Raw genomic sequence first — 119456 nt, forward strand, 5'->3', positions numbered from 1 at the left:
GATATACAGGACTAAAACATTTTTATAAATAAAACAAAAAACGTTATTTTAACACAAAGTATGTAGTAATATCACAGTAAAACAGGTTTTTTTTTTTTTTTTGCAAAACATCATTTAAAGCCCAATATTCTCCTTCATTTTAAACAACCAACTACAATTACAAACTAGCTAAAACATTAAATCCTTAAAAATGTGAAGACCTTAAATGTAGCACAAAATTACTACTTAAATAGTTAAATATATACAAAATAATAAATAACATTGATGAAGTAACAATCATTTCCAATTCTTATAAATTAGGTTTAATAATCTATAAAGAAACATGATTCTCTGACAGTGCCTCTTCTAATGTCTCAATATGCACTAGTGGAATTTTTGCAACTTCATAGAAGACTCTGCAAAATGGAAAAAGACAGCGTGAGAATCAAACGCAACTCAGGCAATAAAAACTTTCAACAAAAGGCAATAATGTATGATGATGCATCCAAAATTAAGTCATTCATCAAAAAATGCTCACCAAAACTAAACCTTCGCCTAGTTCACACTACATGATTTTTGCCCTGATTTTTGCTCGCCAACGTGGCAGCTCGGAAGCAACTTGCCATTCGCTCGGGGATCAAAACTCGGCTCTCGATCGCTGTGTGAGAACTGTTCAACAACTTGCTAGATATTCTCTTCTGCGCAGCAACTCTTCTGCGCAGCAACAGAAGAGAATTAAGGGCAGCTGAGAGAAAGTGGAGGAAATCTAAGCTCAGTGTTGATCTCCACTCTTACCAAGATCTGCTGTCCAGGTTCTTATCCGATGTGACTGCTGCAAAAACATCTTTTTACAAAGCCAAGCTTGAACAATCTGCTGGTGACCCACGTAAGCTTCATGCTATATTTTCCTCTCTTCTGAACCCTCCTCCTCCCCCCCATCTGCCTCTCTTACTGCTACTGACTTTGCAACATTCTTTCAGGACAAGATTAAAAAAATCAATCAATCCTTCTCTCCGACTGACCCACTTTCAACTGACCCTCAACCCACCAACACACTCACCAGCTTCACCCCACTCACCATGGATGAGGTTACACAGCTCCTCTCATCCAGCAATCCCACTACATGCACACTCGACCCTATACCATCCACCATCCTTAAAGACATCTCACAGGACCTAATCCCCTTCATCACACCCATCATCAACAACTCCCTGACATCAGGTGTTGTCCCTACTGCTTTTAAGAAGGCTCAGGTTATTCCCCTTCTTAAGAAACCTACACTAGGCACTACAGACATTAACAACTACAGACCGGTCTCACTCCTCTCTTTTCTATCCAAAATTCTTGAACGTGCTGTCTATAACCAACTATCTGCCTTTCTTACTCAGAATGACCTCCACGATCCGTACCAGTCTGGCTTCAGGGCAGCGCATTCTACGGAAACAGCACTTGTAGCTGTTACTGAGAAGCTTCATGCAGCCAAAGCAGCCAAACTGTCATCTGTCCTTATTCTTCTTGACCTCTCTGCAGCCTTCGACACAGTGAATCACAGCATTCTCTTGTCCACTCTGTCCAACCTTGGAGTAACAGGTTCAGCATGGCAATGGATGGCCTCCTACCTCGAAGGGCACTCCTACCAAGTGTCATGGAGGGGATCCATATCTCCCCCATGCACTCTCTCAACCGGTGTTCCTCAGGGCTCTGTACTTGGCCCACTTCTTTTCTCTATCTACACCCGCTCTCTGGATAAGGTCATAGCCTCCCATGGCTTCTCCTACTACTCTTATGCTGATGACACTCAGCTCATTCTGTCATTTCCTCCTTCAGACACACAAGTCTCAGCTCGCATCTCAGCATGTCTGCGAGATATCTCACAATGGATGTCGGCTCATCATCTACAACTTAATCCCAGCAAGACAGAGATGTTGCTCATTCCTGGAGATCAGTCTCCAACCCAGGACCTTCTCATTTCTCTTGATGACTCCCAGATCAGACCATCTGATAAGGTACGAAGCCTTGGTGTTGTCCTGGATAACCAGCTGACCTTCTCTCCTTATATAGCCAACATGACAAGATCGTGCCGGTTCCTCCTCTACAACATCAGGAAGATTCGACCATTTCTCTCCAGGGAAGTTACCCAGATTCTGGTCCAATCACTTGTAATCTCACGGTTGGACTACTGCAACTCCCTCCTGGCAGGAGCTCCCATGTCCACTATTGCCACATAACACTGCCACATCACCCCACTGCTGCGTTCTCTTCACTGGCTTCCTGTAGCTGCACGCATTCAGTTTAAAACACTAATGCTCGCCTACAAAGCCAAAAATGGACCAGCCCCAAGCTACCTTCGTGGTCTAATCAAACCCCGCTCTGTACCACGCAACCTCCAAGCCACCAGTCTCGCTCGACTTGAGCCTCCACCAAGGACTAAAGGAAGACAAGCATCAAGGCTCTTCTCTGTTCTAGCACCCAAGTGGTGGAATGAACTTCCTCTGTCTGTCCGAACAGCTGAGTCTCTTGCTGTCTTTAAAAAAACGATTAAAAACCTTCATCACCTCTTTACTAAGCACTTAAGCTGACTTGTACTTATTTACTAACATTTTTTTTTCATTTCCAAAAAAAAATAAAAAATACACTTTGGTCCTAACAGGTTTCAGCAGATGTGTTCTTCGACTGTTGTTTACTTAAACTAGAGAAATGAAATGTTCACTATGGAAGCACTTCTGTAAGTCGCTCTGGATAAGAGCGTCTGCTAAATGCAGAAAATGTAAACGTAGATATCTGGACCTGTTGGCAACTCAAAATCCTGTAGTGTGAAAGGCGTTGCGAGTGGCAGCGAGTGCTATGTGGAACTACAGCCAATGAGAACTTAAGATACGGGGTGAGGAGATGTAAATGTGTGGTTCAGGGGCATAATATAGTTTCTATCAGAATACATCGGCACACACACAAGCTTTACAGTATTTGTGAGCTCATCGTCCACTCCAAACCATAATACCAACGCTGCGTTGCAAAAACATTTATTAACCTCCAACACACTACAGAACACACAATCCCTGCTGGTCGCGTAGCCCAATCCACTTTGATTCATTTATTTTTCCTACTTGATTTTACACTGCACATCAGTGCACAAACAACTTCAATTGCTCGCTTATTGTTGACGTGCATTTTTGGACATGGTATCATTAAACCCTTCGTCACTTCTTGCGTGTGTTTTCGTGACAAAATGTAGTTTGGGAGACCAGATAGACTCGTCTATGATTCCTCCTGATGGTAGATCGTGTAGTGTGTGATCCCCTATAGTGTGAAATCCACAACAACTTAAGACTTCCCATTACAAGAGATCCAGTTGTGTAGTGTGAACTGCACAGTGATCATCAGTGGCATGAATATAACCATGCATCAACCAAAAAAAATAGCACTTCAGTCATTTATGTTGGTGGTAAATGAGCAGAAACTATTGGTGCACAGTCCAGCAATAATTATGTTTTTTTCCAATGAAGCAGTTCATTGAATGACTTACTTATGAGAGTACTTGTTCTCCACAGCTTTGAGATTCTCGTCCACAGGGCAGGCCAACATAGCATATAGTCTCCTCACCAGTGAGCTGAGCTCACTTAGCGTGTAACCACTATGGTACTGAAGAGCTGGTGTCTGCAGTAAAGAAAAGTGTGGAGAAAAGTGATTAAGAATAAGGGAAAGTGGTAAGTCAACCTTCTAATCTGGATAATTAATCATCATTTTCCAGTAATAATACTCATGTTAAAATGGAAAATGCATAATTTGATGATAAAATGATTCACCAAAAATAGTTAACCACAAAAGTGTGAGACACTGCTACATCTAGTTTATTAGTAAACAAGTTTAAACCCCATTTTTCATTAAAGAAGATAAGTACAATAAGGTGTGCTTGTTGGAATTTAACACACACTGGAATATTATGGCTGCTATAGTACGTAGATGTAGACATGCTGATTTATGGAAAATTTGGCACTTACCCATCCTCCCAGGCCTTTAGTGATGAGGGCGAGGAGCAGGCAAGCTGAGGCCAACCGAGAAGCTCTCTCAGGCACCAGCTCCAACTCTAGCAAGCTCAGTTCACACACGTAGCGTGCTAAAGTTAGCGTCTCCATGCAAGCATTGGCTACCTGTGTTTAATCATAAAGTATAATGATGTGCAAAATGACCCACTATATCAATTAAATTAACACAATTTAAATTTAAATAAGGGTACAATATAAGGCTTTCAGGCAAAGTCATGCAATGTCCACAGATGAACATCAGTGGTAACTTAACATGGCACAGTCAGAAAACGCTATCTTTCACCAAGGTTAAGAAACTAAATTATCTAGTGCTAAAGCAAGTACTGAAGCTCTTCATAGATAAAATACGTTCCGCCAAAGACCAGCCTGCTTCTGCTGAAACATCAACACAAGAACTGTTTCTGTAGAGCTTTATGGATTAAGCTTTTATGGTCAAGCAGTTATAGCTTGCCACCACTGAATTAGCTCTAAAGTTCTGTGCAAAAGGAAGAACAGGTTTAATTCCCAGGTGAAGCAGTCTGGGTCCTTTCTGTGTGGAGTTTGCATTGTCCTTCAGGTGCTCCGGTTTCATCCCACAGTCCAAAGACATTCAGTCAGGTGAATATGAGATACTAAATTGCCGTGTGTGTGTGTGTTTGCCCTGTGATGGACTGGCAACCTGTCCAGGTTGGTTTCTGCATTCTGCCCAGTAAATTATACCCACTGTGACCCTGAATCAAGCAGTGGTAAAACAGACAATGAATTAATGAATGAATTTGACATCCTGCCACTGACTGGTTGGTATGTAGAGACAACAATCATCAACAGGTGAGTTAGCAACAGAAGAGTGACCGTTGTTATATCACATAGAGGATGTCCAACAAGCTCATGGTCAGATTAGGGAAGACCCTTACCTGCTTCAGTATGACTGAGACACTCAGCACAAAGCAAAGTCCATAAACACATGGATGCTTAGTTTGGTGTGGAGGATCTCCAGTGGCTGAGACAGAGCTCTAAACTCAACCACAATGAAACCTTTGTAATAAGCTGAAAAAACAACTGCAGGCTCAACTACATTTCTATGCCTATGGTTTTGGAATGGGATGTCCAACAAGCTCACGGTCAGGTGTTCACATACTTCTGACCATTAGTCAGAATTAAATTATTTTTTAAGTAAATGAGATGTGAAAAGAAAAAGTGAGAAGAATATACCTTTGCATAACGCCTGAGGAATCGATAAGGCACTGGGATGTTAATGTCAAATTTAAGGCATTGTAAGATGTTCCTTTCCATGGCAAGAAACTCCCGTCTCTGGTAGGCATCGTCACAAATGTACATAAAGTCATCAACACAGGGTGGGCACCGCTCCTAGTTTTAAAAGAATCAAATAAATCTTAGTTTTTAATTTAAATAATACATGTAATCTTTACCTCTGAAAGCTTTAATACAAACACTAAACAATACAAGCTACATAAACCATGAAGCAAATATTCCAGTTTATTACTATTCCATTAAAATTGATGGCATTACTATTTGTATGGGTAGTGCTGGACAATAATTCGATATTGATATATATCGCGATAGAAAATGTTTCAATAACGGTGATATGATTTTTAAACAAATTCGATCGATATGCATTACGTCAGTGCGCTTTGCCCGTGTTACTTTTTTGCGGAAGCATTTCTGCACGCAGGTGTTCCCACAGATGATGCTAGGTAAACAAGTGAGTGACCAAAACACTACTAGATCAACAGCTACTAGCCACATACAAAAATAAGGTATCAGACAGTTTCTGTGCCACCCCTGTGTGAGCAATGGTCTCAGTCTGGCCACCCCTATGGAAATTGTCTGGCTCCGCCACTGTCCACAGTTGAAAAAGAAGCAGATGAAATAGCTGATAAGAGATGAAGGACTAATTCAGTGGTGTAATCAGCTTGTATTTCTTGCCAGAAACCAGAAAAGAGGTTTGCAGGTACAGCCATCCAATTTTGGTGTTCTTGGCAGTTTTTCTGACATTTGTGTTATTCATATCGATATCGGAATTATATCGTATCGACCGAAATTAGGAGATATATCGTGATATAAATTTTAGCCATATCATCCAGCCCTATGTATGGGTAATTATAATATCAGAATACATCAATAATAATAAATCTGAATATCAGGATTCTGACATTCAGGTGCTCCATGAGTAAAGTCTTACTTCAAACTTTGCAGAGATGAGCATAGCTGTGGAGCCAAGAAGCTGCAGGGATTCCCTCATAGTCTCAGTGACGGACAGGTAGTGATCAGTCAGCTTTACCGCCAAGTACAAGGTTTCATGATTTAGCTCAAAGTTTTCCTGCATAAAGAATCCAGAAACACATGCACACGTGCCTGTGTTATAAACTGTCATATATAGTGTCACATAAAGTATAACTGATTGACACAGACAATCTGGATGCACTCACTCACTCACTCGCTTATCCAATCAGGGTCACGGGGGGTGCTGGAGCCTATCACAGCTTTTTAATGGGCGCAAGGCACACAGTAACACGCTGGACGGAGCGCCAGTCCATCACAAGGCAGACACACACACACACACACACTCACCAACAGGGCAATTCAGTGTCTCCAATTAACCTGACTGCATGTTTTTGGACTGTGGGAGGAAAACGGAGCGCCCGGAGGAAACCCCACGCTGACACGGGGAGAACATGCAAACTGTAAGGCGACAGTGCTACCCACTTAGCCACCGTGCCACACAATCTAGATGCATGTCTTTTATTTTTCATATAGGGACAAAGGTAGCCTAGTGGGTATAGATGTGGGTTGCCAAGGCTACAAAAGTTGCGGATTCGAATGCCAGCTTTGCCATGCAGTCACTGTTGGGCCCTTGAGCAAGGCCCTTAAACCTCTTTGCACCATGGGCGCCATACAATGGCTGCCCCTGCGCTCTGACCCCAGCCTCCAAAGAAGCTGGGACATGCGAATAAAGAATTTCAAACCCTGGTGTCACGAGTCAAAAAATGGGTCGCAGAGAAAAATAATAGTAATTAAATTAACTAATTTTATCAGGCACGTAAACGCGAACTGAACTGAACATGAACGCCAACCTATGGAGGCTTTGCTTTACATCCTGTAAACCACAGTGGGACCAGGTTGCCACCAATTTTATTAATTAAGTATATTTAGTGTTGGGTTCAATCAGCCATCAATCAGCCTGCAGAGGTCATAATTGCTAGTTATTAGAGAGTCCCTATCCGGTTTAATATCCCACCCCATATGAACAACAGGCCAATCGTTGTTCATGTGGCCACACAGCCCAGCCAGCAGGCAGAGCTGAGACTCAATACGATGTATTCAAGATCCCAGCTCTGGTTTTCTAGCGTGTGTTTTACCGCTGCACCACCTGAGAAGCCGGGTTTTGTGTTTGGGTCAAGATAAAAATCATGGACAAATTGTGGGTTGCTTAAAAAAAAGTTTTAAAAAATGCTGCCCTAGACTATCCTATTATCCTTATCCCTAAGGACAGTAGGAAAAAGTTTGGGGCAGAGTTTGTGCTGTAACTGTCCTATAAGGCTCTGAATTTTGGCCTATTTGAAGGCTGCATCACATGCAGAGAACGTAGACATGAAACACCTAAATATTACAGCCCACACTGTTGCTATAACAACATTCAGCCCTCAGTGGAGGAGTTGCCAAAGCATTAGTTAGGTTGGGTACTTGGGTAGTCTTGGGTTTTAAGACCTGGCTTAGTCAGCACTCAGATTATTCACAAAGTACTGGATAGAGATGTATAAAACTGTTTCTTCTTGAAGCTTGTTTCGCACACAGTTTATTAATTCAGCAAACAGTGCACTGCCTCACTGGTCCCAGTCAATTTGTAATCAAAAGGCAGATGGTACAATTGATCACTGATGAATAATAAATCACACATAAGGTAATTTATTATTTACAGGTGCAACATCTACTCACAAAAAACAATGCCTATTAAAAATAAATGTAAAAACTGCCTGGTTAATACAATGCTGGGAACAGGGGAGACCAGTTATTTAAGAAGTTCAGAAACAAAGACATTGGTAAGTGGATAGTGTTCAAAAATCCACAGCAGTAATCAAAACTCAAAGTCGTGTATAACATGGTGCATGTAATATTCCAGCATGATATAACATTAAAGTATCAAAAATACAGCAGAACACACCTAGGCAGATACAAAGCAGATATTGCATACACAGGCAGCTTGGAACTTAGTAATAGAACAAACATAGAATATAATATAAGAATGTTTACCTGGACCTCCACCATCCAGTCCACAAGAATGCCTCTCATATTTGCATTCAAGTCTGGCTGAGAGTGAATATAATCTGTCAGGATAAAATTCTCCTGGAAATATTGAACACAGACACAGTTATAAATCTGCACACTTTTGCTTATAGGCAATACAGAGCAACTCTAAATCCAACTTGGCACTATAATTCCTCATTTTATTATCTGTTAGATTTCACAACTGTACAGTTGTACAAATTGTGACACCAGCTAAAAGCAGGATCAGCACTGTCAATTTTATTCATGTAATTCAATTATTGTATTATCATAGTGGCTCACCAATTTGTGCCAAACTTTGTGAGAGAACTGACAGTCAAGAAAAGAACATTTCTCAATGCAAGACTGCAAATAATTTGGGTCTTTTACCATCTACTGTACATAATATTGTGAAAAGATTAAAGGAATCTGGAAAAATTGTCAGTCCATGTAGGGTAAAACAGAAAAATCCCTCAAATGGCATGCATGAGAAACAATTTCAAGAGTACTTCAGAAAACTTGTCACTTAACACAGTCCACCGCTGCATGAAGAAATGCTCATTTACATTTTCGGCATGTAGCAGATGCTTTTTATCCAAAGCGACTTACAGTACTGGGATAGTACTGTCTAAGCAATTTAGGGTTAAGGGCCTTGCTCGAGGGCCCAACAGTGGCAGCCTGGCAGTGGTGGGGCTTGAACCAGTGACCTTCAACTGCCCGTGTACATCAATCTACACAAAAACACTGCCAAATCCTTTGGGCCAGAGCCCATTTCAAATTGCATGGAAGACAGTGGAATCGTGAGTAGTTGTCAGATGAGTCCACGTTTCAACATGCTTTCATTAAAAAAAAAATGAATGTCTGGTTCTCTGTACCAGAGACGAAAAAGACCATTCAGACTTTGCACCTTTCAGAAAAAGCTGCAACAGCCAACATCTGTCTTGTTATGGGGGTGCATCACCACCCAGAGGATGGGTGACTTACATATGTGCGAAAGTACCATTAAAATGGAGGGATCCTACTGCATTATATTACAGTGGGGCCAAAAAGTATTTAGTCAGCCACTAATTGTGCAGGTTCTCCTACTTAGAAAGATGAGAGAGGTCTGTAATTTTCATCATAGGTACACTTCAACTATGAGAGACAAAATGAGAAAAAATCCAGGAAATCACATTGTAGGATTTTTTAAAGAATTTATTTGTAAATTATGGTGGAAAATAAGTATTTGGTCAATAACAAAAGTTCAACTCAATACTTTGTAACATAACCTTGGTTGGCAATGACAGAGGTCAAACGTTTCCTGTAAGTCTTCACCAGGTTTGCACACACTGTAGCTGGTATTTTGGCCCATTCCTCCATGCAGATCTCCTCTAGAGCAGTGATGTTTTGGGGCTGTCGCTGGGCAACACGGACTCCACAAATTTTCTATGGGGTTGAGGTCTGGAGACTGGCTAGGCCACTCCAGGACCTTAAAATGCTTTTTACGGAGCCACTCCTTCGTTGCCCGAGCGGTGTGTTTGGGATCATTGTCATGCTGGAAGACCCAGCCACGTTCCATCTTCAATGCTCTCACTGATGGAAGGAGGTTTTGGCTTAAAATCTCACGATACATGGCCCCGTTCATTCTTCCCTTAACACGGATCAGTCGTCCTGTCCCCTTTGCAGAAAAACAGCCCCAAAGCATGATGTTTCCACCCCCATGCTTCACAGTAGGTATGGTGTTCTTGGGTTCTTCTCCTTCCTCCAAATATGACGAGTTGAGTTTTTACCAAAAAGTTCCATTTTGGTTTCATCTGACCACATGATATTCTCCCAATCCTCTTCTGGATCATCCATAAGCTCTCTGGCAAACTTCAGACGGGCCTGGACATGTACTGGCTTAAGCAGGGGGACACGCCTGGCACTGCAGGATTTGAGTCCCTCTCGGCGTAGTGTGTTACTGATGGTAGCCTTTGTACTTTGGTCCCAGCTCTCTGCAGGTCATTCATCAGGTCCCTCCGTGTAGTTCTGGGATTTTTGCTCACCGTTCTCATGATCATTTTGACCCCACGGGATGAGATCTTGACCGCAAGGGAGATTATCAATCGTCTTGTATGTCTTCCATTTTCTTACAATTGCTCCCACAATTGATTTATTCACACCAACCTGCTTGCCTATTGTAGATTCACTCTTCCCAGCCTGGTGCAGGTCTACAATTTTCTTCCTGGTGTCCTTCGACAGCTCTTTGGTCTTGGCCATGGTTGAGTTTGGAGTCTGACTGTTTGAGGCTGTGGACAGGTGTCTTTTATACAGATAACGAGGTCAAACAGGTGCCATTAATACAGGTAACGAGTGGAGGACAGAAGAGCTTCTTAAAGAAGAAGTTACAGGTCTGTGAGAGCCAGAAATCTTGCTTGTTTGTTATTGACCAAATACTTATTTTCCACCATAATTTACAAATAAATTCTTTAAAAATCCTACAATGTGATTTCCTGGATTTTTTTTTTCTCATTTTGTCTCTCATAGTTGAAGTGTACCTATGATGAAAATTACAGACCTCTCTCATCTTTCTAAGTAGGAGAACCTGCACAATCAGTGGCTGACTAAATACTTTTTGACCCCACTGTATATATTATTATATTTTGGGCCCTACTAAATTCACAGGAAAATGTGCTTAATTTCACGAACCTTGTTTTTGAAAAATCACAGATTTTCAAGGAAAAGTGCTACATTTCATGGCAGTCATTAAATGACACTCATAAATCAAATGATAGAATAAATGGAAACTACAATACACAGCACAGCCTACTTTAACGGTTGAATGTAAACCTAGAACATTCAGCAACAGTGCGAGGGGAAAGATGAAAATTCTTGTCCGTGTTTTGACCCCCCCCCCCTGGCCTCCACAGAATTGGTTGGGAGTTTTTCAAACTCAGTTACTTGAATACGTGAAATGTTTTCAGCTGCTTTAGACTTCAACACCTTGGACAGTTTGACTAAGCGATTGCTCACTGAATTGCCGTAGGATTGCTAGGACTGCCTCAAACTAAACACAAACCTTAAATTTTGAATTTCACAGCAAATTGCATATCACACAGGAAAAGGCTCGTTTCACAGTTCATGACGCAATTTTCAGCCATGAATTAGGTACTGCCTTAGATATATATAGAGTAGGATCTCACCTCTCGATTTCTGAGGTAGTCAAAAATATCTTCGGCATACTCTGGACTCATCAGGTGGTCTTCGATCTGCACATTATCAACGTTGAATGCTACTGGTATCTGAGGGTTCTAATAAACACATAGACATTGTTAGATTCTCATTGCTTGATCAATATATTTTCAACTAGTTTTCATGTAGTCGGCATATTTAGTAATCAAAGTAGGGATGTGATGATAAATCCCGAACTGAACCGAATTCAAGTGAGCTGAGTATGTATGCATTTAAGTATTAATGCAGAAAATTGAATGAGGCACAGTTAGATCTTCATATTCAATGTGCTGATTGAAAAGGGCTAAGGGGAACATGAGGATTAAATTGATTATAGAATTAAAAATATACCATTAAATCATGCAATTAATGGCACTCAGGTGGCGCAGCAGTAAGAAAACACGCTAGCACACCAGAGCTGACATTTCAAACTCGTCGTTTCGAATCTCAGTTCTGCCATCCGGCAGGCTGGATGCCTACACAAACAACGATTGGCTGTTGTTCATACAGGGTGGGAGCCAGACGGGGATTTCTCATAACTGATGAAATTACAACCTCTGCTGGCTGATTGATGGTGCCTGCACAAAAATGGGGGATAATGTTTTGATCAGGGTGTGGCTCTCCGTACACAAAGCAGATCCGCATATGAACTCGCCTCGTGCAGGTGAAGAGATGCAGTCGGCTACTGCACAAGTGCCAGAGGGGGCGTGTGTTAGTCACAGCTCTCCTCATTCAGAGAGGAAAGTCAACATCAGTAGAGAGGAAACATAATGCAATTGGGTAATTGGATACGCTAAAAGTCGGGAGAAAAAAGGGGAAAAAATGCATAAACAAAATAATTTTAAAAATCTGGCTATTAATTATTATATCCCAATGTAAAACAAATCCTCTTTTTCAGAATGTAAAGCAACGACTAAACCTAAAACACCAGAAGCTTTGAAAACATAGCCAATCAATATTTTTACAGATTTTTTATGTAAATCTTCAATAACCTTTTGTTGTAGGACTGCAGGCTGCAGAGTTTGTTGACGTGCAGGCTGCTCTTTCTGAGGAAACGTGCCAGTGTCTGCTGACAGTGACTCCGCTTGATGTTCAGCAAGTTTGGGTTGCTTCTCAGATGACAGATGTTTACACCTGGAGTAACAACAAAAGGGCCATGAAGTTAGAAACAACATTTTAATGGCTAATTTCTTTAACAAATAAGGGTAAAATATTTGAGGGCTTCTATAATGACCTGGGGAGCACACAGAGCACTCTGTAACCTGCAGCATCCCCCAATCTTTAGGAACAGCCAATTGTGTCTGTATCAGTCAGGCCGGTAGCAATGCTAAAATGCAAACCTGGCTGGTGGGCAATACATTGACAAAAGAATAGCCTAGATTTTCCACAATACAGTGGATCCTTGACTTACAAATTTAATTGGTTCCAAAGGGCTGTTCTTAAGTCAAAATGTTCATTAGTTAAACCTATTTTTCCCATAAGAAATCATGTAAATAGAATTAATCTGTGCCAGACCTCACAAAATCCCTCTTACCTAACCTTTCTAATGTCTTAAATTGTCTTTTTTGTTATAAATACAAGTATATTTGCCCTTAAATCATAGAATAGACATTACTGTAATAAACAACAATACACAGTAGTACTGTACTGAAAAAACACATCACATATCAGTACAGTACGTGTGCTGTACTATACACCATAATAAATTTCCTTCTTTTTTCATAAAATGTATCTACCAGAAACAACAATAACGCTCATATTTCTCTATTATTTCCTTCTTTATTTCAAGTGTTGTATTTTGTAATTGCACAAAAGAAAGAATACTTTACTCAGCGAATTCCTTCTTCTCTCTCACTAACTGTCCCCTCTGTCTGATACACAGTGACAGCTACTGGCAGGAGTAATTATACAACAACAAATAGTGATTTTTTCATTTTCTTACCACTGCACTTTCTCTGCACATTCTTTGGGGACATTTTAATATTGAATTTTACAAAATATAAAGAAAACACCGGAAAAACACCGTCCACATGTTCGCTCACTGTGTATATGTGTGTGTATATATATATATATATATATATACAGTGTATCACAAAAGTGAGTACACCCCTCACATTTCTGCAAATATTTCATTATATCTTTTCATGGGACAACACTATAGACATGAAACTTGGATATAACTTAGAGTAGTCAGTGTACAGCTTGTATAGCAGTGTAGATTTACTGTCTTCTGAAAATAACTCAACACACAGCCATTAATGTCTAAATAGCTGGCAACATAAGTGAGTACACCCCACAGTGAACATGTCCAAATTGTGCCCAAATGTGTCGTTGTCCCTCCCTGGTGTCATGTGTCAAGGTCCCAGGTGTAAATGGGGAGCAGGGCTGTTAAATTTGGTGTTTTGGTTACAATTCTCTCATATTGGCCACTGGATATTCAACATGGCACCTCATGGCAAAGAACTCTCTGAGGATGTGAGAAATAGAATTGTTGCTCTCCACAAAGATGGCCTGGGCTATAAGAAGATTGCTAACACCCTGAAACTGAGCTACAGCATGGTGGCCAAGGTCATACAGCGGTTTTCCAGGACAGGTTCCACTCGGAACAGGCTTCCTCAGGGTCAACCAAAGAAGTTGAGTCCACGTGTTCGGCGTCATATCCAGAGGTTGGCTTTAAAAAATAGACACACGAGTGCTGCCAGCATTGCTGCAGAGGTTGAAGACGTGGGAGGTCAGCCTGTCAGTGCTCAGACCATACGCCGCACACTGCATCAACTCGGTCTGCATGGTCGTCATCCCAGAAGGAAGCTGACGCACAAGAAAGCCCGCAAACAGTTTTCTGAAGACAAGCAGTCCAAGAACATGGATTACTGGAATGCCCTGTGGTCTGACGAGACCAAGATAAACTTGTTTGGCTCAGATGGTGTCCAGCATGTGTGGCGGCGCCCTGGTGAGAAGTACCAAGACAACTGTATCTTGCCTACAGTCAAGCATGGTGGTGGTAGCATCATGGTCTTGGGCTGCATGAGTGTTGCTGGCACTGGGGAGCTGCAGTTCATTGAGGGAAACATGAATTCCAACATGTACTGTGACATTCTGAAACAGAGCATGATCCCCTCCCTTCGAAAACTGGGCCTCATGGCAGTTTTCCAACAGGATAACGACCCCAAACACAACCTCCAAGATGACAACTGCCTTGCTGAGGAAGCTGAAGGTAAAGGTGATGGACTAAACCCAATTGAGCACCTGTGGCGCATCCTCAAGTGGAAGGTGGAGGAGTTCAAGGTGTCTAACATCCACCAGCTCCGTGATGTCATCATGGAGGAGTGGAAGAGGATGCCAGTAGCAACCTGTGCAGCTCTGGTGAATTCCATGCCCAGGAGGGTTAAGGCAGTGCTGGATAATAATGGTGGTCACACAAAATATTGACACTTTGGGCACAATTTGGACATGTTCACTGTGGGGTGTACTCACTTATGTTGCCAGCTATTTAGACATTAATGGCTGTGTGTTGAGTTATTTTCAGAAGACAGTAAATCTACACTGCTATACAAGTTGTACACTGACTACTCTAAGTTATATCCAAGTTTCATGTCTATAGTGTCGTCCCATGAAAAGATATAATGAAATATTTGCAGAAATGTGAGGGGTGTACTCACTTTTGTGATACACTGTATATATATATATATATATATATATATATATATATATATATATATATATATATATATATATATATATATATATATATATATATATATATATATATATATAGAGAGAGAGAGAGAGAGAGAGAGAGAGAGAGAGAGAGAGAGAGAGAGAGAGAGAGAGAGAGAGAGAGACGGTTGGAGTGAACTTGTTCGTGACGTCACGTGTTTCGCAAATCTGTTCGTAATCCGAAATTTGTTCGTACTTCAAGTCAAAAAAAGATCGTTCGTAACCCGAAATGTTCGTATGGTAAACCGTTCACAACTCAAGGGTCCACTGCATATTAAACTAAGTCTGTGGAAATTCATTCCTATTCAGCAAAAAGAGTCAGGGGTCAGGCATTGATATTGAACAGAAGGTCTGACACAATCAACATTCTAAACCATACCAAATGTGTTTATTGTGGTTGAGGTGTGTGGAATGTGGTGGAAACTCAGTACAGGGCTGTCCACATACTTTTGGACCTATAGTATATATGTATAAGGAACCAATGGCCTGTGAAAGTCCTAATCCTTGATCCTTACTCTTTCAGTCTGGAGTTAGTCTTAACAGCCACGTTGCTTGTCTGTGCCTTCTTGACTGGCTTGCCACCTTTGATTCGGGCTTCATTATGAACTTTGTTGGTCTATTAAAGAAAGAGGAAACATTTATAAATCACAGTAATGAAGAAAATGTGCATCTGTGCCAGTTCAATTGGGCAGCATTTTAACCATATAAAATGAACAAACTTAACCCTTTGATGCAAACCCCTTCTAATGCACAACATGGGTCAAAAATGACCCATATTCATCCATTCAAGAATATTTTCATATGCACATGTCAGTTATTCATGTATTTGCTGTCTTAGCTAATAAAAGCTATCTATACTAGAATATGTAAACAGCTAACAAGCAAATAGTATTGGACATATTCAAGAGCCTAATCTTTGGTTGTCTTTCAAAAGATCAGTAAATATGTTTTTGACTACAAACACTTACAAATGTCAGTAGTTTCTGTCAAATTCCATAGTAAATACATAAGGGTAATTTTTGACACATGTTGTGCATTAGGAGGGTAGTGATACAAAAATGATTTTTATTAAAAAAGCAAAAAATATAAAACTGAAATAAGGATTTGTGATGATCAAAAACAAGTTAATTGGAAAATTCATGGAAGCTTGAATGACGAAATTAATTTATTGCAAAGATATAGAAAATAAAACCCAGGTTGTGCATCAAAGGGTTAAGATCATCTTACAGAGGGGTGATGAGTTATACTCCATACATGAGCTGACAGTACAGTTTCAATATACCTTAGAGAATAGGTTCTAAAACCTTTTACAACTTTACTGCATTAATCCATCCATCCAATACGGTACTGATTGAATAGCAGATTATAAAAAAAGTTATATGCAGATTAAATATTTTAAATTATTTTTAAATCTCAAACTACATGTTAGTTTAAACTTACGTTTGTAAGATCAACAAAGGCAGCTCTTTTCTTGGGTCCCTCCTGGGGGGTGGAGGGGGTTCTTTTGACATGATAAGCATCTTCCTGTGACAGAAAACGTGAGAATTAGTGTGTGTGTGTCTATGTGTGTGTGTGTCTGTGTGTGTGTGTGTGTGTGTGTGTGTGTGTGTGTGTGTGTGAGCAAAAAGACAATGCATCATTAAATAGCCACACAAACATATACTCGCATGTTTAGTTACCTACTGACACCTAGGGACACTTTAGAGTAACCAATTTACCCTCAAAATGTTCTGTAGTGGTAGGTGGAAACCAGAGAGCAGAGGACACACAGAAACTCGGGAAATGAAATCACAGACAGTGACTGGGGTGTAAAGATCAAACCTAGGACTTTAGGGAGCACATGCAGTTGGTAGAGAGTTTGGCATCCACTTTACCAACTGCATTACCATACTGTTCTACCACCTGCTAGAAATTCTGTACAGAAAATAGAATTCATTTATTTAAGTCACCTTATCTTGATTACTATGGGTATTTAACCTCTGTCATTGGATCTGTGTAGCACCAAAACTACCTGCTTGGTCATAAAGTGCCAACATTTTAATTGGTCTTTTGAAATAGAATTGCATTATATAACATAGTAAAGACAAGGGATGTCCCGATCCGATCTCAAAGATCGGGATCGGGGCCGATCAGGGCATTTTTTAATTGATTGGAATCGGCTTTACTAAACCCGATCTTAATCCCGATCTTTTGTGTTACGTCAGCATGTCCGCTGTGTGGAAATACTTTAAATTGAAAAGTAAAACAAGTCCAACAGTGAAGTGTAACGTCTGCAGTGTGAGCGTTTCACGAGGCGGTGGGAGCAGAGCTGCGTTCATGTGTGAGAGTGTGTGTGAGTTAAGGATCACTCCGGTTTACAAAACAACGTAGTGATGCACTCGTTTAATAAAGAAATAAATACACGGTATATTCACATATTGTCGGGAGCAGAACACTTTATTAACTTCTTCTGTTACGGTACCGAATAGCCGACAGTTGAGTCAAGCACGCTATTTCATGTTCTATGGAAGGCCTAAAGGGTAAAAACACACTCACTTCGTGTACAAACGTCCATCAAACCATTGTCACAATACAAGCACTTTAAGAACTGGCTTTCCTTCATAACAAAAGAGCCTTTCCATTTTATTTTGGTTTTCAGGTTTTACTGTAATGCTTTTAAGTAACTTTTTTTCTTATATTCAAGTTAAGCTGCTACACAGATTTCTGTTCATTTTTAGTGTATCACTACATTCAAAGAAAAAAATTTTTTAATGCAAAGTTTAAAGTAAAACTAATTATCTCTCATTTTGATTGATTTTGTAAAAATACAAAAACATTAAGCAATAGCTTGGATGCAGCATTTTTCCCTTCAGCACTGCAGAGCTATTTAGTTGTTAAACATATACACTGGATTAATTTGAATAATTGTAATGTACTTGAAGTGTGCACTGTGTGAACAGTATTATCTAGTTCTTATCTAGACAATATCTAGAAAATACAAGTATCGGTTTGAGAATCGATATCGGATCGGGATCAAAATTAATAATCGGGATCGGTATCGGGAACAAAAAAACGTGATCGGGACATCCCTAGTAAAGACTATATAATTAAATACAGAAGGAAAAACAATTTAGAGATGTGGAAAGCTAATATCTGACTGCATACATGGAACAGTAGTCTCCTGCCAAGGTTGAGAAGAAAATGTAAAGTCACCACACATGTCCCCAATAATCAGATATGCTCAAAATGTCCATGCCAAATTACTGATGTAAAAAATATAAACAAACAAATTCCACTCACTAGTTTAATGTTATAATCCATCAGTGTTTCAGTTGTTGATGGAACACTTATTATTAACACCGTATCTCCAGCACTTCAGCTAGGACTATAACAGCTCTGACTTGCATAAAAAGTAACGTTGACGTAAATGTAATTTTGTGCTAAAACTGTAGGTGTGGAAATAATTATCCTTTTGCCAAGGTGTCAGTTAAAGTAGAAAATAGAAAATTCTATCAGATGATTGAAGTATACCACAGTACAAAAGAATAGTCATTGTTTCTTTATATAATAATAATATCCAGTCAGATGAGATATGGTCATTACTTCATTCCTGAACATTATGGTAGGAAATACCATTTGTTTACTGATAATGATTGTTCACTCTGGTGTGTTTAGGGTGAAAAGAAAGAGAAAGAAAATGAGGATGCTGACGTGCCAGTGAGAGCAGGTCACATTGTAATGAGTTTGAAAAGGAGCAAATATTGACTATTGAGAGACCTAGTCAGAGACGATCGCTCCTCTATTGCTGTTGTTTGAGTTGGTCATCTTCTGGACCTTCATCAGTGGTCACAGGACGCTGCCCACAGGGCGCTGTTGGCTGAATATTTTTGGTTGGTGGACTATTCTCAGTCTAGCAGTGACAGTGAAGTGTTTAAAAACTCCATCAGCATTGCTGTGTCTGATCCACTCATACCAGCACAACACACACTAACACACCACCACCATGTCAGTGTCACTGCAGTGCTGAGAATGATCCACCACCCAAATAATACCATCTCTGTGGTGGTCCTGACCATTGAAGAACAGTGTGAAAGCAGGCTAAAAAAGTATGTAGAGAATTATATGGACTACAGTCAGTAATTGTAGAACTACAAAGTGCTCCTGTATGGTAAGTGGAGCTGATAAAATGGACAGTGAGTGTAGAAACAAGGAGGTGATCATAATGTTATGCCTAATCGGTGTAGGTCTACAGGAGAGAAGGCTGGAGAACAGAAAATAGGTCTAGAGGAGATCAGAACGGAGCAGATGTCCCCGCTGCCCACCCAAGTGTACTTGTGTGTAAACGAAATGTATTTATTTATTAGGATTTTTACGTCATGTTTGACACACTTTGGTTACATTCATGACAAAAATAGTAATCACTGGTTACACAAGATTCATCAGTTCACAAGTTTAATATCAAACACAGTCATGGACAACTTTGTATCTTCAATTCACCTCACTCGCATGTCTTTGGACTGTGGGAGGAAACCGGAGCTCCCAGAGGAAACCCACACGGACACGAGGAGAACATGCAAACTCCACACAGAAAGGACCTGGACCGTCCCACCTGGGGATCGAACACAGGGCCTTCTTGCTGTGAGGCGACAGTGCTACCCACCAAGCCACCCTGAGTAAATAAAAACAACAATTTCCTAACCATTGGTCACAATAAGTGCACTTGGGTTCATATAACAATGCATAGATTTCTGTTTATATGATTATGGGTATGGTTGAACTTTATTAATCCCTTATCTCATCTCTGCCATCACAGTACGTAATAATGGTAAAACATAAATAAATGCCGCTCAGGTGGCACAGCGGTAAAAAGACTCGCTGCAACCAGAGCTGGATTCTGAGTACATCGTATCGAATCCAGCTCTGCCTCCCCGGTTCGAGGCTGAGTGGCTGTATGAGCAACGATTGGCCGGTTGCTCAGATGGGGGCGGGACAAAGAACCGGATGTGGGTCTCTCTCTGTCAGAATGCGATTACGACCTCTGCTGGCTGATTAGAGGCGCCTGTACAGAGATGAGGAAGAGTGACCTTAGGGTGTGTCTCTCCGCATGCAACGCTAGGTGGCGCCACACTCATCAATGTGTGGGCGGCAAATTAGGAGGGGATATGGGTTAGCTTCGATCTCCTCGGTCAGGGCAGGGTTCGGCATAAACAGAGAGGAAGCACGATGCAAATTGAACAATTGGATGCGCTAAAGGGGATAAATTAAATTCATCTTATGTGTGGGTGAATTTTTAAATAGATTACATTGGCAAGAAAATCCCCCCCTCCCCCCAGCATGTCTGTCAATAATTGTTGGACCATGTGACGCTCACAGTCAGTTGGCATGGAAGCTGTTGTGCCAAAAAGAAGTCACAATTTTTGTTTTTGTGTCATCCCAATGATCAGTAGATCACTAGATTCAATGTGCTGATTTAGGAGTAGGGGCTTCTTTCTTGCACAGCAGCGTGTACGTATACAGCTTGATTGTACCGACTCCTATTCCGAATCTGACTCCTGGTGATCATATGAATAGTGTTTATTCAGAACGTCCTGCCTTCTTTTTAGATCTGATAACATAATTCTATCTAAATAGTAATAGTTAATAGAAAAGCGTCGTGTTTCTCACCTGGTTGGTACGTCTGTTCACTTTAATATAAGCTGTATTGACTGAGAAGTGTCTGTTCCCCCTCTGTGAAGCCATAATTCACTCCAACCTGCTATCAATCCACCAGCTTTTAAAGGTATTAGAAATCTATTCGATCTCACACTGCTAATCGATTATACACCAATCCTGCACAGACACTCAGCTGACACGAACACAAGTCTGATCGACTGCTGCACAACTGATCACATCACCATGTACGTTCTATCAAAGCTGTGTTGAAAAGCAAACATTTGAACGCGGAGCAGCTCTCAAAGTGCACGCTGATTGGCCCTTTGTTATAAAAGACAACCGTCAGTTTAAGCACTATAACCAATCAGCGTCGCTTTCTTTCTTTCAGCTTGGCCAATAATTGAAAAGAAGGCGGGCGCTACTTTCTCTGCCGACATGGCGACGTTTATCGCCACCTACCGCGATAAAGTGGAAACATTCATCCATTCATTCATTTATTCATTCGCTGTCTGTTTTACCACCGCTTCATCCTATTCAGGGTCGCGGTGGGTCCAATCCACTGGCCGAAAGGTAGGAAACATCCTGGACAGGTTGCCAGTCCATCACAGGGCAAACACACACTCATACACACACCTAGGGGGAGTTTTAGTATCTCCAATTAATCTGACTGCAGGTCCTTGGGCTGTGGTAGGAAACCGGAGCACCCGGAGTAAATCCACACAGAAAAGGCCCAGACTTTCTAATTATTTATAATCCTTTATAATCCTTTATTTAAGCTGACCATCTCAGATTTTCTGTTAAATAAGTATTTTAGATAGATAGATAGATAGATAGATAGATAGATAGATAGATAGATAGATAGATAGATAGATAGATAGATAGATTCAACTTTATTGTCATTGCTCAGTACAGGTACAAGGCAACGAAATGTAGTTAGCATCTACCAGAAGTGCAAATAGTAGCATTGTGCAAAAAAAAACAAACAGAGAATATTAGTAACATATACCTATGATTAATATGAATATAAAGTTATACTATAGCTATTCACATATATGAAATTATATCTATGTACATATTACTATATACATAATAGCAATAATAACAATAAGCATATTAATAAAAAAATGAATATGTATTATAATAATAACAGTAATAATAATAATAAAGATTAGTTAGGTATATATTAGTAATAACAGTACTAGTAATAAAGGATGAGTAAATAGTAACTATACAGCTGTAACTATAACTATATAAGGATGGTGAAAAAAAAACTATAACTATACATACGTATATATGTATGACAGTTGTGTAAAGTTGCAGGTGCAATGATAAATAATTACGACAGTCCGGGGTGATGGTAAAGTGCAGGTGCAACTTGTGCAATGATAAATGTGCAATGATAAATAATAACACAGTCCAGTGTGTAATCAGAACGGTGCAATGATAATAATTTTACTTATTTACTTAATATTTTAAATACACATGGCATTAAATGCACATTTGGTTGCATCACAATTACAGGGGTACCTTGAAACTCTGTATTTTTTTCCATAAGGATGTATGAGAAACTTGTTGATGCATTCCATGGTCCCGTGGGACTGCATATATTTTAGGCTAATGTAAAATAATAGGGTTGTTTTTGACACATATACACTGAAAATAACACAAATATACAGTAGTATAAAAACACTGAAATACAATTAAAAAACAATTAAATACAATAAAACCTGCACATTACCTTTACCTCTTTATTGTTTCCTTATGCTTCTTAATCATGGAGATGCTTGATCTTGGAATACCGTATTCTGTTCAGTAAAGGCGCATTCACATGAGAAGCGACTAAATAGCTCACTCAGACTGTCTGTGTGTGATAGGTTTCCTTTGTGCACAGTTTTGCAGGACTTCTTTTCTCATACTTAGCAAATGACACTGGAGTAGAAGATCTGAACAGCAAAATTTCCATAAGATCTCTTGATGTTCTAACACCACCTACCCCAATCTGCACTGCCTTGTGCTGCCTTTCTGCCCCCTTTGACCTATAGTACACTGGGTTTTTTTTAATCAAAGTATGGTCAACCTAATAAAAGTCAAAGACTGCCATGACATTCACTCTTTATAGTGTATGTAGACTTTTGACTTTCAATGTGTAATTGTGCCACCTGACATTTGCTTAGTGTTGAATTTGTTTATTCTGATTGAAATGACCGTATATATTTGTAAGCGTGTCTATTATATTATTTGTCGCATGCACAACATGCATTTTGATTTATCAAATTTTACTTCATGATTTTAATAGTAACAGTTCTCCGCACAGCACACTTTTAGGTGTAGCGGTGACAGACAGGAAGAAAGAGCAGCATGTCGCGCTCTGATTGGCTGGAAGCTGGAGTAACCCGGAGGTTGCTGGAAGCTCGGGGCCGTGTCTGTGGTGCTGAACATGGCGGGGGTGTTTGAGGTGGAGGTGGACGGTGTAGAGCACGACCATGGACACGAACACGAAGTTGAAGCTATCCAGGTAATGGTAAAACAGTTGTAACATTGGCGTATTACCAGACAGATGTTTTTAGTCAGAAGCAGCACTTGTAATGTTCACAAAGCTTGTAGTTTCTAACAGAGCAGTGCTATCGTGCTAACTGCTAGCAATTCTGACTAGAGGCTGGTTTCCAAATTGTCTTCTGGAGGACGCGAAGTGCACTAGATAGCGTGTAAAAGAGGTCGTTTCTGACGTCATGTAGTGCATTAATCTAGGGAGAATAGAGGTATTAGGAATTGGTTTGATTAGCTACCGGTGTAAGGATTCAGGTTATGTATTATTGTCAGCTGTGTAGTAATTTATTCACAATTGACGTTATATTTTACACAACACACTTAGCGTTTGATATTTAGGGGACACATTTTTGGTTGACATTGAGTGAATTTGGTTGACACGTCACTAAATACGGTTTTACGTACAGTACATCCTAATCGATTCTATGCTCTTATTTTTGCAACTACATATCATTGTAGTGACACGACAGCTGGACTGTATGAGATTATTCAGTAATAAAATTATTGTGTCTGGTTTTATATGGCACACCACGATATAATGTGTACTACTCAGTGTCAGATTATACGAGAGAAGTTCTTTAATGACAGACTTGTGAGTACACAGTTAGATCATAAAAACACGTCAGCGTAATGGTGGCAATGTTGTGCCTAAATAAAACAGGATTTAACATACAACAAGGAATGTTTGGAGCAGGACAGTTTGGACAGTGATCAAGGAGTAGCCACGTATTGTAGTTGCACAATAAGTATGGCAAAATCTGAAATGTTGGCATAAACAAGTATATGTAGGTACATGTCGTAAATGATTCATGTTCATTAATGATCACTTAAGTTTAGGCAGCAGTGATGCACTGGAGAATCAATCAAGCAATGTTTCACACAGATCTAAACTATGCCTTGGGATGGAGATATGATCAATATTACCCCAGTAAACTTGGAAATAAGCGTTTACTCATACGCTATTAATAATTACTGGTAAACAATGAGCCCTTTTGTTTTTGTGTAATATGCACCGACCCGGCATAACATTTTGACATTAGCATTGTAACTGGACCACAGAGCAATGGAAGGTGGCCTGGTCTGATGAATCACGTTTTCTTTTACATCACGTGGATGGCCGGGTGCGTGTGCGTCGCTTACCTGGGGAACACACGGCACCAGGATGAATTATGGGAAGAGGGCAAGCCGGCGGAGGCAGTGTGATGCTTTGGGCAATGTTCTGCTGGGAAACCTTGGGTCCTGCCATCCATGTGGATGTTACTTTTACACGTACCACCTACCTAAGCATTGTTGCAGACCATGTACACCCTTTCATATAAATGGTGTTCCCTGATGGCTGTGGCCTCTTTCAGCAGGATAATGCGCCCTGCCACAAAGCAAAAATGCTTCAGGAATGGTTTGAGGAGCACAACAATGAGTTTGAGGTGTTGACTTGGCCTCCAAATTCCCCAGATCTCAATCCAGTCGAGCATCTGTGGGATGTGCTGGACAAACAAGTTCGATCCATGGAGGCCCCACCTCACAACTTACAGGAGTTAAAGGATCTGCTGCTAACATCTTGGTGCCAGATACCACAGCACACCTTCAGGGGTCTATAAGAGTCCATGCCTCGACGGGTCAGCGCTGTTTTGGCAGCAAAAGGGGGACCAACACAATATTAGGAAGGTGGTCAAAATGCTATCTTTAATCAGTGTACAGTGTGCTGTAAATTTACACCCAGTGTCTTTTGACTTTGTACTAACATTCACCAAAATATTATGTAGTTCTAAGCATACACAATTATGTTTAATTAAAGGTATTGATAAATGTTTTTATCCATACACAGGGCTCTAGAGTGCGACCAATTTGGTCGCACATGCGACCTAATTTCTCAATGGTGCGACTAAAAAAAATCTGAGGTCGCACCGGTGCGACCAGCCGTTCGAGGGGAAAAAAGTCTCCGCTACTCTGAAAGTCTCCCTGTGGTACAACAGACACACATCAGGCCCGAATCATGGTCTAAACCAATCAGAGACAGCGAAGGGCGGGACAATATTGTAGCGGCGATATGTGAGCGACATTCAGCTCAGCCAATCAGAATGCAGCACCAGGTTTATACATGTGCGTTTCGACGTTCAGTTGGTTTAGTTTTGTATATGAGACTCGCCGGACAGTCCCAGCATTAAAGTTCGGTTTCTGGAGCTAGACAGTGAAGTCTACCTTGTCGTGTGCTTTTATTCCCACACCTCCATCACCACACAGCAAGAGACCTGTAACATCCCGGACAGTGGTGAGCCGACCCTCTAGTAGCAATAGGCTAATGCTAGCGGTAAAGTGCGGCGATAGCGAAAGTAAAAACACCACAATATTTTCGTTAAGTAAAATATAAAAATAACTAAAAGACAGTGAAATATTAGAATAAGTGTACCGCAGTAAGTGCACCGCAAGTGATTTTGGGAATCTGTGTAAAAGATCCAGTAAAGCCGATAATATAATGCACTGTATTTAAGATTACACTCTAACACTCTAGAGCCCCATACACACACACACACACACACAAATATATGTATATACATATCATTTTAAATATACACACACATATAAATAGATAGACACACATACATACACACATTTACTCTATTATTATTGTTATAATTTTTATAATAGTGTACTATAATTAGACTATAATACTATAATTAACTGTAAAGAGCATGGGAAGACCATGGCCGGCAATAGTGTATTTGAGACTGGTTCTAATAAATTTCGAATTGAAAGGCTGAAAAGCACAATGCATCTATAAAACACATTACATGCCCCAATAAATGCACTGCCCAAGTGTCCCCTCTCCCCACTGCCTTTCAGCGGCAGGCAGCAGCAAACAGATCATCAGAGGAGGCCATGTTGACCATATTGTTAGTTAATCAATCAAGTCAATATTGCCTATATGGACAGCGGAAAAAAAAGTGAACCTGTAAAACTGCGGTGTTAAATGCGATGCGGTCGAAAATTAGGGTGCACCTAACTTTTGTGCTGGTGCACCTAAGAAAAAAAGTTAGGCGCACCAGTGCAACAAGTTAGTCTAGAGCCCTGATACACTAAATTAATACCATCAGTTTTTTGTTGCACAGCTGCCACATTTAGTCGACGCCTTTATCCAAAGCAACTTACACTTTTAACTGATTACAGTGCAAGCAAAAAAGGGTTAAGGACCTTGCTTAGAGGTCAAACGGTAGCAACTTTGTGGTGGTGGGGCTTTGAAACTGCGACCTTCTAATCACTTAGAAGGCCTTCTAATCCTTCTTAGCCACTGAGCTACCTCTACTCTGTAGCTTGTGACTAATTCTTCTTCAGTTATTCATTCATTCATTTTTTTTAACTTTTATACATCAAGGGTACAGGTGGGGGGTCTTGCATGAAACAGCGTAGCTGTTGGGAGGTGCGCTTGTCGGTGCACTCTCATTGCCAGTCCCAAGCCCGAATAAAATAGGAGAATAGGATGGTTGCTTCAGGAAGGGATCAGCCAAAAGAAAAAAAATATTTATAGGCAGGCTGTACAACACATCCATATTGTTTTTATATACCAAGTATTTTGTAAGACATTGTGTTAAAAGGTTTTAATCAGTGTTTTGAAGAATCTCAGAGGTGTCATTCTATAGTGTGACTGACCGAGTTACCATCACACTATTAGGCAGCTTATTAAGATTATGTGCATATTGTTATGTACATGAAGTGAGAAAATGTGTTATTAAAATGACTAACCAAGGGAAAATATTGTCTGCAGGTTGACCTGTCCCAGCTGTCACCAGAGGAGAAATGGAGGTTGGTGCATTTTTGATTTTCTTAATTTATTTGGTCTTGACCTTGATAACAAACCATCTTTTACTATTTAGCCTACATACAAGACTATATTTTGCAGTGTCCTTCTTGCAGCAAGCACTGTAGAAAAACACCAGATAAGCAATAAGTACAGTGGATTTTATATGTTTAGTCTCATGGACTGTGGAATTTCTGTGACGTTTACTAAAGTGACTTCACCTTGTCTTGTTAAATAATCACGTCTTTAATGACTTATAGTTTTATAATATCTTATTCAACATTATACTGATCGTTTACAGTCTTGGGTTTGTTTGGCCAGTGATAGCTCAGTGGTTAAGGTACTGGACTGGTAAACAGAAGGTTGCCGGTTCAAGCCCCTCCACCACCAAGTTGCCACTGTTGGGTCCTTGAGCAAGGCCCTTAACCCTCAATTGCTCATCGTGTTCAGCTCATTGTGTAAGTCGCTTTGGATAAAAGCGTCTGCTAAATGCTGAAAATGTAAATGTAAATGTTTGGGTGTGTCCTATAATCTTCACAAATTCAACAGGTTTTAAGTGGAATTAAAGAGCATCAGTCATATTTGGAATATTAAAGTCTGTTACTACCAGAGCTTGTTAGTAGGGATGTCCCGATCTGATCTCAAAGATCGGAATCGGGGCCGATCAAGGCATTTTTTAACTGGTCGGTATCAGCTTTACTAAGGCCGATCCTTGTTTTACGTCAGCATGTCCGCTGTGTGGAAATACTTTAAATTGGAAAGTGAAACAAGTCCAACAGTGAAGTGTAATGTCTGCACTGTGAGCGCTTCACGAGGCGGTAGGAGCAGAGCTGCGTTCATTACTGTAGAATTTTACTGTTTATATGGTGTGTGAGTCAAGGATCACAAAGTTTGTTACAGTTACAACACGCATACAAGTACGGTGGCTCATAAGAAACAAACCAGATATCATTTAACCAAACATTATTATTATATGATGAGAAGAGGAAGCGGCTGTTCGCTAACACGGCAGATATGCTGATTTTCCTCAAAAAGAACCTTCACGTCATTTTGAGTGTTCTTGTTCTACTACTACAACGCTGCACTAAGTTTGTTTACTTTTATTTTGTAAAAATAAAAGAACATTAAGTAATAGCTTGGATGCAGACAATTTTTTTTCCTACAGCACTGCAGAGCTATTCAGTTGTTAAACATATAGATTAGATTAATTTGAATAATTGTAATGTACTTGAAGTGTGCACTGTGTGAACAGTATTATCTCGTTCTTATCTAGACAATATCTAGAAAATACAAGTATTGGTTTGAGACTCGGTATCGGATCGGGATCAAAATTAATGATCGTGATCGGGGACATCCCTACATGTTAGTGAGGGAAAAGCCAGAGCAACCTGGACTGTTAGCAATAATCGTTCTTTATTACCGTGTTTCCCAGAAAATAAGACCTAGTAGAGGTTTTGCTGAATTGCTAAATATAAGGCCTCCCCCGAAAGTAAGACCTAGCAAAGTTTTTGTTTGGACCGTACGCTGTCCCTGCTGTGCTGTACGAGTGTGCTGTGGTGAGCTTCCCCTGGTGGCCGGAAGCTGTAATACCGTCCCTGCTGTACAAGTGGCTTAGTATATACAATATATATATACAGTATATATATATATATATATATATATATATATATATATATATATACAGTATATAATAAATGTTTTTTTTTTTTTGTTCAACAATAAATGTGAATTCTTCTTCATGGAAAAATAAGACATCCCCTGAAAATAAGACCTAGCGCATCTTTGGGAGCAAAAAATTAATATTAGGGATGCACCGATCCAACTTTTTCAGTTCCGATACCGATCCGATACATTGCATTACATTGCATATCGGTCGATACCCAATACCGATCCGATACCATAGTTGAATTAATAAACCGTATACTTTATCATGTGGGAAAGACTTAAGGATTGACTTAAACATTACTAAGTTTGCAAAACAAAATATAATTAACACAGATATAAATGTACTGAACTGCTATTTATTTGTCAATAAAATAATAAACAATTGTGCAGGACCTTGTTCTTAAAATATTTTAAAATAAATTAAATGTATCAGCTGAAACTGAAGTAGTTACACAAACAGTAATCAATCTTATTTTTTAAATATGTAGTGTAAACAGTAATTCTAAATCTAGCAGCGGAAGAAGAACCTGAGAATAAACGAATACCTTGGTACAATACAATCAGTAATCAAACACTGTAAACAAGCAAACATCTAGTGCAATTCAACATAAAGGGTGTGTTCGAAAAGCTAGCTCTCTCTCTACATAGACGCATTTTACGTCATCCTGTGCGCGCTCCCGAGAAGGAGGCTGTTCGAAATCTTCTCTCTTTCTCTCACAGAAAGATAAACATGGCTGACGGTGCGGACAAACGAATGGAGTTATTATCAAACGTAAATAAAATATTACTGATTTTTAACCTGTATAAACTTGTACCGAGTGTTTTTATTTGCAAGTTCGGGCTTGTCAGTAAATGTAACCGTTATCGGTACATGAAGGGAAGTGTTATATTGACGTTAGCGTGCTGTGCTACCTCGATTCATTGGTTTTAATGGCAAGATGCTAAACGCGAAACCCGATGGTAGCGCTGTCTAAGTAGTGCGTTCGAATAATATTGACTTATTAGAATCCTCTCTACTGAGGCAGCGTATCGGCCCCATGGATCGGCCTAATTATCCGATACCCGATCTATCTCATTTTGGTAATATCGGCACCGATATCCGATCTTAATATTGGATCGGTGCATCCCTAATTAATATAAGACACTGTCTTATTTTCGGGGAAACAGGGTATTGCTGCATATTTTATCACCGCTTTATCCTTACTGGGCACAATGCAGTAACACACCCTGAAATGGACGCCAGACACTCGAGACGCCTTGGCCTGTTTTTATTGCATTTTACAAATTGTCCCAACTTCTGGAAATGAGTTTTGTAGCAAAGGCAGTATAGGAATTATAGCTTATTTCTTACCCTGATTAATGATGACAGAAATCCAGACATTGTGTATATAGAATGTAAACAGTGTTTTAATATTTTAATACACTACATAGTGATTTAAACTGCTGCCTCAGTCAGGCTGTTGATGTTTGGGGATAAAAATCACTGGATCAACTATTTAATTAGTATTAATCTGAGAGTAACCCATTCCAACCCATTAAGCTGGGCGGCACGATAGTTAAGTGGGTAGCACTGACGCCTTACAGCAAGAAGGTCCTGGTTCGATCCCCAGGTGGGGTGGTCAGGGTCCTTTCTCTGTGGAGTTTGCATGTTTTCCCCATGTCTGTGTGGGGTTCCCCCAGGTGCTCCGGTTTCCTCCCACAGTCCAAAGACATGCAAGTGAGGTGAACTGGAGATACAAAATTGTCCATGACTGTGTTTGATATAACCTTGTGAAGTGATGAATCTTGTGTAATAAGTAACTACCGTTCCTGTCATGAATGTAACCAAAGTGTAAAACATGACGTTTAAAACAAACAACCCAGTAAGCCATATATATACAGTGTATCACAAAAGTGAGTACACCCCTCACATTTCTGCAGATATTTAAGTATATCTTTTCATGGGACAACACTGACAAAATGACACTTTGACACAATGAAAAGTAGTCTGTGTGCAGCTTATTTAACAGTGTAAATTTATTCCTCCCTCAAAATAACTCAATATACAGCTATTAATGTCTAAACCACCAGCAACAAAAGTGAGTACACCCCTTAGTGAAAGTTCCTGAAGTGTCAATATTTTGTGTGGCCACCATTATTTCCCAGAACTGCCTTAACTCTCCTGGGCATGGAGTTTACCAGAGCTTCACAGGTTGCCACTGGAATGCTTTTCCACTCCTCCATGACGTCATCACGGAGCTGGCGGATATTCGAGACTTTGCGCTCCTCCACCTTCCGCTTGAGGATGCCCCAAAGATGTTCTATTGGGTTTAGGTCTGGAGACATGCTTGGCCAGTCCATCACCTTTACCCTCAGCCTCTTCAATAAAGCAGTGGTCGTCTTAGAGGTGTGTTTGGGGTCATTATCATGCTGGAACACTGCCCTGCGACCCAGTTTCCGGAGGGAGGGGATCCTGCTCTGCTTCAGTATTTCACAGTACATATTGGAGTTCATGTGTCCCTCAATGAAATGTAACTCCCCAACACCTGCTGCACTCATGCAGCCCAAGACCATGGCATTCCCACCACCATGCTTGACTGTAGGCATGACACACTTATCTTTGTACTCCTCACCTGATTGCCGCCACACATGCTTGAGACCATCTGAACCAAACAAATTAATCTTGGTCTCATCAGACCATAGGACATGGTTCCAGTAATCCATGTCCTTTGTTGACATGTCTTCAGCAAACTGTTTGCGGGCTTTCTTGTGTAGAGACTTCAGAAGAGGCTTCCTTCTGGGGTGACAGCCATGCAGACCAATTTGATGTAGTGTGCGGCGTATGGTCTGAGCACTGACAGGCTGACCCCCCACCTTTTCAATCTCTGCAGCAATGCTGACAGCACTCCTGCGCCTATCTTTCAAAGACAGCAGTTGGATGTGACGCTGAGCACGTGCACTCAGCTTCTTTGGACGACCAACGCGAGGTCTGTTCTGAGTGGACCCTGCTCTTTTAAAACGCTGGATGATCTTGGCCACTGTGCTGCAGCTCAGTTTCAGGGTGTTGGCAATCTTCTTGTAGCCTTGGCCATCTTCATGTAGCGCAACAATTCGTCTTTTAAGATCCTCAGAGAGTACTTTGCCATGAGGTGCCATGTTGGAACTTTCAGTGACCAGTATGAGAGAGTTTGAGAGCTGTACTACTAAATTGAACACACCTGCTCCCTATGCACACCTGAGACCTAGTAACACTAACGAGTCACATGACATTTTAAAGGGAAAATGACAAGCAGTGCTCAATTTGGACATTTAGGGGTGTAGTCTCTTAGGGGTGTACTCACTTTTGTTGCCGGTGGTTTAGACATTAATGGCTGTATATTGAGTTATTTTGAGGGAAGAATAAATTTACACTGTTATATAAGCTGCACACAGACTACTTTTCATTGTGTCAAAGTGTCATTTTGTCAGTGTTGTCCCATGAAAAGATATACTTAAATATCTGCAGAAATGTGAGGGGTGTACTCACTTTTGTGATACACTGTATATATATATATATAAAATTAAGTATGCAAGTAATTGAGACATTTCAATACTTAAACTATAAATATATTTATTAAGGTCAGTGTTGTGGCGTGTCCGATTTCATTGGTAAACACTGGGTGCAAGGCAGAAATACCCTGGACAGGGCGCCAATCCATCACAGGCCATCCCCCCTCAGTCATAGCTCATCATTTCTGTTTAAATGTCCAGCTTGCTGATGGCACAACTAAGAACTAAAACTGGCATTCTGTCCAGGATGTGTTATTGCATTGTTTCCAGTGAGTTTGGACTAACTGGACCCACCATGACATTGACCAGGTTTCACACATAAATAATTTTACATAGCAGTGAAACCACATCAATGGAAAAATGTTTTCTCTTTGCCTGTTGAAATGCACATGCAAGATAAAATCTCTAGTGCCTCATCATCAGCTACTGAGCCCATGTTTACATTACCTGCTGTTTGTTCATTAAACAGTCATTCTAATGTTGTGTATCCGGGTGCAGCCCACGTTGTTCTGTGTAGGTAGTGTGTACTGCAGAGTTACTCGTCATACTGTGCTTTGTTTATTGTATTGTGCTGCACCTGGTTTGTTTGAAAGCTTTTGCCCTGTCTGCCATTATTGTGGTTGTGTGCACAAAAATACCATGGTGGCAGTATGCTGATAAGGATAGTGACATTTTACTAAAATAAAGGATTTGCAGACTGTAGATGTTTAAATCATCTAGAGCTCTCTGTTGGTCTAGTCTTTATCCAAGATGATAGTGTGGTGGGAAGAACCCTACCAACTCGAGTAAATATTTTATTATGCGCTTATGAGGCCGGGTAGTCATTCATACCTCAGAGTGCTACAAAATCATGCAAGCAGATATATGAATTTATGAGAGCAAATATGTGAAATATTTATATAATAAAAGACAAAGTATACATCTAATGATTGATTATGAATTAACATAGGAACACCTACTATCCTTTAATATTTTTTTTATAATATATATATATATACACAGTGGGGCCAAAAAGTATTTAGTCAGCCACTGATTGTGCAGGTTCTCCTACTTAGAAAGATGAGAGAGGTCTGTAATTTTCATCATAGGTACACTTCAACTATGAGAGACAAAATGAGAAAAAAAAATCCAGGAAATCACATTGTAGGATTTTTAAAGAATTTCTTTGTAAATTATGGTGGAAAATAAATATTTGGTCAATAACAAAAGTTCAACTCAATATTTTGTAACATAACCTTTGTTGGCAATGACAGAGGTCAAACGTTTCCTGTAAGTCTTCACCAGGTTTGCACACACTGTAGCTGGTATTTTGGCCCATTCCTCCATGCAGATCTCCTCTAGAGCAGTGATGTTTTGGGGCTGTCGCTGGGCAACACGGACTCCACAAATTTTCTATGGAGTTGAGGTCTGGAGACTGGCTAGGCCACTCCAGGACCTTGAAATGCTTTTTACGGAGCCACTCCTTCGTTGCCCGAGCGGTGTGTTTGGGATCATTGTCATGCTGGAAGACCCAGCCACGTTCCATCTTCAATGCTCTCACTGATGGAAGGAGGTTTTGGCTTAAAATCTCACGATACATGGCCCCGTTCATTCTTCCCTTAACACGGATCAGTCGTCCTGTCCCCTTTGCAGAAAAACAGCCCCAAAGCATGATGTTTCCACCCCCATGCTTGACAGTAGGTATGGTGTTCTTGGGTTCTTCTCCTTCCTCCAAATATGACGAGTTGAGTTTTTACCAAAAAGTTCCATTTTGGTTTCATCTGACCACATGATATTCTCCCAATCCTCTTCTGGATCATCCATATGCTCTCTGGCAAACTTCAGATGGGCCTGGACATGTACTGGCTTAAGCAGGGGGACACGCCTGGCACTGCAGGATTTGAGTCCCTCTCGGCGTAGTGCGTTACTGATGGTAGCCTTTGTACTTTGGTCCCAGCTCTCTGCAGGTCATTCATCAGGTCCCTCCGTGTAGTTCTGGGATTTTTGCTCACCGTTCTCATGATCATTTTGACTCCACGGGATGAGATCTTGACCCCAAGGGAGATTATCAATGGTCTTGTATGTCTTCCATTTTCTTACAATTGCTCCCACAATTGATTTATTCACACCAACCTGCTTGCCTATTGTAGATTCACTCTTCCCAGCCTGGTGCAGGTCTACAATTTTCTTCCTGGTGTCCTTCGACAGCTCTTTGGTCTTGGCCATGGTTGAGTTTGGAGTCTGACTGTTTGAGGCTGTGGACAGGTGTCTTTTATACAGATAACGAGGTCAAACAGGTGCCATTAATACAGGTAACGAGTGGAGGACAGAAGAGCTTCTTAAAGAAGAAGTTACAGGTCTGTGAGAGCCAGAAATCTTGCTTGTTTGTTATTGACCAAATACTTATTTTCCACCATAATTTACAAATAAATTCTTTAAAAATCCTACAATGTGATTTCCTGGATTTTTTTTTTCTCATTTTGTCTCTCATAGTTGAAGTGTACCTATGATGAAAATTACAGACCTCTCTCATCTTTCTAAGTAGGAGAACCTGCACAATCAGTGGCTGACTAAATACTTTTTGACCCCACTGTGTGTGTGTGTGTGTGTGTGTGTGTGTGTGTGTGTGTGTGTGTGTGTGTGTGTGTGTGTGTATATATATATATATATATATATATTAGGGCTGTCGAAGTTAACGCGATAATAACGCATTAACGCAATCTCGATTTAACGCGATTTTAAAAAATAGTGCCGTTAACGCAAATTCTATTTGGCCCTGCGAGTCATCCGTAGTTCATGTTGAGACTTGACCGTGCACCAACGTTTTAACGTCGGACTTGCCACCGTTTGTTTCATTTGCGGTTTGTTAACATAATGTAACCGAGCATTGTAGTGATGCACTTGCTTAATAAAGAAATAAATACACGGTATATTCACAAGTTGTCGGGATCATAACATTTATTACTTCTTCTGTTACAGTACCGAATAGCAAACAGCTAGTCATACCGTTAGCCAAGCATGCTATTCCATGCACTATGGAAGCCCCAAAGGGTCAAAACACACTCACAATGTTTGCTGATGGAGAAATTTTAACCTACAATCTGACATACAGTGGGGCCAAAAAGTATTTAGTCAGCCACTGATTGTGCAAGTTATCCTACTTAGAAAGATGAGAGAGGTCTGTAATTTTCATCATAGGTACACTTCAACTATGAGAGACAAAATGAGAAAAAAAAATTTAGGAAATCACATTGTAGGATTTTTAAAGAATTTCTTTGTAAATTATGGTGGAAAATAAGTATTTGGTCAATAACAAACAAGCAAGATTTCTGGCTCTCACAGACCTGTAACTTCTTCTTTAAGAAGCTCTTCTGTCCTCCACTCATTACCTGTATTAATGGCACCTGTTTGACCTCGTTATCTGTATAAAAGACACCTGTCCACAGCCTCAAACAGTCAGACTCCAAACTCAACCATGGCCAAGACCAAAGAGCTGTCGAAGGACACCAGGAAGAAAATTGTAGACCTGCACCAGGCTGGGAAGAGTGAATCTACAATAGGCAAGCAGGTTGGTGTGAATAAATCAACTGTGGGAGCAATTGTAAGAAAATGGAAGACATACAAGACCATTGATAATCTCCCTTGGGGTCAAGATCTCATCCCGTGGGGTCAAAATGATCATGAGAACGGTGAGCAAAAATCCCAGAACTACACGGAGGGACCTGATGAATGACCTGCAGAGAGCTGGGACCAAAGTAACAAAGGCCACCATCAGTAACACACTATGCCGAGAGGGACTCAAATCCTGCAGTGCCAGGCGTGTCCCCCTGCTTAAGCCAGTACATGTCCAGGCCCATCTGAAGTTTGCCAGAGAGAATATGGATGATCCAGAAGAGGTTTGGGAGAATATAATGTGGTCAAATGAAACCAAAATGGAACTTTTTGGTAAAAACTCAACTCGTCGTGTTTGGAGGAAGAAGAAGAACCCAAGAACACCATACCTACTGTGAAGCATGGGGGTGGAAACATCATGCTTTGGGGCTGTTTTTCTGCAAAGGGGACAGGGCGACTGATCCGTGTTAAGGGAAGAATGAACGGGGCCGGGTATCGTGAGATTTTAAGCCAAAACCTCCTTCCATCAGTGAGAGCATTGAAGATGGAACGTGGCTGGGTCTTCCAGCATGACAATGATCCCAAACACACCGCTCGGGCAACGAAGGAGTGGCTCCGTAAAAAGCATTTCAAGGTCCTGGAGTGGCCTAGCCAGTCTCCAGACCTCAACCCCATAGAAAATTTGTGGAGTCCGTGTTGCCCAGCGACAGCCCCAAAACATCACTGCTCTAGAGGAGATCTGCATGGAGGAATGGGCCAAAATACCAGCTACAGTGTGTGCAAACCTGGTGAAGACTTACAGGAAACGTTTGACCTCTGTCATTGCCAACAAAGGTTATGTTACAAAATATTGAGTTGAACTTTTGTTATTGACCAAATACTTAGAAGAAATTCTTTAAAAATCCTACAATGTGATTTCCTGGATTTTTTTTTCTCATTTTGTCTCTCATAGTTGAAGTGTACCTATGATGAAAATTACAGACCTCTCTCATCTTTCTAAGTAGGAGAACCTGCACAATCAGTGGCTGACTAAATACTTTTTGACCCCACTGTATATATGAAGTCAAGGTTCTCTGCTGGATAGTATTACTGCCTAGTATGTGAGTGAATAAAACAACCTTACAGTTTTCTCTTGTCCCAGCAGTTTTTAACATAAGTACATTTAGCATAAAATGTGTTCACCATTTTAATTGTAACATTTCACTTAAAAATCCTTGTTTTCTATAACATTTACACAGATTTTTTTTAAATGCGATTAATCGCGATTAACTATATGAAATTCTGAGATTAATCGCGATTATAATTTTTAATCGTTTGACAGCCCTAATATATATATATTATTATTATATACACTGATCAGCCATAACATTATAACCACCTTCTTGTTTCTATACTTACTGTCCATTTTATCAGCTCCACTTTCCAGAAGCACTTTGTAGTTCTACAATTACTGACTGTAGTCCAGCTGTTTCTCTACATACTTCTTTAGCCTGCTTTCACCCTGTTCTTCAATGGTCAGGACCACCACAGGGCAGATATTATTTATGTGGTGGATCACTCTCAGCACTGCAGTGTCAATGACATGTTGTACTGGTATGAGTGGATCAGACACAGCAGCGCTGCTGGAGTTTTTAAATACCGTGTCCACTCACTGTCCAATCTATAAGACACTCCTACCTAGTTGGTCCATTCACGAATATAAAACTGAGGACTCGCATACAAAGATAAATAAAACTACAATGAAACAAGAAAGACTATGACTTGGAAAAAATAAAATAAAATAAAAAACTTTAATGTTCCTGCCATGAATGTAACCAATGTGTTAACATGGCGTTAAACAATAAAATACATTTACATTTTCAGAATTTAGCAGACGCCTTTATCCAAAGCACCTTACATTACAGTTACAGTATACAGTCTGAGCAACTGAGGGTTAAGGGCCTTGCTCAAGGGCCCAACGGCAGCAACCTAGCAGTGGTGGGGCTTGAACCAGCAACCTTTGGATTAGTAGTCCTGTGCCTTAACCACTAGGCTACGGCTTGCCCTATAAATAAACAAACAAAATAAACAAACAAACCTAGTTGGTCCACCCTGTAGATGTAAAGTCAGAGACGATCGCTCATCTATTGCTGCTGTTTGAGTTGTTCATCTTCTAGACCTTCATCAGTGGTCACAGAACGCTGCCCACGAAGCGCTGTTCGCTGGATATTTTTGGTTGGTGGACTATTCTCATTCCAGCAGTGACAGTGATGTGTTTATAAACTCCAGCAGCATTGCTGTGTCTGATCCACTCATACCAGCACAACACACACTAACACACCACCACCATGTCAGTGTCACTGCAGTGCTGAGAATGATCCACCACCTAAATAATTCCTACACTGTAGTGGTCCTGGGAGAGTCCTGACCATTGAAGAACAGGGTGAAAGCAGGTTAACAAAGCATGTAGAGAAACAGATGGACTACAGTCAGTAATTGTAGAACTACAAAGTGTTTCTATATGGTAAGTGGAGCTGATAAAATGGACAGTGAGTGTAGAAACAAGGAGGTGGTTTTAGTGTTATGGCTGATCAGTGTATATATATATATACTGTATCATAAGCTGGTCATAAAATTAGAATATCATGAAAAAGTTGATTTATTTCAGTAATTCCATTCAAAAAGTGAACCTTGTATATTATATTCATTCATTACACACAGACTGATATATTTCAAATGTTTATTTCTTTTAATGTTGATGATTATAACTGACAACTAATGAAAACCCCAAATTCAGTATCTCAGAAAATTAGAATATTACTTAAGACCAATACAAAAAAAGGATTTTTAGAAATGTTGGCCAACTGAAAAGTATCAACATGAAAAGTATGAGCATGTACAGCACTCAATACTTAGTTGGGGCTCCTTTTGCCTGGATTACTGCAGCAATGCGGCGTGGCATGGAGTCCATCAGTCTGTGGCACTGCTCAGGTGTTATGAGAGCCCAGGTTGCTCTGATAGTTACTTCTGAATTGTTGGGTCTGGCGTATCGCATCTTCCTCTTCACAATACCCCATAGATTTTCTATGGGGTTAAGGTCAGGCGAGTTTGCTGGCCAATTAAGAACAGGGATACCATGGTCCTTAAACCAGGTACTGGTAGCTTTGGCACTGTGTGCAGGTGCCAAGTCCTGTTGGAAAATGAAATCTGCATTTCCATAAAGTTGGTCAGCAGCAGGAAGCATGAAGTGCTCTAAAACTTCCTGGTAGACGGCTGCGTTGACCTTTGACCTCAGAAAACACAGTGGACCAACACCAGCAGATGACATGGCACTCCAAACCATCACTGACTGTGGAAACTTTACACTGGACCTCAAGCAATGTGGATTCTGTGCCTCTCCTCTCTTCCTCCAGACTCTGGGACCTTGATTTCCAAAGGTAATGCAAAATTTACTTTCATCAGAGAACATAACTTTGGACCACTCAGCAGCAGTCCAGTCTTTAACCCAGGCGAGATGCTTCTGATGCTGTCTCTTGTTCAAGAGTGGCTTGACACAAGGAATGCGACAGCTGAAACCCATGTCTTGCATACGCACGTCTGTGCGTGGTGGTTCTTGAAGCACTGACTCCAGCTGCAGTCCACTCTTTGTGAATCTCCCCCACATTTTTGAATGGCTTTTGTTTCACAATCCTCTCCAGGGTGCGGTTATCACTATTGCTTGTACACTTTTTTCTACCACATCTTTTCCTTACCTTCGCCTCTCTATTAATGTGCTTGGACACAGAGCTCTGTGAACAGCCAGCCTCTTTAGCAATGACCTGTTGTGTCTTGCCCTCCTTGTGCAAGGTGTCAATGGTCGTGTTTTGGACAACTGTCAAGTCATCAGTCTTCCCCATGATTGTGTAGCCTACAGAACTAGACTGAGAGACCATTTAAAGGCCTTTGCAGGTGTTTTGAGTTAATTAGCTGATCAGAGTGTGGCACCAGGTGTCTTCAATATTGTACCTTGTCACAATATTCTAATTTTCTGAGATACTGAATTTGGGGTTTTCATTAGTGGTCAGTTATAATCATCAACATTAAAAGAAATAAACATTTTAAATATATCAGTCTGTGTGTAATGAATGAATATAATATACAAGTTTCACTTTTTGAATGGAATTACTGAAATAAATCAACTTTTTCATGATATTCTAATTTTATGACCAGCACCAGTATATGTGTATATATATGTACTGTATGTACTGTATATACGTATATACAGTATATATATACATATACTGGTGTATACATATACTGGTGTATATATACTATATATATATAGTATATATATTTATATGCTATATGGCCTATTATGGCCTTAATTGCCAGGTGCAGCTTTATTTACTGTATTCCCATCACAGCCTTGGCTATACTGTACTAAGTAGGAGTGAGAAGTGAAACTTGTGCAAACCTTAACTCCTCAAGCCTTGTTAATTGCATATCAGAGTACAAACAGAGTTATTTAAAACATGTAAATAAAAGATTACTAATATGCAAAGTGAGTACATATTTAGTAAAACACTCAAATTAATAATTGATAGAATATGTAAGTGATATAATTGAATCAGCTACCACAACAGACAAAAGCAATCTGCTGATCAATAACATATGAATGCACTTTCCCGACCGCACATTAAACATAACTCAAGCTTGAAAAGGTTTATGACCAAAAGTATGTGGACTTGTGACCATGAGCTTGTGGAACATCCTATATTAAAACCATGAAGCTTAATGTCTTTGTTCTTTGGGGTAAAGTCATGCTGCATCAGGAAAGGGCGAAACCACTGAACCTAATCATTTGAGAGGTATCCACATATTTTGGTCATATAGTGTATGAACCCTGGTGTAGGGGTACAGGAGCTTTTATGACATCCTATTCTAAATCCATAAATATTAATATGGAGTTGGTTTCACCTTTACAGCTATAACAGCTTCCACTGTACTAGAAAGGCTTTCTACAAGATTCTTGATTGGGTCTGTGGGAATTTTTGTCCCTTCATCCAGAGGTGCATTTGTGAGGTCAGACAATGATGTTGGACGAGAGGGCCTGGCTCACAGTCTTTATTCTGGTTCATCCCAAAAGTGTTCTATTGAGTTGAGTTCAGGGGTTCTGTGTGGGCCAGTCAAGCTCTTTCACACCAAACTCACTTAACCATGCCGTTATGGACCTTACTTTGTGCAGTAGGGCACAGTCATGCTGGAACAGAAAAGGGCCTTGCCCAAACTGTTCCTACAAATTTTTGAAGCATAACATTGTCCAAGATGTCTTGGTATGATGAAGCATTACGATTCCCCTTCACTGGAATGAAGGTTCTTAGGTCAACCCCTGAAAAACATAGCACTTCTCTTCTCTACCAAATTTTACAGTTGAAACAATGCAGTCAGGTAGATAACATTGTCATTACATGTCATTAGCCTTCGGATTGGGCTTCTTAACTCTCTTTTTGGCACTGACCCCATTTTAAGCATTCCGTTTTCATGACCACACTGCATGACATTTCCTGCCGCAAGTCTTTTCAATGTTGGCATTGTAGTCCACAGAATGTCAACTGCTTAAGCTAATAATAAGTGAATATGATTGTGAGCTCCTAGAAGTAGTTAGTAATTTATTTAAATTTAAATTTAAACTTCATTATTTTTGTATGTCACAGAGAGTCCTGATCCCGGAATGTGGTAAACTTGCTTACTATCAACCTCAGTTTCTCTAACAGTCTCTTGTTTTTGTGTGTTTGTTACAGAGTGGAACATGCAAGAATGCACGCCAAACACAAAGGGCACGAGGCCATGCATGCTGAGATGGTACTCATCCTCATCGTCACTCTTGTTGTTGCCCAGCTCCTCCTGGTTCAGTGGAAACAGAGACATGCTAAATCATACAATGTAAGTACTATTACACTTCTCTCTGTACTCTTTTCTGATGTGCTTTCTGTTCAAATTGGCACAATTACATGCTGTTATTAATAACAAACTGTAGTTAGAGTTCTGCTGTGTCTTTTTTTCTTCTGGTAGGGAATATACAGTCGAGATACTGTCTGAGACCAATCTGAAAAATGATTGTATGCTGGTGCGAATGTCAATGTTGTTATCGGCCGGGTGTCTACACAGGCGTGATTCTCTATTTATAGTTTAAATCTCAGCGACTCTATTGGCCGGACAGGCACAGACATGATTGGCTATAGACAGAACAATTTTCAGTGGTGCTATGGGCCGGCCGAGCATATATATGTACAGTATATACAGTATATACACTGATCAGCCATAACATTAAAACCACCTCCTTGTTTCTACACTCACTGTCCATTTTATCAGCTCCACTTACCATATAGAAGCATTTTGTAGTTCTACAATTACTGACTGTAGTCCATCTGTTTCTGTACATACTTTTTTAGCCTGCTTTCACCCTGTTCTTCAATGGTCAGGACCCCCACAGAGCAGGTATTGTTTAGGTGGTGGATGATTCTCAGCACTGCAGTGACACTGACATGGTGGTGTGTTAGTGTGTGTTGCGCTGGTATGAGTGGATCAGACACAGCAGCACTGCTGGAGTTTTTAAATACCGTGTCCACTCTCTGTCCACTCTATTAGACACTCCTACCTAGTTGGTCCACCTTGTAGATGTAAAGTCAGAGACGATCGCTCATCTATTGCTGCTGTTTGAGTTGGTCATCTTCTAGACCTTCATCAGTGGTCACAGGAAGCTGCCCACAGGGTGCTCTTGGCTGGATATATTTTTGGTTGGTGGACTTTTTTCAGTCCAGCAGTGACAGTGATGTGTTTTAAAACTTCAGCAGCATTGCTGTGTCTTATCTACTCATACCAGCACAACACACACTAACACACCACCACCATGTCAGTGTCACTGCAGTGCTGAGAATGATTCACCACATAAATAATTCCTGCTCTGTGGTGGTCCTGTGGGGGTCCTGATCATTGAAAAACAGCATGAAAGGGGGCTAACAAAGCATGCAGAGAAACAGATGGACTGCAGTCAGTAATTGTAGAACTACAAAGTGCTTCTATATGGTAAGTGGAGCTGATAAAATGGACAATGTGTGTAGAAACATGAAGGTGGTTTTAATGTTATGGCTGATCTGTGTATATAGACAGTTGTAGCCTAGTGATTAGGGTACTGCACTAGTAATCAGAAGGTCACTGATTCAAGCCCTTGAGCAAGGCCCTTATCCCTCAATTGCTTAGACAAAATACTGTCACAAGTTGCTTTGGATTGAAGTGTCTGCTAAATGCCGAAAATGTAAATATATTTGGTGAATAATGGTTGATAAATATTTTAAAAGATCATATTTCTCTTTTATGTATTGTAAGACATGAGTTTAAGGTCATTTGGTATCATCAATGCTTATTTACAGGGTGCTCACAGGTTGAAAACTGCCTTTTAGGTGTTGTTTAGATGGGATGATTTTCACTCCACTCCTGAAGGCACGCTGTCCTGCAGAGTTTTAAACACTATCTACCACTGTGACATGAAATCAGCTCTCAAGCGCTAAATCAACAAGTTGGATTTAGTGTGCACAGAATTTAAAATTTACTAAGACAGTGAGTGTCCAGTCCAGGGCTCTTGACCTAGTATAAATAAAAGGTGGTAATCACTTGAACCTATACATGCCTTACCTCTAGAGGGAGCGCTTACGTTTCTGAGTTACACTAAAGATTCATGTTGCACTGATTATTGACCCCATGATGACTAAGTACTACTGTTACACCCAGGAACGTGGGCAGATGTTTTGGGAGGGGAGGGATGGTGGGGGGTGGGGTGTTGTAAACGAAATTTAGTTGACTCACTGCAATGAAAAGTAGCCTTTTAATTAATTAATTTTATCAACCTCCTCTTCCTGGTCAGGGTTGTAATGGGTCCGCTTCATTTGGAAACACTGAGCTGGCTCTTTCTCCTCAGACATAGTCAAACTCGTCTGCTGGGATTCAAGCCTGTAATAGACCGCTGTTCCTAAATGAACAAACTTCATGTGCTTCTGCATGCTCACACAAACACAGCACCTACTGTGGCTTTTAATGTAAGCAGGGCCGTGGTTGCATACTGGGTAAGCACTGGACTAGTGATTAAATGGTTACTGGTTCCAGCCAAACCAGGGGCCACTAAGCAAGGCCCTCAACTCTTAATTACTTGCATTAAATTTAGTCACAATAGTAAGTTGCTCTGGATAAAAGCATGTACTAAATGGTGTAAATGTAAATGGTATATGCATTCTGTCCTGAGTGTTATTGTGTGTTTATTTAGATTGTGGTGCTTTACAACCACTTTAGTCAACATCTCAGCTGAGCTGGAGGCTTGGGTCCCAATTCACATTCTATTTGCTATCCAGTGTGCTCCAATCAGTTACTTCACTATTAATAAACAAGTAGTTCAACAACCACTTAAAAAATTAGTTGGATATTTGAGACACAGCTGCTCCCTCTCTGCTTTGTGGTTATTGGTTATACAGTGGGGCCAAAAAGTATTTAGTCAGCCACTGATTGTGCAGGTTCTCCTACTTAGAAAGATGAGAGAGGTCTGTAATTTTCATCATAGGTACACTTCAACTATGAGAGACAAAATGAGAAAAAAAAATCCAGGAAATCACATTGTAGGATTCTTAAAGAATTCTTTTGTAAATTATGGTGGAAAATAAGTATTTGGTCAATAACAAAAGTTCAACTCAATACTTTGTAACATAACCTTTGTTGGCAATGACAGAGGTCAAACGTTTCCTGTAAGTCTTCACCAGGTTTGCACACACTGTAGCTGGTATTTTGGCCCATTCCTCCATGCAGATCTCCTCTAGAGCAGTGATGTTTTGGGGCTGTCGCTGGGCAACACGGACTCCACAAATTTTCTATGGGGTTGAGGTCTGGAGACTGGCTAGGCCACTCCAGGACCTTGAAATGCTTTTTACGGAGCCACTCCTTCGTTGCCCGAGCGGTGTGTTTGGGATCATTGTCATGCTGGAAGACCCAGCCACGTTCCATCTTCAATGCTCTCACTGATGGAAGGAGGTTTTGGCTTAAAATCTCACGATACATGGCCCCGTTCATTCTTCCCTTAACACGGATCAGTCGTCCTGTCCCCTTTGCAGAAAAACAGCCCCAAAGCATGATGTTTCCACCCCCATGCTTCACAGTAGGTATGGTGTTCTTGGGTTCTTCTTCTTCCTCCAAACACGACAAGTTAAGTTTTTACCAAAAAGTTCCATTTTGGTTTCATCTGACCACATGATATTCTCCCAATCCTCTTCTGGATCATCCATATGCTCTCTGGCAAACTTCAGACGGGCCTGGACATGTATTGGCTTAAGCAGGGGGACACGCCTGGCACTGCAGGATTTGAGTCCCTCTCGGCGTAGTGTGTTACTGATGGTAGCCTTTGTTACTTTGGTCCCAGCTCTCTGCAGGTCATTCATCAGGTCCCTCCGTGTACTTCTGGGATTTTTGCTCACCGTTCTCATGGTCATTTTGACCCCACAGGATGAGATCTTGACCCCAAGGGAGATTATCAATGGTCTTGTATGTCTTCCATTTTCTTACAATTGCTCCCACAGTTGATTTATTCACACCAACCTGCTTGCCTATTGTAGATTCACTCTTCCCAGCCTGGTGCAGGCTCTTTGGTCTTGGCCATGGTTGAGTTTGGAGTCTGACTGTTTGAGGCTGTGGACAGGTGTCTTTTATACAGATAACGAGGTCAAACAGGTGCCATTAATACAGGTAACGAGTGGAGGACAGAAGAGCTTCTTAAAGAAGAAGTTACAGGTCTGTGAGAGCCAGAAATCTTGCTTGTTTGTTATTGACCAAATACTTATTTTCCACCATAATTTACAAATAAATTCTTTAAAAATCCTACAATGTGATTTCCTAAAAAAATTTTTCTCATTCTGTCTCTCATAGTTGAAGTGTACCTATGATGAAAATTACAGACCTCTCTCATCTTTCTAAGTAGGAGAACTTGCACAATCAGTGGCTGACCAAATACTTTTTGACCCCACTGTAAATAATTCATTCATTCTATGATGTGCTCCTCTAAAAAAGTTATCATCCTTGTTTATTGAGAGCTCACTGACAATGCAGGCTGTTCGGACAACCTCCTCACCCCCCATATTGAATTGAGATCATCCAATGGCCATACACAGTTTGCTAAGAATCAGCCTTGTATTATGATGCTCCAGCCTATCTTTACCATTCTGATTTTTTTTTTATATCTTTTTGCTTTCGTCTAAACATAAATTCTGATTTGGCTGAATGCTTGTGTTCAAAATGTAGATGCTCATCTGTGTGTTTTCTTTTAGCATTTGTTAACTGTGGAATTGTTGTTCCTGCGGTTTTTAGATTATGCTGCATCTCTAAGTGAAACCTGACTATTCTCTTACATTTATAGCCTTTTTCCAGTCAAGTGCTTTATCATTTATTTCTGAAAACTGTAAAGGAAAGATCACATGTTTACCAGAATGTTTAAACCAGGAAGAAGGTTAACTAACTGCTTACATGAATAAGCAAAATGTATTTAGGTAGTTTCCTTTTAGGTCTATGACTGTAAAAGAGGTGTCAGACTGGTAGTAACTCCAGACTGTTACAGTCATGTTGAAATGGGTTTGTGGCTGTATACATTTTCAGTTTACTGTGGCTTTTATAAATATGCACAGTCAGGGTCCTTTTAGAAATTCTACAGTAGTTAGAGATCAGGTCATTCCAGTTCTCATGCTTGATATTGAAATGTGTTTATTAAAGTTAGGCTGTCATTATGTTATGGTGAACAGGTTCATTTTAATATAGACAAATCTAACCTTGATTTTTGATTATTTAATTTGGTATTGAAATCAGGCATGTGTATTTGCAGAAGTGGAAAGGGTAGCCAACAACCTTGGCTTATAATAGTATTAATTTGTAGTGTTAGGGCAAAGATATTGTGTGTCTTCATTAGCAGCATATACTTTTTATAGTATTATTAAATATGTTTCTTTGTTTCTACAAAAAACTACTTTATTCCTAAAGAAAAACACTTTCTAATATAATACTTTTATTTTCTAGTCGTTATTAAATTCTGGGTAAGTCCAGAGAATAACCTAACAACATAAAAATAATGTCAATTTTAAAGATAAAACAAAAAGGCTTTATCAAGTAACATGTCACTGGTGTATAAAATACAGCTGTTTAGATGCAAACACTTTCTATACGTCTCAAAATGTAAATATTAATAGTCACTCAGTAGCGATGTGGAAGAGGTAAAAAGCATGCCAAGATGCATGAAAGCTGTGATGTTTGAGCTGTGAATGTTTAGAAAAATCAGGATTATTTTACCATTCTAATGATTTCTCAAGTCTTCCTAAGTTAACACGTAAGTACTGTAATGTTCTTCAACAATAAATGTATTTTTTTAATTATTCAAGGTCTGAAAACACTGCATCTTTTTTTTATTTTGAATTTTGGTAAAATGTTGTTTTCATTGCCATATATACCATTTCTCAAATAAAAGCAAATGCAAATGCTAAAAGCTTGGTTTAAAATGAATAGGATTTTATTTATAAGCACATTTTAAGTGTTTTGTTTCTGTTTTATAGTTGGTGACCCTCTTTCAAATGTGGGTGGTCCCACTTTACTTCACCACGAAGCTGCACTGGTGGAGGTTCTTGGTGACGTGGACCATCTTCTCAGTGGTCACAGCCTTCATCACCTTCCGAGCCACTCGCAAACCTCTGGACTGCACCACACCGAGGTAATTATGTGCTTAATTGGAATTCTTTAAGCCAGTGGTTCTCAAACTTTTTAGACCAAGTACCACCCATTATCAAACCAAAACTTCCAAGTACCGCCTATGTTTCTCATCACAGAACCACATATGGCACACATTAATTAGGTGTGTGTGTGTATATATATTAGGTAAACTATACGACATCCCCGATATTAATATCAAATATTGCTACCTTGCCTTAAATGTAGGCCTAATTCAAACAACACTTAAACGAGAAAAAAAGATTTATTTCAAAAGGAAAAAGAACTACAGGGAAGAGACATGCTGTGGTTGCATTGCATTAAGTTTCAGAACAATCCTCTCTTGTGCAGAGATGTGCCTGTGTTTGTTTCTGCTTTAAAACATACACGCCATGAAAGAACCAGATTTAACACAATTAAACAAGATTATAGTTTATTTCTCAATTATTTGTCATTATACTACTAGCTCTCTCTGTGTGTGTGTGTGTGTGTGTGTGTGTGTGTGTGTGTCTCGCTCGCTCTCTGTGATGCTGAAAGTGTTTCGGATTTGAATATCGACAATAAACAGCTCTCATTACAATTTACGATTAATTCCCTCTACTGATGTGAAGCTGAATGGGTGGATTACAGTCTAGAACTGCGCAGAAATAAAAGACTCGGTTCCTTTCGTTCATTTCAAAGATCCGTTCAATAGAATCGGATCGTTCGCGAATGACCCATCACTAGTATATCTGCAGTTACTGACCATTTTAGTCAGAGGGGTGCGCGTGTTTAGCGGAGCAGCCTGGTGATGTCAGGAACGAGATCAGTGAGCTTCAAACGCAGATCTGGCTCTGACAAAAGCGAGAGAGCTACTGATAACGTTTGGAAATTTCGAGATGGAAACCGCGAATGTGAAGTATAGACGTAATGAAGTACGGTGGCTGCGTAGCCCCGAATATCTTTAAAAACACATTCGTTTTAATACAATTAAACTGATTTTATTAAAACAGAATTATAAGAATGTGAAATAGATTTTTATTAGTAATTTACACATTTTGTTTAATATTTTTTTATTTATAATTATTAAATTATTTATTTTTTCGGTGCATGTAATTACTTTTCCAAGATTATCTGGCGTACCACAGTTTGAGAACCACTGCTTTAAGCCATTAATGCTTGTTTTAAATCAGTGGCCTCCAGTCTTTTATGCACCATGGACCGGTTTCATATAAGATATGATTTCACAGACCGGCAGGGCATTTAAAATAGAATAACTATAGAATGGAAAATCAGTGTGAATCCTGAGCTTTTTTTATGCAACGAGACACTGCCCTCACCTAGTGGTAATTAGAAACAATAACACTCAAAGAGTGTTGGAAATGTAATTGCTTTTGTAGCGTTCTTTAATTATTTATTCTTTCTGTTCGTCCCAGGAATAAATGACCCACGGACCAGTATTGGTCTGCGGCCCCGTGGTTGGGGAGCACTGTTTTAAATGACCCTCACTAATCAGCAGATTTCACAGACTTGCACATTACAGACACAGACCAAGAGCTTCAACTGTGTTGTTTTTACACTGATCACAGGCAGTATCCTCTGTTAGACCAGAGTCAATACGCACCTTATTTACAGTCTATAATAGAACAGAATTCATTCTAATACAAAATTAATTCATTTACTGTTTTGAGCTCAAGTTTCAGTTCAATTTCCTGCTTGCTCCGTGTATATAAGCATGCTGTTTTTGACTGAAAGTGAGCAACACAGCGGTTCGGTGGGTAGCACTGTCGCCTCACAGCTAGAAGGTCCTGGTTCAGTTCCAAGGTGGAGCGGTCAGTGTCTTTTCTGTGTGAAGTTTGCATGTTCTCCCCGTGTCTGCATGGGTTTCAAAATTGCCTGTGACTGTGTTTGACATTAAACTTCAACTGATAAATCTTGTGTAACCTGTAACTACCAGTCCTGTTATGTATGTAACCAAAGTAAAAATCTTCCTGTTAAAGTGTGGCTCATTCAAACCAGATTTTGGAAAACCTTGCACTGCTGACACCCTTCCGATATCCAGTATACAGGTCCTTCTAAAAAAAATTAGCATATTGTGATAAAGTTCATTATTTTCCATAATGTAATGATAAAAATTAAACTTTCATATATTTTAGATTCATTGCACACCAACTGAAATATTTCAGGTCTTTTATTGTTTTAATACTGATGATTTTGGCATACAGCTCATGAAAACCCAAAATTCCTATCTCAAAAAATTAGCATATTTCATCCGACCAATAAAAGAAAAGTGTTTTTAATACAAAAAAAGTCAACCTTCAAATAATTATGTTCAGTTATGCACTCAATACTTGGTCGGGAATCCTTTTGCAGAAATGACTGCTTCAATGCGGCGTGGCATGGAGGCAATCAGCCTGTGGCACTGCTGAGGTGTTATGGAGGCCCAGGATGCTTCGATAGCGGCCTTAAGCTCATCCAGAGTGTTGGGTCTTGTGTCTCTCAACTTTCTCTTCACAATATCCCACAGATTCTCTATGGGGTTCAGGTCAGGAGAGTTGGCAGGCCAATTGAGCACAGTAATACCATGGTCAGTAAACCATTCACCAGTGGTTTTGGCACTGTGAGCAGGTGCCAGGTCGTGCTGAAAAATGAAATCTTCATCTCCATAAAGCTTTTCAGCAGATGGAAGCATGAAGTGCTCCAAAATCTCCTGATAGCTAGCTGCATTGACCCTGCCCTTGATAAAACACAGTGGACCAACACCAGCAGCTGACATGGCACCCCAGACCATCACTGACTGTGGGTACTTGACACTGGACTTTTGGCATTTTGGCATTTCCTTCTCCCCAGTCTTCCTCCAGACTCTGGCACCTTGATTTCCGAAAACAGTACTTTGGACCACTGAGCAACAGTCCAGTGCTGCTTCTCTGTAGCCCAGGTCAGGCGCTTCTGCCGCTGTTTCTGGTTCAAAAGTGGCTTGACCTGGGGAATGTGGCACCTGTAGCCCATTTCCTGCACACGCCTGTGCACGGTGGCTCTGGATGTTTCTACTCCAGACTCAGTCCACTGCTTCCGCAGGTCCCCCAAGGTCTGGAATCGGCCCTTCTCCACAATCTTCCTCAGGGTCCGGTCACCTCTTCTCGTTGTGCAGCGTTTTCTGCCACACTTTTTCCTTCCCACAGACTTCCCACTGAGGTGCCTTGATACAGCACTCTGGGAACAGCCTATTCGTTCAGAAATTTCTTTCTGTGTCTTACCCTCGTGCTTGAGGGTGTCAATAATGGCCTTCTGGACAGCAGTCAGGTCGGCAGTCTTACCCATGATTGCAGTTTTGAGTAATGAACCAGGCTGGGAGTTTTTAAAAGCCTCAGGAATCTTTTGCAGGTGTTTAGAGTTAATTCGTTGATTCAGATGATTAGGTTAATAGCTCGTTTAGAGAACCTTTTCATGATATGCTAATTTTTTGAGATAGGAATTTTGGGTTTTCATGAGCTGTATGCCAAAATCATCAGTATTAAAACAATAAAAGACCTGCAATATTTCAGTTGGTGTGCAATGAATCTAAAATATATGAAAGTTTAATTTTTATCATTACATTATGGAAAATAATGAACTTTATCACAATATGCTAATTTTTTGAGAAGGACCTGTAGATTTACGTAGATATCCAAACCAAGTGTGAAACGGACCTTGATCAAACATAAATAAACATCAGTTGTGAACATGTCATCTGAACAACTTGGTTGCAGACAGTTTAGCCGTTTTCACATACGCAAACAAGCCTGTCTGGCACCATGTCAGAACCTGCTGGGAATTTTGTCTAGAATTCACACAGTATGTTAAAAATAACATCCAATTAGCAGCAGCTTTACAGCAGAAACACTTTGTGGAATGACTTCAGAGGAACAATAATAATAGTCATTGATTGTCACCAACCTTCAAACTGAAACAGAAAACCACATCTGATGTACAGTGGGGCCAAAAAGTATTTGGTCAGCCACTGATTGTGCAAGTTCTCCTACTTAGAAAGATGAGAGAGGTCTGTAATTTTCATCATAGGTACACTTCAACTATGAGAGATAAAATCCAGAAAATCACATTGTAGGATTTTTAAAGAATTTATTTGTAAATGATGGTGGAAAATAAGTATTTGGTCAATAACAAAAGTTCAACTCAATACTTTGTAACATAACCTTTGTTGGCAATGACAGAGGTCAAACGTTTCCTGTAAGTCTTCACCAGGTTTGCACACACTGTAGCTGGTATTTTGGCCCATTCCTCCATGCAGATCTCCTCTAGAGCAGTGATGTTTTGGGGCTGTCGCTGGGCAACACGGACTCCACATATTTTCTATGGGGTTGAGGTCTGGAGACTGGCTAGGCCACTCCAGGACCTTGAAATGCTTTTTACGGAGCCACTCCTTCGTTTCCCGAGCGGTGTGTTTGGGATCATTGTCATGCTGGAAGACCCAGCCACGTTCCATCTTCAATGCTCTCACTGATGGAAGGAGGAGGTTTTGGCTTAAAATCTCACGATACATGGCCCCGTTCATTCTTCCCTTAACACGGATCAGTCGTCCTGTCCCCTTTGCAGAAAAACAGCCCCAAAGCATGATGTTTCCACCCCCATGCTTCACAGTAGGTATGGTGTTTACTCCATTCTTCTTCCTAACAAACACGACGAGTTGAGTTTTTACCAAAAAGTTCCATTTTGGTTTCATCTGACCACATGATATTCTCCCAATCCTCTTCTGGATCATCCATATGCTCTCTGGCAAACTTCAGACGGGCCTGGACATGTATTGGCTTAAGCAGGGGGACACGCCTGGCACTGCAGGATTTGAGTCCCTCTCGGCGTAGTGTGTTACTGATGGTAGCCTTTGTTACTTTGGTCCCAGCTCTCTGCAGGTCATTCATCAGGTCCCTCCGTGTAGTTCTGGGATTTTTGCTCACCGTTCTCATGATCATTTTGACCCCACAGGATGAGATCTTGCGTGGGGCCCCAGATCGAGGGAGATTATCAATGGTCTTGTATGTCTTCCATTTTCTTACAATTGCTCCCACAGTTGATTTATTCACACCAACCTGCTTGCCTATTGTAGATTCACTCTTCCCAGCCTGGTGCAGCCTGGTGTCCTTCGACAGCTCTTTGGTCTTGGCCATGGTTGAGTTTGGAGTCTGACTGTTTGAGGCTGTGGACAGGTGTCTTTTATACAGATAACAATGTCAAACAGGTGCCATTAATACAGGTAACGAGTGGAGGACAGAAGAGCTTCTTAAAGAAGAAGTTACAGGTCTGTGAGAGCCAGAAATCTTGCTTGTTTGTTATTGACCAAATACTTATTTTCCACCATAATTTACAAATAAATTCTTTTAAAATCCTACAATGTGATTTCCTGGATTTTTTCTCATTTTGTCTCTCATAGTTGAAGTGTACCTATGATGAAAATTACAGACCTCTCTCATCTTTCTGAGTAGGAGAACCTGCACAATCAGTGGCTGACTAAAGACTTTTTGGCCCCACTGTATATAGAAACCAAATGGTAACAGGAAAGATGATTAGATTGTTCATTATCTCACTACTCATAATCGTTACAGGCCCACACACAGAATACAATAAGGCACAGTTTAAGTATGTAAACTACTGAAAATTGTGCCTGCGTTGTTTCTCGTAGTTATTGATGTCTAATCAGTTATTATGATAGCCCACTACCACTGAGATCAGGGGTTCAAATCTCAGTAGTGTTATCAGCCGGTCTGCCGCTTGCACGGCTAGTGTCCAAGAGGGTAAAGGTGGCCGAAACAGCCTAACTGTTGGGAGGAGGGTTGTGACAGGTGGGCATCCTGCATTAAAAACTGCATCAGATAAATATGAGTAGTAGCCTAGTGGTTAAGGTACTGGACTAGTAATCAAAGGTCGCTGGTTTAATCCCCATCACTGCCAGGTTGTCACTGTTGGGCCCTTGAACAAGGCCCTTAACCCTCAATTGCTTAGACAATATATTGTCACAGTACTGTAAGTCGCTTTGGATTAAAAAAAGTGTCTGCTAAATGCCGGAAATGTAAATATGAACCAAAACAGTATTGACACCATTACTCATCAAGATGCTAATGTGACAGTGACACCTGTTATCAGGTTAATGCATGTGCAAAAGCAGAGTACACAGAGCCTGGTATGATCCACTGTGCATGTTCTGTAAGAATCACTACTGCCTGGTATAAAGAGGACCAGCTGGCTGCACACGAGTCAATGGAGGTGTGGGCTACCCCTGGTCCTCCACAGCCAACCTGAACATAGTACCACTGAGATCAGTCAATCTCAGTTTGAATCTCAGTAGCGCTACCAGCCGTTCAGCCGCCTGCACAGTTACACAGCCTAACCATTGGGAGGAGGGTTGTGACAGGAAGGGCATCCTGGAAAAAAACCCACGGAGACACGGGGAGAACTTGCAAACTTCACACAGAAAGGACCCGGACCGCCACTCCTGGGGATCGAACCCAGGACCTTCTTGCTGTGAGGTGACAGTGCCACTGCCTGGTAGAAAGAGGACCAGCTGGCTGCACTCGAGTCAACGGAGGTGTGGGCTACCCCTGACCCTCCACTGCCATCATAAGCACAGCATGTGGCTGAGGTCACAAATGCAACGGGAAAAATGCCTAAACTGGGAGAACCAAAACTCCAAATGATTAACCAGTACATCTTTAAGAAAGGTTCTATCCAATACTATAATTATTATAACTATAATTAGCCTTGCCCATGGGACTAGTATCATTTCGTATACACTTTACCCATCAGGCATTATCTTTATTTTCTGTAGTGATCAAATCAAAAGTGCAAGTTTAACGTATTTTGTTTAATTCTTTTTTATTTATTTATTTATTTTTTTCCACTTTTTCCCCCCAATTTTCTCCCCTAATCTAGTCATGTCCAATTACCCTGAGTGCGTCCTCTGAGCCACCTGAGCGGCTTGTTTGTAATTCTATTTTATTGCATATGGTCTCACATGTAAATACAGAAGTGCAGTTAGGACATCAACTCTTATCTAAAGTCACATTTTCTCTGAACTGCTTTTGTCAACAATGGAATGAGTGTCAACATGTCTGACACATTCTTCCAGTCACACGTTCAGAGTTCACCATTAGTCACTTTGTAAACATGATCTTGACACATTTGTTAAAGGTACTTTTCTGTGGGTTTCCACCCACGGTGCGGCACGGTGACTAAGTGGGTAGCACTGTCGCCTCACATCAAGAAGGCCATGGGTTCGCTCCCCAGGTGGGGCGGTCCGGGTCCTTTCTGTGTGGAGTTTGCATGTTCTCCCCATGTGGTTTTCTCCGGGTTCTCTGGTTTCCTCCTACAGTACAAAGACGTATGTGCAAGTGAGGTGAATTGGAGACACTAAATTGTCCATGACTTGTGAACTGATGAATCTTGTGTAATGAGTAACTAGCCCTCCTGTCATGAATGTGACCAAAGAGTAAAACATGACGTTAAAATCCTAATAAACAAACAATCTACCCCCCCCCCTTGTTCTTTCCTTTCATTTAATCCTGGAATGTATCCCTTATGACCATGAGACAACAGATCCTAACAGCAAAGATCATAAAGAAACTATTCAACAACACAAAAGCTAAAACACTCCTAAAATTCCAGTCAGTAACAAAAGTAAAGCACATGTAATGGACATACATAGTCAACAGACGCACCTTCACTAAATAAAACAGAATAGCGAATAAAATACACATCATAACTTTGCTGCCATCAACATGGCCCAAGGGCAACACTAAACTGAACTTGTTCTTTCCTTCTTCCTCTAGGCTGGTATACAAATGGTTTCTCCTTCTGTACAAGATCAGTTACACAACAGGAATTGTGGGATATTCTGTTGTCATGTTCACCCTCTTTGGCATCAATCTTATATTTAGGTAAGTGATACCAGGAAATGACATTGGTATCTATGAAGATATAATCTCATAAAATACCACTCATAAAATACCACATCAAATGAATCAGCCAGTCGCAAGCATTACAGTGGGGAATGACGGAGCCAGACATTTACTACTTGAGAATAAAGGTTATATTGTTTCTGGTGATTTGGTGCATGGGAACGAAAACTCACTGGCGAGGGACGACAACATTGACTGTATTGAGCTGACACACCAGCACAGGTATTCTGAACTCCCCGGATCTCAGCTCTTCTACCGGACTAAAAAGGGGGCGGGGCCTTAAACATTGTGTACGGACCCTGGTTAGTAGTGTAAGGAAAAAAAGGAAGGACGTCTCTCCGAACTTGCTGAAAATGGTAAATCTTTATTACAAGAAGCAGTAGCAAGATACACGGATGTAACTTGGGATCAGCGGAGCAGGACTGAACATTTAGTGACTGAAGAACACAGTATATATACATTTGAAAATACTGCCTACCATTTAAGCACTTCCTGGGAAGGATGTGTATTTCCAAAAGCAGTGCAGACAAGATGGAACTGTCACCTCAGTTCTACTTGATCTAATTGTCTTTAATCACTTTCATGTCTAGGCCAGTTCCCTCTGTCTGTGATGGTTGTTGATCATCCATTATAATAATCCCTTTAAGTTGGTTAGAACTTGTAAGAGCTGTCTTTGCTCTTCCTGTTTCACATGCTAAATAAGGCAGATGGTCTCCCTAACTTTGGGGAGAGACACCCTGGTTCAGAACTTGATTATGATAATAATGCCATTGAGTGCAGCTAGGTAAAACCAGTCACAATTGGGTCCATGCTGTAATTCTTACAGTAGCCTGAGGCACCTGATCTGTACAGAAGTGGAAGAACACGTAGATCAGTGTGTGACTCTCGGTGCGCGAAACTAGCCTCACATGGCGAATCCATCGATGTATGGTCGAATAAGAAGTGGTCGATGAACTGCGCATGCATCGGAAGTAACGTGTCAGGCAAATATACCCTCCTCGGACGTGATTTGGGTCTCCAGCAGTGGAAGCCAAACTGACCATGGCAAAAAAAGAGGAGCAAATGCATAGATAAAATAGCAAAAACATTTGCTCTTCATTTGTTATAATTACTCACTATGTAGCACCGATGATGCGCTTTGGGACACAAGTCCGTATATGTAAAAATCCTCCCACAGCTATAACAGCCTCCACTCTTTAGGAAGGCCAACTACAAGAGTTTGGATTCAGTCAAAAGCGCATTTGTGGCGCCCAGGTGGCACAGCGAGATATTACGCTAGCGCACCATCACCGAGTTTCTGAACTCCTCGGTTTGAAACTCGGTGTTGCCACCGGTCGGCTGGGCATTATCTGGCGGGCATAATTGGCAGTGCCTGCAGCAGATACTAATTGGCCACCGTATCTGCAGGGTGGGGGTCAGACTATGTGTGCGTGGGTGGGTAGGTTTTTATACGCTGTGTAAGGACCCTGATTGGCGGAAGAGACGCCTGTGCAGAAAGCAGGGGCGAGAAGAGGAGGGCTGTACACGTGTCGGAGGAGGCGTATACAGCAACATGCTCTCCTTGGATGCAATCTGGTATCTCTCAGCAGCAGAAGACAAAATTGAGTGCACTAAATCGGAAGGAAAATGGGGGGAAGATGCATTAAAAAAAAGTGCATTTGTAAGGCCTGCCTTAAAATCATAGCTTTCATTAATCCCAAAAGTGTTTAGTTGGGTTTACCTGACTTAAACCTGCATCGTTAAGTATATCATGTACAACTGTTTATGCAGTTATTTTTTTTTATTTATGCATTTTCTCTGAATCTACTTGTATCCAATTACCCAATTTTACCTCTACTGCTGCAGACCCCCAATTGTGACAGAAAAGGGCCGTAACTAACACGGCTACCCTCCAACACATGTACAGTATCTGACCGCTTCCTTTCACCTGCACCAGGCCGGTTTATATAGAGATCCGTATCGCACACAGAGAGTCACAGGCTGATCTCTATTATCCTCTGTCTAAGTAGTCGACCATCCAGCAGAGGTACCACTAGGGTGCCCTGTTATGCAGTTATTTTAAGACTTTTGCAATAGGTTTATTTGACCTTTATTAGTAATCATCAGGTACTGAAGTCATTCATTGTGTGATGTGCAGTTTCAGAGATTCCTGAGTTCTGAGTGTTCTATTGTTATTTCCTTAACAGACATAGGATGTCAAATCAGGAAGTTTTGACAAAAAAAAAACATGTAAGACCATGTAAGCTGAAGCTCAAAATGATACACAGTCCAAGTACTCTTAAGTAACCTGTAGACCTGCCAGCATCTACAGAGTCTATTGTTTATTATTCCTGAGTCACAGTGAGAGTACATTTGTGCACTGATGTGTGTCCATTTAGTTTAAAAAAGCACCTCTGAGGTCATGCACTGATGTTAAAACAAGAAGATCTGACTCACAGTCAGTTTTAATTCATCCCAAAGTGGTTCAGTGGGGTTCATGTGAATGCCCATGATTTTGTTCAACAAGCTTATAGTCAAGTGTCCGCATACTTTTGGCCAAATAAACAGGAAGCTAGGGTGTTGCAGTGGTCTATTACGCCAGACCGCCACTCAAACCCAGATCTCAGCTGTGCTATCGGCCAGTGAGTGAACGGAATAGTGTTTTCCTGCCTAGTGTTTGGTGGCACACCTTAAACCCACTTCAACTCGGATCATAATCCAGTTGGTTTGAGCTTAAGATCACTGACCTTTGACTGGGCATTTTTCTTTAGGATTAAAATATCCTAAATCCCTAACATTAAAACCGCCTCCTTGTTCATTCACTCACTGTTCATTTTATCAGCTCCACTTACCATATAGAAGCACTTTGTAGTTCTACAATTACTGACTGTAGTCCACCTGTTTCTCTATATTTCTTTTTAACCTGCTTTCACCCTGTTCTTCAATGGTCAGGACCCCCACAGGACCACCACAGAGCAGGTATTATTTAGGTGGTGGATAATTCTCAGCACTGCAGTGACACTGACATGGTGGTGGTGTGTTAGTGTGTGTTGTGCTGGTATGAGTGGATCAGACACAGCAGCGAAATACCGTGTCCACTCACTGTCCACTCTATTAGACACTCCTACCTAGTTGGTCCACCTTGTAGATATTAAGTCAGAGACGATCGCTCATCTATTGCTGCTGTTCGAGTTGGTCATCTAGACTTTCATCGGTGGTCACAGGATGCGGCCCATGGGGCGCTGTTGGCTGGATATTTTTGGTTGGTGGACTATTCTCAGTCCAGCAGTGACAGTGAGGTGTTTAAAAACTCCAGCAGCGCTGCTGTGTCTTATCCACTCATACCAGCACAACACACACTATCACACCATGACCATGTCTGAGAATTCTCTGCAGTCCACCACCCAAATAATACCTACTCTTTGGTGGTCCTGTGGGGGTCCTGACCATTAAAGAACAGCATGAAAGGGGGCTAACAAAGCATGCAGAGAAACAGATGGACTACAGTCAGTAATTGTAGAACTATGAAGTGCTCCTATATGGTAAGTGGAGCTGATAAAATGAACAGTGAGTGTAGAAACAAGGAGGTGGTTTTAATGTTTTGGCTGAACAGTGTATGACTTGGTAATCTTTCTGTGGAATGTTTTTTTTAGCTTTAGAACAGATGTGATGGATCTCACGTCTTCCAAATAGTTTCATTTTTGACTAATGAGTCAACAGCACCCTATCTGGGTTACTTCCTGAATTATGACTGCACCGGTTATGATCTAAGTGGTGCTATCGGCAGGTGAGTGAATGGAACGGTGTTTTCCTGCCCAGTGTTTGGTGGCACACCTTAAACCCACTGCAACTCAGATCAGAAAATACATTAATTATTAACAAGGAAATTATCTTTCATGGGTTTTGGTACTTTGGTTTTTTTTTTTTCACTTCCTTCTATTGTTTTAATTAGAATAAAGCCAGAAGACTCCATGGATTTTGGCGTTTCCATGCTCTTTTATGGCCTCTATTATGGAGTTCTGGGCAGAGACTTTGCTGAGATGTGTGCAGACTTTATGGCTTCTACAGTAGGGGTAAGTGCTAAAGTAATGACTAATACTATATGCTGCTTGCTTATGGGAGTCTTTTGTTTATCCAATGTCTTATGAACACTTCTGTTTCTGTGTTGTGGCCAGTATTACAGTGCGTCAGGGATGCCCACCAAACACCTGTCTGACAGCATCTGTGCTGTGTGTGGCCAGCCCATCCTGGTGAACGTGGATGAGGAGGGAATCATGGAAAATACCTACAGGCTCTCCTGCAACCATGTGTATCCTTAAACACTAACACAGCATGAATTAAGAATGAAGTGATGTGGGCCATACTGCATACAAAGGGCCATCCAAGGCTCAATGTCACCCCCCCCCCCCCCCTTCCTTTCTGGATGCCGGGCCAGGTCTGGGGCTCTGCTGAGACTCAAACTTTCTAGTTCAAACGCTCCATAGTGGTATTCTAGAGCAGGGTTTTTCAAGTGACCCACATTTGGTCCATGAATTTGTCCGCGACCCAGGCAACACAAACTGTGCATCAAAACAAAACACAAAACAAACTATACTTAATTAATACAAATGGTGGCAATCTGGTCCCACTTTGGTTTACAAGATGTATTGTAAAGCCTCAACAATGGGGGTTTGTGTACAAGTTTATTTTCTGTTTATGTGCCTGTTAAAATTTGTTTATTTAATTATTATTATTTTTCTCTGTGACCTGTTTGGAAAACTCTGGGTCTGTTCGAAAACCTAGTGAGCTGCCTTGCCGTCTACTGCCCACCTAGGCAGCTGCCTAAGTAAAGAGGATTCTGATAAGTCATCAAACTTCTGATAGAGGTTATTCAGACATACTACTTAGATGGTGATTACGTCACTCCAGCACAAGCAACCCTGATTGGATAAGCGGTTAAGACAGTGAGTGAGTGAGAGTTTTTGCTAACTAAGCTAATAGCCTCAGGCTATTCAAACCAATGGGCTAAGGCGGCACAATCCGCTAGCATGCCAGCTAACATCTTCCTCCGTGTACCGAAAACGGTTAAATTGTCCCTAACAAGCCCGGGTTTCCACATATGTGACACCTTCATACAAATTAAAAATCAATGAGAATTCATTTACATTTGAAAAGAACTTTGTTTGTTGCTTCGCATTTGTCCGCCATATTTGTAATTTTTTGTGGGAAAAGTTGTGCTGCACTGAATGCTGGAATTGCCCTCACTGCTAAGGAAGCATCGGACGCTCCCTCATTATTCAGGCAGTTTATTGCTTTGAAATAAGGCAGCATTTTAAGGTATCTACAATTCGAACAGACTTCTTCCCAGGAAGATGTGAAATCCTGTCTATGTAGAGAGCTCACTAGGTTTTCGAACAGACCCCCTGTTCTAGAGCATTAGACTGCTTCGCCATCTGAGTGACCTAGATGCACTTGTTGGTTGCACATCAGACTTTACATTTACATTTTCGGCATTTAGCAGACGCCTTTATCCAAAGCGACTTACATTACAGTTACAGTATACAGTCTGAGCAATTGAGGGCTAAGGGCCTTGCTCAAGGGCCCAACAGCAGCAGCAACCTGGCAGTGGTGGGGCTTAAACCAATGACCTTCTGATTACTAGTCTGGTACCTTAACCACTAAGCTACGACTTGCCTACAAACATTAGGCATACAGTGCATTTGGGAATTTGGAATATTACCTACCATTCTTTGAACAATTGCCTTTAATTAGTCACATTAGAGGGCTTTCGAGCATTAACCATCTACTGGGTTAAGGTCAGGGCCTTGACTAGACAACTTGAAAATTTCGCCTCGGACTTGCTTGTGTGCTTTGGTCTTTTTGCATAACCCAGTTGGTTTGTGCTTAAGATCACTGACCTATGACTGGGCATTTTTCATTAGAAATAATATTGTTAAAAAGGAGAAGTCATAGTTTTTTTATTTTTTTTTTACTATGGCACATCTGTCATACAACCTCCATCATATATGACATGGTCTAATCTTTCTGTGAAAGTACTCCATCTGGGTTACTTCCTGAATAAACCTTTTAAGGAACTTTGATAAGCCGACCACTTCTGTAAAGCACTGTTATAGGTTTTCTTAATTTAGAGATATTACCATTCACTGTGGTGCACTGGAGTGTCAGCGCTTTAGAAATGGCTTTGAATCTCTAAGGTGTTATATAGTTCAATACCTTTTTACCAACTTTTGATTTTTATTTTTCATTTAAGTGAGGTTTAGATTAAACAGAACTAGCAGTTAGCAAGCCTGAGTGTGTGTGGTGTAGTTTAAGCTTATTATCAGTTGACTTTTTTTACAATTATTATTGAAATGATAATTTAACTGAATTGTTTTTGGCTTGTCCTATTTTAATTGAATATTATTAATAAATGAAGTATCTATCTATATTTAGTTCTAAGCTCAAAAGCAGTTAAATGCCACAAATGTGCTAGAATAAAAGAAATCAGGCATGGGGCAAATACTTTTTATTTTAATGTATGCCATTAAAAAGTAAAAAAAACCTGGTGCAACGTGATATTCTGCTAGCACACCAGCGCAGAGATCCTGAACTACACTGTTTGAAAATCGGTGTTGCCACCGGTCAGCTGGGCGCCATCTAGTGGGCATAATTGGTAGTGCCTGCAGCAGACAAGGTTCTGCTAGGGCGGGTTGACCGGACTATGTGGGTGGGGTCTTGAAACGTTGTGTAAGGACCCTAATTGGCAGATACCGAGGTGCCTGTGCAGAGTGCATAGGTGGAAAGGGGTTCCTCTAAGGGCTGCGCATGGGTCGGAGGAGGCGTGAGCTGCAATATACCCACCTCGACTGCAGTCGGGGATCCCCCAGTAGTGAAAGACAAACTGACTACACTAAATTGGGAGAAAATGGGAGAAAATGCATTAAAAAAAAGTAAAAACCGTTACCCCGTTATTGGTTCAAATTTCAGCTGTGTTGTCAGCCAGCTGGTCGTCAAAACAGACATGTATTGCTATGTCTTGGAGGGGGTGGCTCGGTGGGTAGCACAGGGATGGCTGTCTACCCAGACATGACCCAGACGTGATTTGCTATGTCTTGGAGAGGTGGCTAAAGCCCTGGGAAGAATTGGCGCTCTGTCCAGGGCATTCCTGTCCTGCGCCTAGTGGAACCGGACATGCCGCAGTCTTGAAGAGTATAAAGCATTTGATAAAAATGAAATGAAAAAAAACAACACATTTCATTCCAAAACTGTTAACCTCTCTGATCCCCTCTTTCTAGAAAATTCCACAGGATTAAGTTTATGTCTGTTGGGGTTTGTGCCCATTTAATCAAAAGAGCATTTGTAAAATCAGTCACTGATGCTGTACGAGAAGGTCTGGCTTGAAATATGTTGTCCAAAGTTAAGGTCCGGGCTCACCACGTGTGCATTGGCAACCAGTTTCTTTTGTATTCTACTCTACTGTTATATAAACCAGTATAAAGTGTACCATGGTAATGGCAAATAAAAAAGAGGAACTATTTTTCCACTTCCCATGTGTCATGCTCACGTGTAACCAAATGTTTCAGTGCATTCATGTTAAAGTTCATTTGTCCATGTTTGGAACATGGACATGTAGTTACTGCTCTATGTCACGTCTACATCAGTGCTGTACGCATTTCTGTTTTTAGATCAGTTCCATATTTATTGTTGAGATGGAGTTTTTTGTTTGTTTGGATTTATTTGTGCCATGACATCACACATGGTGCAACTAGTAATTTGATAGATTCATTATTAAGCTACTGATAAAACACACGCTTTGAAATATGTATACTAATGTCTTAATATCTGCATGTTTGTTCTTCATGGTCAGTGTTTCTTCCTTAACCTGTTTCTTCCAGATTTCATGAATTTTGCATACGCGGGTGGTGCATTGTGGGCAAGAAGCAGACATGCCCATACTGCAAAGAAAAAGTGGACCTCAAGAGGATGTTCAGTAATCCGTATCCTTTGTTTATTCTTATGTGTGTTTATGGAGGGCTTTTTAATGTACCTGAGAGCCTCAATGCTAAAATGAAGTCAGTGGGTTGAGAGTAAGCCTCATTAACATTTATATTATGATTTTTTTTGTACCACCATTGTATCGCAGTGGCCCAGTACCCTAACCAACAATTTACTGGATAAGTGTTGTGCGAAATCACCAAAGACTTAAAATGTTAATATATTTTACATGGCAGGTTTTCTTTTTTTCAGTTAGTTTATTTAGTGACAGGGTCCTCATAGCTGTAATGGCAACAGCCTGTGTTCGGGTATATGCTTGTTTGGTCAGTGCTTTTAGTGTCTCAACCTTCCTCTTTTCATTGTCTTGGGACTGGCTATGGTGAAGTTACATGGCAGTTTACCAGTCTTATGTGTACCAGTGTAACAGACCTAGTACAATTGTTGTTCACTTAAAACAGCTGTAAATGTCATCAAATAAATGTAAATAATATTAATAAGAATTGTAAGTTGGGGGACTTGGGTGGTATGGTGGTAAAACACGCTAGCACACCAGAGCTGCCATGTTGATCTCTCGAGTTCGAATCTCAGCTTTGCTACTGACAGGTGCCCATACAGACCACGATTGGCTTGTCTTATAGTGGGAGTGTCAGAGGGAATTCCTCATGACTGCTGCAATTATGACTTGATGGCGCCTGCACAATGAGACATGGGGTAATGGAGATAAGTGCGTGACTCTCCATTCGTGATATGGATTGCGTACAGATGTGTTAGTCATCATGGCCCTTCTCGGTCAGGAGTAGAGGTCAACAGCAGCTGAGGAAGCGAAATGTGATTGGGGATTGGATATGACTGGTTAGAAGAAAAAATGAGGAAAATGCATAAAAATGAATTGTATTTTGGGTACTTGGGTGGTGCAGCAGTCTAATGCACTAGCTCACTACTACAAAGTGTTCGAACTCATGAGAGAGCCACCGGCCTGGCTGGCCATTCTCACAAACACAATTGGCCGTGTTTGAGGAAGGAAATGTTGGACAGGGTCTCTTCCTGCTGCCGCTACAAGATGTGATCTCTGGGACTGGTCCAGGCACTTTACGGGACTCTCTGTAAGCAGGCCACAAGACTGGCCGGTGATAAAAAGCAGCTACAGATTGGACACGGAGGTGTCGGAGGTGGCATGTGGTCATTCTACTCTCCTTGATTAGATCAGGGATTGTGGAGGTGGAAATAAACAGGAATTAAAAATGACTAGATTCGATGATGGGGGAGGCGGGGGGTGGAATGTACCACATGACATCCCAAACACTGTCTTATGAAGCCAGCACACAGCCTGGTCATTATGAGTAAAGGTAAGTTGGTATTTATGTAGGATTGAAAGTAAAAGGGCTCCATTCTGTCCCCTGTTTTGTGTACAGAGAACTAAATACTGGAAGGTCACACTAGTTTCCTTTTAGTAGTGGCTGCACTTACAGGAAACCTTTAGTTACTTTGGTGAACTGTGAGTAAAGTTTGTTGTGTTGCCATTCAGGGAAAAACCAAATTTCAGTCTTATTTAAGGTAGTGTGGTGTGTATAGCACTAAATAGAAATATACAACAAGTAGTTTCAGTAAACAGAGAAAGAATATTTATTTAAATATTTTCTTTGGGATTTCAGTCTGGAGATTGAAAAGGTCATTTCAGGATATTCCAGGACTGATATTTAAGGTCAATTATCACGAAGATTCAGTTTCACCACAGATGACATAACTGTTTATACATCTGTGAATCCATGATGCCAGTCACACGGTCAGTATTGCCAGTTCCTACAGAAGAAAAACGTCCCATATTATTACTGATCTACTTCAATGACTGACCACGAGTATAGTGTTCTTCAGGTCATAAGCCTTGCCTTTCTTGCACCACTGAATCCCCTGATTCATATGGCCAGACAGTTTTTTTCAGTTTTTATTTGTCACTCCAAAGAACAGGGACGTTGTAGCTTAGTGGTTAAGGTACTGGACTAGTAGTCAGAAGGTCGCTGGTTCAAGCCCAACCACTGCCAGGTTGCTGCTGTTGGGCACTTGAGCAAGGCCCTTGACCCTCAATTGCTCAGACAGTATACTACCACACTACTGTAAGTCGCTTTGGATAAAGGTGTCTGCTAAATGCCGGAAATGTGAATGTAACTGTGTCCCAGACCTCTGCAGTGATCTTTTAATGATTTCCACTGACCCATTTGTCCCAGATTGTTAAGCCCTCTGTGTGAAATGTTGGTCTTTATCCCACGGCCAAGCACGTAAGCTGCAGCACCATAAGTCTGGAACTTCCCAACAACACTCTCAAATGGTGTCTCAATGAATGTTCAAGGTCTTGGAAACTTTGTTATATCCCATGCCCTTTTGATCCTCTGTCAGCTTTCATGACGGCTTCTTAGTTTTCACCGTTGTGCAACACACCTTGAACACTTACATCTCTGAGTGGTGTTAATATAACACATCACAGCTGAAGCAAATTAAAGGTAGTTATTGAGTTACCAATGTTGTAATCATGTTTAGGTAGCACTGTCGCCTCACAGCAAGAAGGTCCTGGGTTCGATCCCAAGGTGGGGTGGTCCAGGCCCTTTCTGTGTGGAGTTTGCACACCTAATTTCTATTTCTTAAGAGTTCTTAATGTACATGGACTAAATGTATCTTTTTCTGTAGGAAATATATCAAAATCTGTTTTTTTTGTCCTTGGCTGATTCTTATTAAAAGTCACGTTAAGTTAAATACATTAATACAGTGCAAAATGCACATTGCTTTATTTATAACGGGCGGCACTGTGGCTCGGTGGGTGACACCGTATCCTCACAGTTAAAAGGTCCCGGGTTCCCAGGTGGAGCAGTCCAGGTCCTTTCTATATAAAGTTTGCATATTCTCTCTGTCTGTGTGAGTTTCCTTCCTACAGTCCAAAGACATGCAAGTGAGGTGAATTGGAGATACTAAATTGTCCATGACTCTGATGTTAAAACAACTTGTGAACTGATGAACCTTGTGTAACAAGTACCTACCGTTTCTGTCATGAATGTAACCAAAGTGTAAAACATGATGTTAAAATACTAACAAACAAAAAAACAAACATATGGTGCTACTCAAAATACAGCATAATTATTATTTTTTATTTACTGAATCATTTCACTTCATTTAAAGCAAAATTCAGCTCAGCTTATCTTTATTTGAATCTCACAATAGAAGTGATATAGCAAAGGGTCTGAATACCTTAATGAATGAAGAGATTTTAGTTTCTAATTTTTAATTATTTTTATTTCATCATCATGGGTATTTCCGTGTGGATTGCTGAGTAGAAATGGCAATTATATTAATTCATGTTCAAGTCCACAGTACACAGTAGGGATGTCCAGATCTGATCTCAAAGATCGAAATCGGGGCAGATCAAGGCATTTTGTAACTGATCGGTATCGGCTTTACTAAGGCCGATCCTAAGCCCGATCCTTTGTTTTACATCAATATGTCCGCTGTGTGGAAATACTTTAAATTGGAAAGCGAAACAAGTCCAACAGTGAAGTGTAATGTCTGCAATGTGAGTGTTTCACGAGGTGGTAGGAGCAGAGCTGCGTTCATTACTGTAGAATTTTACTGTTTATATGGTGTGTGAGTCAAGGATCACACCGGTTTACAAAACAATAACTTTTAATCCGAGAACATACAGCTTTTACGAGTTTACGTGTTACAAGACTGAACGACATCTCAGTATCAAGCACTCTGATTGGCTTAGTTATGTAACCGAGCATCGTAGTGATGCACTTGCTTAATAAAGAAATAAATACACGGTATATTCACAAATTGTCGGGAGCAGAACACTTTATTAACTTCTTCTGTTATAGTTCCGAATAGTGGACAGCTAGAGTCATCGCGTTAGCCAAGCATGCTATTCCATGCATTATGGAAGCCCCAAAGGGTCAAAACACACTCACTTCGCGTAGGAACGTCCATCAAACCATTGTCACAACATTTTGAGTGTTCCAGTTTTACTACTACAACGCTGCACTAAGTTTGTTTACTTTCATTTTGTAAAAATAAAAGAACATTAAGTAATAGCCTGGATGCAGGCAGTTTTTTTTCCCTACAGCACTGCAGAGCTATTCAGTTGTTAAACATATACATTAGATTAATTTGAATAACTGTAATGTACTTGAAGTGTGCACTGTGTGAACAGTATTATCTCGTTCTTATCTAGACAATATCTAGAAAATACAAGTATCGGTTTGAGACTCGGTATCGGATCGGGATCAAAATTAATGATCGGGATCGGGAACAAAAAAACGTGATCGGGACATCCCTAGTACACAGTGTTCAAAAACTTCTGAATAGGTTCTTATACTTCCCTAATCTACTGTACATACATAGTGGGCGACAGTCTAAGACCATTTGTCTTGTATTTAATGTTTTTTTTAGGGCTGTCGAAGTTAACGCGATAATAACGCATTAACGCGATTTCAATTTAACGAGATTAAAAAAAATAGTGCCGTTAACGCAAATTCTAGTTCATGTTGAGACTTGACTGGTAGAACAAACGTTTTAATGTCGGACTTGCCACCGTTTTTCATTTGCGGTTTGTTATCATAATGTAACCGAGCGTTGTAGGGATGCACTTGCATAATAAAGAAATAAATACACGCTATATTCACAAGTTGTCAGGAGCAGAACACTTTTTTTTTACTTATTCTGTTACGGTACCAAATACCGGAAAGCTGAGTCAAGCACGTTAGTCCATGAACTATGGAAGCCCAAAAGGGTCAAAACACACTCACTTCGTGTAGAAACGTCCATCAAACCATTGTCACAATACAACCACAGAAAAGTCTGTTACAATAACTACGCCTTATCCCACCTAAAGCACCGCTGATCTACAATGTTTGCTGATGGAGAAATTTTAACCTACAATCTGACATTTACTGCCTAGTATGTGAGTAAATAAAACTCCCTTACAGTTTTCTCTTGTCCCAGCAGTTTTTAACATAAGTACATATAGCATAAAATGTGTTCACCATTTTAATTGTAACATTTCACTTAAAAATCCTTGTTTTCTATAACATTTACACAGATTTTTTTAAATGCGATTAATCGCGATTAACTATATGAAATTCTGAGATTAATCGCGATTAAATTTTTTAATCGTTTGACAGCCCTAGTTTTTTTATGACAAGTAATAGTCAGTATTACAAATCTGGTAACACTTTGGATCTTTAAAAAATGTAAATTAATTTTAGATTTCTTAGTATTTAGTATGACAGTATATATAATAGGTGAACAGTGGTTGCAAATGTATTACATTAAAAAAGCTTCTTATAAATCACTCAAATTCACATGACCTGAGTTATCTGATCATGTGCTTTAATGGAAAGGATAATTATCCTAAAGTCCTATTTGTTTTCCTTCCTTGTGTGGTAATTTGAATTTACTGTACTTAAGTTATGTTTATGCAAATGATTTCTCATAAAGTCCTGATGGTAAACCCTTATAGATTATCTTACTGTACTTAAGTTATGTTTATGCAAATGATTTCTCATAAAGTCCTGATGGTAAACCCTTATAGATTATCTACTGTTAGAAGATGTGTAGTCATAGTGACTCATCTAAAATTACAAATTTTTTTTTTTTTTTTTTTTTTTTAGATATTTACTGTACATGATGTAAATTTTGCCTATTTTCCCCTAAAGTTGATAAGGAACCAATTTAGTTTTTTTATATTGCATTTTTTTTAATATATTGCATATTTTCAGTGTTTTTTGTATTTGTGTCAACAACCCCATTATTTTACATCAGCCTAAAATATATGTAGTTCCACGGAACCATGGAACGCATTAACAGGTTTCCCATACATCCTTATGAGAAAAAATACCTTTAAACTCAACGTCTTTTAAACTCAACACCACTTCCACTTTACGATATACACTGATCAGCCATAACATCAAAACCACCTCCATTCTATTAGACACTCTTATTAGACACTCCTACCTAGTTGGTTCTTCTTGTAGATGTAAAGTCAGAGACGATCGCTCATCTATTGCTGCTGTTTGAGTTGATCATCTTCTAGACCTTCATCAGTGGTCACAGGACGCTGCCCACGAGGCGCTGTTGGCTGGATATATTTTTGGTGGGTGCAGTATTCTCAGTCCAGCAGTGACTGTGAGGTATTTAAAAAGTCCATCAGCATTGCTGTCTGATCCACTCATAACAGCACAACACACACTAACACACCACCACCATGTCAGTGTCACTGCAGTGCTGAGAATGATTCACCACCTAAATAAAACCTACTTCTATATGGTAAGTGGTGTGTGTAGAAACAAGGAGGTGGTTTTAATGTTATGGCTGATCTGTGTATATTGTGTAACTATATCATTAGACAAACTAGTCTTGGTCCACTTTGGTTCTGTTCCACACAGTGTACTGAAGCAGTAAAAAATGCTTTGACCAGGGAGGCATAAACAGCACTATTATCATCATCATCATTATTATACGATACAATATTTAAGTTTTAACTGCTTTAGGCTTGGGTGCTCTCAAGCTCACATTGTTAAGAATCATGTGATTAACAAGTATGAAGTGTTTAAGTTTCATGTATTCAATGTTGGTGCGTTTGTCTCCTTGACTGACTGTAATAAGATGGGAGCGACCTCACGTGATGTATGGACAGTTACTGGACTGGCTTCGCTATCTTGTAGCCTGGCAGCCGGTGATTATCGGAGTAGTACAGGGCATCAACTATATCTTGGGCCTGGAGTGACCCTGCTGAACCCCTGCTGAGAGAGAGACTTTGCACTCAATCTGCCCAGGCAGGAGTCTTTAGCCTCAAGGATGCTCGGACTGGAACTTACCAAAAGTGTAATGTACTGTATATAAGCACACCCCGTGCTTACCTGTATTTAAAAAAAAAAAAAGAAAAAAAAAAAGAAAGAAATTCTGGCTCTGGACGTGTTTGTAAATGATGTTTTTGAACATTTGAAATGGAAACTTTATTTTGGGCTCATAGTTTACTTTTTTTTTTAATTAATGATTATTGTTTTTAATCATAACCTGTATCTTAACACGTAATTTAAATTGGCTGTAGGTTACAGATTCAAATGAAATAAATCGGCCCGTTCTTTGTCAGTCTTAGTAGTAGAATTTAGTTTTCTAATTATTTATCATAATTATGGTCTGTGGTGTGTGTGCGTGTGTTAATAAAATCTTGGTGAGGACGATACACTTACACACCAGCATCTCTACAGCTCATGTGTTGTTTTTTTGCAGACTCGCATACACATTTACATGTCACTGTGGGTCTGCTTAAGTGGTGATGATGGCTGCTGCTGCTATCTCATTCTGAAAAGTTGGAAAGTTCTGAAAAGGTCTGCTAATAATAACTTTTATTTTAAACTTGTTTCTGTTTTACTTGATTTTGCATGTGGAGTTTTAACTAGCTTTTAAGGTACTTTCTAATACAGTAAACTTCATGACTATAATATTTTGTTGAAGCATTGTATGTGAGCATTTCTTCATTTTATGAGTTATTTGAAAATGATGGTAGTCATATCACCCTTTTTTTTTTGTGCATTTTTCTCAATTTTCCTCCCAATCTAGTTGTATCCAATTACCCGCTTGCATTACACTTTTTCTATACTGATGCTGATCCCCACTCCTGATTGAGGAGAGCAAGACTGACACATGCTCCTCCGACACGTGTGCAGTAGTAGTAGTAGTAGTAGACTGCATCTTTTCCACTGCACAAGGCGAGTTTATATGCAAATCAGCTTTGTGTACGGAGAGCCACACCCTGATCAACGCATTATCTACTCTGTGCAGGGGTCATCAATCAGCCAGCAGAGGTCGTAATTGCATCAGTTATGAGGTCCTGGCTCCGGCTCTCACCCTGTATGAACAGCAGCCAATCGTTGTTCGTCTAGCTGCCCAGCCTACCGGATTTTTGAACTGACGAGTTCAAAATGTCAGCTCTGGTGTGCTAGCGTGTTTTACCGCTGTGCCACCTGAGTGGCCTTATCACACTTTAAAACCTAAAAAATCATATATGAGTTTTCCCACTTGCATTTTGCTTCTTTTCTACTGCTGCTGACCTTCACTCCTGACCAGTGAGGGGCCGTAACTAACAAACTCCCCCCTCCTACATGTGCATTAGGCCAGTGGTCCCCAACCACCGGGCCGCTGACCGGTACCGGTCCGGGGGCTACTTATTACTGGGCCGAACAAAAAGAATGATTAATTAGAGATTGCTAGAAAAGCAGTTTTCACTGCTTCTATTTCGGTTGATACTGTCACCCCTAGGTGGGAGCAGCGTCTCGTTGCGGCGAAAAAAGCTCATTTTACATCGTTTGTGAGCAATATTATTAAATCCTCTCTTCCCTGCCGGTCCGTGAAATTATATCTTATATGAAATACTGGAGCAGTCCCCTCCAGTATTCCCACCCTTTAGACGAGCCAATCACGTATGTTCATAAAGGCACCTGGCCTGCCGGTAGCAGAGCTAATATTTAAACTTGTGAGTTAGAGTGGTCAGCTCTGGTGTGCTGGTGTTTTACCACTGCCTTATTCGGCTAGAAGGTCATGCTTTGATCAAATTTCTTGTCCTTATTTGCTGATCGTCACACCTCAAATAACTGCAGAAGTTAGAGAAATGCTATTTTAGTATTTTTTATTTAAAGGCATGTAGAACAATATTTTCAATAAAAAACAACAAAACCTTGCATATGCGTTTGGCCAGGTTTAACCATAATTAGGTGAGAGGTTTTAAAAGTACTTGCTCCTTGTAAGATCTTTTTAACCATAGATTTAACTGATATTATTTTGAAGTTATACAGTTTTATAATCATATGACATGACTAAACAACTTTGGTTTGTTTTCTGTCAGAATTGTATCAATATTATTGTTAAACTAATCTTCAGGAACTTTTTTTAATTGAAATGAATAAACTTTCTGACACGTGTATTTTTTCTTTGTGCTGTATCAAGGTCTGCAACACATTTCAGCGAAAGACTACTATTAATTTACATTTTAACTGGTGTGTTTTTAAGTAATAAAGTTAATGTTTATTATTTATTTTAAAAAACCCTACAAATTCTTTTTATTCTAATTTAGCATAAATATGAAAGTCTGCGATTGATTGACTCCCTATCCAGGGTTTTCCTGCCTTGCGCCCAACCATCTATTCGATTGTCAATTTTATGCCACTCATTTTTTGTATGTATTTTAATTTTTTATTCTTAGAAATAAATTATGAAGCAACGTTGAGAATCTGAATATATGTAACCTATGATTGAAATACAGGTACTGTGTAAGTCACTGCCCTCTTTTTGGTTCTGTAATACTGTATTTAGATTAAACAAAACAATAAACACCCACAAAACCCAACACCCATATTGCCAGTACCTCATCTAATCACCAAACACCTTTTACCAGTAATTAATGTTTTATAGCAGACTCTCTGAAAAAGTGCTCTAAGATGTTTTTATTACCAAAGGTTTTGGGGATTATGCCAGTGCTTTTTTGTAAGTCAGGTAAGCAGTGGTTTCCTTCTTCATACTCTTTTGTCTATCATATTTTAAAGACCTTAACCTTATTATTAAAGAGCGTAAACTTAACTCAGTTAAAGAGCACTACAGTTCTTCAGATGTTTTCACTAAGATATTGTGTAGCTTCATGACAAAGCTGTTGCTGAGCTCTTTGGAAGAGTTGCAGGATGCTTATTCTTCAGTAGATTTACATGGAGAAAATGACTCAGTAAGTTGCTCAGTAAACTGGACTAAACTGTGTCTCTTATAACGTGGAATTTGGTGTTGTCTATTTACTGTTATACTAGTTACACATGTAACATGCCAGCAACAGTAACCACGGAAAGACTAGTGACGTCAAACGTTACGTCGTGCGTACAGTTTAAATAGAACGCGGCATGTCGCTTCTACTCCACTCAACAGCCCAGCTATGACTCGGACACGCATTCCGACAGGTAAACACTTCAGTTTCAATATTATTAACATTTATAGCTATTCTCTTTTATTCTGTGAGACAGTATTCGCTGATTTGTGTGTGTTTTATTTACTTACTTTAAAGTGGGACATGTTATTTGTCCAACTGCGAAATTGTTCTCGAACCTTCTTCGACAGTCCAGTATTTAAAAGTGGAAAACTAGGAATTTGTTCGATACATAAAAACAACAATGTTCGTCTGGCAGAATTTTTAAAAATGTATTTAAATTTGCCGAAGTTTTGGGCAAAGATACAGAGGTCCATTTTTAACACTGTGTATAATACACGAGTTTGGGAAATAATAAGTTTTCCACCGAATTAAATCTACTAATATCAGAAGCAGCACTTGCCACTGTGTGGTAAATTAAATGGCTGCTAAAACCTTAAAGACTTTATAGCCATGATTTACCTATAATACATACATATTATTATTATTACAGTGGTACCTTGAAACTCAACGTTAATTGGTTCTGGGACTGGTGTGGAGTTTAAAAGACGTGGAGTTTCAAGGTATTTTTCCCATAAGGATGTATGGGAAACCTGTTAATGTGTTCCATGGTCCTGTGGAACTGCATATATTTTAGGCTAATGTAAAATAATGGGGTTGTTTTTGACACTTATATACTGAAAATAACCCAAATATAATATACAAAAAAAACTTAAAAATAACAGTAAAACAGTTAAAAATAAATAACTGTTGCACAAAGCTTAACGTGGAGAGAACTTATGAGCAGTAATAATTTAAATAATTAAGTTTAGTGTTTCTTTGTCATAATTTTAATACATTAAGTCACTTTAAACTTTTTATTTTTACAATAAGTGTTTTAGACTCTCTCAAACAAAGCTGATTCTTACAATTTCTCAGCAAGTTTTAAAGTGAAACAAAAGAAAAATCCAGATAAACACAGATACAAGTGGAGCTTTTAGACTGGATTTGATGGTTATTTCACACAAATACAGATTTGTCTCATATTCGCACTTTGATGACGTTTTACCGCACCGCTCAAGCAATGCGCTGGACAAAGCGGCTATTTATCATTTTAAATTAAAGTCAATAAAAATAAAAAAAAAAGGTGAACACGTTGAGTTTAGGGAAATGTTGAGTTTAAGGGTACAAATTTCTCGACGAAGGGCGTTGAGTTTCAAAGATTTTGAGTTTAGGGGACGCTGAGTTACAGGGTACCCCTGTATTATTATTATTAATAATAATAATAATAATAATTTCGGGTATGTATGAGCGGTCGGTGAGCACCAAAATGAAGCATTACAACAAACTAGTCAAAAAGTGTTTAAATCAATGATATGCCATTAACATTAGACTAGAAACCCTGCTTTTATAGTGTAAATTGAGCACATATGTTGTACTTCTTTTTTGTTTCTCTATTTCCTACATTGACTGTCCTGAAACATATTAAACGTGATTATTATATTAAATTCATCATGTAATCACCGACTTCTAGTTTGTAACTGCTTAGTGTTTTATTTATTTGTTATATTTTCTATTAACCACTGCTTTCTGTGCATAGCTGTCACACTTAATTGTTTTAAATCTCTTAACTGTGATATAAAACAAATGTTTTTAAATGTACATTTATTTATCATATAATATAATAAGTTATCCAACACCAACTGGCCCTGTCTGGAAAAAGAATTTACCCAAATTTTTATAATGTTGAATGTAAACATTGCTTAAATATTTCCAGCAATGTAATCTAAAATGCCCTAACAAGCAGCATATAATGCCGTGATCTAAAACATTCCAGAAGACATGAGAAAGATTATTAAAATATATCAATATATGTCTTAATATGGCTTAATGGGTGTTTTTAGACTCTTAGAGTCCAATGAACCACAGTGAGAGCTGTTTCCCAATTGTGATAAGGTTTTGGTGTTAGTGTATCCACAGTCTTTTGTAAATAATGATATCAGGCGCATCATGGTTTGGGGATTTCCTCTTGGTACTCACTGCTTGCAGGTAATTGCCTACAATTTATGGCAATGTGTTGTACTGTCATGAATAATAATCACGTTGCCTTTTAAGGCTACACATTAATGTGGTGTAAAGGGGTTAATAATGTGTGTTGATCTGGGATGGATTGGTGGCCTTGCTATCTGTGTTTACTGAGCCAGATAAAGCAGTTAATCAAATTTAATGATGGATTAATTTTTTTTAAACTTAAATATTTTTAATTTTTCTTTAAAACATTCAGACAATTTTAGGGTGACGCAATAGTCATATGCTATTTCACCATAGCAGAGAGGTCAGACTCTCCAGTTTGATAAGTTCAAATTTCAGTGATGCTTCCGGTCTGGCCAGTCACCCAACACACACTTGGCCATGTCTAAGGGAGGAAAAGTTAAATAGGGTTTCTTCTCATTGGTGCTGCAATAGCGACCTCTGCTGCCTGGTCGAGGTGCCAGCATAAATAGTAAAGGATACACGCAGGGCAGAGCATGACTCTGTAAGAATCAGCTTTTTGAGAAAAAAAAGTTATAATGTCAAACTTTTGCTTGCGTAAGCAAAATGAAGATACATAAAAGTCAACTTTGTGGCAGTCAGACCTACTGTCCTCTACTTTTAAATTAAGGGATTGTGTATCTCCTCCCTCGCTGCGTGTAACTGATGTGTGTTGTATTGTCTCTTCAGGACCGCTTTCACTCTACACTGGGTCAGCTTTGCTTCTCTTATGTCTTTCCATTACTGCCCAATCCAGTAAGTTTATAATCTACAGCTCATTTCCAAACTGATTTTTAAACAGGGCTGCTTCATAAATGTGTGGTGGATTGTCATTAGTATTGTAAAAATGTTCAAATACGCTAGTACACCAGAGCTGGGTTTTTTAATACATCGTACTACATGAGAAAGGATTGGCTGTTGTTCATAGGGTTAGGGGCAAGCCGGATTATAGGTCCTCATAACTGGTGCAGTTACGACCCCTGCTGGCGGATTGATGGCGCCTGCACAGGGCTGAGGAATAATGCTGATCAGGGTGTGGCTCTCCGTGCACAGTGCTGATCAGTATATATGAACTCGACTCGCGCAGGTGAAAAATGCAGTCTGTACTGAGCATGTGTTGGCGAGGGTTTATGTCAGTTGAGAAGTGTCCTCAGTCAGCGGTCGAGGGTTGAATCAGTGGAGGATGCAATCAGGGTAATTGGACATGGCTAGATTAGGGGAGAAAATGGGGGGGTGTTTTCACTAACTGCTTTATCATGGTCGCCAGGCAACACACACTGTACTTAGTTGTTTGATCTGATTTCATGCGTTTATCAAATTATTTTACACATGCAAACACACCTTTTAATATAGACGCAAGTATATAATGATGAAACTTTCTGTTTTGTAGATTTTCAAGTTACAGCCCCTAAGATTGTAGCTATAGAGCACAAATCTGAAGGTAAGTCTGATCAAGTATAGCTAAAATGTGAGTGTGAGACCCAAGAATTAAAATCCTGTTGAGAACTATTATGTCGTTAATAGTAATATGCAAACTTTCAGGTCAATGCTATTCCATCACCTGCAAAGTAAAGACTAATGGATTTAAGGAGGAGACAATGGTGTACTGGTTGGCCAATAGCACCTTTGTAGAGAGAGCCTTCAGGAGAGGCAGAGTGATGGCCAAAGAGAAAACGTAAGATCTAATTGACAGGTCCTTTATTATTCAACATCTATTCAAAGTATTTTATTTGTACTGATTTAGTGTAGATGTGTCAAAGTGATTTACAAATAATGTTACCCACTGTCTTAACATTTGTTGAATTGAGATTTGTACATGGATTTTTGCATTAAAATTGACACCAAGTTTTTGGATAAGGTTGAAGGGTTTGTAGAGGACATGATTGGCTATATCTGGGATGGAGTTTTGGGAGATAAAGAAGTGGTTAAGGCTCAACTATAGATTAGCATCTTTTTCAGGGTGTTGGCACTAAATGATTCTGGGGCAACTGGACCCACTGTGACCTTGACCATGATACATCCGGGGTAAAAAAAATTAAATGGAATATAAAAATAAAAAATGAAATAAATAATTAACTGTAGCTCCAGCTTAAACACTGTGAGTGTGGCATTAATACTCCCTGGACAGGATGCCAATCCATCACTCACTCAGATGTTAACTCCTATCTAGGAGCAATTTAAATCAGCAAATTTGCAGTGCCACGCCAGCATTTGGGAATCACTGCTGTCAAAGCTTTACAATCCGTATGTGGTTTCAACTAAGCTTATGTGGCTGCTTTTGTATGAAGCTTTAATTCTCGAAGAGCCATTTGTTCTATTGTTGATGCAATTTACTTTAAATAAGACTGTTGCATTGCTGTTATCAAGGACAGACAATTTTATGCTATTTTTTAATGCGTTTATGCTATAAATGTTTCATCAGCTAGCTGGTTCTGCTCTGAGCTGTTTTTGCTTTTAGATGTGTCCACAATAAATGCACTTACAGTTGATCGGGAAAGATCTAGCAGGGCAAAACTTACAGATCTTATGATAATGTTACATGGAAAAGACTCTGAGCTCTTAGCAATTAGTGCAATTAAAAAAAGTCAAGCCTTAATATGGTTAAGGATATGACATAAAGAGATGTTATTTTTAGAAATGTTATTTCAACAGTAATGCTATATTGAATGTAAGATGTAACAAATGTATAATGTAAAAACTTATTATATCTGCAGGTCTCCCAGCAGCTCAGAATATCTCCAGACTGAGTTGGTCTTCACAAGGGTTTTACCGAAGGACCTTGTCACCAATTTTACCTGCATAGCACTTAACCCAGCTGGATTTGACAAGAAAATTACTCAAGTAAATAAATTTTAATTATTCAGGTAAAAATTCTTCATTTTTACCTGAAGGATTTTTCTTAATTCCTAATTATTAAGAGTTTTTAATGTAAATGGACTAAACGTATCTTTTCTGTAGGAAATATATCAAAATGTTTTTTTGTCCTTGGCTGATTCTTATTAAAAGTCACGTTAAGTTAAATACATTAATACAGTGCAAAATGCACATTGCTTTATTTATAACGGGCGGCACTGTGGCTCGGTGGGTGACACCGTATCCTCACAGTTAAAAGGTCCCGGGTTCCCAGGTGGAGCAGTCCAGGTCCTTTCTATATAAAGTTTGCGTATTCTCTCAGTGTCTGTGTGAGTTTCCTCCCATGGTCCAAAGACATGCAAGTGAGGTGAATTGGAGATACTAAATTGCCTGTGGCGGAGTTCGACACTGAAGTTGTACTGATGAATCATAGTAACCTGTAACTACTAGTCCTGTCATGAATGTCAACAAAGTGTAAAACATGACAATACAATCTTAATAAACAAACTTCATTTATAACAGTCTTACTAAGTGCTGAAAATGAGACGGTTTAACATTACTTTTGTATTCTTATTTTTAATGACCGTAAAGGTATTAGGATCGTCCCTGGCTATTTTACGCATTAAAATAAAAAATAATACAAGTTTAGTTTTATTATATGTATTAAACCACAATTAACAATTTTAAATAATGATTTATTTAGTGTGCCAACCATGAAGGTTATATAGGAAAAGAACATTTCCTCTAAATGGATTCAGTGTAGTTTCTTTGGTGGCATAGCATCTTTTTTTTTTTAATGCATTTTCTCCCTTTTTCCTCCCGATTTTTAGCGCGTCCAACTTTTTACCCAATTGCATTATGCTTTCTCTCTACTGGTGCTGACCCCTGCCCCGACTGAGGAGAGCAAACTGACACACCCTGATTAGCATTATTCCTCTACTCTATGCCAGCAGAGGTCATAATTGCACCAGTTATGAGGTCCCTATTCGGCTCCCTGGATGAACAACAGCCAAACGTTGTTTATATAGCTTCCCAACCCAGCCGGATGGCAGAGCTGAGATTTGATACGATATATTCGAAGTCCCAGCTCTGGTGTGCTAGCGTATTTTACCACTGCGCCACCTGAGCGGCTAGTGGCATAGCATCTTATAGCTAATACAGTTTTAAGCATAGTCTATGTGACTTACTAAGAAGCTTATATTAAAAGAAATATTAAAAAAAAAAAAAAAAAAAAATATCAGAAAGAGTAGGGACAGTTTGAATGCGAATAAAAAATGCAGTGTTTCTTACATTTACTTTGACTTTTATTTCATTGCAGACAGAATGAAACCACGATATTTTATGTTTTGTCTGGTCAACTTCATTTTATTTATTAATATACAAATAAAAATACAATAATATAGCGCATCCCCTACAGAAGCCAGCATCCACACAGCACCCATTTCTTTAAACATATTCATTAAACACAAATCTGAAATATTGATTGATTTACCACAATGCATGTTTCCACTGTGTGATGGTCCATCCCAGATGCCTCTCAGCCCGAAGAATTTGATGCTGCTTCTAGACATGGTTAACATACAGTTTATTTTTTGCACTGTAAAGTTTTAAGTGGTATTTGTACATTCTGTATGCAATAAAAGAAAAATCAAAGTAAATATAAGAAACACTGCTTTTTTTTGTGTGCAATTTTTGTACTATCCCAACTTTTTCTGATTTGGGGTTGTACGTAGATAAATGTTAATAATTAACATTTAATGATTTAATGTTAAATGATTTAATGTTAAATGTTTAAAGGCACTTTAACATCTATAAGAATATATATCCTAAAACAGTGTATTCTAAAGCTCTTTCAAATGTGACTTACAGATTATGTCAACGGTTCAGAGGTGCCGAAGATTCAGAGCTGCATCACGTACAAATCTCAAGCGGATCTCTGGTCGACAGCTGGAAAGACAGTATTAAAGTTCTGCAGGCTTCTGTTTTTTATATGTTTGTACCAGAATACTTTTAAAGCATATCCTTGTTACTATGTTTTAATATATAGAATTATTTGTGCTGCTATTTTGCAGTACTGTTTTATTTTTAAGAATTATGTTGTATGTTACTGAGATTATTATGCTAGTAAATTTCTGCAGAAGGATGTAAATTTTACATGCAGGCATGTTAATACATTCTTTATCACCAGTTTGTATATGATAAAGCTTTGACTTACATGCATGTCAGACTTAATTTACAATAAACAAGTAAAGTTTTAAAGTAAAGTTTTAAGTTCATATTTATTGTTTTAACACACTCCTTCCACTTTGTTTTAAATAACGCTATTAACTAAAATGTGATCAGCTGATATTATGTGGCTAATTTGTTTGATGTTTGAAAGTACATTCATTCATTTTCAATAACTACTTTGTGCTGGTTATGGTCATTGCCGGAATTACTGGACACAAGGTAAAAATAGACCCTGGACAGTAGTCCTAGTCAGTGAACATGGCTATTGGAAGAACAGTCATGTTTACTAAGTAGGACTAAGTTTTTCCACAGTTCTGATGCTTGTAATTTATTCATTCAAGTCTATTTTACCACTTCTTTTATCATACTCAGTAGGGATGTAACGATGCACCACAAGACAGTTAATAACCGATTCAAAAATCGATTTGACATGTACAGTATAATGAATCGATATTCACTTTAAACAGCAGAGGGAACTGGCGCTATACACCACAAATTAAGCAAACAACCAGTTATTGTGCGTTAAACTGTGCGGAAGTTTGCTTACCATAGAGAATGTAACTTACTTTTAATCAACAAAACAGTCCGGTTGCATTTAATTTAGAAGAGTAAAAAGTAATCTAGCGTGATGGGACAGGAAAATCAAAAGGCTGTTGACACATGGAAGCTTTCTTGAGATGTCATATAGATCTATTTTAAACTACCCATAGCCTATGTTGGGTCTTTGAGGATGGACACATATTTGATTTGCCCACCACAAAAGTGCAAAGGTCAATGGGTGGCGACTATGAAAGATTCAAATTCAGTTAATAGACCTTCATCGTGGACTCATCAAACTTTCTTTGAGCACACAATACCTTTTTGTCATCCTTGATGAACGCATAAGAGTAGTATCATAATCCATGTCAAAGCGAGTCCTAGAACATTTTTTGAACACGTGGGGCTGTCTAATGCACTTGTGTCAAACTCAAGGCCGGCAGGAGCTTAAAAGATGTATGAATGTCTTAAAATACACTGTAAAATCGTACATAAACTGCATCTCCCACAATGCATGCCGATTTTGTGACCAGCAAAGTGATCGCATCCCGCCACTAGATGGCAGTGTTTCCACATTAGCGTTTAACTAAGGCAGTTTTTCAACAAGTGATGCTGAAGTCTTCTTCTTCTTGTTCCTCAGCCTTTGTCCCATTTTTCGGTTATGGGGTCGGCATTAACGGCTTCTTCCCGTTAGGGCGGGATTTGGCACAGTTTTTACGCCGGATGCCGTTCCTGACACAACCCTCCCTATTTATCCAGGCTTGGGACCGGCACTACAATGCACTGGTCTGTGCATCCCAGTGGCTAGGTAACTATGGGACAATTCAGTGTCTCCAATTCAGTGTCTCCTAGCGGCATGTCTTTGGACTGTGTGAGGAAACCGGAGCACCCGGAGGAAACCCACGCAGACACGGGGAGAACATGCAAACTCCGCACAGAAAGGACCCGGACCGCCCCACCCGGGGATCGAACCCAGGACCTTCTCGCTGTGAGGCGACAGTGCTACCCACTTAGCCACCGTGCCGCCCCAACAAGTGATGCTGAAATATTTACAAATAATCCTGAAATGTACAAGAAGAGAAAATTGAAGCAGAAGGAAGGGAATTTGATGAACGATGGGAAAGTGAATACAAGTTTGTGCTTCAAGAAGAGAAACCGGTACGTCTCTTGTGTTATGAGGCCGTGTCTGTGGTAAAGGAGTACAATATAAATGTATATATACATTATAAATATACTGTTGATGCATGCTCAATAATCCAGGTACACAAATCCACAAAGTTGAATCAGTTAATCTGGACATAAGTTTGTTGTAGAGATACGTTTCGCCACTCAATCCAAGTGACTTCTTCAATCTGAGCTGGTGGTGGATACCCCAACCTTATAACAAAAGAACATGCTACGCCAGAAATTAGTTCACCCTAAGGACCGGGTTCCTCGACACAAACAGAGTAACGTAGTGTATGCTGTTAGGAGCCGGGAGGATTGCCGGGAACTGTACATCGGGGAAACTAAACAGCCACTGGCGAAACAGATGGCCCAACGTAGAAGATCAACCTCTTCTGGCCAGGACTCGATTTGTCGATTTACACCCACCTGCAAGCCAGCGGCCACTCATTTATTGATGAAGATGTGCAGATCCTTGACAAGGAGGAACGCTGGTTTGAACGGGGAGTCAAAGAGGCCATCTATGTGAAGAGGGAACGACCATCCCTGAACCGAGGAGGGGGCCTGAGAGTACATCTCTCACCATCTTACAACGCCATAACAGGCGCTATACCCCAATCATGTGTGAAAGGCACACATGACCACTGTAATTAATGGTCATTGTGATTTGCATATGGACCTGATCACCGGTTCCATTGTTATGCAATGGGCGGTGATCGGTTGTTATGCAAATCGGCTGCATATAAGGTTGGGGTATCCACCACCAGCTTAGACTAAAGAAGTCACTTGGATTGAGTGACGAAACGTATCTCTACAACAAACTTGTGTCCAGATGAACTGATTCAACTTTGTGGATTATAAATATACAGTAAAAATTTGGCATTTTGACACCAAATACAGACTTTAGCCTCCAAGAAAAACAACAAATTGTCCAAGACTTAAAAGGTAGACTGCAATCAGAGCATGATACGTTATATTCGGCCCCAGGGGCGGCTCGTTCATTAGGGCGATCGGGCGACGCACCACCAAAGGGCGAAAGGGAAGACATTTTTCTATCACATTCAACCAGTGTTAAACTAGCTGTGACTGTTCTGGAGTCAGTCTTGCCTCTGAATATCGTAGTCCAGTCAGCGTCGAGTTGTGTTCTGTACAGTACCGCCCCTTTTGGGGCAACTCCACTCTAACTGAAATTCGCCCCGGATCGCTCTCATAGACTCTCATGTTAAAGCACTTTTTTTCGTACTGCAGGCAATGTAATGCATTTTGAATGACTTCCGGAGGGGCACGCACTTACGTGCCTCCGTCACACGTAATCGTTCCTTATTTGGAAACTAAAGGTGATGTTCCGTATTTTTATCAATGGGAGAGAAATGCTGCAGATTAGACTGAGACAGGGTGTTATGTATGAAACAGAAGGAAACTACTGCTACCGTGGGAATTAGAAAGCGTTTGGTTATTATTTTAAGTAGTGTTTTTTCAGTTTTAGTAACGCCATGTGTAGGGCGAAAGTAAAGTAACACAAGCAGGTCCGGCACTTTTCTCACTGCCCCCTAAGCAACGCAGTCCAGAACCGGGGCTGCATGTCAGTGTGAAGATGGATTATGTAAAAATATTGTTTGCACTATTGAGAAAAAATGTTACATGATGTTCTTTATGTTGTTTTGTCTAAAATATGTTTCTGATTTATTATTATAAAGAATGAAAATAATAAATGTTAAACAGCCTAAATAAAACATTTTGATAATGTTCCCATGACGGTGTAAGACCCGTTATATTTTTTAATAGGTGCAACCCTAACCGCCTACTCCCCGCTCAGGTAAACACCCGCCATACCACCCCCCACCCTATGCCTTCCACCAACCCGTCAGCCCAGGGTGTTCCTTATTTCCAGTTCTGAAAGTTGACAACCCTAATTGGAGCAGCTAGCACCTAAAATAAAATGCTGATGAAGACTGAATTAAATTGTTAGTGTGAAGGTTTTACTTAATTTTATGATTAATGGTAAAGCTGGTCTCTCTCCATGTTCAAAGTTATTTGTGAGGGCAAACTGACAGATGACTTAAGATGTTAATTACTTAAGCTTAAATTTACAAATTGAACGGGTCACCTTGGCCATCATCGCAACAATTGCCCCCCTGAGAGATTTGGCAGGAGCCGCCACTGTTCGGCCCTTTGAGGGCCACCATAATGCAGATGTTCCCGAGTTTGACACCCCTGGTCTAATGGTTTAGAACCGCTGCAGTAGAGTATTTCACCAGCAGGGGGCAGCACAAGCGGCGGCGTCATGGCGCTGGGGGCGGAGCTTTATGGTTTGAAAGTGGCGGGTAGACTGAAAGGAAAGCGGAGCAGAGAGAAGTACACACTCAGTTTTTACCGTTTCAGTCACAGCAGAACTAGAGGAGTTTTGTTTTACTTAGATAAAGAAAACTGAATTTTCTTTGCTGTTAAATATTGTTGTATGTATTGTCGAAACTACAAACATAATAGACACGTTTGTTTTTCTATGCTAGCGTCTCTCGGGTACGTAGCATTACTTTAAAGCCTAGCGGTCTGAAGTCTTCGGTTAGCTTCGTGCTAACTGTCTGAATGTGATGTAATGTTTTGTAACTAATATATTTTCGAAATATTTTTAAACGTGTCAATCTTTATGACTATTTGAAGTCAGTTACTCCACTATATAGTGTGTCAAAGTAGTAATGGTACCAGTGGTAGCGCTAGTGTTTTGATGTGCAGTGTAGTGCCCTAGTTTTCGGTTTGAAACACAGCCTGTAGAATATTTTAAGCGTCGTTGTTTGACAATAAGCTCACCATTTTTAGAAATTCATGTAATACTGTTAATACTGCTCTATTCCGCTGTTTCTGTCCGTTCAGCATGACTAAGGAAGATGACAAGATGATTCCAGTGCGGGTGGCACTGCGCTGCAGACCACTGGTGCCTAAAGAACTCAACGAAGGATGCCAGTGCTGCCTTACCTTTGTGCCAGGAGAGCCACAGGTCCAGTTAACTCTTTACTTTTTCACCAGTCACTCCATTAGGAGCTGATCATCCATACATGTGGGAGCAACGCACTGCATTAAACTGCAGACACGACCAAGATCAAAACATCAAAATTGGTTGCTGGCCCACGCATGTCAGAAACAAATACGGAGTTTTAATAAGAAATGCATTAATTAATTAGAACTTAAAATGTGAGAAATTTCCCAACGGATTAAGCTATGAACCCAGCTGCTATAAAACAAGTGGTACAAAAATATATAAAACAGTTTTTGTATTGTTTTGTGTTGTTTTTTTCCTGATCTGCCATTAACAATCTAATCAATAATGGCATTATTCACCAGCTGTTTTTATCCAAAATTTTGTTTTGGTGATTAGTTGTTGCTAATCTCTTAGGATTTTCATGCACATTCTAGTGTTTGCACAGAAAAGTGCAAAAAAAAAAAAAAAAAAAAAAACCATCCAGTAAGTGGCAGCCCATTGAAGGGTGGGTGTGGGGGGATCTAGTTGATGACACATGTTGGAGTGATATTTTTATACATTGGTTCAGCTAAAAGCAAAGCACATTACTTCAAGTGTAATTGATCAGCCAACACCTTTTTAATGCCTGACACTTTATTATTGGCCTAAACCTAACGGGGTGTTTTAGTTAACAACTTTTGTTCCCAGTCTTCCTTTTAAACCCATGTCCTGTTTTTATTTACTTGCACTGAAAGCCATGGTTTAATAACAGTAAAAGTTGTCTCCTTTTTGCTAAATGTAGAACGTGTGGTACCGTATTTGTTCATCTTGGAATGGAATCTTTTTATCTTGTCTCATATACATGTACACACGTACAGTACAATGAAATTCTTTTTCCTGCATGTCCCAGTTTTATCTCAGTTTATTCCAGTTTTTCCTGCATATTTTTCCCAGTTTTTTTGGAAGCTGGGGTCAGGGCTCAGGGTCAACCATTGTACAGTGCCCAGTGAGCAGAGATGGTAAGGGGCCCAACACCAGTTCAGCTGGAATTCGAACCCACAAGCTTTTGATTGATAGCCCAATGCACTACCCAACAGCCTTCCACTTGAGGCAGAGGTAGATCAATACAGCCTGGTAAAGAAACCTGGCAGAGAAAAGACAGAGAGTGACGTCTAAACAAATCATGATCTGTGTTTGGAACTGACATTGACATCTTCTTTTGTATTGTTTGTTTTTGTATTTTCCATAAAGAGCGTGGTGGCTTGGTGGGTAGCACTGTCGCCTAACAGCAAGAAGCTTTTGGGTTCTATCCCCAGGTGGGACAGTCTGGGTCCTTTCTATGTGGAGTTTGCATGTTCTCCCCGTGTCTGTGTGGGTTTCCTCTCCCAGTCTAAAGACATGCAAGTGAGATGAATTGGAGATACGAAATTGTCCATGACTGTGTTTGACATTAAAACTTGTGAACTGATGAATCTTGTGTAACCAGTAACTACCATTTCTGTCATGAATGTAACCAAAATGTGTAGAACATGATCCTAATAAATAAATTCCCATAAAGAGCTGATTTGCCTTTTTATTTTAAACTATAACTATGTTCTGAAATACAGAGAGGTTATATAAGGAAATATTGTAGATAGGCTTCAACAAATAGTCCATAGTTAAAAGGAAATTGTGGTTGAAATGTCTTGGCTAGGAAACTTGAGTAAGTTGACTCTTGACCAAACAGTAATGTAATAATGTTATTCTTCTCTTTCCTGTATTTCAGTTGGTGGTGGGCAACGACAAAGCATTCACATACGACTATGTGTTTGATCCCACGACAGAGCAGGAGGAGGTGTTCAACGCTTCCGTTTCACCTTTACTTTCTGGCCTTTTCAAAGGTCTGTAGCACTCACCAGTACTTAATAAAAAGGAGACAACCCCCAACATATGAAAGATGCCAAACACAGCTCACAATAAAACATATTCTAATCGAATGCCCCAACAGCTACACATACTTGGAACTGTTAAAGAAACCCTCAACCAAGAAAACACAAGAACAATCCTAAACTTCCTGGCAGAAACAAAAATAAAAACAAAAATAAAAATTGACAAAAAGAATCAAGAAAAATGACAAACATAACACCGATCATGCAATAAATAACACAATCGACCGTATAAAGTGGTGTAAAAAAAATCAAATCAGAGGTCTGTAGAAATGAGCTTAAGCGTGGTCGCTACTAAGGTTTAAATGCAAAGTGGAAAATGAATACTCAGATTGTGATTCTTTTTCTCAGGATACAATGCTACGGTGCTAGCCTATGGCCAGACTGGCTCAGGAAAGACTTTCTCCATGGGAGGTACCTACACATCGGCACAAGAAAACGAACCTACCGTTGGCGTCATACCCAGAGTGGTGCGGAAAATATTTCAGGAGAAAGCCAAGAGGGCGGACTGTGAATTTGTCCTTTTTGTATCGTATCTTGAGGTAATAAGTTTCTATAGATCTTTTCCAGATATGTGTTTCTGTAGCTTTCATTATTTTTATGGCATTTAAATGATGCTTTTATTCAAAGTGATTTTTGTTACAGAATAGTGTGAGCATGCCTTGCTCAGGGGCCCAACAACGGCTAAAACCAGCAACCTCTTGATTACTAGGCTAGTACCTTAACTGAGCTACCACCTCTTTAATCATGAATTATTTAAATGTATGTCTTTAAAGTAGGTCCCATTTTCATGGTAGGTGCATACTATGTAACGTGGGGTTTTGGACACTCCAGGAAATTACTTGTGTCTGCTGTGTAAACAATGTCTACACATGCTATCTGGGGGCAGTGGGAGCTGGACTTATAAATAGAAGGTTGCTGTTTTATGCCTCACTGCCACTAGTTGCCACTATTGGGTCCCTGAGCAAGTCCCTTAACCCACAATTGCTCAAATTATATGCAGTCTTTTTGTAGCTTTCCGCTAAATGCCACCAGTGTAAATGTAATCAATATATGTAAAATAGTATGGCTTAAAATCAGAAATTAACATGCAAGTGTGAAGAAGTGTATCACAAGTGCAGAGAACACTATACATGCAGTAACAAAAATCTCTTGCAAAGCATTGACTGTTTGCTAAAAGCATCCTGTGCAGACGTGTTGTGGGCAGGAAATAAAAGTTACATGTCATCAGTAAATATTTCTTTCTTTTTGCTTTTCCCCCCAGATTTATAATGAAGAAATTTTGGATCTTCTGTGCCCATCAAAGGATAAACCTGTTATTAGTATCAGAGAAGACCCAAAGGAAGGCATCAAAGTAATGCTTAAGGCTTTATAAAGACAAATATACACTATATCTATATATATATATATATATATATATATACAGTATATATAAAATAAATATGGACATTTTCTGTTTTAATGCATTTAAGTGGTTCGTTCAGTGGTTCATACCCATGGTTAAAATGTATATGACCATTTGTATCAAAAATGCTTTCAATTTTGGAGTTAATGGCAAAGTCCATCAAGGTCCTTACACAGAGCCCTGACAACAGCCTTATATCTGGGATGAATTGAAACTGTCAATTGTGAGCCAGTATGTCCGCCCCACATCAATACATGGTGCACACTTTAGTAAAAAAAACGTTCTCAGAGCAGTAGCTGTGAAGGCGATACTTTATAATAATGCCTATGATTTGTAATGGGATGACTAACAAGGTCATGATCAGGTGTCACATACCTTTGGCCATATATTGTGTAATAATTTTGACATGACCTGAAGTTTATATAAATTCCTGTTTATTAAGTGCTACTCTGTTGCTGCAGATTGTAGGACTGACAGAAAAGGCGGTTTTTACAGCTCAGGAAATGGTAGGCTGTCTGGAGCTTGGGAACTCTGCTCGTACCGTGGGCTCTACAGCTATGAACGCAGCCTCATCACGTTCGCATGCTATATTTACGATCAACTTGGAGCAGCGCCGTGGAGGTGACAAGTAAGTCGTTCACAACATACTTAAATTTTTTGCTGTCTTTAATGTTCGGCACCTGATAAGCATCAGCTGATTACGTATTTAGACAGCCCTTCTAACTAGTGATATTATTAAGAGGTACCTTAAATCAGATGTATATTTATCAGTCTCAGTAGACAAACATTGGCTGTATAATAGGCTGCATTTGCAAATCTACAAGACTTTCATGGTATGCATGGTATTGATCACTTTGGTCAAATTAATGTCTTTCTAGAGCTCACTGACTTCAATGTAAGAGCTGTTATTTTGATGTGGTAATGTCTAAAATGTCTAAAAATGCATATCAGTCATAAAGTGTTTGGCCCCACAAGCTCACAAGTTGCCACACTCAAGTTCCAGAGTGCTTCTAAAAGCAAGATCAGCACAATAACTGTTTGTAGAAACCTTAATGGATTGGGTGTCCATGGCCAAGCAGCTGCACACATAAAGCACCATGCGCAATGCTAAATATTGGCTGGTCAGGCTCAGAGCCCTCATCTGAACACCTTTGAAATAAAAGAGAAATATTGACTGGTAGCCTGACATCAGTTATTTATTAATCATGTTAGCCGTTTGCATGTTCTTGAAAGTATCTTAATGTTGTTTTTCCCCCTCCTCCTAAGAAACGACATGATGGTCTCCAAACTGCACTTGGTGGATCTTGCTGGATCAGAGAGACAAAAAAAAACTAAAGCAGAAGGAGACAGACTGAAGGAGGGTGAGGAAAACCGTTGGCAAATGAACTAATTGCTAATGTTGCAATATAGAACACAGCTTAGTTGCACTTGTTTTTATTACCCAGGAATCAGCATTAACAAAGGCCTGCTGTCTCTGGGAAACGTAATCAGCGCCCTTGGTGACGACAGTAAGAAGGGCACCTTTGTGCCTTACAGAGACTCCAAGTTGACCCGTCTGCTACAAGGTGAGTGTCAAAGTTTTAGTCTTCGATTTGTTAAAATGATCTAATACTTTAATTTCTTATTGCAGTGATGTCAGAATTTGTAAAACCAGAAAAGTGGTATTATTAAAGAAATTATAGAATTAAATTATTTAAGGAGTGTTGTAGATTAAGCACTTTTTAAACTTGCCATGGTCTGTTGTCAGAACTACTTGAGGATGAAACAAAACCCTGAATCTCAAATCTCATTTAGCTGTTAAATTCCTAAGATTATGATGGAGAAATACCACTTGTGGTAACCTGTGACATAGAAGAAAGAGTTCTATTTAAAAAAAAATCCCATCCTAATTTCTTAGATTCATCATGCACAAAATACAGTTTTTGAAAGATTATTTGAACAAACTGGTTTCAAAAAATTTGGGACAGTAGGTAAAATGCAAATAAATACAGAACTGCAGTGCTTAGTAAACTGTCATTCATTGTATTTAATAAGAAAAATAAAACAGCCCAAAGAAAAAGGATTTGTTCATGGCACTCGGGTGGCACAGCACTCTGTAACATTAGTCCACCACTGCTGAGGTTCACCACTGCTGAGATCCACCGCAAACCTGACCAGAATAAAGTGGTTGCTAAAAATTGAAATTAAACTTAGTGCTAATTCCTAATTTGATGCCTGCTACACAAGTTGGGTCAGGGCAATATACGACTGGGAAATTTGTAATGAACAAGAACACCTGTTTTGGAATCATTGAATACGACAGGAGCATTTCAAAGAAGCTTGGTTTTTAAAAAGCAAGCATGGGTTGAAGTGAAAAAACATTTATGTGTATGTACATTTAATGTCCTTAAGGAAGAAGGGATGACCGTTTTGCTCTCCTGACAATTTTACAGACTCTTTAGGAGGGAACAGTCACACCTTAATGATTGCCTGCATCAGTCCAGCCGACTCCAACATTGAGGAGACGATCAACACACTTCGCTATGCAGACCGTGCTCGTAAAATCAAGAACAAGCCTGTTCTCAATGTCGATCCACGTGCTACAGAGATGAAACGGCTCAAGCAGCAGGTACCAGTGCTTAATGAACTTTTTTTTTCCAGAATGACATCAGATGCATTCAGATTGGTGGCTTTAAATATGTATGCACTATAAACATGTTGAACTGATGCCATAAACTTCGCTTACTGGGAGGTAATTATTTTTTTGCTTTCAGGTGCAAGAGCTGCAAGTGATGCTACTTCATGCTCGAGGAGGAGTAGCTCCTGTTCTCTCAGGGTAGGATTCAGATGAAAGTGGCATCATTGCACACTAAATTATGTGTGTGGTCGGTTATTAATTTTGGGGTTGTTTTAGTGATATTGCACTTTTTCATGAACATCTACTACAATGCTTAAACAACATTTACTAGACTTCATTGTGCTGATGAGGTGGATCATCCTACAGTGCATCTTGCTGCCATCTCTTAAGTGGGTAAAGGATGCACATGTACTTGCCCATATACATGATCTTTTGTTTTGGTGCCTGCATTTAGCATTGATGAACTGTGTCTTGTGCCACTTTCACCTCCCCACCAGTGCTAACATTTTTGCAATTTTGAGGGTGATTGTGATGCAAATACAATTGGCAGTCACTGGGTAGTGATCCTTTAAAATAGAATTTGTATACATATGAAGATGTGGTTGGATGTTGTTGTACAGAGTTTTAAATGGGGAATGAAACTTTTTTTTGTAGGTCTGAGCAAGGTGAGAATGTGTCTAAGATTGTGGAACGTAATCGCCGTCTGCAAGAAGAAAACAGTAAGCTGAGTCGAGAACTCAGTGAGGCTGTAGGACAGACTGCCCTTATGTGTGAAAGGATCATCATGGTGAGTACTTCAGGTTGGAGCTAGACGAAATATCATTTACTTTTTTTTGTGTGTTTTTTTTAAACACAGTCCCAATTTTTGGTGTGACGGTTCACCCCTGTGTTTTGGAAACTTTCATGCTTTTGGAGTTTTATGTGTAGCTGTCTATGTGCTCACTGACTTGTATATTATAGTCTTGAAGCCTATGTAGGATTAATATTATACTTAGGAACTTGACTATCAATATCAGTGCTGATAGTGGTAGGGATGTCCCGATCCGATCTCAAAGATCGGGATCGGGGCCGATCAAGGCATTTTTTAATTGATCGGAATCGGCTTTACTAAACCCGATCTTAATCCCGATCTTTTGTGTTACGTCAGCATGTCCGCTGTGTGGAAATACTTTAAATTTTAAAGTAAAACAAGTCCAACAGTGAAGTGTAACGTCTGCAGTGTGAGCGTTTCACGAGGCGGTGGGAGCAGAGCTGCGTTCATGTGTGAGAGTGTGTGTGAGTTAAGGATCACACCGGTTTACAAAACAACGTAGTGATGCACTCGTTTAATAAAGAAATAAATACACGGTATATTCACATATTGTCGGGAGCAGAACACTTTATTAACTACTTCTGTTACGGTACCGAATAGCCGACAGTTGAGTCAAGCACGCTGGTTCATGTTCTATGGAAGGCCTAAAGGGTAAAAACACACTCACTTCGTGTACAAACGTCCATCAAACCACTGTCACAATACAAGCACTTTAAAAACTGGCTTTCCTTCATAACAAAAGAGCCTTTCCATTTTATTTTGGTTTTCAGGTTTTACTGTAATGCTTTAAGTAACTTTTTTTCTTATATTCAAGTTAAGCTGCTACACAGATTTCTGTTCATTTTTAGTGTATCACTGCATTAAACATTTTTTTCTTCGAATGTAAAGTTTAAAGTAAAACTAATTATCTCTCATTTTGATTGATTTTGTAAAAATACAAAACATTAAGTAATAGCTTGGATGCAGCATTTTTCCCTTCAGCACTGCAGAGCTATTTAGTTGTTAAACATATACACTGGATTAATTTGAATAATTGTAATGTACTTGAAGTGTGCACTGTGTGAACAGTAGTGGCACTTGATATTGGTCTTCTTGACAATACCATTCATGATTATATCTCTCACAGGTGCAAATTTGATTCTAATTCTCAGTTCAATGGTTTAATCCTAAACACTGCTACTACACTGAAGGAAAGGCTCAGTTTACAAGGTTTTTTATATTGGTAGGAAGTATACCAACAGTAGATATTAAATGTATGCAATAAATATGTTTTCGAGTTAAATGGCAAAAAAGCATTAAACCATTCTCAGTAGTTTAATGAGCTTATGGTTTCAGTTCTTAGCTGTCTGGTTAATTGTGGTTAAAATATTTAGTACATTTTGTCTTGTTTTTTCCCCTAGCATATTTAGTGGTTTAAAGGGGACTGGGTATCAGTGTTTCAGCTCCTGATCACTCCACTTTATATTGAAGTTCAGCCGGATTTATTTTATCGCTGATTACTCGCTCTTTGGCAGCACTGAACGAGCTTATTTTTACCTTTGCGTTTTGGTTGACACTGTTTTTATGTTTTGGTAGACTGAGCAAACCAACGAGAAACTGCAAAACAAACTAGAGGAACTGAGGGAGCATGCTGCGTAAGCTTGCTGTTTTTTTGTCTCTAAAACTGGGTTCCTTGTGCTCTAGCATGTATGATTGTGCCAACTGTCTTTGTCTTTTTTTGGTGCAGGTGCAAGGTTGACCTTCAAAAGATGGTGGAGACCCTAGAAGATCAGGAGCTAAAGGAGAACGTAGAGGTCATCCGCAACCTTCAACATGTCATTCTAGAGCTACAAGTAAGAGCCAGTAGATATTTCAGAACTGTACACACACATTGGTTTATCTGAACATACAAGAAGATGCATGTTGCCAGGTGCTAGTTATGCTTTTTTTTCTGTAGAGTGAAAGTGCTGGGATTGCAGCCACCATAGATGCAATGACGTCAGGCAATTCAACCTCTCTTGAGGTTGATGCAGAAGGCAATGCTGTCGATGCGAGTGGCAGTCCTGCTAGTGGCTCACCTGTGGTATGCGTTACATGCTTTTCAGATTTTTTAATAGTCTTAGAGAAGCTACATGTTGTTGAATGTGTTTTTTCATTCTTTTTAGGCCAGCAGTTCTGATTCCCAAGCGGCCTACACTACCCAGCATGCTCTTAGACAGGCTCAACTCTCCAAGGAGCTGATTGAGCTTAATACAGTCCTTGCTTTAAAAGAGGCCTTTGTCAAGAAAATGTGCCAGAATGACAGCCACTTGAAACCTATACAGACAGAATATCAGGTACATGGTTTGATTTATTTGCAAGTTTCCTATATTGAGTCTTTTTAATTTTTTTTTATACTTCCATGGTAAGGAAATACTGCAACTGATCCTGCTAAAGATAATTTTCTTTTAAATCCGCAGGAGTTTTTAAATCAGTGTAGCATTGTTATAAAATCCATTTATCTATTGCCAGTACCTCCCAGCATTTGCAAATCTTATAATCAGATCTGTGTGGCTGGGCGATTTTGCAAAAAAAAAAATTATTTTTAAATTATACCCGATTGTCGATTACGATTTCGATTTTTTTTTTGTTCTTGTATAATGCAATTAAAATAAGATTCAAATTTCTTTTTTTGCATTGTAATTAAAGGCTGCAGAAGTGCAAAAATAGTAACAGCACCACCTATAATTATCCTTTCAAGGGACTCAAACTTTATAACAATAACGATATCACAATAATTAACAATAATTAAAACAAAATAGATCTACATTATCTATTAAAGCAATAAGCCACGAGAGGCCGTGCGTTACTGTGATTTTAGCACTTCTTTCCCCGTGCTAAAATCATAACAGTAATGCACAGTCTCGAGTGGCTTATTGCTTTTATAAAACGGCGGTCAACATAAAATATAATAAATACAACAATGTTTAATTCATAAATGTATTTATTGTGTATAACTTACAATAAAGCATTCTTCCGCGACGCAAAATAGTTCGATTAACAGTGTTGCTAGGCAACATGAGGGCGAAAATAACAAACTTTTTCTATTCAGTGGCGTATTAATATGGAATGATGTGAGGTGGTCATAGGTGTGCGTTTATTGGGGATTTTACAACGGCTTCGAACGCGGCTCAGCCAATCAGATTTTAGGACCGGAACTATCCGTTTTATAAATCCTTATCTATCTATATCTAAGAATAGCTCACAAACAACTTTTATTTTAAATAATGTTCAGCAGAACCTCCTTACATTAGGAAAAAAACTACAAAAGTTCTTTACAGGTTTCTTAAAAGGAACACGAGCCTGTACTGTGCTGTTTCCACCACTGAGTGAGTCTGTATCAGTATCTACATTGGGGGGGCATCAAGTGATCACTCAGCTCAGCTTTGATTTTGTCCTCTTGTTATTTGGGGGGTGGATACAACATTTTAAACATTTAAGGATGTGTAATGTGTCATTTTAGTCCCATAAAACTTTCAAACTGTATTAACCACTATTATGTGTCGTAGAATGATTCGATTCTATTGAACGGCCCTTTAAGCCAAAATAAAGGAACCGATTCGCGCATTTGGGAGTCGTTACATACATACGGCTCTTTAAAAGGAACCGAGACAAGATTCCCAAACGCGATTTTTTTTACTCAGTAACAAATGTGATTTAAAATGTAGCGAATTACAATTCTTAGTACAAAACTTACTTAAGTAAAAGTAAAATTACAGGCTGTAAAATCTACTTTAAAAAGTACAAGTACACAAAAAAAATGACTCAATTACAGTAACGCGAGTAAATGTAATTCGTTACTTTCCAGCCAATCCTGATCTCGGTGTTTGATTCAGTGAATCCTAATTAAACTCTTCTGTTTGTGTCTTGTTTTGCCGATCGTGTTTGCGTCCTTATTACTGAATCTAACCGTTACCGTGTATAATCCTTGTTGTCTTCCGTTTACTGTTTTGGTTTTCGCTGGTTTTGGACTCTACCTGATTTTGTACACTGTTTTCGCCCTTTTTATATTAAACTTTCCCTGATTTATATTCCGCGAGCGTCTGGTCAGTTTCTGAGTCGTGACATGTTGGTATTTTAATTAAAATATAAAGTATGTAAACAATCGCGATTGTCACATTCTAACATCGGGTGAAAACGTTCATGCGAATTAATCGTGAAAATCGCCCAACCCTAGTGAACTTATTGTTGCTCATTCAAAACTGCCATAGGAGAACATCAAAAACCTACAGTCTGAGGTTGGATCTCTGCAAAAAGAGAAGGAAGATCTCATCCTCGCCCTGCACTCTGCTAAGAAAGACGCCAATCAGGCCAAGTAGGTTTCCATAAATTTGTTGTAAAAATTGCACAGAAAGCTGTGAATAATGTGCATACAATTATATACCGTCTTTTCTTTTCATTTTTTATCTTACAGATTGAGCGAGCAGCGCAGGAAGAGGTTGCAGGAGTTGGAAGGGCATATCTCAGATCTGAAGAAAAAACTGCAGGACCAATCTAAGCTCTTGAAGCTCAAAGAAACTTCAGTGCGCAGTGTTACCAAGCTTAATCATGAAATTCAGGTACATCAGTCTTGCATACAAAATATTAACAAAGCCCCTGTGCATCTCTAAAAAGTACGTAATATGTTTTGGCTAAATTGTTTGATTACTTTACAACTTTACACTGTGTGTTATGCTTGATGCTTTTAGCTTTATAACCTTCAGACCCTCAAATCCAGAAGTATTTGTGCTGTACCTCATATCTTATTATTCCTTTTCAATTGTGCAAGATTATACAGTGTATCACAAAAGTGAGTACACCCCTCACATTTCTGCAGATATTTAAGTATATCTTTTCATGGGACAACACTGACAAAATGACACTTTGACACAATGAAAAGTAGTCTGTGTGCAGCTTATATAACAGTGTAAATTTATTCTTCCCTCAAAATAACTCAATATACAGCCATTAATGTCTAAACCACCGGCAACAAAAGTGAGTACACCCCTAAGAGACTACACCCCTAAATGTCCAAATTGAGCACTGCTTGTCATTTTCCCTCCAAAATGTCATGTGATTTGTAAGTGTTACTAGGTCTCAGGTGTGCATAGGGAGCAGGTGTGTTCAATTTAGTAGTGAGAGCTTCACACTCTCTCATACTGGTCACTGAAAGTTCCAACATGGCACCTCATGGCAAAGAACTCTCTGAGGATCTTAAAAGACGAATTGTTGCGCTACATGAAGATGGCCAAGGCTACAAGAAGATTGCCAACACCCTGAAACTGAGCTGCAGCACAGTGGCCAAGATCATCCAGCGTTTTAAAAGAGCAGGGTCCACTCAGAACAGACCTCACGTTGGTCGTCCAAAGAAGCTGAGTGCACGTGCTCAGCGTCACATCCAACTGCTGTCTTTGAAAGATAGGCGCAGGAGTGCTGTCAGCATTGCTGCAGAGATTGAAAAGGTGGGGGGTCAGCCTGTCAGTGCTCAGACCATACGCCGCACACTACATCAAATTGGTCTGCATGGCTGTCACCCCAGAAGGAAGCCTCTTCTGAAGTCTCTACACAAGAAAGCCCGCAAACAGTTTGCTGAAGACATGTCAACAAAGGACATGGATTACTGGAACCATGTCCTATGGTCTGATGAGACCAAGATTAATTTGTTTGGTTCAGATGGTCTCAAGCATGTGTGGCGGCAATCAGGTGAGGAGTACAAAGATAAGTGTGTCATGCCTACAGTCAAGCATGGTGGTGGGAATGCCATGGTCTGGGGCTGCATGAGTGCAGCAGGTGTTGGGGAGTTACATTTCATTGGGGGACACATGAACTCCAATATGTACTGTGAAATACTGAAGCAGAGCATGATCCCCTCCCTCCGGAAACTGGGTCACAGGGCAGTGTTCCAGCATGATAATGACCCCAAACACACCTCTAAGATGACCACTGCTTTATTGAAGAGGCTGAGGGTAAAGGTGATGGACTGGCCAAGCATGTCTCCAGACCTAAACCCAATAGAACATCTTTGGGGCATCCTCAAGCGGAAGGTGGAGGAGCGCAAAGTCTCGAATATCCACCAGCTCCGTGATGTCGTCATGGAGGAGTGGAAAAGCATTCCAGTGGCAACCTGTGAAGCTCTGGTAAACTCCATGCCCAGGAGAGTTAAGGCAGTTCTGGGAAATAATGGTGGCCACACAAAATATTGACACTTCAGGAACTTTCACTAAGGGGTGTACTCACTTTTGTTGCCGGTGGTTTAGACATTAATGGCTGTATATTGAGTTATTTTGAGGGAAGAATAAATTTACACTGTTATATAAGCTGCACACAGACTACTTTTCATTGTGTCAAAGTGTCATTTTGTCAGTGTTGTCCCATGAAAAGATATACTTAAATATCTGCAGAAATGTGAGGGGTGTACTCACTTTTGTGATACACTGTATATAAAAGTAGGAGGAGTTTATTTGGACTGCATTCTCAGTAAGACCCTGGGAGCAAATGCGTGACCATAACTAAACAATTGCAGGATGATCTTGGTTTACTCCCCTGTGGTTGTTATGGTCTGTAGTCCCTTATTTTTATGGCCCTGCATTAATAAAATCTGTTGCTGTTGGGATTTAAATATGCAGCTTGTATCTCATTTTAGTGGCGTTTTTTTAATGATTGCATTTGACTAACTGATAGTCTGCACGGTTTTTCTTTTTAGTCATACAGCCTGCTCAGGTACGCTTAGTAGATCAAGATTAGCACAGGTGCTTGGGTACAATACAGGTCACTAAATGTTAGATCACAAATTTGGGGCAGTGAAAAGGGCATGTATGTTTAGGTGTGTGCCTGTAAAAATATGTAACATTTATGCATTTATACAATGACTAATATTTAAAAATAACTGTCAATTCAAACTGTTGGTGACATTTAATGACCTTCAGCAGATTTTCAATTTAGAACAAATGTTTTAAAAACTACCATATAATTAGTAATCTTTCAACTGATAATGAATGGGTTTTCAAGCCTATATCCAACAAATGACTAGTAGTTAAGACCTTTTTAAAATGTGCACTATAATAGTCCTAATACTATTGCTATTAACTGTCAATGCTGCAGTTATTGAGCTGTTTCTTAAGGTTGTTGAAGTTTTATGCTGTTTTCTGTGTAGGCTATGAAAGCTCAGCGGGTGCAGTTGATGAGGCAGATGAAAGAGGACTCTGAGAAGTTTCGAATCTGGAAGCTGAAGAAAGATAAAGAAGTTTTGCAGCTTAAAGAAAAAGTAAGATTTGTATTCATGCAGTAGTATAACCATTGTTTTTTTTGGGTTTTTTTATGCGTTGCCTTCCTCACGTTGCAGTCTTCTACCCTCAAGGAGGGCTGTGCTTAACACTTGCACCCTCTTTGATATGTGTGCAGTAGTCAACTGCTTTTTTTTTTAACCTGCCTTAGATGGGTTCACACAGGGATCAATATTTCCATTATTCCCTGTCTGTGCAGGTGCCATCGACCAGCCAGAAGAGGCTGCAATACATGCATACAGTGACGTAGGTTTACTAAAATCTCAGCTAGCTCGGTCACTTCTGCTCTTTGGTGGTGATAATGTCTTAGGAAAAGAAGTAGGGATGTCCCGATCACGTTGTTTTGTTCCTGATCATTAATTTTGATCCCGATCCGATACAGAGTCTCAAACCGATACTTGTATTTTCTAGATATTGTCTAGATAAGAACGAGATAATACTGTTCACACAGTGCACACTTCAACTACATTACAGTTATTCAAATTAATCCAATCTATATGTTTAACAACTGAATAGCTCTGCAGTGCTGTAGGAAAAAGAATTGCCTGCATCCAAGCTATTACTTAATGTTCTTTTATTTTTACAAAATATAAGTAAACAAACTTAGTGCAGCATTGTAGTAGTAGAACTGGAACACTCAAAATGAAGTGAAGGTTCTTTTTGAGGAAAATCAGCATATCTGCCGTAGCGGACAGCCGGTTCCTCTTCTCATCACATAATAATAAACTTGCTGTATTCGACTGAGTGTTTATTTTTAGGTGCCGTATCAAATTGGTAGTAATTGTAGATCGTTTGGTTAAATGATATCTGGTTTGTTTCTTATGAGCCACCGTACTTGTATGCGTGTTGTAACTGTAACAAACTTTTCTGTGGTTGTATTGTGACAATGGTTTGATGGACGTTCCTACACGAAGTGAGTGTGTTTTGACCCTTTGGAGCTTCCATAGTGCATGGAATAGCGTGCTTGGCTAACGCGATGACTAGCTGTCCGCTATTTGGTACCGTAACAGAAGTAGTTAATAAAGTGTTCTGCTCCCGACAATTTGTGAATATACCGTGTATTTATTTCTTTATTAAGCAAGTGCATCACTACAACGCTTGGTTACATAACTAAGCCAATCAGAGTGCTTGATACTGAGATGTCGTTCAGTCTTGTAACACGTAAACTGGTAAAAGCTGTAGGTTATGGTCCTGAAGTTTTCATACTCGGATTAAAAGTTATTGTTTTGTAAACCGGTGTGATCCTGGACTCACACACCATATAAACAGTAAAATTCTACGGTAATGAACGCAGCTCTGCTCCTACCGCCTCGTGAAACGCTCACAGTGCAGACATTACACTTCACTGTTGGACTTGTTTCACTTTCCAATTTAAAGTATTTCCACACAGCGGACATGCTGACGTAAAACAAAGGATCGGGCTTAGGATCAGCCTTAGTAAAGCCGATACCGATCAGTTACAAAATGCCTTGATCGGCCCCGATTCCGATCTTTGAGATCAGATCGGGACATCCCTAAAAAGAAGTTTTAAGTTTCAATCAACTGATAGTGCTACAGCTGAACATTTCTGTGTGCCTTTGTGTGAAGCCTCTAGTAAGTACAACAATAACTTTTTACATTGTTTTTATACATTTCCCTCCAATGTGGAAATCGGATGAAAATAGATTGTTGGTATCCAAAGGAAAATTTGTCATGTTTGTTTAGGGGTAGCATTACATGACCAGATCTTACTTTCTTAATTGTGGATGCTTTGAATGTTGACGTCTGGCAGGATGCTTGACTAGAGCGACTAACGTCAATACTTGCCCAGGCATACAAACAGCAAAGCGACCAAGTAAAAAACGCCATAGTGACAATAAATACAAGCGCAGGAAATGAAATGGCTGACAGATTTGATGTGTGTGGAGTGAGTGTACAAATAGCCTGTTGATGCAGCAATGAGGAATGCCTTCAGCTCCCACCCTCAGACAAAGGCAATCATGACTGTGTAGGCACCTGGCCAGCCCAGAGTAGAGCCGAGATTCCAACTTGACAGCTCAGAATCTTGGCAGTGGTGGGCTAACATGTTAGCCCGCTGCATCACCCAAATGCTCATTTATTGTTTTTTGTTTGTTTAATTAGTATGTTTAATACTCTTTTATATATGTTAAACAAGTGTCCTCATTTTTCATTCTTGTGCTTGTGTTTTGGTAGGATCGTAAACGACAGTATGAAATGCTTAAGCTGGAACGTGATTTCCAGAAACAGGCAAATGTGTTACGCCGCAAAACTGAGGAGGTATGCGTGTTTGATACATCTGAAGAAAATGATTGCTACCCTTAAGATGTTGAAGGATATTACATAAACCCCCTGCGGTGGCTAACTTGTGTTTTCTCAGGCTGCCGCAGCCAACAAGCGCCTGAAGGATGCCCTACAGAAAAGAAGTGAGGTGGCTGAGAAGCGCAAAGACACCCAAAACCGTGGCATGGAGGGAGTTGCAAGCAGAGTAAAGGTACCTGAGGCTTCCAGACTTAGTTACAGTAACTGCTTGGGCAGAAATGTATTAACACAATTGGTCATCCAGCCACCTTTGGTGTCTCATTTGCACTTTTTGCACTAAACCCATGCAAGGACCTATGCAAAATCACACGTTAGGTACATTCTTAGAAGCTATAGAACTTAAATGCCATATAATAACAAAAATCAATTAAACTCTACACACTCAGTTACTCAAACACCCTAATCCATAAAGTCTTTTCATGAATTCCTATAAAGAAACATATAAACCTTTTTTTTCAAAGATGGAACATTTTATTCAGCCATAGCAGGTGACATGGTGTTAAAAATCAAACAAACAAATATTTTAACCCATATTTTGCCCCTCTGTAGACATGGCTTCTGAATGAAATAGAGGTGCTGGTGAGTACAGAGGAGGCCCGGCGTCATCTACAGGACCTCCTAGAGGACAGAAAGATCCTGGCTGAGGAGATCTCACAACTCCGCCAGCAGATGGACTCTGGAGACAGACCTGCTGCTAAAGTCAGGGTAAGCAGTTGCAAACTGTTTTGGATTCTCAACATGGCTTTCATTGTTTTGTAGCCATTTGTATGCCATTTATGACTGTTTCCTAATATCCTGCGATGCAGGACATGGAACAAAGGGTCGATGCAAAACCATTTATAATGACAGTGTGCTTTTCCTTTCTTACTTTATTCTATTTTAATTCTATTGGGCCTGATGCATGTGACTCTAAATAATGTATTCATTCCTGTAGTTATGAAATAAAGAATGAGCAATCCACCTGTTTTAAATGTTGTTACTGTGTTCCACAGCGCCGTACCCTGACCATCTCTGAACTAGAGGGCAAAGGGAATCTGGAGGCTTCAATCAGTAAACAAGTGGAAAACCTAGAGACTGAGATGGGCCTCAGGTTAGCCACATAAAGACAATAGCTGCTCTTTAGCTATACATGATCAGCGATTTTACATTTGTCTAATTATTCATAATGGTTATTATGGTAATTATTCAAACATATTCATAATGGTTTTCACTTTTTTTGGTCTTGGATTACACTTTTCCCATCACCCCCAACACAGGAGTGCTCAGATAGCTGACCTGCAACAAAAAGTTCTGGATGCAGATAACGAGGTTCGTATGAAACAGCGTTGGGACTCCATCACTACCATCGTGGAGGCCAAGAGTGCATTAAAAGTCCTCATGTCTGAGGTAAGGAATAGTACAATTGCTTGTGAGTGTGTGTGTATACACAAATAATATAATGCTTAGTGTAACAAGTGTAAAATCCTGTGTCTACTTTATACTTAACAAAGTTCTACATATTGCATCCAGGTTGTGGTATCCAAGACGTCAAATGCCAAGCTGGAGAGTGAGCTAAAGCAGGAGCGGGCCAACCACATTGACTTGCAGAAGGTTCTGTGCGATGAGAGGAAGGTTATGTCCGCAATGGACATGGAACACCAAAGTCATCTGGTGGAGCTGGAGCAGAGACACCAGGAGAAGGTAGGCTATTAATGGGGCTGTGCAAATATGATTAGTTAAGCTTTTAACAATGGTTTAGGGTGGCTTGGTGGGTAGCACTGTTGCCTCACAGCAAGAAGGACCTGGGTTTGATTTCCAGTTAGAGCAGTCCGGGTCCTTTCTGTGTAGAGTTTGCATGTTCTTTCCGTGTCTGCGTGGGTTTCCTCCCACAGTCCAAAGGCATAGAATTAAGGTGAACTGGAGATACAAAACTGTCCCTGACTGTGTTTGACATTAGAAAGACTTGTGTAACGATTAACTACCTGTCCTATGTTACCAAAGTGTGGAAAACATGATGTTAAAGTCCTAATCAATAAATATCTGTCAGCTTACCTTGCTCTCTGAAAACTTTTCAAATGTACCTTTCATAAATCATAAGCAGACTCAAGTGATCATGCCATAAAATGACACACGTGTTAAACAGGCATTAAAATTCAATCAAGCAAACCTTTCAGAAATGTTAGCTTTACTACCTGTCACCTTTTAAGTGCCAGAGGAAAGTCTCATTAAACTGATCATTATTTAAACAGATGCATGCATGTCTCAAATTGCAAAGCAGATGCAAATTTATTTTTAGGCTGTGTGTCAAATTACTGCAAGGTCTAAAATAATTTTAAGTGTACTGAGATGGGGAGGGAGAGGCTCCAAATAGTTTTTATTAAAAATAGCTTTCAGATTGTTAGTTTTCAAGATCAAGTCTTGATTAAAATAACGTTTAAATTTTTTCATGCCATTTATTTTTTAGCCTTTTTATCTGACTAGATTAGTTTCATTAAACATGTGCCCCATGTGTACTGGCAATTTGTACTTGGCTTTAGCTGACCTTACTTATTAAAAACTAGACATGTCCTCAAGGAACATTTTAAAGGTTTTACAGCATTTTGCATCTAAAATGTTTCTTGAATAAATGCCGTACCCTATTTTCAGGGGAATTAGGACATTTTGTAAAATGAGATTAAAAACAATAATCTGTGATAAATTATTTTCTTAAATAGTTATTTAACTGGCCGCTCAGGTGGTGCAGTGGTAAAAAACACACGCTGGAACCAGAGCTGGGATCTTGAATAGATCCTATCGAATCTCAGCTCTGCCTGCCAGCTAGGCTGAGCAGCCACATGAACAACGATTGGCCTGTTGTTCAGATGTGGGTGGGATTAAGCTGGATAGGGTCTCTCTTATAACTAATGCAATTACGATCTGCTGGCTGATTGATGGCACCTGCACAGAGATGAGAAAAGAGTGCTCTCAGGGTGTGTCTCTTCGTACACAGTGCTGAGCTGCACTGCACTCGTGAAAGTGTAGGTGATAAGATGCATACGGCATGCTTCCCATGTGTCGGAGGGGGCGTGGGTTAGCTTCGTTCTCCTCAATCAGAGCAGGGATCAGCATTGGTGGAGAGAAAGCATGACGCAATCGGGCAATTGGACGCGCTTAAAGGAAGAAAAAGGGGAGAAAATGCATAAATAAAAAAATATAAAAGTTATTTAACTGTACAATCAAATGACTTATTGGTTTGGCTGACTTTATAATATTTTTATTATTTATGAACTTCAGTAAAGTTGCCCCACAATCAACAAGTGAATTGGTAAGAGGTGGAGAATAGAAAATAAAAGGAGGATCCACCAAAGGCTCAGTCTTTGACAATTCTCACACAAAGCGGTGAATCCCAACCCAATTTTGAACAATGCTCAAATGCAAGATTGCAAATAATTTAGCCCCATTTTCCATCTGTTGTACATTAGGGCTGCAACTAACGATTATTTTAGTAGTCGACTAATCTGACGATTATTTATTTATTTATTTATTTTTCGATTAGTCGACTAGTCAGCGATTATTTATGTCATACCCTCCATCTCTGCCTTAACATAAAACTCTTATGTTATTTAAGTTCCAATATCAAATTAAAATAATGACCCATGAAACATGAATATGAAACTTAAGCTTGATAGTTTAATTAAATATATTTGAAACATTAATACACAATCACAATAAAAAAATTCAATGAAATAAAGCTTTGGACAGCATTAGAAGCTGTTATGTTTCAGAAGTTATCACTCGAAGTCAAAATCATATATAACGTGGTTGAGAAACATGTGAATGCTGTCTGTGAGGACCTCAGCCATTTGAGGGGTGCATGAACCTCTTCTCTTCTCATCCACACTCCATTACTTAGTGCTATTAATAGAAAGAGCAAAAGAGAAAGCTGTATTAATTATCACAAACTGAAGGCTATGTATCATAGTTTATTACAAATAGTGTACTGGCTATGCCAACTAAACCATAACAGGTTAAATATCTTAACTGAATTATCTGCTGCGCTAACTAGCTATCATTAAGTGGATGAGGCTTATTATTTAGAATAAATGCTCTCATTAACGAGAGCAAAAATATGGAAGACGAGACAGGGTAACGTTAGGCTATAATGTTATATAACGTTACTCATATAAACGACTGATTAACTATTGCACTTAATGCGTTAGGTAGCAAACAAACCTGAAAAATAGCGAGCTCTTAGATGGTTTTCCGACAAGTACTCTAGCATTAACAAACATTAACTACGTTGGTTAAAGCACAAAGCGGTGTAAAAACTTACCGGAATAACGCTGGTCATCACGGCTGCAAGGCGTTTTACCGGAGTGCTGGCGTGAAACCATAACTCTGCTTTGTGTCCAGCTCGTTTCTTTGGGTTATTTTGGCTGAAATACTTTAGAAAGTTTCGGTCTCTTTATCTTTGCCTCTCTGTCTTCATAAACTCCCCGCTGCGCCATGGAAGCGATGCTGCACCCCCTGCAGTACCTTTAGTGCGTTGCATCTATAACGACTAGTCGACAATGAAATTCCACGTCGACAAATTTTTATAGTCGACGTTATCGATTACGTCGACTAATCGTTGCAGCCCTATTGTACATAATACTGTGGAAATGTCAGGAAATCCTCAGTGTGTGTAATGTTGAATGTGCGTAAAACAGTGATGCTACTGTAATCAGTATAGCTGCATAGTCTTGGGAATACTTTGAAAAACTGTTGCTTAACAGTCCACCGCTCCATCAAGATATGCAACCTGAAACTCTCTTATGCAAAACGAAAGCCATGCATCAATTGTATGCAAAAATGCAGCAGAGTTCTCAGAGCCAGAGCTCTTTAAAGATGGACTGAAAGATAGTGGCAATGTGAGATTTGGTCATATAATTTCATGTTTTAGCTTGTTTTTGGGGTGGGGGTTGTCTGTTTCTCAGTGTCAAACGAATAGAAGCAGACTGTTGTCAAGAAAAATAGTAAAAGCTAACATTGTCTTGATAATGGGGCATGAATGTCTTGCATATGTGTGAAGGTACTATTGAAGTGGAGGCGTATATTTGGATTTGAAAGAGATAATACCATCAAGGTAACTTTTTTTTTCTGGGAAGTTCCATGGTTATTTTAGCAAGACAGTTCCAGGTCTCATTCTGCGTCCTAAATTTATTCCTAAATTATTAAAAAGTGTGAATAATAGTAAAGGTGATGTAACAGTGGTAAACAGATCTTTTTTAACTGTTGAGTTTGTTGGCATCAAATACTAAATTAGTTTACAATTACAAAATACGATGAAGTTGATCAGTGATAACATTTCTTGTACTTTTGTCAGTTAAGTTCAAGAGAATTAAAAAATCCCAGCTTTATGTTTTTATTAAATTTATTAAATTAAAATTCTGCAACACTGATTTCTACATTTCTGTGAAATATAATCCTTTTCAGGAATAATTTTAAAGAAATGGGGATCAGTTGGCAGCCTGTGATGTCGAATTAACAAATCATTAAAGTCAATCAGCAGTGAATGACTGATTGTGCACCAGTAATGATGAACTATGCAGCTGTTTTAACAATTAAACAATCATTTGAGATCTAAATGCCATCAAACCCACTTATGTGGCTCTTGGTAAAATTTTTTTCATCAAACCAGTTTGTTTAGGTGTAAATGTGCAACATGGAGACTTGCCATGTGAAGGTGATTTATGTGAACCAACCAGGACAGGACTTAAATGGTAAAGGTATCCGGTGCTGTGTTCACAAACTGTTCAAAACAAACGAATCAAAATGATTAAACAATATAAAACATTTTGTTTTACATCAAAATGCCTGTGGCTCCAAAATGGTCTACTACATTCATGTGACGGTTCTGATGATTTTTAGACAAAAATAGCTTTGACTTGGAGGTTGTTAATCATGTTTTCGCAATTGGTGGTTGTGTAGGTGCTGTATCTCCTCAGTCAGCTCCAGAACAAGCCTGTAGCAAAGGCGCATGAGAAGGATGAGCAGGAGATATCCAAGAGGGAGCGTGAAATGTTACAGCGTTTGAAGTTCCAGGTGAGATCTTAAGTATAACCCTCAAATCCTGCTCCTTATATTCATCAGCTTAAGTCTCCTGCTTTACAATTAATGAGAACAGACAGGATGATTTACTAAAGCTAAATTCTTTAACAGGAGGAAGAAATTGAAAAGATGAAAGAACTAACTGAACAAAATCAGAAACTCATGGAGGAAAATGAACAATACAAACAGGTACTAATAAATATATAGGTTAAATATATAGTGTGATTCACAAATATGACTTAACAAAGAATTATAACAACTGACTACATGCTTTTTGACTGTACCAACAGAAATTACTTCTGGCTCAGCTGACGAGTGCAAAGAAAGTAACAAATGAATCCCCTGACACTTCATTTGAATACATCCCTCCTAAGGTGAGACATTAACTTACATAATAATGCAAAAGTCTAGGAAAAATGGTTCGGTTCCCAATTTGCACAACCCTCGACCTGAACAAGAAGAGCCTGATCAACAAACACCCCCTCCGTCACGTGTCCAATCTGCAACCACTTCTTATCACCTGCCAGTGTTGGGTTGCGTAACAACCCACCCCCCACACACAATGCACTGGCAGTGGAAAGAGACCCTGTCTGACTTTCCTTTCCTCAACGATGGCCGAGTGTTTTAGTGTAGACGCCAGGTCAGTGACTTCTGAGATTAAAACTCTCAATTGTGAACACTGCACCACCAGAATGCCCCTTGTAAAAGTGTATTTGATCATTATACGTACACACTTCCTAATGTTGCATTGCCCTTGTCCGCACTGTCGGGATTGTTTTTGTGCGTGTTAAATTATCGCATATTTACAAATATCAATGAAACTGATACGGTGGAACATTAATATCTGTGCGGTTTTCAATAATATACCTGTAAAAAGGTTTACAAATTACTACTTTCTGTTTTTGTTTGCATTTTACTTTCTTGCCCCAGCTTTTTCATAATTGGCTTTGTACTTAAAGGAAACATGGGAACAGTGTTGAGCGAATAGCCTTTTTGCTGTTGTGTTGACTTTGTATAGGGGATTATCTCACTTTATTGGCACTGGGTACCACAATTGTTGTATTGTGACTTTCTACAATTCTTAGAGTAATGTTGGTCAACAATTCCAGGATACACAACGACAACCTATATGTTTAACATAGAGGTACACATCAGTTGTTCCAGTAAAGGGTTCAATGATATGCAATTGTATGCCCTATTAAAATCATTCATGTTTTTGCTTTTTTGTCTCACATCATGATCTCTCTTCTCCAAGCCCAAGGCTAAAACCTCAACAGCACGTGCACCGCTGCAGGAACCTCAAATTGACCTTGATGAGCTTGTGTCTCCCTCCGAGTCTGAGGAGGAGGAGGAGTGGCGGCCAGAAAAGAAAGAAAAAGCTCGACGAGGTTCCAGAAAATCTAAAATGACTGGGGTGAGACTTTGTACCCTTGTGTCTTAAAGCCAGACATCAAGAGAACAACCTCAGCTTTATTTTGCTGTTTTAGACGGGTAAATTGTTATTATGTGATTTTTGTCTTTCATGTTTTCCTGTGTAGTGTGCATGCAAGGGACGCTGCGTCAATAAACTCTGCCGCTGCCGGAAGGGAAGAATGACGTGTGGCGAGAACTGTCTCTGTGACCATCAAAAGTGTCGCAACATGGAGAACCGGGTCAGTATGGTGGGAGACAAACACTACATGCAAATCTTAAGGTTTGTTGTAAATTTACACAGGACTTCAATTACATCTTTTTATTTCATGCATCTCAGGATGGTGACATGAATGATGTCTCCAAAGACTCTGTATCCATTCCTGAGGACCCCACAGCTGTAAGCCCTCGAGATGCCACCTTCTTTAGGCCTCCATGTGTACCACCAACTACAAAGGTAAGACTTTCCTTTTAATGCCTCTCAGTTGAGCCTTTATTATTGACAGCTTTCCAAAGCACAAAGTGGGATTTTTAGCTGCATAATAGCGAGAATTAAATATTCAAAACTCCGGTTTTCTCTTACAGTCCAAAAACATGAAAGTGAGGAGAGTTGAAGATACAAAATTGTCCATGACTGTGTTTGACATTAAAACCTGGGGGCTGATGCATCTTGTGTAACTAGTAACTACCTGTTTTGTCATAAATGAACTTAGGGACTTGTTTATAAACCCAATAAGTCACTGAACCAATACAAAGTTTTCATACGAAAAACTGGTCCTGTCTTGAAAATATCTCGCCAGAGAAAACAAGGCGTTATAAAAACCAAACAAACAAACTGTCATGAATGTAACCAAAGTGTGTAAAAGATGACGTTCAAAAAATCCTAATAAATAAATTGGTATATAGATGAAATGGAATGAAATGTTTTGACCCAATTTTAAACGATGTGTTAAATAACAAAACAAAGGGATTGAACACTTGTTGCAATGTAATTGTGGTAGAACTCTGGCTCAGCGGATAAATGGATTATGTCAAATGTCATAGGATGGCCACACTGGACTCTATGGCATCTTCTGCACTGGCTATTAAATTGTTTTTTTTGTTTTTTTTCTTCCTGTGTAACCATTAGGAAATCGGCGACATGGGCAACCTCTCTTCAGTTTTGAAGCTGGAGAAGAAGCCGATTCCCGCTGATGTTGACAGTGACAGTGAAGACTCTGAAGAGCCCAGCATGCCCAGCTTTCTGAGGAAGAACAAGAGAGGACTAAATAACTTCAAGAATAGCTTCTTCTCTGGCTGTACACCTGTTCGTGAGGAATCCTGAGGTAGTTAAGGCAGGCGCTCTTGCCAGCTAGCTCTCTTCTAATTTTCCATGTCTGTCTCGTCTTGCTTTATATGTTTTTTATATTTGTCTGTAAATGTGTTACAACTTTTAATCGTAGCTCCTCTAATGTGAATAGTCCACCTGTACCACACTGGGGCAAAGTTACAATTGCTAACACCTGACTTACCTTGAATTAGACTAATTCATAACACTTTTTCAGTCTAATATTGGAATATCAGGAATGTTTTAGCTTGATTTCTTAGATTAGATCAAAGTCTTTTATGAATTTAAGTTAAATGACCTTCGTGATTACCTGTGCAGATAGTCTTGATACAATGATGCATCCTGTCTGTTAAAGCTGCTCTGTTTTAACAGCTGGCCAGTGTGTCTAGATGTTCTTAAAAAGGCGAATTTTGTATAAACAATAAAAATGACTTCATCCTCTCACATGGTTTGGACATTTTTTGTCTGAAATGGCATATAAAACTAAAGAAGTAATTCCTGACCATATTAATAGTGTTACCAGGGTTTAAACCTTGTAATTATTTTCAGTTTAGAAACAACCCCCACTCAACAACTGGTGTAGAGTTGAAAATACTGCTACTCGCACAACCCCCGATCTAAACAAGGAGAGCCGTGTCCAATTTGCCGCCGCTTCTTATCACCTGCCAGTGTTTGGTTCCCACACAGAGCCTCATCACATATGCTCCATGTGACTCTCCCTACTACCACTCGCGCATGAGAATGAAATATAAAAACATGAAATTATATCAAATATAAACACATGGTTGTTTACCTAATTCATTAATATATTTATTAATTTATATAATAATTTATTTATATATTGGCTCCCAATTTAGAAGGCTTGTGGCGGTTTGTGAACTCTATTTGAAGGGGGGGGCGTTGCACATATCAATGCACCCTTAGTGCTTGTCCTAAGCAATGGGAAACCGGAGGTGAGTAAAAACGTTGTCAGATCAGATATGCAGATGAATGATTTATTGTTGCGACCCCAAACAGGTACAGCCAAAAGGAATCAACATTTTTAAGACTGGTCACTTTTTTTAGTAGGAAATTTGTCTGAACTAGTATATGAGCCATACCTCATTCAGCTCGATGCCAATACTTTTCCCCAATTGATTTTTTTATTAAATAAATCAGGATCGATCACTTCTCTGAAGCTTTATTTTCTTTTGTTTGTTTGTTTTTCTTTCTCATCCATGGCAGATGAACATTATAGAACTTTCTACACTATTAAATAAATCATTTAAGTTGCTGTATGCTTTAACCTTGGGAGACCCCCAGTTGCAGAATTGCAACATTCCTTTTAAATGATGCTATTAAACTATTTATGCCGGAAAATGGCCAAAACAACATTTCCCAGCAGCCCATCCTCTAAACTTTTGTATTGTAATAATGTGGGTGGAGCCACAACTACCATAAAGGTCATGTACTTTCCTGAAATCAAACAAAAGGGCTGCTTTTATTTAAACCACATGCTCCTGTTTTCACTGACAGTTTGAAAAGTTTTCTTATGTTGACTAGTAAAAAGCAAATGTAATGTGTTAGCAAAATACACTCTGCTCATTTGACTTGTGGGCAAGTTATATTTTAGTATACTTAGTATATCTATTTTAGTGCATCTTCTCCATTTTTTTCTCCTGACTTTAGCGTGTCCAATTACCCGATTGCATAACGCTTCCTCTATACTTATGCCGATCCCCGCTCCGATTGAGGAGAACAAAGCTAGTATAATATAAATTAGTTTATAAGCTAATATGAACAAGTTTATATGCGGATCAGCTTTGTGTATGGAGAGTGGTACTTGTACATTTACACTTGTACAGGTGGTACTTGTACATCTTCTGGTATACAATCATACTGCCAGTGGTAAATGCCTGGCTGCTGTACAGATGTGATTGTGAAAACCCCCAGATACCAAAAAAAGATGTTGAAAAGGAGGCACTTTTAGGCCCAACTTGCCACTTATTTAGGTGAACACATCGAAAAGAGGGAGCCCCCAAGTCCCACTGTAAAAACATGTTTGTTTTTCTGAGTATCTAAAAGATGTAGGTAATTATTTTATAACGTCATACAGATGAAAATATTACAAAGTAATCTCTTCATATCAGTGTCTTTTTTTGTCCTAACCAGAGGAAATTAAAAACAGATGAAGGAATGAATGTGGAATTGTGCATAAGCACTGAGAGGCAATACTTTCCTGAAAAACAACAGGACTATAGAGAATGAAATGTGCACTTGCAGACTTTCATATTTGCAGGTTTTCGTGATATGCCCTCAGCAATGTAATCCATCTTTTATCGATTACAAAAAATGAAACTTTCTCGTTTTGTTTAAATAATTCATTATGTTAAGCACATCGAGCGAGATCTGTCCATGAATTATGTATGGGAATCATAAATGCCATTACAAGGTTTAATTTCAAATTTTCAAATTTGCATGGTTTTGTACAATGTAACTGTAGACTGATTGGATCTGTAGTCCTGATTGATAAAAAATTTATCACTGTAACAAAGGCTGAATGTTTTGATTACATGAGTGGAAATATGAATGTAGTTACATTGGTTGCTGCTTCACGATTAGTCTTGTTGCTAATACTGTCTAAATGCCAATATAGTAAAAAGTCATATTGTTTATAAAGTACATTGATTAGCTGTCTGATTTGGAGCACACAAAAACTACTTCTATACTAGTATCTCCCCTTGTAAAGAACCATCTGTCTTCTAAATATAAATGAGTATGTATGTACAGTGGTGTTCAAAAAATAGCAGTGATTTTAAAAGAGTGAATAAAGCACAAAATCATTATAATAACTTTTATTTCCATAAATGCAAATGCACTGAAAATACTACACTTTCAATTCTAAATCAAAACATTAACAAAATGTAGCGTTTGTGTTAATCCTTTACAGAAAGTTAAGAAAAGTTAATATTAGGCTGTTCAAAAAAATAGCAGTGCCAGCATTTTTCTTTAAAAACTCAAAAAATGTATCTATAAACTGAAAATGTTTGAGGTTTCACTTTACTTTAAATTACTGAACTAATATTTAGTGGCATAACGATTGTTTCCGAGATCTGTGTTGCATGGAGTCGACCAACTTCTGGCACCTCTGAACAGGTATTCCAGTCCAGGATGATCAGACTACATTCCACAGTTCTTCTGCAATTTTGGGTTTTGCCTCAAAAAAACGCATTTCAGATTTCAGCCCACAAGTTCTCTCTGAGATTGAAGTCAGGAGATTGGGCTGGTCACTCTATTACCTCAATCTTGTTTGTCTGTAACCAGGATGTTTTGGGTCATTGTCATGTTGAAACACCCATTTTAAGGGCATTTCTTCTTCGACATAGGGCAACATGATCTCCTCAAGTATTCTGATATATTTAAACTGATCCATGATCCCTCGTATGTGATAACTAGACGTAACACCATGGTATGAGAAACATCCTCATATCATAGTTTTGTACCACCATGCTTTACTGTCTTCACAGTAAACTGTGGCTTGAATTCAGTGCTCGATGTCGTCTGACATACTGTCTACAGCCACTAGACCCAAATAGAACAAGTTTGCTTTCACCAGTCCACAAAATGTTGAGCCATTTCTCTCTGGACCAGTCAATGTGTTCTTTGGGAAATTTGAACCCATTCAGGACACGTCTTTTTCTTAACAACGGGACTTTGCAAGGAGTTCTTGCTGGTAAATTGGCTTCACTTAATCATCTTCTGTACTCACTGGGAACTTCAGATGTTCCTTGATCTTTCTGGAGGTGATCACTGGCTGAGTATTTGCCATTTTGGCTATTCTTCGATCCTTTCAAACAGTAGTTCCACGCTTCCTTCTGCGTCTTTCAGGTTTTGGTTTTCACTTCAAGGCATTTGAGATCATTTTAGCTGGGCAGCCTATCATTTGCTGCACTTCTCTGTATGTTTTTTCCCTCTACAATCAACTTTTTAATCAAAGTACGCTGTTCATCAGAACAATGTCTGGAACAACCCATTTTACCCAGTATTTCAGAAGGAAATGCGCTATGACCAACCTGTGCAACATTTGCCACCATCCTACATTAAATAAGGGCCAAAACTGACACCCGTTCTTCTGCAGAATGAATGACTTCACCAATTGAACTCCTCACTGCTATTATTTTGAACAACCCCCTTTCAATCAATGCTTTGATTACTCAGAATAAGTGGCATGCATGTGTTAATTGTTGGGTTTGTTTTGTTTTCATTACTCTACTACACTTTCAAGTAAATTTTTTGCTATGTAGAAATAGCATTTCTACTAAAAACAGTGATTTATCAGGTTAATGGTGTTGGACTGCTATTTTTTTGAACACCACTACGTACATACATGTACAGTACAATAAAATTCATTTGGAAGTTGGGGTCTGAGCACAGGGTCAGCCATTGTACTGCACCCCTGGAGCAACATTAACATAATGAATTATTTAAACAAAACAAAATTAAGGATTAAGGGCCTTGCTCAAGGGCCCAACAGTGGTTCCATAGCAGAGCCAGAATTCGAACCCACAATCTTCAGATTGATAGTCCAAAGCTCTACCCACTACGCTCCCACAGTCCCTATAATAAATTCACTATAAAGGGAAAGGTATGTGGACAGCCTTAACATTTATGAAGTTCATGTGTTTCAGCCATACCCTTTGCCAGCAGACATTTAAATCAATAATATGCTTCTAAGTTTCTGGCAACAGATTGGGGAAGGCCCTTTTCTGGTTTAGTATTTCCATTTTTGGCATTTAGCAGACGCTTTTACCCAAAGCGACTTATAGTACTGTGACAGTATATTGCAAGCAATTGAGGGTTAAGGGCCTTGCTCAAGGGCCCAACAGTGGCAACCTGGCAGTAGTGGAGCTTGAACCAGCAAGCTTTTGATAAATAGTCCAGTACCTTAACCGCTAGGCTACAACTGCTCTATTTAATGCATGAATCAACGTCCATAAAGATGAGTTTAGTATGGAGAAATTCCAGTAGCCCTGACCCCAATGCCATTAAACACCTTTGAGATAAACTGCACCACTGATTACAAGCCAGGCTTGGCCATAGGGTGCAGATTAGTATACTGTTTCATGCTGATGTTTTGCAAGTTAAATAAGTTTACATCCTCTACAAACACCAGTGAAAATCTGAAAATAAAACAACTTTTTTTTAAATGATGCAGGAATCGTCATTCTAATAGGATTAGAGCATGTTTATTACATTTGGAACAGTGGCGATTTCTCTTAAGACTGCAAGGGAAGAAAAATGTGAAATTAAATGGTCAAATATGTAGTTGTGTTAACATTTCATTGACTACAAATGCGTTAGAACACGTTCATCTCGAAGACGAGTTCGTTCAGAATCAGCTACTTATCACAAATCGACTGACTCGATTTTGTTAACTCCCGTAGCGTCAATGCATTTACCCGTAGAAGCTGAGCATCTATTCACTTCAACTGCATGGAAAGTTTTTTTTTTTTATTGCTTCAAAACTCGCCGGTCATTGGATAAATGCCACGATTTTGTCCCGCCCCCGGACGCTGAGCGTCTCTGGGGGTGAATGGAGCTGTGGGCGGGTCTAGACACGAGCTGAAGCTTCTACAAGATGATTGGAGGATCAGTCGAAAGGCTGAATCCCGTTTTGATTGACAGCTATTTGCTGGCCATTGAGAGGACACTGGTCAAGTCCCTGGAAAAGACGCCTACTTGGTACGATAGGATCACAGGCCATTTTCTTGAAAAGGAACGGAGGGCAGAATTTATGTATAAATAAATTGACAAATTTTATGATGTAAGCCGACAATGAGCTTCCCCTCTTTGAAAGACCAGCAGCCGCCACTGATTTGGAAGAATATTTTCCCTTTCTGTAACTGTATGGATCTGTATGAGTTTCGGTGAGGTCGATTAGGACATTAGGCTTGAATTCAAGTTTACTCAGTTTACACTTTAACAGGTTTCCAGTTTGGCCTGGTGAATTAGCTTTCTCCAGCAGATTTTCTCTGCCAGCACAGGCAGGCTTTGGCTACACTGTGGAGCATTTTTATGAAAGGCAATCAACTGGCCTGCAGGTTACCTGTGTTTTCTATTGCCCACAATCTGTTCAGCTCGGGTCAGCAAAACACGTGACATCTAATTACATCCATTTAAAACTCTGAATCAGACATCTGCTGTTTTTTGGAGTGACCATGTTTTAGTAAACCTGCTTTTGGCATTTTTGGTGATTACTGTAGTGTTTGATACCAGTGCTTATAAAAAACAAATACATATTTGCACTGATATAGATAGCTGTTGGTTATTTTTTTTTTACCTGGGTGCTAATTCCATATATAAAATATAAAACTGCACTGGCATTTTGACAGTTTTTTACAACATAGCCAAGTGGGGGAAACTAAAAGAACAAGGTCACTGTGTCAGTGACACTTTTACTGTGCCAGCAGTTCTTCATGCAAAGGAAATTTTACACCTAAACATGTGTAAGTGAATTACAAGCCGTATCTAAGGTGAATTACATTTTTTTAGCTGCTGTGTGTAAATTTTTGCTACAGAATTATCTCTAAAGACCCAAACTAAACTAATTAAAGACCTCATATTTAGGTTGTTTTAAACAAGAAGTGTGTTTTAATCATTGTCACACAAAAAATATGCAAAAATTATTCAAATACACAGAATGGCATCAAGTATGGTACATGGCCCTTACAAGTAAGTGTAAACATTTGACTTGTAGTGTGTGTACTTATTGCCGGATTAAAAATATATGTGCTGCTAGGATACTTGATTGTTTATACTTTACATTTTAAGACCTATCACTTAATTCAGCTTTAGTTTAACATCCAAATTACACAAAACAGTTTACGTTAAGTATACAAATGATACTAGTTCATTTCTCAAGTTAATAATTAACTGCCTCAAGTGTTAACTGCCTGATTTTGCCTACCCGCCATCCTGTATCCTATCCATCTTGAAATCACTCAATTTTATTTACATTTACACAAATTAATTCAAGTAATTTTTTAATTATTGAGGTTTTGAGAGGGAGGAGAAAACACATATGTACATAATATTCAAAACTCTTTACATATTTGGACCAAAGCTGGGTCTTCAAGACCCTTGTGCTGAAGATGGATCATTATTAATATTCATTTTTTCTTCATTTACTGCTTTACCCTAATCAGGGATGTGGTGGGTCTGGTGCCACACAAAACACTAAACACAAGGAAGAAATACATCCTGGATGGATGCCACTTATCTATTCACTTACTCATCCGCACAGTTAGGTTTAAATCCTGATTACTTACAGCAATTTATAGCACCAACTACAAAGTAGGAATAAAACAAAGTACCAGGAGACATGGGCAAACATGTGAATCTCCTGCTGTGGAGTACCCACACTGGTTTGTAAACAGGCATATTGGATCTAGAGTCTGCTTGAAAACAGGGCGGCACGGTGGCTTAGTGGGTAGCACTGTCGCCTCACAGCAAGAAGGTCCTGGGTTCGATCCCCAGGTGGGGCGGTCCGGGTCCTTTCTGTGCAGAATTTGCATGTTCTCCCCGTGTCCGCGTGGGTTTCCTCCAGGTGCTCTGGTTTCCTCCCACAGTCCAAAGACATGCAAGTGAGGTGAACTGGAGACACTAAATTGTCCATGACTGTGTTCTATATAACCTTGTGAAGTGATGAATCTTGTGTAATGAGTGACTACCGTTCCTGTCATGAATGTAACCAAAGTGTAAAACATGATGTTAAAATCCTAATAAACAAACAGACTTGAAGGCTCTACCAGAAGGTAGAAATACACTTGGGACAGCATCAAAACCATTACAGATCACTATTCACTCACCAATCTATTAACCGTCTTATATTTGCTCAGAGGCCAAGACTGAATTGTAGCCAACATGACAAGATTGTGTCTGTTCCTCTACAACATCAAGAAGATTCGTTCATTTCTCTCCATGGAAGCCACTCAGATTCTTGCCCAGTCACTTGTAATTTCACGGTTGGACTACTGCAACTCCCTCCTGGCAGGTGCTCCTATGTCCACTATTAAACCCTTGCAACTCATGCCTGGAATTTACCCAACCTAAACACTGCCACATCACCCCACTGCTGTGTTCTCTTCACTGGCTTCCTGTAGCTGCACACATTCAGTTTAAAACACTGATGCTCGCCTCCAAAGCCAGAAATGGACCAGCCCCAAGCTACGTCTAATAAAACACGGCACTGTACCACGAAACCTCAGAGCCACTAGTCTCGCTCGACTTGATCCTCCACCCAGGACTCGAGGAAGACACGCATCAAGGCTCCTTTCTGTACTTGCACCCAAATGATGGAACGAGCTTCCCTTGTCTGTCCGAACATCTGAGTCGCTGTTTTCAAAAGACGATTAAAAACCCACCTCTTTACTAAACACTTAAGCTGACATGTACTTACTTACTAATGCTCTTGTTTATTTCTTGCAAAAAAACTTTGGTTCTGATAGATAGAATATGAAGGTGTTCATAAACTTTTGGTCACTTATTATTACTGTGACCGTTGTGTACCGCAATAGAGGTACACATTCCAACCATAGTTAACAAAAGTACCTGTGGAAACAGGTTTTACAGTAGTGTTCAAAAAAATAGCAGTGATTTTAAAAAAGTGAATAAAGCACAAAATCATTATAATAACTTTTATTTCCATAAATGCAAATGCACTGAAAATACTACACTTTCAATTCTAAATCAAAACATTAACAAAATGTAGCCAGTTTGTGTTAATCCTTTACAGAAAGTTAAGAAAAGTTAATATTAGGCTGTTCAAAAAAATAGCAGTGCCAGCATTTTTCTTTAAAAACTCAAAAAATTTATCTATAAACTGAAAATGTTTGAGGTTTCACTTTACTTTAAATTACTGAACTAATATTTAGTGGCATAACAATTGTTTCCGAGATCTGTGTTGCATGGAGTCGACCAACTTCTGGCACCTCTGAACAGGTATTCCAGTCCAGGATGATTAGACTACATTCCACAGTTCTTCTGCAGTTTTGGGTTTTGCCTCAAAAAAACGCGTTTCA

General features: G+C 39.6%; 4 protein-coding genes across 4 annotated transcripts; 3 read left to right on the forward strand and 1 right to left on the reverse strand.

Moving 5' to 3' along the window:
• Window positions 1-310: 310 nt before the first annotated feature.
• Window positions 311-21066, reverse strand: LOC134330854 (G2/mitotic-specific cyclin-B3-like). Its single transcript, XM_063012125.1, has 11 exons — window positions 20835-21066; window positions 16632-16715; window positions 15707-15807; window positions 12467-12608; window positions 11447-11554; window positions 8274-8366; window positions 6205-6342; window positions 5214-5369; window positions 3978-4127; window positions 3503-3633; window positions 311-395 (listed from the first exon to the last, which is right to left on the reverse strand). Exons 1-11 carry the CDS (start codon window positions 20907-20909, stop codon window positions 311-313), a joined length of 1263 nt encoding a protein of 420 aa, XP_062868195.1. The 5' UTR covers window positions 20910-21066.
• A 2187-nt stretch (window positions 21067-23253) lies between these two features.
• On the forward strand, window positions 23254-72520 carry rnf121 (ring finger protein 121). The gene is made up of 10 exons (XM_063011820.1): window positions 23254-23337; window positions 27130-27167; window positions 41706-41847; window positions 47532-47686; window positions 55479-55586; window positions 59539-59659; window positions 59762-59895; window positions 63461-63562; window positions 70206-70930; window positions 71385-72520. The coding sequence occupies exons 1-9, from the start codon at window positions 23260-23262 to the stop codon at window positions 70324-70326; spliced, it is 999 nt and encodes a 332-aa protein (XP_062867890.1). The 5' UTR covers window positions 23254-23259; the 3' UTR covers window positions 70327-70930; window positions 71385-72520.
• Window positions 72521-73472: 952 nt separating this feature from the next.
• On the forward strand, window positions 73473-80565 carry LOC134330806 (interleukin-1 receptor type 2-like). The gene is made up of 6 exons (XM_063012069.1): window positions 73473-73540; window positions 76207-76272; window positions 76907-76957; window positions 77059-77191; window positions 78231-78357; window positions 80239-80565. Exons 1-6 carry the CDS (start codon window positions 73516-73518, stop codon window positions 80332-80334), a joined length of 498 nt encoding a protein of 165 aa, XP_062868139.1. The 5' UTR covers window positions 73473-73515; the 3' UTR covers window positions 80335-80565.
• Window positions 80566-84642: 4077 nt separating this feature from the next.
• kif4 (kinesin family member 4) lies at window positions 84643-110841 on the forward strand. Its single transcript, XM_063011359.1, has 31 exons — window positions 84643-84654; window positions 85171-85294; window positions 87021-87135; window positions 87532-87722; window positions 88445-88534; window positions 89047-89213; window positions 89852-89946; window positions 90031-90150; window positions 91018-91193; window positions 91339-91400; window positions 91857-91989; window positions 93589-93647; window positions 93740-93845; window positions 93950-94075; window positions 94158-94328; window positions 96243-96346; window positions 96446-96590; window positions 99164-99274; window positions 101487-101570; window positions 101671-101784; window positions 102162-102317; window positions 102605-102702; window positions 102869-102998; window positions 103122-103292; window positions 107541-107654; window positions 107772-107849; window positions 107951-108034; window positions 108916-109074; window positions 109199-109312; window positions 109411-109527; window positions 110200-110841. Exons 2-31 carry the CDS (start codon window positions 85172-85174, stop codon window positions 110392-110394), a joined length of 3708 nt encoding a protein of 1235 aa, XP_062867429.1. The 5' UTR covers window positions 84643-84654; window position 85171; the 3' UTR covers window positions 110395-110841.
• Window positions 110842-119456: the final 8615 nt, after the last annotated feature.

This window comes from Trichomycterus rosablanca, chromosome 16 (assembly GCF_030014385.1).
Source record: "Trichomycterus rosablanca isolate fTriRos1 chromosome 16, fTriRos1.hap1, whole genome shotgun sequence".
NCBI lineage: Eukaryota > Metazoa > Chordata > Actinopteri > Siluriformes > Trichomycteridae > Trichomycterus > Trichomycterus rosablanca.

Bases quoted from the DNA above. Each gene is read 5' to 3' on its own strand.
- LOC134330854 (XM_063012125.1), bottom strand. From the start codon at position 20,909: ATGGCTTCACAGAGGGGGAACAGACACTTCTCAGTCAATACAGCTTAT. The intron at 5,370-6,204 runs GTAAGACTTTAC...TTTTAAAACTAG, and splicing joins TCATCTCTGCAAAGTTTGAA to GAGCGGTGCCCACCCTGTGT. The intron at 4,128-5,213 runs GTATATTCTTCT...GATTAAACACAG, and splicing joins TCCTCAGGCGTTATGCAAAG to GTAGCCAATGCTTGCATGGA.
- rnf121 (XM_063011820.1), top strand. From the start codon at position 23,260: ATGGCGGGGGTGTTTGAGGTGGAGGTGGACGGTGTAGAGCACGACCAT. The intron at 23,338-27,129 runs GTAATGGTAAAA...TATTGTCTGCAG, and splicing joins ACGAAGTTGAAGCTATCCAG to GTTGACCTGTCCCAGCTGTC. The intron at 63,563-70,205 runs GTATCCTTTGTT...GACTGTAATAAG, and splicing joins AAGAGGATGTTCAGTAATCC to ATGGGAGCGACCTCACGTGA.
- LOC134330806 (XM_063012069.1), top strand. From the start codon at position 73,516: ATGACTCGGACACGCATTCCGACAG. The intron at 73,541-76,206 runs GTAAACACTTCA...TTGTCTCTTCAG, and splicing joins TCGGACACGCATTCCGACAG to GACCGCTTTCACTCTACACT. The intron at 78,358-80,238 runs GTAAATAAATTT...TGTGACTTACAG, and splicing joins TTGACAAGAAAATTACTCAA to ATTATGTCAACGGTTCAGAG.
- kif4 (XM_063011359.1), top strand. From the start codon at position 85,172: ATGACTAAGGAAGATGACAAGATGATTCCAGTGCGGGTGGCACTGCGC. The intron at 96,347-96,445 runs GTAGGTTTCCAT...TTTATCTTACAG, and splicing joins AAAGACGCCAATCAGGCCAA to ATTGAGCGAGCAGCGCAGGA. The intron at 101,571-101,670 runs GTATGCGTGTTT...GTGTTTTCTCAG, and splicing joins TACGCCGCAAAACTGAGGAG to GCTGCCGCAGCCAACAAGCG.